Source organism: Eurytemora carolleeae, unplaced genomic scaffold, assembly GCF_000591075.1.
Source record: "Eurytemora carolleeae unplaced genomic scaffold, Eaff_2.0 scaffold416, whole genome shotgun sequence".
NCBI lineage: Eukaryota > Metazoa > Arthropoda > Copepoda > Calanoida > Temoridae > Eurytemora > Eurytemora carolleeae.
The window spans coordinates 103,259-247,437 of record NW_019396362.1 but is presented as its reverse complement, the minus strand read 5'-3'; the positions used below and the strand labels follow the sequence as shown (position 1 = coordinate 247,437).

At 32.3% G+C, this 144,179-nt stretch overlaps 4 protein-coding genes across 6 annotated transcripts; 2 read left to right on the top strand and 2 right to left on the bottom strand.

Annotated features, from left to right (window-relative positions):
• Positions 1 to 12,107: 12,107 nt before the first annotated feature.
• LOC111701740 (latrophilin Cirl) lies at positions 12,108 to 27,011 on the bottom strand. Its single transcript, XM_023473151.1, has 6 exons — positions 26,806 to 27,011; positions 21,213 to 21,417; positions 16,817 to 17,892; positions 15,902 to 16,467; positions 15,406 to 15,525; positions 12,108 to 13,731 (listed from the first exon to the last, which is right to left on the bottom strand). Exons 1-6 carry the CDS (start codon positions 26,891 to 26,893, stop codon positions 12,757 to 12,759), a joined length of 3,030 nt encoding a protein of 1,009 aa, XP_023328919.1. The 5' UTR covers positions 26,894 to 27,011; the 3' UTR covers positions 12,108 to 12,756.
• A 45,052-nt stretch (positions 27,012 to 72,063) lies between these two features.
• On the top strand, positions 72,064 to 73,609 carry LOC111701739 (histone H1.3). The gene is made up of 3 exons (XM_023473150.1): positions 72,064 to 72,386; positions 72,680 to 72,812; positions 73,210 to 73,609. The coding sequence occupies exons 1-3, from the start codon at positions 72,279 to 72,281 to the stop codon at positions 73,491 to 73,493; spliced, it is 525 nt and encodes a 174-aa protein (XP_023328918.1). The 5' UTR covers positions 72,064 to 72,278; the 3' UTR covers positions 73,494 to 73,609.
• A 1,544-nt stretch (positions 73,610 to 75,153) lies between these two features.
• Positions 75,154 to 83,726, bottom strand: LOC111701738 (uncharacterized). Of its 3 annotated transcripts, XM_023473147.1 has the most exons (9): positions 83,601 to 83,725; positions 81,631 to 83,047; positions 80,504 to 80,608; positions 79,414 to 79,488; positions 78,741 to 78,835; positions 78,324 to 78,475; positions 77,951 to 77,993; positions 76,735 to 76,837; positions 75,154 to 75,573 (listed from the first exon to the last, which is right to left on the bottom strand). In XM_023473147.1, exons 2-9 carry the CDS (start codon positions 81,664 to 81,666, stop codon positions 75,466 to 75,468), a joined length of 717 nt encoding a protein of 238 aa, XP_023328915.1. In that variant the 5' UTR covers positions 81,667 to 83,047; positions 83,601 to 83,725; the 3' UTR covers positions 75,154 to 75,465. The 3 variants fall into 3 exon arrangements, with proteins under 3 accessions (XP_023328915.1, XP_023328916.1, XP_023328917.1); XM_023473148.1 differs by lacking the exons at positions 75,154 to 75,573; positions 76,735 to 76,837 and adding an exon at positions 76,854 to 76,967 and having other exon boundaries at positions 83,601 to 83,726; XM_023473149.1 differs by lacking the exons at positions 75,154 to 75,573; positions 76,735 to 76,837 and adding an exon at positions 77,104 to 77,162 and having other exon boundaries at positions 83,601 to 83,726.
• A 954-nt stretch (positions 83,727 to 84,680) lies between these two features.
• LOC111701737 (serine/threonine-protein kinase/endoribonuclease ire-1) lies at positions 84,681 to 142,829 on the top strand. The gene is made up of 33 exons (XM_023473146.1): positions 84,681 to 84,790; positions 85,231 to 85,280; positions 86,312 to 86,458; positions 87,082 to 87,194; positions 87,523 to 87,610; positions 88,240 to 88,299; positions 89,570 to 89,679; positions 90,515 to 90,612; positions 90,968 to 91,033; positions 91,436 to 91,502; positions 95,449 to 95,563; positions 97,027 to 97,073; positions 97,673 to 97,739; positions 100,633 to 100,916; positions 101,119 to 101,171; positions 103,669 to 103,733; positions 104,027 to 104,166; positions 113,175 to 113,260; positions 114,077 to 114,232; positions 114,685 to 114,735; positions 114,995 to 115,167; positions 117,259 to 117,365; positions 117,652 to 117,744; positions 122,329 to 122,471; positions 123,212 to 123,274; positions 124,886 to 124,978; positions 128,477 to 128,576; positions 131,444 to 131,506; positions 137,730 to 137,875; positions 139,524 to 139,572; positions 141,038 to 141,100; positions 141,351 to 141,389; positions 141,567 to 142,829. Exons 1-33 carry the CDS (start codon positions 84,693 to 84,695, stop codon positions 142,167 to 142,169), a joined length of 3,696 nt encoding a protein of 1,231 aa, XP_023328914.1. The 5' UTR covers positions 84,681 to 84,692; the 3' UTR covers positions 142,170 to 142,829.
• Positions 142,830 to 144,179: the final 1,350 nt, after the last annotated feature.

Below are 144,179 nucleotides of genomic sequence, written 5' to 3'. Positions count from 1 at the left end.
TTTCTCCTTATAGACGCAACAGACAGAAGACAGATTAGTAGCGATCACCATCGATAATTTTTCGCCGTAAGTCTATACCCCATTTAATTTTTTGCTAACACTCCCTTTAAAGGGAAAGTCAACGAAATCTCTCCAACTTTTCTCAGCCAAAGATTTAAAGGGTACTGGTGTTTAAACTCTTTAAACGGAGGTTTACTTGAATTAAAGTCTACAGTTTATCTAGAAAACTAAAATTTAAATCTATTTTTTAATTCCTAATTTCACGGGTTTGTGCAAGGCAAAAACAAGATAAAAAGTTTGTAATTTTGGATCGAGAGAGAATTTACCACTCTTTGTAAAGTTATAATTTTTTTTCGTTTTTAAAGATCCTTATAAAGTGAATATACTGGTGGTTCCTTAGGTTTACTAGACGATGGATGGTAAAGATAAAGGTATCAAGAATACCTCAAATATTTCATACATCAAACTTTTACAATGTAGAATTATAGTATCCAACCTTTCAATCAGAAAACCAGACAAAGAACTAAGATGTAAGTAAAGATAGTAACATCAGGTTAACAATTCGGTTAATCCAATTTAGTTATCCTCAATACAATATCCGAACCACCAGCCTCATGTATAGATTGAATTGTAGAACTGTTGATTGCCATGATTTTGTATTTGTATTTTAATGTTAAAATATCAACTGGCGGGTGAACGAACTGGAAAACTTCTAGATATCCCCCCCCCCCCTTCATCCTTTAATAGTTTCTCAGGATACTAGCTTAAACGCAACTCCTAGATATCCTCCCTGCACCCCTGTAATAGTTTCTCAGGATACAAGTTTAAACTCAACTCCTAGATATCCTCCCCCCACCTCCATCCTGCAATAGTTTCTCCGGATACAAGTTTAAACTCAACTCCTAGATATCCTCCCTGTACCCCTGTAATAGTTTCTCCGGATGCAAGTTTAAAATCAGCTCCTAGATATCCTCCCTGTACCCCTGTAATAGTTTCTCAGGATACAAGTTTAAACTCAACTCCTAGATATCCTCCCCCCATCCTCCCTGTACCCCTGTAATAGTTTCTCCGGATGCAAGTTTAAAATCAGCTCCTAGATATCCTCCCTGTACCCCTGTAATAGTTTCTCCGGATACAAGTTTAAACTCAACTCCTAGATATCCTCCCTGCACCCCTGTAATAGTTTCTCCGGATACAAGTTTAAACTCAACTCCTAGATATCCTCCATGCACCCCTGTAATAGTTTCTCCAGATACAAGACTAAACTCAACTATGATCAGATAAACATGGAACCTTCTTCTTTCCTTACTTTAAACATAAACTAGTATTAAAGTTGCATCATTCCTTGATCTTTATCAATTTTGTAATTTTTTACTATCTATTTTAATATCTTCCAATTCCTTCTATTCTCGGCTTCTTTTTCCCAATATTTCTCTTCTGTATCCAAGCTCCACCTAGTTCTTTTTCTTTTTCTTTTTCCAAATATTTCTCTTTTGTATCCAAGCTCCACCTAGTTCTTTTTCTTTTTCCAAATATTTCTCTTCTGTATCCAAACTCCACCTAGCTCTTTTTCTTTTTCTTTTTCCAAATATTTCTCTTTTGTATCCAAGCTCCACCTAGTTCTTTTTTTTTCTTTTTCCAAATATTTCTCTTCTGTATTCAAGCTCCACCTAGCTCTTTTTCTTTTTTCTTTTTCCCAATATTTCTCTTCTGTATCCAAGCTCCACCTAGTTCATTTTTCTTTCTTTTTCCCAATATTTCTCTTCTGTATCCAAGCTTCACTTAGCTCTTTTTCCTTTCTTTTCCCCAATATTTCTCTTCTGTATCCAAGCTCCACCTTGGCTCTTTTTCCTTTCTTTTTCCCAATATTTCTCTTCTGTATCCAAGCGCCACCTAGCTCTTTTTCCTTTCTTTTTCCCAATATTTCTCTTCTGTATCCAAGCTCCACCTAGTTCAGTTTCCTTTCTTTTTCCCAATATTTCTCTTCTGTATCCAAGCTCCACCTAGTTCAGTTTCCTTTCTTTTTTCCAAAATGTCTCTTCTGTTCTCTTCTGTGTGGAGCACCTGGCTCTTTTTCTTTTCTTTTTCCCAATATTTCTCTTCTGTATCCAAGCTTCACCTAAGTCTTATTCCTTTTTTTTCTCAATATTTCTCTTCTGTATCCACGCTCTACCTGCCTCTTTTTCCATTTCTTTTTCTCGATATTTCTCTACTGTATCCAAGCTCCACATAGCTCTTTTTCCTTTCTTTTTCCCAATATTTCTCTTCTCTATCCACGCTCTACCTGCCTCTTTTTCCTTTTCTTTTACTCGATATTTCTCTTCTGTATCCAAGCTCCACCTAGCTCTTTTTCCTTTCTTTTTCCCAATATTTCTCACCTCCACCTAGCTCGTTTTCCTTTCTTTTTCCCAATATTTCTCTTCTGTATCCAAGCTCCACCTAGCTCTTTTTCTTTTTCCTTTTCTTTTTCCCTAATTCACTTTTTTCCATTGATTTTATTTAATATCAAGCTTTAATCCCCATGAAATTCATCATTCATTTTTGTCTGGTTATTTTTCTCTCTCTCTCATAATACTCTTGTCAGTGAGCCCTTTTCTCCGCCCCCTCCCCGTCGCCCTCAAGACCCCCATACACATATAATTCAGATGCAATTTTAAATAATTTAGTTTACAAGCGGTAAATTTGATTTTATTAATACATGAATCTAAACATTGGTCAACTCCATATCTAAACCATGCTAGATTTTCACCATGTTGTTACCAGGAGCAAAAGTTAAAGCTAAATCACAGTGATACAAAGGTGGGCAAGCTCCCACTTAAAAATCAATGAGATTTTTTTTCATTTATTTCTTAAACTATAAGTGCATTATTATTCTAAAATCTACATGGTTAGGGCTACAAAGTAAGATCAGATAAAATTAAAGGCCAAGGTATCGCGACACTTCAAAGTTGGTCGGCCCAGTTTTAATAACAGTCTGGATCGATAATTGCGAAAATAGGAAGAACATAGAAAAAGAAATTGAGTCTTTGACTCAAACACAGATTTACTAATCCTAACTTTCTTTAAAACTTGATGGTGTAAACCTGTGATATTTCAAACTTAATTTATATGATCCAACATAATTCATAGTTTGAAATAGCTAAGGTCTGCGACATTGGGTTGAAAAAATATAAGGATTAGAAAATCAGAGTTTGTTGCAAAGACTCAATTCCTTTATAGAAAAACAAGATTCCTTTCCCACTTTTAAAAGATTACCAATAATAGTATAAATCAATTTATTTCAAGTATATAATATGATTTGTTTTCTTTGATCTGCTTAACATATTATAAACCATCCCTTTCTTCTGTAAATATATTTTGCCTGTCAGCATTTGGGTTTATTTGAGTCCTAAGTTAACTTCAAAATGGCGGAACCGTTCCGAACCTGAGGCCGAATTTGAAGAATTTGACGCGGTTCAAAGTTGAGACGCGTTTCAAAGATGATTGGTTTAGTAGTAAATTTTGCAATATTTAAACTGGCGCTTAATTTGAACTGGCTATTGGCGGTTCAGCGAAACAGTTCAAAATCTTTAAATTCGGCCTCAGGTAAGATTTTTGTCTCCAAAAAAATCGTTTAAAATTTTGTTTAGAAAATTCACCAATAAAAACAGAAACATTTGCGAAATCCTAAAGTTTATGAAGGACAAAAAAGATGAGCGTGAAGCGCCCTGGAATCTTATTTATAAACAGATTGAACCCTGTTCTAACTTTAAATAAGTTTAAATAATGAGAAAACTTGTAGATTTATGTAGATAAAGATAACTTCAGACTATAATCTATTCAATCATGCTTCATTAAACTTTACACAAACTCAGGGATAAAATATATTCTTTAAATTTATAATTATTTTATTTATCTCGTAAATGATAAATGTGAAATGGTTCTTTTTATCTTTAAAATAGGAAATAATTATTAAATTATAATGATTTATTCACACACAAAGATATGAATACAAATATAAATGGTGTAGTTTAAATTTGTTGAAATAAATTTTTGAAAATACAGGTTTCCAAAAGAAAAGAGAAAAATATGCAAAATTATGCACAAATAGACAACATTGATCTTTACTCATTACATAACCTATTTATCATTTCAGTTATTAAGTAATCATCGAATTCTTCAACATATAACTTATTCATTCTTGTATTTAAAAGTTCTTGTAAAACCGGAACTTTCCATGCATGTTCCAATGGGACATCAAAATATTTCATTTGTTTCTCAGCTAACATTTACTAAGATCCGAAGGATTTACAGTACTCATTTGCAATAGAAAATAAATTTCTGCCAAGAACTGTTTTAAGGTCATTTTTACATAAATTAGAAAGAAATCTAATGCAAAGCTTAGAACTTGCTTCGAAAGTCTCATAGAAAGACACACATCTGCTAGCTAACATAGTTTTTACATGTAAACATTGTGAAATACTTTCAATCAGGTACCTATGCGTATCTCTAGGTACATTAAAATGTTATATCAGTTTCTGAAACCCTAGTTTTTTCATTAAACTTAAACCAGGGGAAACGAATAGATAGGTTGTTAGATAGATAAACACAGATAGATAGATAGATAGATAGATAGATAGATAGATAGATAGAAAAATAGATAGACACATAGTTTAACCATGTTTATTAACTGATGAGGAGATTATCCGAATCTTTGTGTATTAATAAACTATAAAAAACTTAAATTGTTTTGATTAGCTCCAATTATAGTTAGAAAGAGGTGGATATATAGTTTACAGACAGAAAACATCAGAAAAATAGAGTGTAAGATAAATAGAATGTTTGAAAAATCAAATTGCTTGATAGCTAAAATATATTGTATGAATAGGACTGACGTCGTAAACGGGGAACGGTCGTTCTTTCACGGAATGCAAGGAAATTACCTTTAACGATGCCATCGTTCCTAAAACTCAACATCATACAAAATTAGACATCTTAAACGATCAACCACCGTGACATAATCGTTAATGAATTGCCGAAACTGTTTTCGGTCAATAACATAAAGAACGAAGCGGGGATGGAGAGATTTGGAAACGAACGGACGAGGAACGAACGATTTCAAAATGAAGTAGGAATGTGCCGAGTCATCTTGTAATATTAACCTTAAAGAAAAATCAACATGCATTATGTTACGATTTAGGTTTCTTTGTCTTTTCTAGTTGGAAAAGGAGAAAAATGGTAATTCCAAATGAAGAAAATTAAAAGATTTAAAGATAATCCTAATTCTTTGGATTTTTACACCTGGACTGGGTTTCTAAGATAACAGAAAAGGAAAATATTGAATTCATATTTTTCAAATTCATGTTTTTAAATAGGATGACTTTAGAGATTTCGTCCAATCCCCTCACTTAGTTTCCACGAATATACGAATATGATAAACATAATTCCCCCCCTTCCCCCCCCCCCCTCCGCTTCCATTCAGGTTGTTTTCTTCATATTCCTCGTGTTCCAAGATCCTACTCTCTCTCCTTTTGATATCGGAAAACCAGACAAATACAAATATCTCAAGGAAGAAAGGGTGGATTTTAGATTTAGAAAGGATGAAACTAGAAAGTTACAGAAGAAAGGAGGGAATAAAATGTTAGAAAAAGAAGGAAAGGAAGCATGATTGTAGAAACGCACAGAAGAAATAAAGAAATCAAATGATAGTGACAGGAGGAAAAGGAGCAGGATTGTAGAAAGGTACAGAAGAAAAGAAAGAATCAAATGTTAGAAAAAGGTGGAAAGGAAGCAGGAGGGTAGAAAGACAAAATAAGACAAATGAAATGGATGAAAGAAGAAAATGAGTTTTCCCTTCTGAAATAGAATGCACCTCAAACTAAAACTTTTGATCCAACTTGATTCAGTTTAGAGACTTCTTTTCTAAAATATATATTAGATACAGTTAACAGTTACATATAGATACAGCTTAGAAGAATAGAGATACACAGATATTAGAGTTGAAGAATAGAAATACAGAGATAGGAGTTGGAGAATAGAGATACAGAGATAGGAGTTGGAAAATAAAGATACAGAGATAGGAGTTGGAGAATAGAGATACAGAGATAGGAGAGCTGGAAAATAGAGATACAGATATATGAGAGTTGGAGAATAGAGATACAGAGATAGGAGTTGGAGAATAGAGATACAGAGATAGGAGTTGGAGAATAGAGATACTGAGATAGGAGTTGGAGAATAGAGATACAGAGATAGGAGTTGGAGAATAGAGATACAGAGATAGGAGTTGGAGAATAGAGATACAGAGATAGGAGTTGGAGAATAGAGATACAGAGATAGGAGTTGGAGAATAAAATACAGAGATAGGAGTTGGAGAATAAATATACAGAGATAGGGAAGTTGGAGAATAGAGATACAGAGGTAGGAGTTGGAGAATAGAGATACAAATATAGGGAAGTTGGAGAATAGAGATACAGAGATAGGAGTTGGAGATTTGAGATACAGACATATGGGAGTTGGAGAATAGAGATACAGGGATAGGAGTTGGAAAATAAAGATACAGAGATAGGAGTCGGAGAATAGAGAAACAGAGATAGGAGTTGGAGAATAGAGATACAGATGTATGGGAGTTGGATAATAAAGATACAGGAATAGGAGTTGGAGAATAAAGATACAGAGATAGGAGTTGGAGAATAGAGATATAGATGTGTGGGAGTTGGAGAATAGAGATACAGGGATAGGAGTTGGAGAATAGAGATACAGGGATAGGAGTTGGAGAATAAAGATACAGAGATAGAAGTTGGAGAATAGAGATATAGATGTTTGGGAGTTGGAGAATTGAGATACAGGGATAGGAGTTGGAGAATAGAGATACATGGATAGGAGTTGGAGAATAGAGATACAGAGATAGGAGTTGAATAATAAAGATACAGAGATAGAAGTTGGAGAATAGAGATACAGAGATATAGGAATTGTAGAATAGAGATACTGAGATAAGAGTTGGAGAATAGAGATACAGAGATAAGAGTTGGAGAATGGAGATACAGAGATAGGAGTTGGAGAATAGAGATACAGAGATAGGAGTTGGAGAATAGAGATGCAGAGATAGGAGTTGGAGAATAGAGATACAGAGATAGGAGTGGGAGAATAGAGATACAGAGATAGGAGTTGGAGAATAGAGATACAGCTGTATGGGAGTTGGAGAATAGAGATACAGAGATATGAGTTGGAGACTAGGAGATACAGAGATAGGAGTTGGAGACTAGGAGATACATTTGACTAGTAGAAACATAGGACTAAAAGATACAACACCTTTTATTCAAAACCCTTTAAGACATGAAGAAATTTTGAAAGCTGCTAGGTTTATGAAAGGAAGTGTATTGAGTAAGGTTTTGAAGGTTTAGATTTCTAAGTTAAATTCTACAAGAGTATTCGTATAATCTAATTTCTTAACAGCCCTTCACGCTCAGTATAGAATTTACTTTATTAAGTTGCAGGGAGCTTCGCATACTTTTTCTACTTTTTCTGTATAGCAAAAATAATAATCGACTATATTTTAGGCAAAATGTTGCAATTTTGATCGGCCATATTCTTTTTTTGCATATTAGTCTCCACAAAAAGTTTTAAAGCCCGATGGGTTCAGCCGTTTAAACGTTTATTGGACACAAACAAACAAAAAGACAAACCAACAAAGAAGCCAATTTTTTATAATACTAGGCTTTTAGGGCGCTTCGCGTCCATCATCTATTTAAATTGTGAACATGTTCTTTTTGTTTACCTTTTAAAACAAAGAAAAAAATTTCGCGGATTTAAAAAAAAAATCGTGGATTTTCAAGAATTTAATTTTTTTTACAAAATTAAAAACCTTTAAACCTGTGATCAAGTGATGTCCCACAAAAAAATTTGGGCCCGATCAGTTCAGCCGTTTTGACGTTTATTGGATACAAACAAACAGACAAACACCCAAACAGACACCCAGACAGACAAGTCAAATTTATATATAGAAGAAAGATTTAGATGTACCTTGCTGAATCTGACCTTTCTTGGTTGTAAATTGTAATTTTTTATTTCTTTTCTTTCTTTATAATACAATAAACTTATTCTGCTAATCAACATCCATTAAAGAAATTAATTTCTCACTTGTAAAAACACTTTCTTTTAACCAATCAAAGAAAAAGCTCAAGAATTTAATTAACGCAAATGAGCATATAAAAGTTCGTAATGGAAACCTGCAATGTGGTCGCGTGTTTACACTAATTAAGTATTCCATTTTAAATGGGCTATATACCTGATTTAAAGTGAATCTGAAATGGGCTATAATTCTGACTTAAAGTGAATTTGAAATGGGCTTTAAATCTGATTTAAAGTGAATTTGAAATGGGTTATAATCTCATTTAAAGTTAATTTGAAATGGGCTATAAATCTGATTTAAAGTTAATTTGAAATGGACTATAAATCTGATTTAAAGTGAATTTGAAATGGGCTATAAACCTGATTTAAAGTAAATTTGAAATGGCCTATAAACCTGATTTAAAGTAAATTTGAAATGGGCTATAAATCTGATTTAAAGTGAATTTGAAATGGGCTATAAATCTGACTTAAAGTGAATTTTAAATGGGCTATAAATCTGACTTAAAGTGAATTTTAAATGGGCTATAAATCTGATTTAAAGTGAATCTGAAATGGGCTATAAATCTGACTTAAAGTGAATTTGAAATGGGCTATAAATCTGATTAAAAGTGAATTTTAAAGAGCTCCATTTGTTTCTATTTATGTAATCCTTTTTTCCCTTTAAATTATTTCTAGCCTTGTATTCTTCTTGTCTACTTTTTTTAAATACATGTTGAAGTTTATGAACTTTAAACAAACGAGCAAACAGTAAAAAAAATACAGGGGACAAAAGTTCCAACCCATGCATTTGGCGTACCTTACCTGTCAGGTTTTAAACAATTCATAGCTTGTGACTTTCTTCCCCTGAAGTCTCTATATATATTGGTATCTAAACTCTAAGCTCTACAGTGTATCTGATTACTCGAGCATTAATTCTGAACTAATTACTGAGAAGTAATTAGTTCACTTCTCTTAACTTCATAAAGGGACGAGGCACAGTTAAAATATATAGAATTCAAATTCATAATTATTTACTAAAATGTTTTCAAATTCCAATTAATTAAGGTTTTTTCGTAAGCAATAGGGCACTGAAATCCAAACAGTAAAGTTGACTTTTTTTCGTTAAAAGTTAAATAGTTATCTAGAAACGAATCCAATTCTTTAAATATACTTTTTAAACTAAATGTATCTTTCAAATTACTTAAATTTTGAATGCCCCTCCCTCTTTTGATTATAACAATTAAAGACTATCAAGGATCAAAGGAAAACATGTTTTTAAATTTTTCCATATTTGAAATATCGATTTATTGAACAAAGTATGGAAAAATAAAACTTTTTGTTTCTATTTTCTATATTTGTCTGCGCGTGAAGTTTAATAAGTTTTAAATAGTTTGAAATATTCCCCGCCTTACTTTCAGTTTATATATCTATATATATATGCATAGATCAATATATCAGTTTTTAATATTATTTATCAAACATAGAATAAATATTTGAAATTCAGTCTGCTCTGCATAGTAGATTTTTAAAAAGTAGTTTTTTGCAACCTGATGATGCAAACCTTTGATATTTCAAACTTAGATTTTTTGATCAATCAAACAGAAGTCATAGTTTGAAATATTCCAAGGTCTAATGAATTTGAGCTGCGTTATTGAACAACTGCCAGTTCAACTTGAAACCACCGATTCAAAGTTGAACATTTAGAGCCGACGAAAGACAGTTCAAAGGAAATGAGTTTTTGCCACAGACTCTAAGTATTTCCCCCTATATCTTAGCAATCCGATGTCGTAGACCTTAGATATTTCAAACCATAAATTATAAAGATCAAATAATCAAAGTTTGAAATATCATCGGTTTACACCATCTGTGATAGATTTCGGGGTTAGAAAAATAGCTTTTGTGACAAAGACTCCTTTATAGACTTCGATCCCAGGTTGCAAAGATATAAAATTTGAGATTGTGGCAAAGACTAATTCCTTTATTTGCCACAGGGTTACCAGTGCGACCTGGTGCTCTTTTGACTTCTCAAGAACGGACCTGGAACCTTTCTTTGACTGGATGGATTTAATTTTGAATGATTAAGAAAATATTTATTTTGGAGGGAGGGGGGGGCAAATCAAAAGTGCCTCTAATTCCTCCGGCCGGAGAAGAGGGGGGGGGGGTTACAATTTTATAAACATGTCTTAACATGGCATGGCTATAGAAAATCAGAGGAGATCGATGATTGTTCGTATTTAGTGCACAGCCCCTTTAATTCCTAATTGGGAAACTATAAATTTCTTCTACTGCAGTTTAATGAAATAATTAAATACATTTACAACATCCGTGTATCTTCGTTACCTTAATTAATAAATAAACTAAAGGCAAAAAAGAAACATTTTAGGGCATAAATAGATTTAGATTAATTATTTATCAATTTTAATTAGAAAATATGTTCGCGGTCTTTTGAGGAAAACCAAAAAAAAGAATTCTTTCAGTTTTATCTTTCAAATAAAATAACTTTTTGGTATATTAATAAAGCCGTCGTATAGAGATCAACATTTTTAAACCATATCGGCGGTAATTTTATTTCTATTCGATGGGGACGGTTGAATATCACAGATAAATCGAATAGAAATTAATTTTTGTTTCAAAGCTCTATGACAACTTAGAAAGCATAGTATCTGTGCAAAGCTGGGTTTCCAAACTAGTTACAAATTAAACATACAGAGCTGAGAGATATTTAGGTAAATGAAAAAGAAGACGACAATTATTAGACAGTTTTTGGTTTCTTCTGTCTGCTGATGAAGTTATTTAAATTAATGAAGAATATTGAGCAACTTACACTTACTTAAAAGAAGGAGAGAAGTTTTTTACAATGTTGTTGTTTTTTATTTACCGCCAGCTCATGAAAAGAAATTACAAAGTTTATATAACAGTCATTTGTAGTTACAAAACTAAAACAATTAATTATTTTGATAAAAACTTAATTATATTTTTCCTTCATGGTAAACAAAAAAGACACAAGATGTGTTAAATTAAGCATTTTTTAAGATACGTCGTCTTTAACCTTTGCTTTCTCAATTTTAAAATTGAAAGCGAGTGTTAAGGGCGTACACAGAAATAAATCTTGGGGGGTCGAATATGCGCGGACCCCCCCCCCCCCATGGAGCTCCCAGTGGGGGGGTTACAATTTGAACTGTAAATTCAAAACGTTTGGCTTCTTGGATACTTTAAAGGTTCACATAAAGTCCAATTACCTTGCAAGTATATACATATACTTTATCCATCCTACAAACAAAACTAGCAGAAAAAAAAACAGCAAACTAACTTTGTTATGCTCTTCACTCTTCAGTTTCAGATTTGAAAAGTGTTTTAGCTCTGAGTTCTAGGGGGGGGGGGACTATAAGCCCCCCATTACAGGTCTAGAGGGGCACTGCCCTCCCTCCCATGTGTACACCCTTGTAATAAATTTTAATGTAGAAGATATGGTTGATTTCACATCTTGCTATTTCCTTTTTTCTGTTGTATAAATCCGTAAGTAACTTTTATGAAGAAACCAGAACGGGAAATTATCAACTTTGAACTAAAAAACAAGGATATCTGAGAAATTTTCTCGTAGACGATAAATACGTTGTGAACCGGACATGCCCCTCTTTTTAAACAAATAAACCACCCAAAATTACGTAGACAGTCCCTTTAAGTACGAATTAACTTTCCGTTTTTACTCTTCGGTTCGACATAAATTATATTTTTGGGTCGACATAAATAGTATTTTCGGTTCGACATAAATAGTATTTTCGGTTCGACATAAATATTATTTCCGGTTCGACATAAATCGTATTTCCGGTTAGACATAAATAGTATTTTAAGAATTGCATAAACAAGTTTTTAGGTAACCGATGCAGTAAATGTATGATTAAGCCTACATTATGCATTGAAATATTTTTATTGGAATTCTCAAAATCTGGGTTTTTAAATTATCTATTAAATAACCATCTCTTTTATTTTCTTCTCTTATCTGAATGAAAAACTGATTTCTAATGATATATGTTGGGTTTATTAAACTACACAAAACTGTTAAATGCGGAACATTTATACTGATATGGTTCGATACAAACGATATGATGAAAACATTGATATTCTTGTTTGAAAATTGTATTTATTTGCTCAAAAAAACTATTGTGGTTTCAATCCTAATTAAGTCATTAATTCATAAATAAATTTGGAACAAAGTTGTGTAAAGTTGGTTGAAAAATTGAATATCCTATTTACTCCAGCCTGTGCCTTTAATTCAAATTTCAATTTTTCTCAGAATCTCCCGCAAAAACTATCTACAGCCTTAAATCACAGCCTTTTTGCACGCAGAATATCTGCAATATGTTGCAGTATAAATCTTTAAAATGTCAAATTATCTAAGGGATAAATAAAAAGAAAGCGTAAGGACACAAAACCGTGAAATTGTATGGTTTTGATTTTGTATCCTTTACGTTAAAAAACAAAACAAAAAATATTAAAAATAACAGGTTTATCAAATGGAGAGTTCATGTCTACTCTTGAGGCCATAATTCACCCTTTGTTCCCTCCGTAGAAATAGTTTTGAAGAATTCACAGAATTGTGCATTTTCCAATTGTTCTGAAGAATTTTCTGTTCGGATGAACCGACAGGGTTTATTGCTCTGGGTTTAGGAATTAAACATGGTTCAGGTTTCTCTTCTTAATATCAGCAATCATCCCCATCATATATTCCTTACTCTTGACACTCCCGGTAACAGTCCGGAGATCCTTGATTTGAACCTGGCTCTGGATCTGCTCCGGGATTCCGGGTATCGGAGTAGACCCGGAGAAATCTGTTGCTGCGTATGCATAAACCTCCTCGTGGAAATTTGGTGGGAGTGTTGGCCATTGAGTTCTTCCAACGGTTCCCCGGGTAAACTTTGGCCGACTCGCTGTGCTCGCGTGTCCATCACTGATATGTGTATGCCTGGAGATGTCTGTAAGGTGTGTATGCCTAGAGAGTTCTGAACCACCTGGAGAAGTACTGGCAGAGCTGGTGTAGATCAAGGGTCTAGACTCAGAGAACCTACTTGAACTTTGACGGGACATCTCACTGTGCGCTCTATGGTCGTCGTCCGAAAAGTCTGAGATATTTTGAAGATCACTGTTTGTATTCTCATCTCCGCTGGATGGTTGGGATTTATTTATCTGTTTCGCCAGGGTAGAATCTTGTTTAGGATTGATCTCATAGTAAATATGTCCATGTGGAGATATGGCTCGGAGAACCACATCGCCAGGATTAATCCTTGAACCCCGGTCAGCTAGAGGAAGACAGCTCTCCTGGACATTAATCCCACAGGTTCTACGACAGGGACCAGGGTGACCAAGATCACATCTTTTCTTTCTCAAGGTAGCAGTCAGCCTGGCTAGCTGGGGGTTCATGGTTCCATTCATGGAGTCCACCTCCCCTTCTCCGCTCTCCTTCATCATCTTGTTCAGGTTGTCCACCAGCTGGGAGCTGTAGGGGTTCAAGGTCACCATCACGGGCTGTCCGTTCTCCAGGTTCGTCTTGTAAATGTTGGGAAGGATTGTCATGGTTCCGTCCTGATCCTGGATTACGAACTCAGGTCCTTTCCCTCCTCCTGGTGCCAGGTTTCTCTGCAGGTTGCTCTGTAACATAAATATAATTAATACATGAAGTTTATTTATAGTTTCTTTAACCATGACTCCGTCAGGTTTAAACTGCAATTTAGTCCCGTTATATCGTGATAATTTAGCAAGCTCGGTTAATCTTTGAGCTACACTGTTAAAGAAAGCATTATTTTGGCATAATTTGTCATTTACGGTCGCCTACTCCCATCCATATTCACTCTGTTAGTTTACAGGGGGAACACACAAAGTAAATTCTTACTACAGGGTGGGACAGGAAAATAGTTCCAAAACAAGGAAACATACTGTAAGTTTACAGTGGGGAACACACAAAGTAAATTCTTACTACAGGGTGGGACAGGAAAATAGTTATAAAACAAGGAAACATGCTGTTAGTTTACAGGGGGGACACACAAAGTAAATTCTTACTACAGGGTGGGACAGGAAAATAGTTATAAAACAAGGAAACATACTGTTAGTTTACAGGGGGAACACACAAAGTAAATTCTTACTACAGGGTGGGACAGGAAAATAGTTCCAAAACAAGGAAACATACTGTTTCAAATTGTGTGCGGGTGTGAGAATGAAGAATTCTGGAATTAGGTTGAAATTGTCCAAGCAATATTTCAAATAGTCGGACAGGCGGGAAAATTAAACATTTCACACCAAACCAAACTTTTCATTTATTGTTGAATCAAAGAGAATAAAGGAGCGCGGAAGGAGACAGAAGACAGGAAGCTCATTAATCAACCATTGCCGTGTCAGTCCTTTTACACACAACTATACTTTATAAAATATCACAAATCTCAAGGTTTTTTAAGGAAAAATTAGGTTTTTATGCCTGGGTTCACTTGAGCAAACATTTTCAATAGAAAATATTCACTGTAAATATTCAACAGTTTCTTTTCAGTGTATAAAAGAGGACCTGGAGAATGATTGAAACCTCTGAATAGATTGGTCCAACCTCAAAGACAGATAGGAAACGTATTGTATGGGTTCGGACTGACTAACTCCAGGATTAGAATTTAGCTTGACGAAGAAATGTTCAAGTTTCGGAAACTATATTTCTCCGTCAATTATGTTAGTCTACAAGGACGCAAAGTTAACAGTATTGAAAAGGAAAACCCAGCGGGATAAACTAAAGAATAAAGAAGAAGGAAGTATAATGGGTGAACCTACTAACTAGGGTTTAAACTAGTGACCGTGTGTCTACTAGGAGCAATGAATGTATCATTGAAGAGTACATATTTGTTGTAACTGATCCCCTCCCCTCTACCCTCACTAATGTAAATAAAAGGAAAAGGATGTAAACTGTATACACAAGAGGATATTTAACTTTAAACAGTCCCTTTCCTCTTCTATACCAAACTAAAATAGGGGGGGGGGGGGGGGTCAGATTTTTTCCTCGGGCAAGATAGAATATTTTCCGACAAATTGTCAGCTTTTATTTGAGGTAAAATCTTCCACAGGCCTTCAAGTATGAAATTAGAAAACGTAAAAATGATGTATTTATGCAATGTATAAGCTCCCAGAAAATTCAAAACATAACTCTTCATACAATAAATTCCCTATCTAGCAAAATATTCATAAAATCCGGCATTAAATTCAATTCTTTTATGTTAAACATGATGTTGGCAAAATCCTGGCAGCAAAAAGTTTGATCTGGGCGTGAAATATGTAAATGAGATTACTCACATGAAGCGTATGGTGGGTTTCGGAGATATTAGTAGGCAGAGAAACAGATTTTGGGTTGCAGACGTGTTTCTCAGAGCTCTGGGAAACCTTGCACACAAACCGAACCAGACCACGACGAAACTAAAACAAAATTAAAATTAGTTTGAGGTTTAAACAGGTCAGAGTGGAACTCTTTTTGTGTAAATTTGGGAAGGGGGAGTAGGAAAAGTTTAGGGCTGTGTGAAAAACTTGTTTTTAATCCGGGTAAGAAAATCTACGAAATTTGTGATAATGAAAATTAGGAATTTGAATTTACATACATTCAAAAAGTTGTTGGGTTAAGGTTGCATGTGAGTAGGTTGAGTTGTGAGTATAGTGTGCGTTTTTATAACTCAGTGTATCTGTCTCACCCTATAATATATGATGCAATGAAATGTTTGAAAGCCTAAGAATAATAGGGTAGAATAGTGTAGAATAGGATCCCCTGTGGATAAAAAGGGAGAAAATGCTCTCTTACCTTGACTAGGATAAGGACCACACAGATTACAGAGATGGCCGCAACAATATACGTCACGATCTGGAGAGTCATGATAGAAAACCCAGGTGTAGCTTCAGCTCCGGGTACTCGGGACACCAGGCCGTACACTGACATGTGGTCGCATCTACATCTGGAGACAGATAGGTTGGATTCTATCAAGGAACATCCAGAGTCGGACCAATAACCCAGCTCCGGGTTCCAGGAAACGCAGATGGGATCAACATTCTCCTGAGGCTCTAGATGGTGAAGAGTAACTTCAACAGTGTCAGGAAACTGGATTCGACGGTTTCGTCCAAAGGAAGCTGAAACAAGTCTAGAATTGAGTCTTAACGGCTCCTTTCCAGTAGTGGAGACAACAATGTTTGCTGAACCAAGGATCTCATGAACATTAGTGAAGGAGAAATGAACCAGTTTGATGATTCCGCTCCGGGATTGGTCCCACAGGACGTTGAATGGGAGCAGGATAGAGTTCTCTCCGTCCTCATCTCGTCCCAACTCCGTTCCATTACTGAGTCGTCCCACGTCTTGTATATTCACGCTCATATCTAGAGAGAAGAAAAAACATGAGATTAAGAACTTAATTACAGGACTACAACACAGCTAAAAGTATCAATTTAGATTTAATCTCTACCCAACCTCAGCTCCGGGTTAATAAATCATAAAGAAACTAAAACCAGGACTAGGTTTGGCAGATTCCAACCATCTGGTGTATACAGATATAGGAATATTTAAACCTAGAGAATAATTGAAATATTCGTCGCAAATATATCGGACTTAGATATTTGAGAAAGATTAAAGTTTTAAACCAAACCTCATCCATGCAGGGAGAAGTTAAAAAGAAATTTTGTCAACCCCAAACCTAATAGAAAATTAACCCAATAATAAATTACTTACATATATTTTTAGCTGACTCCATGAGAATTTCCTCCTTGTTTGTTACTTCAGCAAAAAGAAAAGAGTTCTCTTCTAAAGCTTGAAGAATTGAATTAGCCGCCTTAACTTGTCTTGCTGGGGATAGATCCTTCCAGGCGGATCTATTGGAGATATCCACCAGATTACTGGCTGAACGAACCATGTTGAGTAGAACCTCTTGGATATAGATCCCTTTATTGTAGAACGTATCTCCCTGTGTCTGGAGAAGGTACTGGATTCGGTTCGACAAAGTTTTCATAACAGCAGCGCTTTGTTCAATATCTCCTCCGTACAAGGATTCCGTCCTGCTTAGGTGTGCAAGGGAGGAGGAGATCACGTTCTCCAGGTCCCCGGACTGAACCTTTGCTTCAAGTCTTGACATGGAGACAGTTTTACAATCTCCCATATCAGGCTGCTCTGTAGACCAGAATATAGGTGAGGACTCATCAACAGGAGAGGAACAGGACCAACGAGCTAATCCAGTACTACCTGGAGGACAGGGTTGGATAGAGGTTTCTCCAGCAGCTGTCCAGTTCCAGTGGAGGTTCCGTGAGATAACTGGAGGACAGTGTAGAGGTTGATCCTCTAGAGGAATATCAACAATATTTACTTCAATATCATTAACAGGGCTCAGGTGATAATATTCCATTCCTTCAGGTTCGGTAGATAACTCCTCGTCGTCCTTCTCAACCATCTTCTCCACTGGAGAGGAAGATGTGGAAAGCGTTGTTGTGGTTGTTGCGGCTGTGGTAGAGGGTATTGTTGTGGTTGTGCTGCTTGTAGTTGGCGTTGTAATAGGTATTCTATCCAGGATTTCATCACCAGTTTGTGGTTTAGTATCAGAGTCAGCGAACCCTTCTGGTGGGTCTGGAATACGTGAATCCCATAGTGCATCTCCACCCCCTTCTAGGAACCAGGGAGGGAGAGGTTTAGCTGTGGTGGTCGTGGTGGTTGGAACACAACCGTAGTGCACCTCCAGGTATTTAGGAGTATTAGGACAAGGATCTCCGAACAGACTGGAGCTGATCTGGATTGAACAACTGTCCCTACTGTCACACCTGAAATTAAACATCTATCAAAATAAGAAGAGATCTGAAGGTTAGGACGGATTTATATAGAGAGAAGGGTTGAAGATGGATTTATGGATGATAGAGCGGTGAATGGAGATGGGAGGGGGGGGGAAGGGGGTTGATAGAAAATCCATCCAATCTAAGAGGTGAAAATTAGAAATTCCGTCTGTGTAAATAAAAGCTTCTGAGGCTTTAGGTAAACATCAGGGAGAGCAGTATAAAGGAATATTTAGATAGATAGATAGAAAGATATTCATATATAGATAAATAGATAGATATATAGGTAGATATTCGGGAAAAATAGATAAATTGAATATGGACGGGTCACGTAATATTGAATATCATGCACATACGAGATATTGGAGAAAAAGAATGATTAAAAGACTGCTTTGCCGAGGACAAGCTTTAAAAGACATGGAAAGAAAAGGACGGACGGATAGGTTTGTCTAGACAGGACGGATAAAGGACGCCAGGACGGACAGATTTCTCCGGCTCATGAGAAGCAATTTTCCCATGCCCCGATAAGATTGTGTGGGAAGTTTAGATAACTAGAAATTCAAGGCGCTTCGCGCCCTTCTTTCTAGCCTTAGAGGGCGCTTCGCGCCCATCTCCTAAATTAATTGTGAACATGTTCTCTTTGTGTACATCGTAAAACAAAACAAAAATAATTCGCGGATTTTCACAAAGAATTTCGCGCATTTTCAAAATTTTAAAAAATTTAATGACGATCGAATTTTGATGGAGACAAATATTTGAAATTTTGATGATTCATAAACCTTCCCTGGAGTCCCTAGATGTCCCACAAAAAATTTGGGCCCGATCGGTTCAGCCGTTTTGACGTTTATTGGATACAAACAAACAAACAAACAGACAAACAAACAGACAGACAAGCCAAATTTATATATAGATGCAGGCAATCAGACAAAAACTTAGAAATCAGACACAGACAAATCGACATTCACACAGACACTGATATATTAATAGACACACAGGCAATTTAACGGGCAAATATTTTATGGTAAAAAGACAGAAATCTGATATTTCAACGGTTCGCCAGGAATTCTCTAAAAAAAGGTTGAATTTTGTCTAAAAAGCTTGAGAACATGGTTTCAAAGTGTAAACTGTACACAAACCATACTTTGCTAAATACCTTAGCTTGGAAAAACTGTCATATTGAATCCATGTTTTGGGACGAACAGAGAGGGGAGGGAGGGGTCACGAAATAATTTAACAAGATTCAACTAGAACCCCCCCCCCCCCTCCACCCCCTGGATTATGGTATCCTATCATCTATTGATCTATTTTTGTATAATTTGGTTTCTAACTTACGTTTATTAAAGTCCTCGTGCACGCAACTAAATATAAGCGTGTGTGAGGTGGGTGGGCCGGGTCCGGGGTAGGGAGGGGGGAGGGTTAAGTATAAACAAGTATGATTGTAGATACAGACTTTACTAAATTACATGGTAAAAGATTAGAACCTCTCTCTCTAGGGTTAATTGGAGAAAATGTTTAGGGAGTCGGATTCAGTTTCACATGGCACCTCCCCCCCTCTCTTCTTGTTGGGCCCACCCAGTCTCCCCCCCCCCCCCTTGGGTCACCGTTCCACCCTCCTCCACCCCCCGGCCTGTATCAAAACACTGGTCAGAAATTCTATCTCTTAAGATCATATCTAGAGATTTATAGGACAAGAACCAAGCGGTCCCAACACTAGGCTTCGAGTAAACCTTAGTTTTTCGACAAATATCGATGAAATATTTAACAATATAATTCAAAATGTAGAATTCTTTCTTAGTTCAAATTTACAAGTTCTTTGTTATGTATAAATAGAACTGAGTGGTTTGCTATGGTTCGAATATATAAAAGAAAGAGAGAGAGGTGGGGAGGGAGGGGGCTAGGTTGGCTAGGTTCGGTATTTCGGAATAGCCTACTCCCTAAATCCTAGAGGATTAACCGTATTGCAGGGATTTTCGGCCAAATTGTCCAAACTAATTTATTTCCAACTCAAACTGTTTCTTTCGTGAGAATGTCAAGATTTACTTTTATAGAAACTATTTAGAAATTAGTTAGTTTTGAGGATGGAAGAAATATTTTCACTCCGTCCTTCATCTTTCAATCGTTTATCATTTGATCAAAACTATTTATTTAAATGCCTTGGCAGGGAATTTGTAAACTATTAATGAGCCAGAACTTGTGTGGAGGGGGGGGGGGAAATTAGGGGGAAAATTGGGTCCTCATGGGGGAAAGGAAAGATAAGAATGAGAGGATAAATTAAGCGTATAATTGTACGAAAATAGAAACTATTTGTACACTGAAAATAAAACGGATTGTTTTTTTCCTCCATTTATATCCATTCGGGGATTTATACAGAGGATGGTGAATTAATTCAATAAATAAAATTGGTTCGGAGTATACGGAGCCAGGTCGGAGTAAGATGGATTATTATGCTCCGGATTAGATGGATAGTACTATAGAGCATACACTAGGGACCAGGAGGGATTAGGACTGTTTTCGTATGTGTAGGGATCCAGGATTACAGGATGTGTGTTTAGGGATTCTCAATGTTTGTGTTCCATTGATAGTTTGATTAAGGTTGTAGGTTTAAACCTTGCTAGAAGCAGGGATTTAACCAATTAACCGGCAAACTTTGAATACTCATCTATTGGTTTACAATAAAATATAGAGATACAGATTCATCATATTATATTCAATACTAAATGTTCAGGGGGGGGTTCTAACAAGAAAAATGTTTTCATAAATACATTTTAAATAATCTGTTAATTGTCAGATCAATTTCTTACAGAAGGTTGATTTTAATGGATTTAGACTGATAAACTAAACTCTGCGTAGAGTAGCCGGTTTCAGATTAAAATTTAGATAGATTAGGTAGACAACAATGTGTAGATTAGGTAGACAAGTATAGATTAGGTATACATGTATAGATTAGGTTGACAAGAATAGATTAGGTAGACAAGATCGGTAGAAAATTATGTGAAGAAAGATATAGACAGTAAAGCAAATAGAGTCAAATCTACTCAAATTGACCGTTGATATCAAATATCTTGATTTCTATAATTTGATACATTTAGATCCGTAAGTATATACCTATCTATCTATCTATAAATATATAAAAATATATTGAATTATCCAATTATAGTGTCTACAGTCTGAATACACACTGGGTTATTAAATAATCTTAGCAACGAAATTCAAATTGCATTCAGCTGATAAAAATAAATATCAAGGAAAAAAGGAAAAATAACAAACTGTATTGTTTTCAATCTGTTTTTAATAAAAAAGAATTAGCTCACCGTTTCTTCATAACTCTAGTAGATGATGGAGCCATACAGTTCACAGACATATCCATCTCTCCGTGCCTGTTACAGATGGCAATACTGAACCTGCCGAAGTTTGCTCTGATGATCTTGATCTTGTGATCCTCAGGACATGTTAGTTCCAATCTTTCACTCTCGCATTTGTAAGCTGTCTTGTATCTGGTTCCGTCAGGACCAACACCTGAAAAATTAAAAAATTTAAATCTGCAAGTTTTCGTTATTTTCAAAGCTATACACACAACAACATTCAGCGTCAATTAGATGTTTAAATTATTTGATATATGAGACTTCTGAAATGTCTGTAATACAAGCCTAATTTCGTAGTAAAAATATCCCTAAAATAAATTCCTAAAATTGATTGAGAAATCGTCTAAAAATTGGGCCGGGTGTCTTGTATCAAGGTTAAAAGCAAAGGACCGAAATCAATTCCAATAAATAGATAGATATTATCTTTTAAGTACTTTGAACAATGTGTCATTAAACGAAAGTATTTGTATGTAAAAATCATTAAATAAAATTGTGAAATGAAACCCTGAGTATCTGGAATGAGGAATGAACCTGCGGAATGAGGACGGAACCGAGCCTGGAATGAGGTTCAGAAAAGTCTAGGAATGAAAAGGATTGAAAAAGTGAGAGCTATGCAGACCCCATATTTAGTAAGTACTGGTAGCTATTCTTGGAATTCGCTGCAACGCGTTTTTGGCAAGGCAATACATCAGTTCTTTATCTTTCCCACAATAGGTCCGTCAGCGGTGAAACATGGGTCATACAACCATATTGCAGGGTTACAAGGGGGTGGTCTACACCGAACCAAAAACCCTCCAACCTTCCACCGGAAAGGAAGAGAATGGTGGAATATAAATGAGGTTTGAGAAACGTAAGGTTGGTTCTAATCACAATGGCTGCTGCAGGATGTATTCATGACAGAACTCAGAAGCTTTGAAAATTAAAATTTGGCCGAGTTAACAGCTTCTTTTCAATCTCAGACGTTCCAAGACCATTCGCTTAATTTTCAAAGCAAAATTTACCCCCCCCCCCTCTTCCTGCCGACCTTGAATAATATTTGTTAATCTAGAATTCATGAGAGAAGATTAGATTACTCTATTGGGTCACAGTTACCCCCAGTAATAACTTCTCCTAAACTGCACGAAGATAATCTGCGAAACTGCACGGAGAAAATCCGGGAGATTGTGAGGAGCAAATCTAGAAGATTGTGCGGAGAAAATCTTGGTGATAGAAGGATACTTGGCCAAGAATGATTATGATGCAAGCGTTTATGAATGGTGGATTAAAGGGTTGAGGGCACAATTATTGGGCTTCTGGGACAATTATGGTTACTCCAGGACATAGCGGGGCACCAAGCCAACAATTATACACCTAGACATAGACATAACATACACACATAAACTCACACACACTCACATACAGAACATTTGCTCATAAAATGTATTTAACCATCTGCCTATCTATCTCTGCCTGTAATTTCAATTTTGGCTTTATAACCTGTGTGTCTGTTCTCTCACTACCCAATTCTCTAGAAACCCCCCCCCCCCTGCCTGGACCCCCTCCTATCGTAATTACAACTGTAGGTATCTGCCCATCTGCCCTGTGCTGTCAGGAACCATTATTTCACACCAGAGTAACAATACATTACAGGCAAATTTTTTTATCCAACCCGGAGATTTCAATGCCGGGATGCGTCCTACTCAGGATGAGTTTTATAATTTACCTTCACTTTACTTTTATGCTGGCTAACCGTTTACTCTTTCAAAGGAATGACAAGGATAAAAAATTGAACATATATAATGTGTACGATTAGGTTTAGGAATTACAATCATAGAAAATGTAAAAATTAGTAAACTCAAGGCCTGAGAAAACAGGCAAAATTAAGACTAAACAAATTACAGGGTTTGTGAATGAAAAATAAAATGGGGTTTTTGAGTTGGTTTTGACGGGTTTTGATGTTTATTACTCCGGGTATGAGCCCCAGGTTGTAATATGTTTATGATAAGTCTGGGAACCCGAACCTAATTCTCCGATTGTCTCACCCAACCCCATCATATACAGGGGCCCATTATCAAATTGCGAGTGGGTGGGGGGGGGGGGCACAGCATGACAATTGATGTGAAGAGAGGAGGATGGGGTGGGGGGTAATGAATGATTTTATAGAAAATAAGAGAGTTATTGGAGGGTATGGGGTTGAGCGTAAATCATTACTGGATATAAAGGAAGGTCTGATTGAAACGATCCTCTTATTATCATCATGGTATAATTCTCATTTCTTATACAATCCTGCACATACAATACCTAGAGTACTTCTAGTGTTTGTAGGCTTATACAGATCATTTCCTCCCTCATCCTTCTTCTCAGAAACCATGAATATTATATGGTTCAATATTTCCAACCCCCCTTTAACCATTCTTTTATACAAGATAATCCATTCTTTTATATCCTATAATTTCCAGAATTTTATACCCCCCCCCCCACACCTCCACCCCTTGTACTAAGTAGTATAAAAAGCATAACGAAGCTTTTTTGCAAGTTTAGTAGTATATAAAGTTTGTGTGTGGGTTAATTAGTGCGTGTCTGTGAGAGTATTCGTGAATATAAAAATGTTGGTTTGCTAATTATCTTTCCCCCGTTCCTTAGTCATTATAATCATTAAAAACTTTCCCTTCAAGGAATCCGCCAAACTAAAAAAAAACCGCAAAAATAAAGTGCACTGTGATAAACTAAACATCTCGAGTATTTCGAGGCTAAAATGTTGACAATTTCCTGAAGGAATTTACCGCCAATTTACTGAGATAAGATAAGAAGTATATTAAAAAGGAACAGTCCGTGGTTTCAATGTCTAAAGGAGCCGACCCGACATTATATCATTTGATAAACGATTCTGAGAGATATTTAAACCTATTAAAGTCCTTCTTTAACCCCGTAAATTAGACAAGAATTATTAGTGGGCTTTCTTTTGTAATTAGGTTGAATCTGTCCCTAGGCCAAAACACAGATTGTTTATTCTAAAACATGAAACCAAGATGAAGAACATTAAAAAATACATTTTTTTTAAATTTACTTTTTAAATAATTGAACTCTAAACATAAAATAGAGTAATAATAAATAAAAGAAATAAAAGTAGTTAGATAATACAGGAGAGAGAGAGGTATAGAGCTAGAAACCTGGATCCCAAAGGACATATAAAGAACTTAACTCTGGTTACACAAGTAATCAAGCACCATTTTACCTTGGGGGGCCCTTATACATCTTACAGAGTGGGGAGGGGGGGTAAGGTTGGTGTGAAAAATGGGTAGGTTGGGGGGAGGGGGCAGGAAATTATATCAAGAGACGTGATATCTCTTTATGCTTTAGATAGAAAGATAGAGTAATATTAAAAAGTTATTTAGATAGATAGAGAGATAGATAGAACTAAGTTTTCGCATGTAGATGTATATAAAAGATAAGAAGGTTATAAATAGTATTAATATATAAGTTAAATAGGTATTCTAGATTAGGGGCTTAGGTTATATTGCCCAAATCTTCATAAAATTTCTCGATATTATTATTATATACTTTTTATTATTTTATCAACTTCATTTTTCAAACTGGGGGGGGGTTTACTTACAGATAGGCCTGTAAGATTCTATTGAATAAGATGGATAAAGAACATTCTGTGTATTCGCCACGGTTTAGCTTTTTGTTGTTAGTTTTGCTGAAATCCAAGAATTTAATTGTTTTATTTGCGCCAATTTTAGGAGGGGAATGAAGCATTCTTACGATTCAAAATTAGCCAGAGATTTGGTTTATAACAGCCTTTAGGTGTGTGGGGGGGGGTGCAATAAATGTGGATTGGAGTAATCTAAGGTTTGATTGGTTTTCATCTATTAATCCAAGCAACCGTAGATCTGACAAACGTTGAAACTAATAAAACAGATTTCGATTTTTGGATTATATACCAACCCCAACCCCCCTTGTCGTCAACCGTTCTGCCAGGAGACAAACAATTGATTGGAGATTTAAGAATGTAGAATTGTGTTTGTGTTGTTTTACGAGCCTCGTATTTGAATGTTGAACCCTTGACTATCTCGTAGATTATCTACAGCCAGAGTTATGGTCGTCGTCGCATTTGTGTCAGTAACCCCTTACTCACGCATACCTGGGTAAAATAGCTCTTTTCAGCAGGAAAAAATGAGGGAAATATTCTAAAAATCTTCCAAGATTAAAGTTTAAAAATCCGCAAAATGTTAATGAAAAACTGGGAAAACCTCCTTGGGGACACACTACACAGACAGATATGATATGAAAAAAGTTTCAACTTTTGTTCAAGTTTGCCCATTTTAATGGCGTGGTGTGTAGATGTAGATCTAAGGATTATTTAAAGATCCGTGGTGAATATAAAGGGGGTTTGCGGAGAGCATCACTTAATGATTAAAGGATTAAGGATGGGGGATTTTCCGGGATTTAAAGGATAAGTGCATATAATGAAAATCGATCCGTGAGAGAGAGAGAGGGGCTGGAACGAGAAGGAGAGAAGGAGAGAGAAGACGGATGTAGAGAGAGGAAGAGAGAAACAGATCAATGAATCCAATGATATGATTAACTCTCTCTATCGATCCCTATATTCGTTGATAAACAAGCCGTGTTCCGTTGAAAACATTATCAATCACATCGGAGAATGTGTTCACAATACGTAAACGAAATAAACCTCTTTCCCCGAAAAAGAAAACAATATGGTGAATATAATGCAGGGAAAAATGGGGAATTTTTACAGAAATATGAAACTGGGTTTCCGGGAACAATTATTAAAATTGACAAAGTGTCAGAAATAAGTTGGTTTGACACAGAATATATTTTAGCTAAATACTGGGACAGATGGGGTACATATGCACAGTGGGGGGGGGGGGGTAGGGTGTTAAATTTACTGGAGAGGGGGTTAAAGTAGGATTTAGAAGTACCGGTATAATTTACAACCCCCCCCCTTCCCCTCCCTTTTTCCTTAGTACATTCAAAATTGACAAATTTATGTTCCGTCAAATTTTTCGGGAAAATATTTTAAAGTTTCGAATTCTTCTTTTTCGATAATTGGGTAAAATTCTACAAAGTTTTCCAATAAAAACAATAATTTAAATTAAATCCTAAATCCTTAAATCCTCTCTCCCGACCAAATCTTCTATTTCAAAACTTGGAAAAGATAAAAGTTGGTTTTAATATTTTCTAACGGAGGAGATGTCAACAAGTTGAACCCATTCACTCAAAACTTTTCTCTTTTGAAAAAATGTAAGTAAAAGTAATATAAAATATAATATATATATATCTGGTTTAGTGTATCCCGGGGTAACATTGTTTAATTATATATCTTTAAATTAGAAACATGCAAATTTGTAGAACATCAACACTGGCGAAATTATCCCGCGGCGCAATTTCTACATGCAATTCCAACATTTTGCACATGAGCCAGACTTGCAAAACATGATGGATGTGTGCAAAAACATATCAATTGCACAATGAAACCTATTGAATACAATGGCACCTTTTATTTGCAAATTTCTTTCGAAAATAAAATTTTTGATTTTACCTCCAGGGAAAGGTGCAGGTACAGCGACTGGTACTGCGCCAGCAACACTGCAGTACAGTACAGCAGTACACAAAAACAATAGTTTCATTTTGAATTCTGTCTCTAGTTCACTGAGACCTAAGAAGCGTTGATATTTTCAAGCATAGTTTAGCGCTACGTTCACTCGACTAAATATTGTTTAGAACTGTTTATATCTCTTCTCTCTACCGTGGTCTAGAGAAAACTAACTCTAACCGGCCGGGGTTATGGGTATTCCGGCCGGTATTCTCAACCGTGACGGCCCCGGCCCCCTCCCCCCTCGGTCATTACAGGATTCAGCGGTCTAATAGCACTACAGGTATCTCCCCCCCCCGTACATCTAAGGACGGTGAAGGGGGAGGGGGGGTAAGGTTGGTGTGAAAAATGGGTAGGTTGGGGGGAGGGGGCAGGAAATTATATCAAGAGACGTGATATCTCTTTATGCTTTAGATAGAAAGATAGAGTAATATTAAAAAGTTATTTAGATAGATAGAGAGATAGATAGAACTAAGTTTTCGCATGTAGATGTATATAAAAGATAAGAAGGTTATAAATAGTATTAATATATAAGTTAAATAGGTATTCTAGATTAGGGGCTTAGGTTATATTGCCCAAATCTTCATAAAATTTCTCGATATTATTATTATATACTTTTTATTATTTTATCAACTTCATTTTTCAAACTGCAAAACCAGTGTCGTACGAGTACGCGTGCCCCCCCCCCCCCAAATCTGAGGGGGACATCGATATAAAAATGCTTTAAAATCTCACTTTTCCCTTTAACTAAAAAAGTTTCATTAAAAAGCTGTAATCAATAGTGCCTTCAGTGTAAATATATCTTTGATATCATTGTTTATAATAATAATACAATATGTATATCGTATGAAAATATAGATATTCTTTAAGAAACGTTTCCATTTCTATTTTTCACCCATTGAAGCTTACACCACAGTATTAAGAGGAAGTGTGTGATGAGTCCACATAAGAAAATTACATCAATAATTTATTAACACTTGTTATATGGACGTGTGTATATGATCGAATAGTTTACATAGTTAAAAAGGTATCAATATTTTTTCAAAAAGGGCGTTTTTAAGGGGGGGGGACAATGTTGACAAGGGGGGGGGGCAAAAAAAAATTTGCCCCCTCCCCCCTACACAAATTCTCTCGTACGCCCCTGATAACCTAAAGTTTAATTGTTTCACGTAAACATTTCAATCTAAAAACGTTAAATAATAAGTACAAAGAAGAATACGGAATCACTTTTTCGTTTAAAGCATCAAAAGAGCGCAAAGTCGAAAGGGTAACCCCTTGAATTAAGATTTGTTATGCATTTAATACATAATATCCAAATTATCATCTTTTCTTAATTTCTTGGTTCTAAAAAGTTATGTTTAAGAAAATTCTTTTGACACAACACCCAATTATTAGGGCCGGTTGGATTTAGAAATTTTTTAAAACAATTATAAAGAACGAAAATATCAATTTTTTTAAATCTGTTTTTTTTCTTTGGTATTAAATTATCATAAATGCAGACAATAAATGTCAAACTTCAACCCACTTATTTTATTTAAATGTATGGTTATTATAACCTCTGAATGTTTTAAATCAAAATAGAAGTGTAACATAAAATGTAAAATTTTGAAATGTGTCTACATGATGAGTGTCGAAAAGCGTTATAGAACGTTTTTTTGGGACACCCTGTATGTTTTTGAGACTTGACATATTTGAATGAATATCAAAAAACAATGAAATCAAGAAATGGTCCATCCAAAGTATTTAGATTGTTTTAAGCCAGGGTTTTGCAGGGTTAGATTAAAGTATTAGAGGTTGCGTGAGTTTTCCCACTCATACTTTACAATATTTCGACAGTTTCCTTTCTATTCCTGGTAGCACAGGCAGTTTGTGGTACTTCAGAAATATCTAAACAATTGATAGATATACAAAACAAAATCTGAACAAAAAAGCTTTAAACAAATTGATTGTTACGTAAGAGTAAGGACAATATTAACATTGACAGTTAAGAAATAGCATTCAAACTAATAATATAAAATAATAAGAATATGAAAAATATTAATAGTTTATAGAAAAAAAACTTTAACAAATTTTAATAGTGGAGAAATATTATCTAAACAAAAGTATTAATAGTTGCCGGGATAAGAAAGCGTAAAAATATCGTTAATTAAGAGAGGAAAATCTGAAATATTAATGGTTTAGGATAAACTCTAAACTTTTGATATCTAAAATATTGAGATTTAACAAAAAAGTTATTATATTAATCTAACAATATGATATAAAGCAGCTTTGAAGGAACATCTAAACTTGATAGTCAAAAAAATGCCAATGATGAGTAAAATTAAGAAATATTTATAGTTAAAAAAGTTATAGTTGAGAAAAATAATAAAAAACACTAAATAAAATGTTGAATATTTTGAAAAAAAAATCTGAAAGGTTGATCGTTAAAAGATAACATTAAAACATTAAATGTTAAGAAAGACCCTCTGAGCTTGAGGTTTTAAACTAATACTTTTAAACTGAATTCTGGATAATTCGCGGATTTTCAAAAAGAATTTCGCGCATTTTCAAAATTTTAAAAAATTTAATGACGATCGAATTTTGATGGAGACAAATATTTGAAATTTTGATGATTCATAAACCTTCCCTGGAGTCCCTTCCCCAGACTATGTACGTACATTGTACAACCCCATTCATGATGTATATCAAACTACGGGTTTTAGTTGGGTTGATTTCAATTTACCAACCATTTCTGGGATTAACAAACTCTATCAAATAAAAGGCTTCCTTTATCACCTTTCAGCTTTCTTAATTTATACCTTACAGGTTGTCCACTATAAAATTGAGACTTTTTTAGCCAGCTTATAATTAAAATAGCAAATCCACATATGGAAATAAATTTCTTTTCTTAATAATCTTAATCCTTAAACCTTTAGATGCATCAGTGTTCGTCTATTATCCGAGGAGGTTATAAGCATTAGATTTTAATAATTTTGATAATTTACATAATAGTTTCCTATGACCAGAATATTTCATTGATTTTTTTATGTAAAAGATGGATCCCATGTCAGGCTTCGACATCCGTGTTGTGTTTACATTACCGCCCAGGGACAGTACACTACACTACAAAAGATGCGTACACTTCTGAAATACCTTTCCTTGCATTACATCCTTGCCTCCCCCTGTCTACGCCTCTGTACATACAAAGCCAAAAAAAAAATATCTTGAATCAAAACAAAGTAAATTTGCAGGTCTAAAGAGAAAGCGAAAATGAGGACCAAGTAAAAAGTAAAATTACCACGTACACTTTTTGTAAATGCATTTCAATACTGATATCAATATAATTGTTTAGACAATCATATTTCATTCAATCAATCAATCATGTATCTTCGTCTCCATCCTGTAATCTTTCTAACACTTACGTAATCTTTCATATCTCCTCTCTCTAGAAATTACCAAGGACCAAGAATAGACGTATACACTATACAGGCCAAACATGAATACAAAAATAGACATTTTATCCATTTTAAGTGGGTTACTGGCGTCACAGAATTATTTTTACTCATTATTTTTCTAAAACACTATAGCTTATATTATCTAAAGCTTAATTAAGCTTTAAATCCTTTTTTAATCTTTCTCTATTTCAGTACTACTAACGGATTTTTAAAAATTATTTTAAACTCTCAAAAATCCATGTTCTGCCAAAAATTAAAGAACTGCTATGTAGGATTTTATCTTATAATATTTCTAAAAATTTAATTCCTTAGGAGGACCATTTTAATAGATAGCTATAAAACTAGACCTTCCTTAAAAACATCCACTCAGGTTTGGTCTATCTATCTATCCATCTATCTATCTATCTATCTATCTATCTATCTATCTATCTATCTATCTATCTATCTATCTATCTATCTATCTATCTATCTAACTAACTAACTATCTATCTATCTATCTATCCATCTATCTATCTGTATATCTATCTATCTATCTATCTATCTATCTATCTATATACCTGGGGGTATAATAAACAATGCCTCTATATGACAGGGGGGAGGGAGGATGAACGGACAGATTTTAAAATGAAACTAATTATGCTTTAAATAAGGTAAAAAGTAAACAATGGAGGAATAAAAAGCCGGAATATATAAAAAACTCCTTTGTATAAAGAATCTCTAATATTAAACGAAGGAAAATGTCGTTTCTGCGGTTTTGTATGAAGTGAGTCAACATTTAAAGCAGAGATTGCACATTAATTTATCTTTAGGGCCTACACCGGACCTTTTTAAGTCAAGGTTTTTGGGGATATTAGGGATATTAACGAGATTTAGGAATTGTGCGTATAAATGGACGGATTTAAAATAAAGAAAGATACATTTTTAAATTCCGAAAGAAGATAAAATCTTGCAGGGTGTTCAACAAAATTAGTTTTGTGTATTTTTTGAAAAAAATCTATCTAGAAAAAAAAAAATCTTAAATATATATTTTTAAAAATTTAGATTTCGATTAATTTAAATAAATACTAGGCTTTTTATTGTGGCTCTATCTGTGATCATCTTCTCTTAGTATATAAAACAATAATAAAAAATAGTTCGCGGATTTTCAAATATTTTTTGCGCAATTTTTAAAATTTCACAAAAATGAAAGCTTTTGGGTATAAACTTTTTGTATTTCTGAGCATCCATGAACTTTCCCTCGGATCATGCATGGTCCCACACAAAATTTTGGCCCGATCAGCTTAGACATTTTGACATTCAGATAAACGAACAGACAATTTTTAGATTTTTAAAAATTATAATTTTTAAAAACTCTTCTTGCTCCCTCGATGAAGATGTTGATGTATAGTATAAAAACGAGTGCGTGGCGAATACAAGGTTTATGCTAGTTTAAAGGGGTAATTTTACAGATTTATTATGTCATATTCTTTAAGGGCGTTTCCTCTGGCTTCAAGAACATTGTTTAAGTTTAATATTCTTGATTTACTGTTTTCTCCTCTTAATTAGGTTATAAAGTATAATAAACTTTATTTATATAAAATATTATAAAACATAATATATATATGATATAAACCTACGTACATTATATTTGTATTCAAACGAAACCACAAATAGAAAATTTCAACTTATGTGCAAAAGATTTTTACGTTAAAAGCAAGTTTAAGTGTATTTTTACAGCATTTATTCACCTTTCAAGGGTTGAGATGGAGCAAGTGAAGCTCCTGCAACCATAAAACATATTTGACGTGAAAATATAGAGATTTGACACACATTAAAAAATCTAAATTGAGTGATATAAAAAATATTGAAAAGCAATGAGACACTTTTAAAAATGTGTGTTTAATAAAGCGAATACTTACATATTTTTGATCGTACTTTTGGACCTTTTGGAGTCAAATCTTAAAATCCACGGGCACACAGAAAAAGTAAAAAAAGCTAGAAAGGTTTTTAATGTTGTGAGAAATTATACGTATTTGATGCAATATTATGTCTAATTTTGATTTAGAAATACAGTAAACGATTCACAGCTGTCTGGTTCGTAGAATTCTACAGACCAGAAAGAAAACGGCCGAAAATGCAAGAAAATGAATGATTTAAAAGGGAGGATGGGGTATAGTTAAGAAGTTAGAACGGAAGTGTGGGGGTGGGGGGAGGGGTAAATGATAGGGTGGAAGGAGGAAAGTAGATAGTTAAGGTTGAATGGAAGATATGGTTGAAATGACAAATGATTGAGTAGTAAACAATCTCTCTCCTAGTTCCTGTTTTCATGTTAATCAAACCCATTGTCGAGTTTCAGATAAACAGATAGATTGCCATCCCCTCCCCACACACTCACATAACCCAGTAAATGATGTATAAAACACTTTTGAGGATGGATGGGGAGTTATTAAAATTATAGTTTAACTATCAATTCGCCGAACTTTAAATACAAACTATCCTCTTTTACAAATTTGTACTCGACATCACGTGAACGATTTTGTGACCTCGTAGCTCCTCTCTCTTTTGATGTTACCCACCAGTATAAAAAAATGAACTGAACACTGAAATCTGAACAGTCTAAACACAAAATCTATTTTTCTAATAATCCCTAAGTCCTTGTAACTTAATGGCGCGCGTTAATCTTTCATAATTCATATTTATAAATGTATTATAGATTTTATTCACAAATACTTAATCTTTTTCAATTTTTCTTTTTTTTATTTATCGGTCATTCTTTATCCTGAGAAGGTATAATTTGTTTTCTTTTAAATTTAGAAACATAAAACATTTTTATAAAACAGCAATTTTTCCATATTTTGTAACACCTTGAGTTTCACATAGAACCTACACACACTTTACACAGTTTATAATTCCTAAAGTAGAAACATTACAGAATAGATTAATAACAATACAGATAGAACACTTTCTAAGATTTAGGGCTTTTTCGTTCACCATAACTCTGAGGCAGAAGCCCAAAGACGTTAAAAAAGGCATTCTCTCTGTCTTGTAATACAACGCGCAGCATGCTCGTAACTCATTTGGGCTTCTGCCTCAGGATCATAGTAAATGAAAACTCCAAATCTTTAAAAGACGACATCTAGTGTTCTATCTGTATTGTTATTAATCTATGGATTACAGTATTAAATATAGTTTCATTAATCCTTGCAGTAGTTTTACAAATCATTGTATGGTGGATCTATGACGTCATAACCTATTTCATGTAATTAGGAAAATTATAATCTTACTAGCTGAAGTGCCGTCGTTGCCCGTGGAATTAAAAAGAAATATTCTAAATTTTGAAAAAATGTAGTATTTTGAAAGAAATTTTTTTTTATTTTTGAAAAAAATGTCGAAATTTTGTTTGTAGTAATGTTTCTCCCCGGGCACCTATGGGTTCCCTCAACAAATTTTAGCCCATTCGGTTCAGCCGTTTGGCCAGATATAGCTAACAGACAAATATATATGAGCAAAGAGAATTATTATATATCTAGATATATAGCGTAATTGTTGTATGTGTATGTGCATGTATGGGTGCGTTTATGCATGATGTAGATATGTATGCATGTATGTATGTTTGTATGTTACCTATATAGCCGGTGAAACTGTAACAAAAAAGAATGGAAAAAAATGAAAAATATTATTTTTGCTTCCCTGTGTAAAATCGGACAGGTGGCGCAGTCATCGGATTGATCGTTTGGAAAGCGGAGATTGTACTGTTGAACATTTTTGAATTCCACAGACAACGTGTCTTTTTTGGTCTTTTCCTTTTTAGTCCTTCTACCCCCCCCTCAGAGTCTATTTTTTAAATTTTTTTTAACACCAGCAGCCTCTTGTGATTATGATATTCCAGGTTAGGTTAGGTTAAGATGGATAGTCACGGAAAGCTGCTCTTTTCTAGAAGAAATTATCTATTTCTCTAAAAATGGCAACCTCTTGTGATTATGATATCTATTATCTATTATCTGTTTTTAGTGGGGGGGGGTAATATTTTGAGAAAAGGGGTGAGAGCTATGCAGGGTGTGTATGATATAAAGGATAAAGTCCCGGAAACAGGTGATATATTTTAAACACCACAATAAACAAATATCAAAACACAAAAACAAATTGTTTCCTACACAAGTAGATACATTGTATACAAATCTAAAATTAAACAGGTGTAACAAATTTGTGCAAATAACATACACATTTTTTGTTTTATCTTTTTAAAATTAGTTACGAGAAGTTTGCTAACATTACAAAAAAATGTTATTTTTACGGTTAAAATCCAAAAATGGGTGGTCAGCAACAGGAGAAGGTCAAAGGAATTGAGTTTTTGTCACAAACTTAAATTTTTAAATCCCTATATCTTTGGAACCTGATGGAGTAAGCCTTTGATATGTCAAACTTAGATTATTTGATCTAACACTATACTTAGTTTGAAATATTTTTTTTGAAATATTTGGCGTGCTACAACTTAAAAGGAAAAGAGTTTCAAAACGACTAACTTTATTTTTAATCAAAATCTATATAGTAAAAAATATCTGAATAAATAACACATGTTTAGAATCAGCTGATCTTGAAACGCCTCCTTGGATCTCTAGAAAGTTATTCTGGAAGACGATATTCATATCCGCCACAGTCTAAGACATTGGGTTGCAAAGATATAGGGATCGGAAAATCAGAGTTTGTGGCAAAGACTCAATTCCTTTATGAGAAATTACAAATACGACTATGTGACATTGTAGCTCCCCTATTTTTTATTTAACGCCCAAGTATGAGGAAAGCAGTTTTTCTGATTGCTTTTCAAAGATCTAAATTTTTTATTCTTCTTAACTTTCTTAAAATAGAGAAAAACATGTAAGATTTCAATCTAGCATAAAAGTTACTAAACACTCGCCAATCCCTGCAACCTGGTAACCCTTACATAATTCAATCTATGAAATAGTCTAAGGTTTCCATCATCAGATTTCAAAGATATGGGGATCAGAAAATTTGAACTTGTAGCGACTGTTCGTTCCTTTACTATAATTTGACGTGAAGCGCCCTAAATTGTTTGTAAACATAAATCATATTGTTTACATTGTATATTTTTATTATATATTCTGTATATTATATAATAAATCATGTTTAGAATATATTCTAACATAAATTACTCAAATATAATGAAGGATTATGCATTCTTCCTTCCCACTAGCTATACTCCTCAAAGAGCAAAGAAAATATTTTAAATTTTTCATATCCCATTAGATTTTTATTTAAAGAAACAAGATTTTTTCATTTATGAAGGATTTTCAGAATGGCCCTATTTATTAAAGGGAATGTAAAGGAAAAATAAAAAGGGGTATAGGCTGAATCCTGAGCATTTCAGGAGTTGATCGAGACCTATAAGAGTTCTATCTGATGTTCCTGTCTCAAGAAATTGATATAAAACTATGTTAAAATTATGCCAAAACTTGTATATGTCAGATTTAGTCTAAGATTTTTATTCAGCAAATACGCAACCAATCTGAAAACTCAGGTTTCTATAGATATACTTGATATTATAATAGATACGTCCGTATCACGTAACTAGTACTCCCACCAATGGCAGTGCAGTATCATTGTCACGTGTCTCCTCTGCGTATTTGCTGAATATGATCTGTTCTTAGGATCTGTTCAAAACTAGAGAAAGGAAAATCAGATAGAACTCTAATAGGTCTCGATCAACTCCTGAAATGCTCAGGATTCAGTCTATATCTGAAATTGCTCAGAATACAGGAAATGGCATGATGCTAGAGCGTATGTCTGCTCTAGAGAAGAAAATGGAAGATAAGAATTCTAAGATGATGAAAATGGTTCAGTTCATTAATACCAGAGTTTCTGAGTATCCCCCAGTCCATAATTCTGGTATTATACATCCTATGCAAGTGCAGCTCCACCTGGATCTCTCTTACCCAGGTTTAATGGGGCAGCCACAGAAAAGTGCTCAATACCTTATGAGCCTATTTCTAGATGCTTGCACATTAAAACTTTTTTAGCTAGCAGATTTGTTGCCTTTTCTGAAAGAATGAACAGTACACATAATTCAAGCATTCGTTTACTTTATAATTTGTTTAAAAAATCAACGAACAGTTATATGTAAAAGTAAAAATCTGAATACAATTGCAGCATGATTGTAATGTGTTAGTGGACAATTTGTTCAAGAACTTTGTTAAACAAAATCTAACGTTTTCAAAGTTACCAGATGATCAGGATTGGAAAATACCTCTCATTTATGAACTATTAGATTTAAGATCAAATAATGTTTCTCTTAACGATCTTAATTATCATGAATTTAATGATATAATTGGTTTTTAATGTACTGAATAACAAGTGATATTCTATATTTTCCTAAGTTCCTCGTTTAAATTATGTCTTTGTCTTAATTTATAGCACCATTTTTTATGTGCAAAATAAACTTTAATAGTAATAATATACGCCTTTTATTTTTTCTTTACAGTCCCTTTAATGAAAACCACAAATCAAAATTAGCTTTAGTATCGTAGGTCTTAATAAAAAGAAAATGAGTTTGAAAACGTTCAAATTCAAATGAGTTAAAGTTCGGTTTAATATAGACAAGTACATCTGTTGGCTACTTGTACTATATACAATGTAAATTGAAGTGCAATGTACATTGTAAAATTTACTATGAATGTTTTAGGTACACTACTATTATTCAATCCCAGGATCCATTTTTAACTAGAGCAAATTATGATATATGATTTGAAACACAGCTCCTTAGTTAAAGTTAAAGTTAAAGTTAAAGTTCGGTTTAATATATACAAGTACATCTGTTGGCTACATGTACTATATACAATGAAAATTGAAGTGCAATGTACATTGAAAAATTTACTATGAATGTTTTAGGTACACTACTATTATTCAAACCCAGGAACCATTTTTAACTAGAGCAAATTATGATATATGATTTGAAACACAGCTCCTTAGTTAAAGTTAAAGTTAAAGTTAAAGTTCGGTTTAATATAGACAAGTACATCTGTTGGCTACTTGTACTATATACAATGTAAATTGAAGTGCAATGTACATTAAAAAATTTACTATAAATGTTTTTGGTACACTACTATTATTCAAACCCAGGAACCATTTTTAACTAGAGCAAATTATGATATATGATTTGAAACACAGCTCCTTAGTTAAAGTTAAAGTTAAAGTTAAAGTTCGGTTTAATATAGACAAGTACATCTGTTGGCTACTTGTACTATATACAATGTAAATTGAAGTGCAATGTACATTAAAAAATTTACTATAAATGTTTTTGGTACACTACTATTATTCAAACCCAGGAACCATTTTTAACTAGAGCAAATTATGATATATGATTTGAAACACAGCTCCTTAGTTAAAGTTAAAGTTAAAGTTCGGTTTAATATAGACAAGTACATCTGTTGGCTACATGTAGTGTACTATAAACAATGTACATTTAAGTAAAATGTTAGAGCAAATTATGATATATAATATCAAACACAGCTCCTTTTTCTGAAAACTTTTTAAATTTGCTATCACAATTCTATTATAAGTAAAATTAGCACTAACTTTACCTTGAAAGTTTCAGATATATATCTAATTTTGATTTACATTAGGGGTGAAATGAACACTGGAAACGTTACGAGGTTATTAAGTCGTACCAATAATTCAATATAAAATTAACTTTTTTCTTTAAGTCAAGAAGGATTAAACACAGTATTTTTAAGATATATCTACTGTGGTAAGCGATTATATCAATACAATGAAAATGAGTTTTAATTTTAATTTTGATTTGAATCAAGCGGTTAAACAGCAAGGATACATATTAACATAGACGACTAGAGAAGCTGACAATTAAAAAAGCTTTTCTTTTATAACTTGTAATCCGAAAAAATCTTGTTGAGAATCAAAACTTGCATAAAGTCGTCTTCATTGTATTAATATAATCACCCCCAACTGTAGTTAACCAGGTGATTCTGTATTTATAAAATGACAAAGTATTTGTAAAACAGGTGGCATTCCTCCCCTCCCCCACCATATCCAATCGCATCCACCCCCGCTTTCCATTGAATGTGCCCCCGTTATATTCTATTTGATTAATGGCTAATGTACATCATTGAAATGTCATAACACGGTATTGATTGCTGGCACCTTGATGGCAGCTCCATCTAACCAATCTTCTAATTTTCAATACTAAGACGACATTTATTGAATCAAGATTTTCATCCTTTATCCTTCATTCAATATCCATAATCTTTCATTCGCATTTCTTTTTCTGTATCTTTAATCCTTCCTCAATAATTCGTCATCATTCATCCTTCGTTTTTCATCCTACATTTTTCATCCTACATTTTTCATCCTCCATTTTTCATTCTACATTTTTCATTCTACATTTTTCATTCTACATTTTTCATCCTACATTTTTCATCCTACATTTTTCATCCTGCATCCTTCATTCTTCAATCTTAATCCTTTATATGTATTTAATCCTTCATCCTTCATCCTTCATACAATTTTAATCCTTTATCCTTTATACCTGATTTGAATGCAGATGTCCTGTCCGTCCGGTGTCCAGTTGACAGCTGTTCATGTTTACATATATTTTTAATGTTTATGTCTGTATGCTGGACAGTACACACCGAAACCTCTGCAGATTTCTAGATACAAAGGAACTGATTACTCGTTCAAACTAAAAAATTTCTAATAGCTGTATCTTTGTAACCTGATGGTGTTTACATTTGATATGTTCAGCTTGGACTTGTTGGTCTAGCAGAATTCAAAGTTTTAAATATCAAAAGTCTAGAACATCACGTTGCAAAGATATATGCAAATATGAGCAGCGTAAAGAGTTTTTTATTTTCACCTTTACCCTGTTAACTAGTTTCAATTTTTATCAATATCAGTTTTGATTTTTGCATGACAATTATTTAAGAACAGAGCTGAACACTTGTGGATATCTAGATCAATGCTTGATCTCCTCTTCATATTAATCTTCAGAATGATTTAATCTTAATATAAACTGCAACCAATCAGAGTGTTGATCGTAGAAACCGAAAAGTCTATCAGAAGCCATTAAAATTTCAATATGTTGGCGTAAACTATCATTGGTCTGAAAAAGTCGTGAATATCCAAAAGAGAGGATTAAGCAGAAAATCAAAAGTTTCAACAGTGGATAAAGAGATTTAGCACTCGGGATTAAGGGTATCCAATACAAGAGTTTAAGCTCAGACTTCATAAAGCAAAATAGGTCAGTACACCAGTTGAATCATTCCTATTTAGTGAGTTTGATATAATCAGACTGTGAATACAATTTTAATCTTACCAACATAATAAACTTTAAATTTCTTTACCCATGCATTTAGGAAGTCCTAAACGTATTTGTATATCTGTATGTAAATATACTTATACATGTATATATATATATATATATATATATATATATAAATATATATGTATGTTTGTGAGAGGTTTAGTATGTTTACATTTAATCCAAGGGTAAACTGGTATATAATTACATTCACTAACAAACAGATAATTAATACAAATTAATTCATGCAAACCCTAAACATATAATTTTACTTTGCACTTCATCTATATTATATATAATATATATATATATGTTATATTATATATTGAATTTATCTTTGGTCGAGATAAAGCAAGAATATGCCCTGAAGATGGTTAAATAAACCGAAAATTTGGCAAAAAGAGTTTTTTTTCAAGGATATGAGAGTGTTAGATTTATAAGAATTTTATATTATATATAATGGCATTGGTAACCCAGTTTTGCGGGAAACTAAGCACTCCCATCAAAAAGTTAACTTACTCTACTCAACTAAACACTTTTAATTCAAACTAAGAACATTCAAAATTTGATCATAGTGGTTTACGAGTTTGGAACATATACAAACAGACAAAATGAATCAAGCTGACTAGTCAGACATATTATAAAGATTAATTGAAAATTAACTTTGATAAATAGTAAAGCTTTAAACAACTTCAAATCATAAATAAAATGCAAAGGATTAAAATGTGAGGATTGTGTTTTGATAAAACAAACTTACCAGCTTTTTTTTGCTATAACTATTAACTTTAATCAGAAGTAGAATAAACACAAAAAATATAAGAAATCTTGTGTAAATACGCAGTTAAGCGCAATCTAAAAAAATATTGATTATTTTTTAATGTTTTGGTTTATTGCATTTTTATTTTGAAGATGGCAATAGCAAACAGTTTTGGTTGGGAGAGCGCTCAGCCATATCTTGTAAATTGTAAATAAAGAATGCGCTCTTTTGATCAGATTAAAATTCCAAAAGTTTTGTCCTTCATGCATTAACATTTAAAAAAGACTTACCATTAAAAATGTCAGGCCAAACTATTCAATAATTGATGTTTTATCTTTATTTTTGAATAGAGAGAATATTTACAGAATTCACAAATTTTAATTTTCCATAAATACATTTCTATATATTTATATTTATATTCATATATTTAAAACCATTGTGTTCTATTTAAGCTTTAACCTTCATCACCCTCCCTTGGCTTCCAGGGTGTTAAAAACTAGTCTCTCAATTTTAGCCTTTTTATTTTCAACAAGATCAAAATTTGATGAAATTTATTTTTGTGTCCAATGTTATGTACATAACAATAGAATGATGAAATATGGGATTATCTAGGACATCCTGTATGAAATCTACAATTTGTATGATTACTGTAGATGACTATGTAGTATATGTTGAATAGAGAACTGATGGAGCTGTGTATTGTAAACCTAAATAGTTGGATCATTCATCATCATGGAGTATACACTCCTTTCTCATGTACAGGAGTACACTCCTTTCTCATGTACAGGATTACACTCATTTCTCCTATACAGGAGTACACTCCTTTCTCATGTACTGGGGTACACTCCTTTTTCATATTCAGGAGTACACTCCTTTCTCATTTACACGAGTAAACTCCTTTCTCCTATACAGGAGTACACTCCTTTCTCCTATACAGGAGTACACTCCTTTCTCATATACAAGAGTACATTCCTTTCTCTTTTACAGCAGTATACTCCTTTCTCCTATACAAGATTGAAATCCTTTCTCATTTACACGAGTACACTCCTTTCTCATGTACAAGAGTACATTCCATTCTCTTTTACAGGAGTAAATTTCTTTCCACCTTACTTTATTCTGTACAGGAGTACGCGTCTTTCCACTTTCCTTTCTATTGTATAACACTAGTGTAACTCTTTCTTTGTACCGAAATTAACATCCTATCAACTGTTATAAATATAATACCCGAATTAAAAAGTATTTTTTATATCCCGTTTTTTTCCTTTTCTCCAATTATTTCCATTTTCAGCCAATATTTCAACTCTTATTCCCTGACTTCAGCCCTGTCATATCAACTTTGATAGAAACCAAGATAAAATCTTTATAAAATAATAGAAATTGGGGACAAGTCAGAACTTTTGTGCTGTGAATCTCAGGATCAAGCATCAATCTTCGGATTAAGCATTGATCTCAGGATCAAGCATTGATCTCAGGATCAAGCATTGATCTCAGGATCAAGCATTGATCTCAGGATCAAGCATTGATCTCAGGATCAAGCATTGATCTCAGGATTAAGCAGACCTACAGATTAATCTAACTCCTCTGAGATATCCTATGGTATGATACCCTGCATGGGGAAATATTATAAATTGAAGGGATCATTTAAAATTAACGTGCCCACGCTGGATATCGAGATTCCTAAGATTAACGATAATCCAGACAAAAACTCCGATCCTATAAGCTGGCAATGTTTTTATGTAGAAGCATCTATGATGCATCCCTTAGACAATCCCTTCTATAAGTGCAAGAAAACAGCATCACTGCATGGAATTGATAAGAAATCTTATTATGTAGGAGGAATCACTAAAATATCATCTATAAATATTAATTAGCAAAGATATCCAATGTGTTAATATAAATGTTTGAGAGTCGGGACCTCATCACTGCAAACTATATGTAGACAGGAAGATAAGGTCAAATTAATGCGACATTACTGGTACGAATTTGTGACCTCATAGATTCTCTAGTTTTGATTTAACTGCTAGTATAGTATGAGAGAATATAGTTTACTTTAGTTTGAGGTGTCAACTTTCAGCTTCATATCTGTCTTTTCAAGGCCGGCAATAAGTGTTTTCAAGTCCAACTCTAAAGGCATTTATTTCTTATCACATGAAAATAGAAATTTAAAAGAGAATTTATGCCATTTTTTAGTTTGTGTGGGAGNGGGGGGGGGGGCGTGGTGACGAACCCTATGCATCGCACACAAAGATATTACCAAAACTTTAAACTAATTAGAAATTAGAAATTAGAAATTAGACTAGAATGAATTCAAATAAATCATAAGAATTAAAATGAAGAACATGATTTTTTATTTGAAAAATTCTATCAAAAAAATGATGAAAATAAACATAAAGTTGCCATGTCATCTTCAAATAAATTATAATATCGAATGGGAAAAAATTCTCATTGATTATAAATGGTAACTAAATATAAAAGTTTTGAATATAGTAAAAAAAAACATAACTGAAAACACGAAAGAAATGTTAAAAATAGACCAACCCCACTTGGAGAAAAGATGGCACAAAAAAGATGAAAATAAAGAATAAAGTTGGCAACAAATATTAATAAAAACAAAAAATTAAGTAGAACATGATAAAATTAATTATTTTTGATGCTATAGCTATATAAAATGTTCTTGATGTTGACTAAACTGATCTTCATGTTTTCTAAAATGTTCTCATAATTTTGTCTAAAATGTTCTTGATGCTGTCTAAAATGTTCTTGACGCTGTCTAAAATGTTCTTGATGCTGTCTAAAATATGTTATTGATGTTGTCTAAAATGTTCTTGACTTTGTCAAAAATGTTCTTGGTGTTGTCTAAAAAGATTTTGATGCTGTCTAAAATGTTTTTGATGCTGTCTAAAATGTTCTTGATGTTATCTAAAATGATCTTGATGTTGTCTGAAACGTCTTGATACTATCTAAAATGTTCTTGATATTATCTAAAATGATCTTGATGTTGTCTGAAACGTCTAAATACTGTCTAAAATGTTCTTGATGTTGTCTAAAATGTTCTTGATGTTGTCTAAAATGTTCTTGATGTTATCTAAAATGATCTTGATGTTGTCTGAAACGTCTAAATACTGTCTAAAATGTTCTTGATGCTGTCTAAAATGTTTTTGATACTGAAATTTTCTAAAATTTTCTTAAAGCAGAAGAAAAAACGTTAAAAATGACAAAATTCTGTATTTTATAAATAACAAATAAATCTTATTTTACAAAATCTAATTGTTGAATTAAAAACAGTAGAAAGGGAATACAATAAAAAGGAAACGAGACGGGGATAAAGTAAATGGTTATCCCTACTTTCCCTTCCTTCTCTCTGCAATACTATTTGGAAATATTTCCTTCACCTGTATTCTCACACAATAGTTTCTACTTCATATCTATCTGTATTTCCGATTCTATCTATCTATCTATCTATCTATCTATCTATCTATCTATCTATCTATCTATCTATCTATCTATCTATCTATCTATCAATCGATCTATATATCTATATCATCATATTTTGAAATTTAGAACTTTCTTAATATTTCTAAAAGACAATGACAATTTCTTTTAGATTTTCTTTCTTGTGTAGATAAAGTTTTCAAATATAAATACTTTTTCCTATTCCAATAAAGAGAATTAAACCCACTAGACTGAAAATATATATGACTACTGGCTATATTGTCAATTCTAATAATGTTGTACAACATTGTGTTTCAAAATACATAACGCGTTGTACACTGTATTCCATGTACAATATTTACAGTGAAGACTGTAAAACCGTTACGTCTGTTGTGTGTACACTTTACATTAATGTTGTACCGTTCGTTTTAAAAAAAAGCTTGTGTTTCTACTATTGTATGTCCTAAAAAACCTAACAATGGAAAACGACGGAATTTTATTATCTTTGATATCTTTTTGAATTCTGATGATAATTTCTTTGTATAAAAAGTACATTCCGGAAATGACAATATTTATTGAATGTTTAGATAATTTTTGGTTAAACATAAATAAAAAATAAATATATTTAAATCTACAAAACTCTTGATAACTTTGATAACTTTGATAATTTGGAAAGAACAAAAATGGCAGACCACATTTTAGAAATACAAAAATGGCAGACAACATTTTAGAGATACAAAAATGGCAGACAACATTTAAAAGTACAAAAATGGCAGACCACATTTTAGAAATACAAAAATGGCAGACAACATTTTAGAAATACAAAAATGGCAGACAACATTTAAAAGTACAAAAATGGCAGACCACATTTTAGAACTACAAAAATGGCAGACCAAATTTTAGAAATACGAAAAAACTAGTACTGAAAACTAGTGCTGAAAACTAGTGCTGGAAACTAGTACTGAAAACTAGTGCTGAAAACTAGTGCTGAAATCTCCTTACCTTATCAATTTTCAGGCAGTACAGGGCAATCTATACAGTTTACTTACTAGCTTCAGTTTAAAAAAGAGCAATTAGCTAAATCCTGTTCTAATTTTGCGTGAGAGTGTGTATTACGTATTTGCGTGAGTTAAACACCCTGTATCTCAATTATAGTTGTCATGTTAAGTTGAACACTCTGTATCTCAACTCTAGTTATCATGTTAAGTGGAACACCCTGTATCTCAACTCTGGTTATCACGATAAGTGAAACACTCTGTATCTCAACTCTAATTATCATGTTAAGTGGAACACCTTGTATATCAACTCTACTTATCATGTTAAGTGAAACACTCTGTATATCAACGTACTCTAGTTGTCCTGTTAAGTGGAACACCTTGTATCTCAACTCTAGTTGTCCTGTTAAGTGGAACACCCTGTATCTCAACTCTAGTTATCATGTTAAGTGGAACACCCTGTATATCAACTCTCTCTACTCTGCTATATTTAAATGTTTAGTTGAACACCCTGTATCTCAACTCTCTCTACGCTGCTATATTTAAATGTTTAGTTGAACACCATGTATCTCAACTCTCTCTACTCTGCTATATTTAAATGTTTAGTTAAACACCATGTATCTCAACTCTCTCTACTCTGCTATATTTAAATGTTTATTGAACACCCTGTATCTCAACTCTCTCTGCTCTGCTATATTCAAATGTTTAGTTGAACTCCCTGTATCTCAACTCTCTCTCTTCTGCTATACTTAAATGTTTATTGAACACCCTGTATCTCAACTCTCTTTACTCTGCTATATTCAAATGTTTAGTTGTACACCCTGTATCTCCACTCTTTCTACTCTGCTATATTCAAAAGTTTAGTTGAACACCATGTATCTCAACTCTCTCTGCTCTGCTATATTAAAATGTTTAGTTGAACACCATGTATCTCAACTCTCTCTTTATATTTAAATGTTTAGTTGAACACCATGTATCTCAACTCTCTCTACTCTGCTATATTCAAATGTTTAGTTGAACACCATGTATCTCAACTCTCTTTAGTCTGCTATATTTAAATGTTTATTGAACACCATGTATCTCAACTCTCTCTACTCTGTTAAATTTAAATCCAGGGATAATTTAAGTGTTTAGTTGAACACCATGTATCTCAACTCTCTCTACTCTGTTAAATTTAAATCCAGGGATAATTTAAGAATGTAGAAGATGAAAGCTTTTCTTCCTTTGTTCAATATTTTGGTCAGAATAAACGCAATATTCAAAGAGTAGTCTTAAATTTGTGTACGGGAGGGGGGGGGGGCCAATTTTTACACCCCCTGACTTTTTACTAACCCCTTCATTCACTATCAAACCAAAGTTTGTTGGATTTTTTTCTATTTCATAATTTTTCCTTGCTCCGCACCTTCTGAATATTAGAGTAAATACATGATTTTTTTTATATTTAATCCCAGCTCAAAATTTCACTGAATGCATACAATGCAGGTCGGACATACTTAGCTATGGCTAGTTTGCCATGTCCTCATAGAGCGATTTTTTTGTTTCTTGGGTGCGATGATTGATTAGAAAATGGGAAGAATTTGTTAATATTCAAGGAATGTATTAAGTTAAGTATGTAGTGGCCAGGTATATACATTGCATATCTGTATTGTATATATAGATATATATTGTATATCTACTATATATATAAATGTATTTTTTGACAGAACACTTGTCAATTACGCCATGAGTAACTTGATTACAGCCCCCACACTTCTCACACACAAACACCAATATATGGGAAATGAGTTGCTACAGGGACGCCAAATTTAAAAGAGACCTTTCTTATTGCTACTCAGAAAACAAGGATATTTTCACTATTTTTATCAGATAATGGTCTACAATTAAGCATTGACATCTTTACTTGGAGGGTCACTTGAAATTTCGGAAACAGTCCCTTAACGATGGTATTTCTAGAAATATTGTGTTGAAGAAGCTTTGAATGTGTTTAAGTCCAGGTATTCCAGGCATTCTATGAATATTTAAAGAAAAATATAGGAAAAAGATACATTCTTCCAATTCTACCCTCTTCGGCCAAAGAAACTATAGTTAATACAAGAATCGGCCAGTTTGAGATTCTACATTGTACATCGTACATTGTATATACACATTAATCAACAAGTTTGAGATTCTACATTGAACATCGTACATTGTACATACACATTAATCAACAAGTTTGAGATTCTACATTGTACATCGTACATTGTACATACACAACAATAAAAAAGTTTGAGATTCTACATTGTACAATGTACATCGTACATTGTACATAAACATCAATCAACAAGTTTGAGATTCTATGTACATCGCACATTGTACATCGTACATCAATCAACAAGTTTGAGATTCTACATTATACATCGTACATTGTACATACATATCAATCAACAAGTTTGAGATTCTACATTGTACATCGTACATTGTACATACACATCAATCAACAAGTTTGAGATTCTCTATTGTACATCGTACATTGTACATACATATCAATCAACAAGTTTGAGATTCTCTATTGTACATCGTACATTGTACATATCAATCAACAAGTTTGAGATTCTCTATTGTACATCGTACATTGTACATACACATCAATTAACAAGTTTGAGATTCTCAGTTACGTGTGTACTTCTTTTCGTAGGGTTATCCATTATTTCGAAATAGTTTCGCAAATGTAAAGCTTTAAAGAAGTACTGGACGATTTACTTTACGATATACTTTACTTAAATAGGTTCCAAAACCATTGATTTTCATACTAAATCATTCTGATCACTGATCACTGATTATATCTCTCTTAATAACAAAGATAACATCTTTGTAAATCTAAATGATGAGAATGGATTTACAAACTAAGATCACTATATATTAAATATATCATAGGTAAAGGAAACGAAAAGGTAAAACTTAACTCAGATGTATACAACCTACCACTCTATTGATTAATTAATAAAGTGGTCGGTTGTGTACATCTGAGGTAAGCTTTACCTCTTCGTTTCCTTTCTCTATATGATATATAAAGACTCCAGAGAGGTTTGTAAAAATTTCTAATGAATATATATAGAGTAGAATATTAACCCGTAATACTGACGGTTAAAATGATGGTAAAATTGAACTGCATTCCATCTCTCCATGAAAACACCTCCCCCTCTCCCCCCGCCCCCTCCCACCTGGACCTCCCTAGCCTTAGATCATACCCCCTGGACCCTACCAACCCCCCTCAACCCTTTGTGGGTTAGGATGCTTCCGACAAATTGAGTTTTGAGGCACCCGGGCAACATGCTGAGATTTCTTGATATTAGACGCCGACATGATACTTTTATACTTACACCATAGGGCTTTCTTATACAGTAGGACACAGAAAACTGTGGAAAATGAAGGACGACATTTAAGAAAATTTTGATTTTTTTGTTCTTAACAGGTAGCTTGGAAATTGATGTGTTTAATGTCCATTGATCCATTTCAAATCTTAACTTTAGTCTGTCAGTCGTCTTATCATTCCTATGGGAAATAGGATGAATAGCATGGGTTTTTACGCTTTCAGTTCCTACTAATTTTCCTTACCTTACCACTGAATACTGAATACTGAATACTGAATACTGAATACTGAATACTGAATACTGAATACTGAATACTGAATACTGAATACTGAATACTGAATACTGAATACTGGATACTGAATATTGAATACTGAATACTGAATACTGAATACTGAATACTGAATACTGAATACTGGATAATACTGAATACTGAATACTGAATACTGAATACTGAATACTGAATACTGAATACTGAATACTGAATACTGAATATTAAAAACTTAATCTGGATATTGAATACTGAATACTGATGATTGAATACTGAATACTGAATACTGAATACTGAATACAGAATACTTAATACTGAATACTGAATACTGAATACTGAATATTGCATGAAAATAAGAACCATTAAAAGTTAAACTCTGGGCTCTGTAGAATTTCACACATAAACTTTAACTTTGGTCCAAACTTGTCAAAAACATTCCGGAAATTCTCTGTTTGGTAAAAACTCTGTTTCAAAAAAAAACTTAAAACCCTTTCTAATTAGGCATACAGACATTTAACATTAGTATATTGTGACATTTTTAAACCATTTTCTATCTCATTAAGTGTTTATATTTTTTCATTTGAAAATAAAACGACCAAAACTGTTATTTAATTCGGGGCCTAACTTTATGGTAACCATCAGTTTGGCTTCCGTGGTGATTTTATGGACCAAAAAATGTTGAGAGTTCACGAGTAAAACCAGCAAAATCTGAAAATTTTTTTCATAAACAGTAAACAGCATACATATAATAGTTTTTCTTTTAAATAAATCTTAATAAGTTTTTTATTAGATGTATTTTTTTTATCTTGTTTTATTAATAGTTTGTAAACACAGTTTGAAGTATTTAAAGTTTTATGGTAACATGCAATTCAGATTCAATGGTGATTTTATGTTCAATTTTCACGAGTAAAACCCACAAAATCTGAAGTTTTTTAATCCAAAAACAGTATACAGCATACACACACATAAACAATTTTGTTTTTCATGTAAAAAAATGGAATAAAATCAAAAATATTATCTTTAGGTTGCCAAAGCAGAACGGATTTCTTTGAAAAAATCTGGAAAAGTCTTTTAATTCCTTTTTTTTTGTTTATTTTGATTTATTAATTGTTTGTAGACACACTATGAAGTATCCCTCCCTGATATCCCTGATATCGTGTCCAAACATATATTTCATTTCTTCAAATTCCCCCCAAACTGTAGTTTATACATGGTGTTAAAACCACAGTTAATGATTCCCCCTGCACTACCTGATAAATGAGCTACTCTCTACACACAAAACTAATAAACATGCTCAAATTCTTCAATGTCATCGTTACAAAAATAACAAATTTTTTAGAACAAAATATTTTTTGAATGAGAAAGAGTTTTTAAAAAGCTAATTTTATTCCATCTAAGAAGCGTGAGATACCTTTTATAATGATACTGAAAACCTGCAGCGCCAACAAAAGCAAGTTTAAAATGGTAAATAAGAAATCTGCATTCAAGTGATGATGGATTAGAGAGTCAAGGCCGGCCCTTTAACTGTTAAGCCTAGGACCGAATTTAATGAATTTGAGCTAGATTGCTAAACTACCTACTGTCAATTCAACTACTTATCTGTGATTCTGCAGTGTTATAGTTATCATCAATTCATAAAAGAACATGGATGAATACTGAATCACTGATTCAAGATACGTTATGTGTGGAACTGGCTCAAATTCATTAAATCAAATTCTAAATCACTCTGGTACATTACCCATAACAACTCAATTTTATAGTTTAATTCACACTTAATAAACATATATGTATATAGAAACTGATTGTGCGTCATAAACTGTAATTATCTATCCACAATATTTATGAAACCTGATGGTGTTCACCTTTACGTTACAAACTTAAGCTAGCAGAATTTATAATAAATCAACAGGTTGCACAAATATAAAGATTGAAAAAGTTGATTATGTGGGGTAATCAATTTCTTTCTGTTTCATTTTATGCTGTTTTCCTCAAATTGTGAAATTGTAAAAGTATCATTTATTAATGATACTTTCCAAACCAAGTTTTATGTTATTAATGTCAATCTTTGATGAGTTTTGGCAGAAACTTTAGAAAAAAACGTGATATGTCCTTTTTGTCTGAACTAGAAACGTGATATGTCCTTTTTGTCTGAACTAGAAACACAACAAATTGAAACAAGAAATAAACCAACAACATATCACAACAAAGTAATATATTAATATTTTTATATTAAAGGGTTTGTAAGCGTAATTTCAAGTGACGCTCCATGCAAAGATGTCAATGCCCGATTCACAACGGTACTCTTGAAATTAAAAATAAAATTAAAATCTTAAATTAAGAAAGTGAAAAATAGTATCGTTTTCTAGGTTTAAAAGGATTATTCACTACAAACTAGACAGAAGGAGAATATTATTCACTACAAACTAGACAGAAGGAGAATGTTATTCACTACAAACTAGACAGAAGGAGAATGTTATTCACTACAAACTAGACAGAAGGAGAATATTATTCACTACAAACTAGACAGAAGGAATATATAATTTACTACAAACTAGACAGAAGGAGAATATTATTCACTTCAAACTAGACAGAAGGAGAATATTATTCACTACAAACTAGACAGAAGGAGAATATTATTCACTACAAACTAGACAGAAGGAGAGTATTATTCACTACAAACTAGACAGAAGGAGAATATTATTCACAACAAACTAGACAGAAGGAGAATATTATTCACTACAAACTAGACAGAAGGAGAATATTATTCACTACAAACTAGACAGTAGGAGAATATTATTTACTACAAACTAGACAGAAGGAGAATATCATTCACTACAAACTAGACAGAAGTATAATATTATTCACTTCAAACTAGACATAAGGAGAAGGTAAATTTACTTTAGTTTAACGTCTTTAACCCCCCACACCCACAAGGAATTTAGCATTTCTATTTCTATTAATCTATTTACATCTCTAAGGATAAAACTAAATGATTGAAGTTGAAAGGATCTGCAGATCTTTAATGTTTAGAGTAAACAAGGAATCAAGATAATTAATATATCCTGGAAATTTATGCAAAATATTCATTGCAAATTTGCATTCAACATTTTTAAATGTCAACGGAATTCTGATTTACAGTTCAAGCCGTTCCCTTATTTATTCTGTCTTTTTAATTTAAAAAACTGCCCCTTGAAAGCTTTGTATTATCTAGAGTGTTTTTGATATCAACATTGTTCTTAATTGTGGTGTAAAAATGACCTCGCGTTTATACGGTCAAAATCAGAAAGTTTATAATTAATCAGACGACTTTACAATCTAATTTTTAAAAATATGATTAATGAAGGGATAATAAAAAATATCCCTAGTTCTGCCAATTCCAAAATGTGGTCTGCCATTATTGTGCCTTTAAAATTACCAGAGATATGTATATGTAAAGTCTTCTGATTAACTGTCAATTAATCCGGGTCTTTCTGGTTATGACTGTACTTCAAAAAAAACTACAGGTTTTTTTAAATTCTGTAATCTATGATTCTGGTACAGCACAGGTTAAATTATTATAGATTACATTTATTAAACAAATATGGACGATTGCTATATAGAAAAACAAAATTATTTAGATTTCTTCATTAAAAAAGACGTTTTTAAATGGCTGAGATAAGAGAAAAATTACAGAAATTAAAAAAACACCCTGTATATACTTCTAAACAATATATAAAGATAAATAGCTAGACAACTAGCTGACTATACAAACAAATCCCTCCAGAACAAATAGAATAAAGGAGGATAAAAGAAAATAGAAAAGTTGAAATAATATCAAATATATTTTCTTCTTTGTGTTAAACCACGCCTTTGCTTTAGATTGATAGGAACTAAATAGATTCTGGCATTCAAAAGATAGACAGATATACAGATATATAGATAGAAAGATAGACAGCTAGACAAATAGACAGATAGATAGAAAGAAAGATAGACAGATAGACAGCTAGACAGATAGACAGATAGACATATAGACAGATAGACAGATAGAAAGATAGACAGATAGACAGATAGACAGATAGACATATAGACAGATAGACAGATAGACAGATAGACAGATGGACAGATGGACAGATAGACAGATAAACAGGTAGACAGATAGACAGATAGACAGATAGACAGATAGAAGATAGACAGATGGACAGATGGAGAGATAGGCAGATAGACAGATAGACAGATAGACAGATAGACATATAGACAGATAGACAGATAGATAGATAGACAGATGGACAGATGGACAGATGGAGAGATAGATAGACAGATAGACAGTTGTTGATAGATAACCTATGACTTCCTAAAGGTATACAAAAGTGTCCTCAAAGTTTGCTGGCTCAATAAGACTTTCTATCTATCTGTCTACATAGCTGTGTATATATTACTGGTGTATAAATCCCATTGAATTGACAGGAAAATTATACACTCTCCACTCATCTATACACTCTTTATATATTTATTTACCTAATTATATACCAGGCTTGCTAACCTACATAGACAGGTAGGGGGGGGGGGAGGCAGGGTGAGCTAGGGGTGCAAATATGTATCTATATAAATTTACACTTTGTCGTTTGTACGTTGGCTTGTTTTTGCATGTTTGAAAAAAATGACTCTAACAATTTTGAATTTTTATTTTTCAAAATCCAAGAAACAAAAATCATTAATTTAGCAATAATATTTTTTTGTTATTTTGTATATTTCAAAACCATATTAGCACATACCTAAATACATTATTCGATTCACAATACTCTACACAGACATTAATTTTAAACTATTACTAACAAGTATATGAAATCATATTAACAACTAGTGAGACCGGGTCGACTTTGAATAGCTCTTCCACTCCTAGGGGGGGGGAGGGGGGCACATTAACAAGAATCAACCAAAAGATGCTTGCAGTTAAAAATATAAATAACTGCTATTTAGGATTTCCAACGCAATTGCAAGCCCTGTTATTCCGTGGAATTCCGCGCAACAGAATCTGATTAGAACCCCTACTGATATCGAGTCTCACTGTATTTGAATGAAAAATGTATGAGTTTACCCTGAGCTGTATTCCCTGCATAATAAGGTGTCAATATATTCTCTTCTCCCCAATCTCAATTCTGTCAGTTTATCAATTTTTCACAAATATTAAAATCCCCCCAACTCCAGCTTTTTCTCATTTATGTATATTTTGTCAATAATTGTTTTACTTTGTAAACTATGAAACCTGAAATAAAAGCTCTAAACAAATCTTTATTATATTTGTCATTATGTTATTACTGTAAACATTAAGACAATATTTTGATACTTTTTTCATAGAATTTATTTAATATAACAATTTACTATACTCAAAAAGTGTTTTATTCCAAGTTTAATGATGCAGATGATACTATATAGTCTTGTTTTTATTTTATATCTGAAAATTGATGAATGCCGACAGTGGTTTCTCTCTTTTAGTGATTTGCGGATTTATGGAACAAAGCCTAAAAGGAAAACTATCTCATTTGTGAAACACGACGATATCTTGATTTGTGAAATACGACGATATCTTGATTTGTGAAACACGACGATATCCTGCTATCTTGCTGATAGAGGGTTTAAGGGTGCCGTTGTGAATCGGGCTGGTGTAACTCTGTAGAGGGTTACTTGGTCCTGAGAACCACGTCTACAGTTCGTTTAGAAAAACTGTTTTTGTGAATTGCTTCGAATAAAAATTCTTGTCCTAACATTTTTAAGTATTAACCACCGATAGATTTTTAAAATAATGACCCTTCCCCCTTTTCAACAATACCCCCCCCCCCCCTAAACATCCAAAACATGATATTTATGTACTTTTTAAAACGAACTTCGCATTGATAGCTGATAAAACTCTAAGATGACAGGTATCTATCTATCTATCTGTACTCTTGTAAAAAGAGGAGTAATGTCACCTTGAATAAAAACCAAGATATGTTTCAGTAGAACCATGGGAACTTGTCAGTCAAAACCTCTTCTTGTGCAAACAGAAAACACGAAGTAAAAAGGTGAAAATTCCGTGCCATAATTGGAGATTAATTATGCTTGATTAGGTATTAATTTTAGATTAATTAGGGGTATTTGTAAACTACTTTGTTATTTAGGCTAAACAAAGCAACAAAATTCATCAAAAGTGTAAAAACTTATGATAAAACTATTAAAAAATGTGAAGAAGCAAGATAAATAAAAACAATATTAAATAAAGAATATGAAGCTGTTATATCTTATCGAATATATTTTATTGATTGGAATATTTTAGTCAGGGTGGATTAATAAAAACTTATTTTATACAGACATTAATTTATTCAATTGAATTCAATGAAAACTCAGATAATAAAATAAGAACTTGAAGATTTACATTTTTCATTTCATTCAGAAGTCCTCAAGCTGATTTTATTAATTCAAAGGAACTGAGTCTTTGTCACAAACTCTGATTTTCTAATCCCTATATATTTCCTACCCAATGTTGTAGACCTTAGATATTTCAAACTAAAAATTCAGATAGATCAAATAATTTAAGTTTGAAATATTAAATGTTTAAATCATCAGAGCTGGGAACTTTAGAATGGATAACCTTTAATCCCAACTACTTAATCCGAATATCCACTGTGGAAACTTTTAATCGTAGTCCTTAATCCACTCTTTTTCTCTCTCTTTGGACATCAGTACATTAATTTCTCCAATGAGAGTGCAGGAATATAGTTTGTAAATTGTACTGACCAATGAAAGCCTTGAAAATAAATTCTATCCCATGAGAGAAATCCGCAATTTCTAACAAATCAAGAATTTGTTGCCGGCCATTTTGTAAATTAATAGGTGAAGAAAAATATTTGATAATGCGTTTGAGATTCTTTTTTAACCAAGTTTAATTAAAGTATTAACAAATAAATGTGTGAGAAATTAAGTGAAGACCCTTCCAGTCATTAAAACGAACTAATTTGGCGTTCTTAGAATCCAATTTGTTTAAAAAATGTAGAGATTAGAAAATATTAGCTTGTTGCAAAGATTCAATTCCTTTAATCAACTTTGGATTGTTATAATGAGTTGATATTTAAAGATGTTATTAATGCGTTGATATCTGAAGATGTTATTAACGAGTTGATTTCTAAAGATGTTATTAATGCGTTGATATCTGAAGATGTTATTAATGCGTTGATTTCTGAAGATTTTATTAATGCGTTGATATCTGAAGATCTTATTAATGAGTTGATTTCTGAAGATGTTATTAATGAGTTGATTTCTGAAGATGTTATTAATGAGTTGATTTCTGAAGATGTTATTAATGCGTTGATATCTGAAGATGTTAATAATGCGTTGATTTCTGAAGATTTTATTAATGCGTTGATTTCTGAAGATGTTATTAATGCGTTGATTTCTGAAGATGTTATTAATGAGTTGATATCTGAAGATGTTATTAATGCGTTGATATCTGAAGATGTTATTAATGAGTTGATATCTGAAGATATTATTAATAAGTTGATTTCTGAAGATGTTATTAATGCGTTGATATCTGAAGATGTTATTAATGCGTTGATTTCTGAAGATGTTATTAATGACTTGATATCTGAAGATGAGGTTGATACAGGGCTGAAGATGAGGTTGATACAGGGCTGAAGATGAGGTTGATACAGGGCTGAAGATGAGGTTGATACAGGGCTGAAGATGAGGTTGATACAGGGCTACCAACAAAGGATGAAACAAAGGATGTACAGTGTGTAAAATTGCAGAAATCCAACGTATAGAAACAGCTACGTATAGCAACATGGGATATTTTCCGGGAGAACATTATAGAGGACGTGAGTCAGACTCTAATAAAAACGCATAAATAACTTCCATTATATATATATCTTATAACTTATTACTAGAGGGTTCAGAACTAGAGTCAATATCAATATCACACGTGTAGATGTTTATCAGTACTATGCCCCGTATCTGTTGAATCTTGTGGAACTTGTTTAACGCGGCCAGGCATCGTCTTCCACAACATTTTATTTATATTTTTGAGAATTAAACGTTTTTGTGAAACATTGTAGCTTATCATTATCATTTTCATAATTTCTATTTTTTTAACATACCCTAGACATTAAAGGAGCAAAATATTTTAATATGTACATTTGTACTGCTCTGTATTGTGTTTAAGGTCCCCCAGAATTTATTATGTACTGACAACATAAATGAATGATTATATGGTTATACATAAATTTGCATGTTACTATTTAAAAAAATATTTGATGAAAATGCTATCTACAGTTTTATTTTTAGAAAAAAAAAATTCTCAAAAGTATTAAAAAGTTCTCCAGTAATGCGAATATGATTTAATAAAATTCCGTTCTACCATTTAAATGAAAGGATTTTATGAAAATTATATCTACTTTACACTGATTATTTAATTTCTCAAAAATATAAAAAAGTTCTCCCGGAAAATACGCCATGTTGCTATACGTAGCGGTTTCTATACGTTGGATTTCTATAAGGTTTGACGCCGGAAAAGGAAAAACATATGAGTGAAATCAATACAGTCGTCTCGGAAGTCTCATTCATTATGGGTAACCGTATATCTAAAACTCAGGCTTAAACCTGAGGTTAAAATTTTTTGGAAGGGGTTAAATGCAAGCAATCTTTAATAGAAGAGTATCTTTACAACATTATAAATCTTTGATAGTCCTTCTAGAAGATAAAACATTGCATAATTATCTCCATTAGTAGTATCCTACTGCATAATTATCCTAATAATCCTAAATGAACCATGTTCTCATAATTAATGATGGTTCTGTGGTTTATATACCACGCAGGTCTCAAGAAATCTTAATCTGTAGATCTCTTTTTCACACAATAAAAGTGTCTCCACGACATGAACGCTAAACATTTTCTTTTTGGAACAAATAACAAATCAAAACTAAATCATGGAAAAATTGTTAATTTTTATGTCGATCCGATTTTTATGCAAAGCAAATGTTCTCCAATTACAAAATGAATTCAATCAGAAAACAGGCTTTCTGCGGTCAAGCTGGCTAACCTCCTTCCTATCAAGGATAAGTTTAGCATGATCTACCTGGAAAATTATAGTTGGCTAACCTGCGCCCTATCAAGGATTAGTTTAGCATTATCTACCTGGAGAATTATAGTTGGCTAACCTCCGTCCTATCCAGGATAAGTTTAGCATGATCTACCTTGAGAATTATAGTTGGCTAACCTCCGTCCTATCAAGGATAAGTTTAGCATGATCTACCTGGAAAATTATAGTTGGCTAACCACCGTCCTTTCAAGTATTAGCTTAGCATGATCTTTCAGGAAATTTATAGTTGGCTAACCTCCGTCCTATCAAGTATTAGTTTAGCATGATCTACCTTGAGAATTATAGTTGGCTAACCTCCGTCCTATCAAGTATTAGCTTAGCATGATCTACCTGGAGAATTATAGTTGGCTAGCCTCTTTTCTATCAAGGATTAGTTTATCGTGATCTACCTGTAAAATTATAGTTGGCTAGCCTCCGTCCTATCAAGGATTAGTTTAGCGTGATCTAAACCTGGAGAATACTTGGATGACCTCCATCCTATCAAGTATTAGTTTCGCGTGATCTACCTAGAGAATTCTTGGCTAACCTGCGTCCTATCAAAGATTTGTTTAGTATGATCTACCTGAAGAATACTTGGCTAACCTGCGTCCTATCTAGGATTAGTTTAGCGTGATCTATACCTAGAGAATACTTGGCTGACCTCCGTCCTATCAAGAATAAGTGTTGAGGAGAAGATGAAGGATGGAAACCTTGATGATAAATTATATAAAGACACTTCAACCATTAGCTCTTTAGTTCTGTTTTTCTTCCGGCAATATTATTTTTAGAAATGAGAACCGAGAACTATTTTTAAAAGATACAGATAGGAAAATGCAATAAAATTTTGCCCACTCAAAACTCCCAATATTCTCGAGATTTTTTAGGCTAATCGCAAATGTTTGTAAAAATAAGGTCAAAAATGCAGTCGATAACATGTTGAGCTATTTGTTTAAAAAGTTCTTTTTATAACGAGGCTTTTACCGCCAGAAGTATAGATAGATATAAAAAAGTGTTTCTATGTCTCTATTTTCGCATGTTTAGAGTAAATATCTTCAAAACTTTGGAGAAAAAAATTACAAAATTCTTAAAAATGAATTTTTAAGTTAGAAAACTTTACATTAAATAGAAAATTGCGTCAAATTAAAAAAAATTATGTTAGATTAAATTCTTACATGTTTTCAATAATAATTACTTATGTTAAAGAGCTGTAAAAAAATAGTAACCAACATCAAAACTAAAGAAGCTACGAGGTCACAACGTTGTACCTGTAATGCCGCAAGACCTTCTGCTGGAGGGTCACTTAGTTTTACGTTTTAGTTTTACGTTCTTTCTTACTGTAAAATTTATTCAGTCTGTTGCCTCATTTTTATAATCTCCTGCAACTGTAAAATTTATTCAGTCTGTTGCCACATTTGTATAATCTCCTACAACTGTAAAATTGTTTCTTTTCCTTCCCAAATCATTACATAAGTCATGAATATACTATATTCAGGGTTTATTTTAACCTTTGATTCGTCATATTTCAAGAGTTTCAGGTCTTCTTTACAATATTCTTCTGTCTGCTTTGTGGGAGGCACGGAGGTCCAAATCTTTATGAAAATTTTGGCAATTACTTTTTTTAACGAATGTACAGTTTTAAGGTCAAATGAAAAGCTTAGGCGTCGACCCGGTCCTGAAAATTGATGCAAGTTGTTATATCAGTCTGGATATATGTGGAGTTTGGACGGTGTAGCAGATTTCTGTTGAATAAACGGATCATTAGACAACAACTATTTGGATATAGAGACTTCTAAATATGTCAAAGAGAGGGAATAGGTGAAAGGGGGCGGGCCCCAGGGGGGGGGGGGGTGGAGCTCCGACACATTCTAAGGATATTTTCTCTTGTCTGCAGATGTGTGAGTGTGTGAAGTACTTCTGGAATTCATTAATCATTAATTCATCAATTCAACTTGGACACTAGACCCGTCCTATATCCGGAGACAGAAACTTAAAATTACTGAATTATGTTTTGAAAACCCCTTTTACAGCGTAAACTTGTATACCTATGGAAGTTATGATTCAAGAAAATTTCTACGGAAGATGCAATTTTAATTAATTTTTACAAATTTATTTTACTGTATTTGTAGAAAACTTGTTATGTACATGACTGGTCTGTGTTAAAAGTTCTGGGCTCTGGGGTGTCGGGTTAAACCTTTGAAATTTTAGGGCTTAACCTCACAATAGACTTTAGATACAGTAAATGGTATTTAATTGAAACTAAACCTTTTGTTGCTAGGATGACTAACCAAATTTATTTTCAAGTAAAATGAATATGATAAACATATAAATATATAAATAAAATAAATATGATAAATTAAGCATGGCTTTGTTGTTGACATATTAGAAATTCAAAACTTTCTTGTTTTCCTCAATAGCGCTTCAAAAAGAGAAAAACTGGTTAAAAATTAACTTTAGTTTGACGTGATTTGTCCCGTTTTTTAGTGTTAAGGGTATGCAAAAAGCAAAAACAAAGTAGATTAAAGATAGTGCAGTACACGTATTCTCCAGCGTTCCCTATTGTACTTGTAAAAAAACATGATCAATTGATCATTATAAAAAAACATGATCAATTGATCATTCTAAAAATATTTTTCAACTAGTTACTGAGAGCACTAAAAAAAATACTACCAACGAAACTCGAAGATTAAAAATGGTGGAAAAGAAATTCAAATGATTTTAAAATTTTACTTAAAAAATTGGATAAAATGAAAATTACAAACGTGCGCGCAATTGCACATAGTTTTTACATAGCTTGGAAATCAACTTATTTAAGTTATTGGGATTGTTCACACTGCAGAATAAGGAAACAGATTGAACGTTGCCACAAACTCTGATTTTCTAATCCCTATATTGTTGCAACCCTATGTCGTGGGACTTAGATATTTCAACTATAATTTCTGTGATATCAAACAATCTAAGTTTAAAATATCAAAGGTTTACTCTGTAAGGTTGAAAAGAAATAGGAATGAGAAAATTAGAGTTTGCGGTAAAGTCTCAATTCCTTTGGATTTTAAAATCCTAGATTCTGGGCGGCCATATTTGAAAGAAAAAAATTTGGTATGGAAAAGAAAAATTGTGTAAAAAATAAATGAAAAGTAAAAAAAGTTGATTTAAAAGAAATAAAACAAAAAACAACAAAAGGTTAAAAAATAATTTCGAAGTTTTGTTGATGTTTAAACATTTCTTGTAAAGTAAAAGATGTAATAAAGATTGATGAAATACGAATTTAGCAAAAAATCAATGGGAGGATATCGATAAATAAATAGATATGTAAATATTTAGATAGACATATAGATAGATAGACAGAAAAAAGATAGATAGATGAATAGATAGACAGATAAATAAATAGATAAATATAGATATAAACGTAGAAATATATATATATATATATATGCAATTCTTCTAAATCTAACACTCTCAGATCCGTGAAACAAAAACTGTTTTTGCCAAATTTTCGGTTTATTTAACCATCTTCAGGGCATATTCTAAAAAACATACAAAATAAGAAATTTGAATAATAAATGTTTAAGAATTATACTTAATAAATACGTCTAAAGAAAGATAAGTTCTTCGAAATCACATGATCCAAGTATGTTCCAAATGTCAAAATGTTGGAAATCTAACAATGAAATATTTATTTGTTGTTACTCTGTCAAACGTTCGACGGAGAAATGCTTGCAGCTCTAAATCAGCAACTAAAAGCTAAAAATATTGTTTAAGAAAAAAGGGTCGCGAAGCGTCCTGTAAATCCTAGTATCAAATAAAACAGAAAGGTATATATTTAAAGGTTTGAACAGAAAACTAAGGAAAACTAGAAAATGTACTTCTCCTGAATGTTTTTTCTTCTCTCATAAAAAAGCAAGAAACAATTAATAAAAAATAAAACCTAGCCCCAAGATATTGGTACATAAGGATATATAAGGCTGGGGAATAAGTATTAAATCACCCCGGACTAACCATAGTGAGCAGTGTTCGGTTTCTTCTATTTGAAATCAAACGTGGGTTGGTCTTTAATTCAACAATATTTTACTTTACGGATTTGTATATTCTATACATTTTCATTCAAAATGCATATGCCGACATAAAAGCATAAAAGAAAAAAGGCTTACAAATTATGTTTAATAGGTCAAATTGTGATCTAAAGTCACAGCTTTCTGGAATATTGACAGAACCGTTAAATCCACGTGAAAAATATAAAGTTTTATACAGTACGTGTAAACAGCTTTCCTTCTAAACATATAGTTCTTGTTAAATCACAAAAACTAAAATATTAAAAATTCTCAACATTTCTGCAGATCATGTTTGTTTTAAGCAAATTATGAAGTTTTGTTGGTTAGACAAAGACGACCTAAAGATCTGTAAAAATGTTGCACAGCTCAAAAGTTTTTCAGGTAGTATATCTATTTATCATTATGGAAAGCTCAATATGCAAATTCAACGTTTTTTGATTTACAAGGGTGCCCTTAAAATTGTTACTGATAAGATAATGTTGTTTTAATATGGTTATAATTTTCTAATAATTACTATATTTTGTCTGCAGTCTAATTTATAAAAGTATAATAATATATAATCTATTGGTACCGTTGTGAATCGGACAATGCCATCTTGCAGGGAGAGTAACGTGAAATTACAATTTAAATTGTCATTTATACGAGGACACACTGTCTGTAAAAGTAATTTTGACAAGGCTGAGTGCCTACAGTGTGCAAGTCTAAATAAATCAAGGGGAGGGGAATACATAGCCAGAGGTGGAAGAGGATGGAGGGGGTGGGGGGATGTAAATAGCATGGTTGAAAGGGGGGGAGGGTAGAGGGTAAAACTAATTTATGGTCAAATATAACCATTTTAGGGAATATAAGAGTATCATTATTTATTTAGAAATAGACCGAGTATAGTTTTACTTTTTTTATTATTTTTGTTTCACACTATCCTACATTTCACACTATCCTACATTTCAGTTTTCTCTCTCTACATATCCTCTTCTCTAGTTTTTTCTTTATTATTAAAGACTATAGCCATGTACCCGGTGTTCCCAAGATTAAAAACAATTAATATTTTTGTTAGCCTATGTCACCCCTGGGTTCCCTCAAAAAATGTCTGCCAGCTAGAACGAAGACCTTTAATTACCTTTTTTCTTTTAAAATGTTTTAACATTTGGAATTAAATTGATTTGTCGAATGTTGCATCTTTCTGAATTTGTATGGACACTACGTTCTTCGGTATTAGTCGTTTTTAACAATTTTCTCCTTATAGACGCAACAGAGAAGTAAGATTAGTAGCGATCAAAAGCGCTTTTTTATCGTATTGAGCCTACACCCCCTTTCATTTGTAGCGAACACTCACCTTTAAAATGTTTTGAATTGAAATAAAAGACGACATTCCATCATGTGAGTGAACGTTCGATTTTTGCTTACTTGGTAAAGAAGGGGAAGGGAAGCGGAAGGAATTATATCCCCCACCTATAAAATTGGCCGAGGTATTCCGTCTGCTGGAAAAATTTTGGACGCAATCGATGCATGATCCGAACAGGTATACAAAGATTCACCAGTGTAGTGGAATATAGTCGATCGTACCGACCAGTCTAGACTACCCGTGTAAAATCGACCCAAAACGTTTTATGAAACAAATGTAGGCTGGCAGGAGATCTATGGGAACTAAAGGGATTGGGGGCAATTTCTGCAGCTTCTTTATCAAAATTTTAAAAAATGGATGAAGAAGAAAAAAAAACAGTCAAAAAATAGTAAATAGTTTTTTTTTAATGGTTGAACATGGAAATAGGGCACACCAAATCCCCACCCCCTCTTTTGCCCCTAATCATTACCTACCTAAAATTTCTTTTTTTACAACTACAGTTTTCAAAAACCCAAATTAAGATGTATGATTGCAATATCAGTATTAGGAATAAGTTTGTTATTTTTTGCTCTCCATAGGTTTGTTATTGTATCTTTTTTAACGTTTTTTTTTTACATCTTTCTGTATGTTTTGCTTTTAATCATACAGATTCAAATTCTTTGATCTTTTTACCAGTTTTAATTTAGTTTTGAATTCCATCAAAACTGCTCATCATCCGTTTTCTTTGACTTTATTCAGAATTTCCCTTTTCCTTTAATTAAAAGAATTGTGTTGAATTTTATAGATAATCCCCGGGATGTTCATCAGTCAATCAATCATTGTCAATTTCATTAAAACTTTGAGAATATTTCCTGCCTCGAGCTCAAAATCCTCGAATGTATATTTCTAATATGCAAATTCAACCACTTACAAAGTTTTGGCGGTCTCGCTTAAACCTCAAAATTATTTTTATGGAGAAAATTTGAACAAAAATGTATTTTAAAAGGGCAAAAAAGAATATTTATCTGAACGGAAAATGAAAAGAAAAATATATACATTGAAAAAAAGTTATATTAAAAAATCCTGAATTGTAATATGTTGGACATTGTTTTCATCCGTTTTTATTCATTTAGGGATTTTAGGATTTAAATCATTTAGGGTTTTGGGATTTTAATCATTTAGGGATTTTGGGATTTTAATCATTTAGGGGTTTTGGGATTTTAATCATTTAGGGGTTTTGGGATTTTAATCATTTAGGGGTTTTGGGATTTTAAGATGAGGCTTTAAAAGGACAGAATCTAATTAAAAGTTGAAAAATCTGTACTACAAACATACATTGAAGACTAACAAACAAAAGTTTGCGGATTTTTCTGTGAAAGAATGAAAAGTATGAATTTATGAAGCCGACACCTGCTGCTCGTAAGAACCCACAAACTAGACTCTACAAGGTGTACCAATGTAATGTTAAAAGGCATCGCAAAATAAAGCTTTAAAAAGATCAAGATAATTTTGAAACAGTTCATCCTCATTTTTAAAAAAATAGATTTTAAGGGTTTTTATTATTGATAAAAACAGTCAACTATCAAAAAGTTGTTTAGTTTACTTTTTTGGGACACGGTGTAGTACATCTTGTAGTTCTGTAATAAGAAGAGATAATACTCTTCATTTCATTCTTTTTTTTCATTTCGTAAACTTTATGCATTTTCTTTTTTCATGTACACACTTTATTCTTTTTCATTTCTACGCTTTATGTTTTTTCTATCTTTTTCATTTATGCACTTTTGGCTTTTACTATCTTTTTCATTAAAACACTTTATGCTTTTTCTATCTTTTTCATTTGAACGCTTTTTGCTTTTCTATCTTTTTTAATTCTACACTTCATGCTTTTTCTATCTTTTTTATTTCTACACTTTATGCCTTTTCTATCTTTTTTATTTCTACACTTTATGCTTTTTCTATCTTTTTTATTTCTACACTTTATGTAGTTTTGAACTTTTTTCTTTTCTAATTTCATTAAACAGTTTTTTTCTTTTCTATCTTTTTTATTTCTACACTTTATGCTTTTTCTATCTTTTTTATTTCTACACTTTTTAGTTTTGAACTTTTTTCTTTTCTAATTTCATTAAACAGTTTTTTTCTTTTCTATACTTTTCATTTAAATACTTTTTTCTTTTCTATCTTTTTCATTTAACACTTTTTTCTTTTTCTATACTTTTCATATAAACACTTTTGTTCTTTTTCTACTATTAAAGTTTTAAACAACTTAATGATATTTTTCTGTTTTATAAATTTAATTATACTTTTGTATCTAATAAACCTTATCCTCTTTTTCATTTGACAATTGGATAAGAGTGTGTAAAAAATCTATAATTTTCAGAAGGCGCTCGTATTTTTATATAAAGTCCCCAATCCCGTTTCAGAAGATACTTCTAGCAAATAGGTGTTCAAGTCTATTTGAGGGTAGTAACAGTACAATATTAATATTGAATGATAATCAATATTATGCATGTAGTATTAGTTTATTTGTAGTCAGCTTTAAACAGATCAAAATTTATTTTAAATTGGAGGTTGCAGACCTCTAATTTGACCTGCATAAACACCACAAAAACAAATGTTTTAAATACTTAGTCAGAGCTGAAAACTTTAGAATGGAATATCCTTAATCCCGATCGGTTAATTAATCTGGAGATTAATAACATGAGGGAACAAGCATTATTTAATCTCGAGATTAAGAAAAAGAGTTGATCAAGCCTTAATCCCGATATCCACCATTCAAAAGTTCCCAGCTCAGGTTGGTATCCATAAATCCAAAACCATGTTTTACTATGTTGTAAATATATCTGTATTTAATAATCCCTTTCTTTCATTTTACTTTTTTCTTGTTCAGTCTTTAGTATTCCTGACGAGGGTCAATCTAGACCGAAAATTATTTTTCAATAAATGTGGATCTATTTTTTTTTTACTCTACAGAGGTTTGGTCCATCACCATCACCGAATTTTAAATCTACCTGAACCCTGATGGATCCTATAAATTCCTTATAAAGTAAATACTAGAGGTTTGGTCAGAACTGCAACAGACATAAATTCTATTCCTATTATTCCTCTGTAGAACGTTTTAGTAAGACTGGCAGGATCTTGGTCAAAGATTAAATAAAATTGCCAGGATCTTGGTCAAAGATTAAATAAAACTGGCAGGATCTTGGTCAAAGATTAAATAAGACTGCCAGGATCTTGGTCAAAGATTAAATAAAACTGCCAGGATCTTGGTCAAAGATTAAAGGATCTTGGTCAAAGATTAAATAATACTGGCAGGATCTTGGTCAAAGATTAAATAAAACTGCCAGGATCTTGGTCAAAGATTAAATAAAACTGCTAGGATCTTGGTCAAAGATTAAATAATTGTTAAATTCTGGAAAAAAATGTTTAATCTCAAAGTTTAAAAAAAATTATTCTGCGGCTGTCGTCGATAATATCAATACAATGACAACTTGTTATTAGTGCTTAGATCAATAACAAGCTTTTTTCAGATAACAAGATTACAAGCAAAGAATTATAATGTATAGATAGAGGTGTACATATTTGTTGTACTGCAGTGTACTGTCTCTAAAGTAAACAAAAAACGGATATCACAGCCTGACACGGGATCCATCTTTCACATAAAAAATCAATGAATACTATTAGGTGAATTATCAAAATTATCAAAATTAAATGCTTTTATCCTCCTCAGATACTTAAGGAACACATGATGCATCTATTATTGTTTACAAATTCTGCCCAGAGAGAACTGGTTTCAATATGTACGCAGAGAATACGCAACCGCAATTAATTTTCCTTGCCCTTATTACCTTGGTTACAAGTAAACAAAGGGAAGTTGTTGATTGAAAACTTCTCTTTGCTTACATGAGTGTGTGTGTCACTGTCCGGTGTAAAAAGATAATGCGAGGAGAACGGGGCATGTACGCAAACCATTTCTGCTATGTAGGTAAACGGGCTCCCAAAGTGCCTGAACCCCTAAACTAACAATAACAATAATGTGCCTGCCCCCAACCCTTATATTCATCCTCCTCTATTTGACCCCCCCCCCCCTCCACACGTTCTTTGTATAATATCTACTGAAGTTTTGACACTTCATAAAAATTATCAACTCTGCAAACATTTGCTCATCTCTCCACGAGTCCACAGTGGAAAGTTTTAAGGGGAAGCATTGCAAAATTTACTGACCACTTTTTTAACATTGTTTATAAAAAAAACTATCCCTTTACTAAACAAAAACATTTTTTTGATTAAAGGGACTGTTGACTTAATCTCAAGTGATCAATTATTTTAACAGTTACAGGCCAGGTTTTCAACGGTATCCTTTCAACCTCTTTCAAGATGTTCTTTCAAGAAAACATAAAAATTTTGGAAATTTCCTTAATTGTTTCTGCTGCTTGAATCAACATATCCCAATTATAAAGAAACCTTTATTGAAAATTATCATTTTATTTTATAGAAAAACAAGGATGTATTCATCAATTTTGATCAGAGGTCGGAAATTTTCGGTTTAAACGCTTGTCCTCGATTTCCAATACGGGCACTGTTAAATTGAAGAATAAATGCTAGCTTACAATTAAATTTAACATTGCAGAGATATATGAGCACCACGAGATATTGAAAGAAATCAAAATAATGTATATAAATAAATTTGTTGTCTATTCTATTTTCAATTCCATTTTATTAGTGCCAGGAAGGGGGGGCGGGAGAGGATGGACAAGGGAAAAGTGGTATATGTCTGTTCTATTCTTTATTCTGTTTTCTTAGTTCCAGGGAGGGGGTATAGACAAGAGAATAGTGATATTAGAATCCAATACAATAAAATACAGCAATAAAGGAGAAATATGAAACACTGTGTAAATATATAGATAGATATATTTATATCTGTATAGAAATATCGGGAAACTATTGATAGTGTAGAGAACACTTCTAGAATTAGAATCAATTTCTTCAATCCTCATAAATATATAAATCCTCTACACCCTCGGCAACCAGGGGCGCAACTACCACTTTTGTGAGGGGGGAATCGCGAAATTTTATTTTTACAAGTTTTTTTAAAAGTCGAAAACATTTATTTTTGAAATTGTTGCAGGTTCGGCTCTGTTTTAAATGTATGCTGATTTCTTTTAATCTCCTTGTTCTTTTATTTTTAAAAAGTTTTACTTCTAACAGCTGTTAAATGTACGACGTAAGTCGAATTGACTCACGTCGTTCGTTGAATGTATGCTTAGAAAACTATAAAACTATAAAACTATAAAACTATAAATCTAAAAAACTAAAAAACTAAAAAACTAAAAAACTAAAAAACTAAAAAACTAAAAAACTTTAAAACTTTAAAACTATAAAGCTATAAAGCTATAAAGCTGTAAAGCTATAAAGCTATAAAGCTATAAAGCTATAAAGCTATAAAGCTATAAAGCTATAAAGCTATAAAGCTATAAAGCTATAAAGCTATAAAACTATAAAACTATAAAACTATAAAACTATAAATCTATAAAACTATAAAACTATAAAACTATAAAACTATAAATCTATAAAACTATAAAACTATAAAACTATAAAACTATAAAACTATAAAACTATAAAACTATAAAACTATAAAACTATAAAACTATAAAACTATAAAAAAATGTGTTTCCCCCCCATGGTCTTAAAAACGCTGGTATTCTATATTAAGTCTACTAAACATGTCCCCAATGTAGTCCATTGTAGTCCCAATTCAAGGACTATATATTATAATATATCCCTTTGTATTACTCTCCGAAGTCCTGAGACTACTCCCCTTTAAAGTCCACTGTAGTCCGATTCAAGGACTTTACATCATAATGTATCCCTCTGTAGTCTGTATAGATTTTAGATAAAAGATTAAGGTATAGATTAAGGTAAAATTTGAAAATAAATGGCGCAGTGCCAAGAAAATTTTCAACTACTTTTTAAGGGGGAAAACACCCCTTTCAAGATGAGGGCAAGCTCATTTTATACCCAACACCCCTGAGTTTAACCTTTGCCCTGTCCCCCCCCCCCTGGGATGCCCATGGGGGAGGCAAGAGGACAATTGCCCCCACCCTGAGTACGCGCCTGTAATGAAACATAAGAACTGCAGTGATAACCAGAAAACTCTTAAATAGGAAGACGACTTTTAGAAGCAAGTTATAACTTTGAAAAGCATAAGACAAGGCAATTGTGGTGGTGAAAGTGTCTATTCGCTTTGTGACATAATTAATATACACTTAGTGTTGGAAAAAAGGAACCCCCCCTCAAAAAAAAATACAGATAAAAAGAATTGGTGATAAATTAAACTGAAACTTTATTTTAATTATTAAATACTGGAATTGATTACGGCTACGACGACATTTAAACTCTTTGCCAAACAATCTTAGTTGATTTTTTAGCTGTTCACGCCAACGCAGCTAACGTCTAATCTGCAATATTCTTGAACCCACAGGGTTATTCACAATTAGGGAGGGGTCGTTTTCACTATTCTGAACAACTGATTTTTCGTTAACAACATAGAAAAATAACAAAACAAAAAAAGAAACGATCCCGATCGTTTTTAATCAAAAAACAAAGTTTTGTTAACGATTTTTTTTTTATTTTCCTAAATACGAGAGTTCACAAACGTTAAAAACATATGTTAAAGAAGACTGCAGTATCTTTTATTTAAATAAATTTAAAGAAACGTTTTCAAAAACTATTGTTTTTTCAATATCGTAGTTTCGGTTTTTAAAAGATCTAAACGAAGTTACGTTAGGTTTGAAAAATATAAAATAAACCGAAAAACTATAGTTTTTTTCGTTCGTTTTGAAAATCGATTAACAATCAGACCCACAAAAGATGAAAAATTAATGGTTATGGAGGATTGATCTCGATTATTATACATAATTATAAGTGTTAAAGCATAAATTAATTGATCTGAAAAATATAGAAACAATTGTGCATCTGCAGGGTACCATGAATACATTCTGTACAGTCGTCTTATCCTTTGTGGCTAACCACATAAATATGTTGTGGTTTACCACATAAATATGTTGTGGTTTACCACATAAATATGTTGTGGTTTATCACATAAATATGTTGTGGTTTACCGCATAAATATGTTGTGGTTTATCACATAAATATGTTGTGGTTTACCACATAAATATGTTGTGGTTTACCACATAAATATGTTGCGGTTTACCAATAATCTTCTTCTTCAAACTTTTACAAGATGGAAATAATTAAATCAAAAATGACATTAAGGTATGAATAGCGTATCGCGATTCGAGATACTCTCTACTTGATTGGGAATACTAGAATAATAAGATATAATTTTCTAATTGTAAAATAGAATATCTTAAGGACAAAAGAACACATATTTTATAAATCAAATTTTATCTTTCAACTTTAGCCATGTCATTTCAAGGCCATACATAACAAACTCGGAAAAGCTATAAATACTGGAAATAAAATCAATGAAGTCTATCTCAAACATAATAATTTTCTGCATTAAAACAAGAAAAAAGCACTCATTCTTTGGAGACATAAAAATTTGGCAATAATCTTTGGCAATAGATTTTTAATATTTGCAACGGACGTTTCGTACATTACTGTAATGAATTTAACTTCTCCAACGAAAAAAGTTAATAAAAAAGCAGGATAAAATGACACTTTTTTTTAATAGAAATCCGCTTTAATTTTTTATCTTTCCGGCCATATCTTTGGAAGGAGAAATACTAAACTCTGGAAAGATATGAACGCTCGAAAAACTTGAGATCAATGAATTTTATGACGGTTGTCTCAGAGATAATAAATTTCTGCATATAAAAAAAATATGTTCCATGGAGTGGTTTACGTGAACATGGGCGAATATAAGGATTTTCTAGGGGGGGGCGGGGGAAATTCTGCTAAAGTTTCTATATATTGTGGACACCTTTATGATATATACACTAATAATATTGACTACAAAAACTGACTGTAAAAAAACTGGATTTATTTCAGTCATTGTGTATATATTATACAGGGTGTCCCACGAAACATGACAATAGCAAGACGACTTGAAAGTCGTCTTTGGTATTTGAATTTATTTGTGACATTTAGTCTTCTATCTACTTTAACATGTATGGTTCTTTAAACAATTATCACATAATTCTCCTAGCCCTGGCATTTCCAAAAAGTGGTCTGCGTTTTTTGTGCTTTCAATATTACTAGAGATATAAAGAGTTTGGTTCAGATTTCAATTTTGTTAAATAAAAGCAAAATTGTCGAAATCTGAACGAAATTCTTCATATCTCGGGCAATATTGAAAGCACAAAAAAGGCAGACCACATTTTGGAAATGGCAGGACAAGGGAAATTTTGTGATTATTATCTCTAGAAATTCACTTCTAAAATTAGGTTGACAAATAAACGCAGCAAATTATATCAAAAATCAAGACGACATTCAAGTCGTCCTGCATACTGTCATGTTTCGTGGGACACCCTGTATATAAAAGTAATATATGTTAATTTTACTATTAAAAGAGAAAAAAATTCTTGCTTTTTAAAGTTTAATTTTTAATAATCTTGATCTTTAAACTTTTTTTTTCCCCTCCCCCCCCCCCGGAAGAGCTTTATTCCTATAATTTGACATATAGTACGCTATATGCATTAAAAATCCTATCTTTCGGTAAAATTTATTTATATTGTTCCTCTTAATGGTAATCCATGGGTTTCTTTACGGGGATATTTATGTCCCCAAGATTCTATCGGAGAGAGGGGTATTACCCCCAATTCTAAGGGGGGTGTACTTAACCCAAATAACCCCCCCCCCCCTTTATACGCCACTTTACCTAAATGACATTATTCTCTTTAGATTCAAAAAAGGCAGAAATAATAGGAAAAATCAAATTATTAATTCCATGGAGCAATAATAATTGTCGATAATCAGATGTAAACACAATTATTACAGGATCAAAAAAAAATTAGAAGATACTTTTAAAATAATAACAATTCCAAACTATATGTTGTTATGAAGCATCATAAATATTAATTTTTAAATAAAAAGTATAGATATCCAACAACTTAAATGTTTATTATTTTTTTGCATTAAATATATTTAATATTTTCATAATGTAAAATTTTTCAGAACATTCTTGTTAGTATATAAATTTATTACAAATCCCCATCTTAAACTAATTAAACTACGCAATTTGATTAATTGGGGCCCACTCCAAACTGCGTTGTATCTTAAAAATTCACCAATTCTGGGAAACGTGCTATACTTCGATGAGCGGTCAACACAAAATGCGCAAAATTCGTTGGTTTCTAATCGGTTCTCTTCCCACTTATGAATTAAGAGGCAAAATTATTTATAATTCAGACGTTGTATCAGTATCAAGATAAGAAAATCATAATCAAATTATAATTCAAGAATGGAGATTGAATCTGAAGAAACATCATCTATCAGTATGTCTAATGTTGGAAAGCAAGTTCATCCAACCTACCTCAACATGGTTATAGATGCTATTGATGGAATGAAGGTATATTTAACTACTCTACAGTGGGACCTATAAAATCGTGGAACATTTAATCTTATGTGCTATACAGAGCAAATAGTTATAACATTTAGTTTGAAAATCTCTCTATTATGGCACTTTTGTAAAAAAAGACCTCAATCATAAACCACGCAGTTTTTAAAATTAGGGACATAGATATCTAAATCACACTAAATCAGATAAAGTTTTAAAGGGAATCTTTACAAATCGGACATCTTTGCATGAGAGGTTCACTTGAAATTTCGCGAACAGTCCCTCTAAATAATTTATTCTCTAAGGAACGACATGGATCATCTCGTCACGCGATCCTGAAGCGCATCCAAAGCATCTACGGTATTACGGATGAGCGGGCGCACATCAGAATTAACAAAGCTCTTCGAGAACTCGCAGAATCTGGAGCAATCATAGCAGGTAACAGAACCCCCTACCATCCCTTTCTGTGTTCTTATCCACACAAAAAATAGAACAAGCTGCAAACCGCAAAATTTACACAAAAAAAGAAATTAAAAGATACGTCGTTTGTTAATATTTCCCTCCCTCCCCCATCCAATGGTTTATTTAATTATAATTAATCGCACACTTTAGTTTGATTTTTGGCTTTAGTTTTTAATAAATACGTTTGAAAAAATTCTCCGATTTTATTCGGGAAAGCTTGCAACCTTTGGACCAATTTGATATAAATAGTCACGGTGGGTTGATCTTTTTCAGAGGAAGGGGGGGGGGGGTCTACGTAATATTCTAAAATAATATCAAAAAACCACATAGTCTCTATGGTAAATGTGAATCTAATGGTGCTATCTATATATAGGAGGAGCCCCCGGGAGGAAAGGTTCTGGATGTTTTAAACTCCCGTCCCAGCATCAACTTCGGGCTGATCAAATTAAAGATATCAAGGTAGTTTCCCCTGTTAGGAAAGGTCTGAAGATGCCGACTCATCAGGACGTGGGGAAAAAAGTTTCAAAAAAGTTGCAAAAAATGGGGAAAATGCGGGTTTTGCAGCCAAGCCGAGGAATAAAGGCAGTCAAGAAGAATAAAGTTCATGCAGTGAAGCAATCCAGGCAGTCGAGGAGACCAAGCTACATAAATGCATAGCGGACCCTTTCAGATCAGTCAAGATGCACCAAGAATGAATATTTTTTATAATATAATGCGTCATAGAAGACGGAATGATAATATAGTCAAAAGAGAAAAATAAATATTAATTTTGATTTATGTCTCATTAAATACAAAATATCATGTAGTTCTCAGGGCGCTTCGCGCCTCTCATCTAGCAATTACACCGTTTACATTTTTTTTAAATCGGCAATTTTTATTATTTATTGTAAAACTAAATATTGATCAACTTTTAAAATTTAAAAAACACAAAGTTGTACAATTTTAACCGTTCGTAAATCTACACTGGGATACAGACGGACAAGCAAAGCAACTCTATAATAATAATAGGTAGGATTAAAATATCGAAACTTTCACAAGATGCGTTTGTGACTGCTTTTACTAATTGAGGTTTTGAAACTCGTTAAATAATCGTTGGGGTAAGAAATTATTTCTACAAATTATGTAGAAAAGGAAAAGGGGTAGACAATATTTGTGAAATTCCCCAGTTCACAGCCTTTTGGGACAAACACAACATCATTAGTTCAGTGTACTTCTGTACACAAATTTGTTAAATTGTGGAAAACTCATGCCATATATAAAAATACTGCGAACGCATGCAAACGAATCAGTCTAAGAAGTCTCATTTCAATTAACACGGATTCTGTCTCATTTAGACGTTAGATATTTCAAACTACGGATTCTGTTGGATCAAATAAGTTTAAAACATTAAACCATGAGTTTGCAAAAATTGACAAATTTGAGTTTGTGGCAAATACCCAAAAATAAATCTAAAAATAAGTTGCAACATTTAATTTTCCTGTTTAATAAATTTTACATTACAGCAGGCAATAATAATAACCAAAAGAATGTATTTTAAAGATTTAACAATTTACTATAATATTAAAGATTACGAAACTTTACATAATTGCAAATAATTTTCATGTTTTCAGTGTTACCAATGTGAAAACAAAAGTTTTAGAAATGCGACGAAGAATAACAAATATTTTGGTGGGCAAGGCTTTCATCTGCACCTTGAGAAAAATCAAATTAAAATCTAGAAAAAACTATTACATTTGCTTATGTTTGTAAATTGTACATTATTGAATTTTTATCTATAAACAAGATGCCTTTATACAATACATTACAATTATTAATGACTAAATTTTTTAAATGACTAAAAAATAAAAAATGTAATTAAAATAATAAAATTCATATTAAATTATGTCCAAGCTTTAACGTTGAGAGTAATCAAAGATCCCCAAATGTTCTGCATGCAGTCAGCCTTGTACATTTTTAAAATTTAATTTTGATATTCACGATCCAATGGGAAATTTAATTTAATACATAAATTATGTCATTACATAACATATTGATGTGAATTATGTTTGCTGTTTATGTTTAGTTAATCTAAAGCTAACGGGTTAATTCTCTAGTTAAATATGTATTTTTGGTTTATATATTAACAATTATGTCATGGGACTTTAATAGATTCAACAAGATTTCTGCTAATTATCACTATTAATTATCCATTTTTTAAATTCTAAACCTATTATTATTAAGTTCATTGGAAATTTAGCATACAAATTTTAAATGAAATAAAAAGTTTGTCATAATTAACAAAATTAAGAGAGAAACAACATATACATGGTACATGTTGAATGTGGAGTCGGGGTTTCAATTTATTCCGAATTTATTTGTATCCGTTAAGGCCTATCAAAGTTTTTAAAAATGATAAACCAATGATAACTTTAGGAAATTACGGGCTGAGCATTGATTGACCGAATGAAGAATAAATCAATCTCCAAGATGCTGCACAGTGCAGAGCTAGGTAAAATTTGATAAAAACACCTTGAAGGACGATTATTCTTGATAATTTTATCCTAGAATATCTAGGGGGGTATATTTATTTAGAAATTCTTACGGAACCAAATTGATCCGGAAAAATATTGGAAACCCTAATGGCGAGAACTCAATGAGTATTCTTTAAAGCTGTTGAAATATCATTTATATTTGTATCGTTGATGTCTAGAACCTTGTTCAGAAGGGTTGCAATCCGCTTTCTTTCAGCTCTAACGTCCTAAACAATGTATAAAACTGTTGCAGTCTTCTTAATATCTTTTGATGGTAAAATGTTGCTAATGCTTTTTTTACTTTGCGACTGATTTATGTACACAAATGTACACCGAACATGTTCAGCAATCAGCAGTATATAATTTTAAATTTTAACAATCCAAATTCCAGGAAACATCAGTTCAAAACCGGCGAGTTGGCCCATTTTTAACACTTGAGTGGTTTCTGAACTCATGCTCCCTGAAATACTTTCAGAGATTTACTAATTAAACGAAAGAACGAAGACGACAACCATTCCACAACTTTCTGGTTACCAGTGTTACTATACTTTATATCATGTCACCTCTTAAGGAGCTACAAATTTTTGTAAAATGTAATTTTTAAAATGGCCATTCAACTAGCAAGTTTTCCTCCTTTAAATAACTCAAAATATCATTCATGTCCTCCCCCCCCCCAAAAATATTTTCCTTAACATAGTGAGAAAAAAAAACTTCAAAATGTTGAATATTATACTTGGAAAAATTGCTCGTGTGGGGCGGGGAAGAAATTATTTTTAAAGAAAATACATATACAAGGTCGTCTCGACTAATGAAAACCATAAAAACACCTTTAATCTCTCAACGATCAATTTAGTTTCTGCAAGAAAATAGCACAACAAGAGTAAAGTTTCCCATGGGTGATCTAGGACCCGGAACCGTATTCAAAATTGATCCAATTTGGCGGGACGGAAACAGGATGTGGTTTAGCATCAAATGGATCCCTTTTTGCATGACGGATCCCGGATCCGGTTCAAAAGGGATGCATTTTTGCAGGACAAATCCAGGATCCGTATCAAAAAGGATCCTTTTTTGAAGGACTAATCCAGGATCCGGTACCGGATCAAAATGGATCCATTTTTGCATGACGTATATGGGAACTGGAACCACATCAAAATGGATCCAATTTTGCAGGACGGATCCAGGCACCAGAACCGCATCAAAATGGATCCAATTTTGCAGAACGGATCCTGGATCCGGTTTAGCATCAAAATTAATCCAATTTTGCTAGACGGATCCAGGATATGGTTTAGCATCAAAATGAATCCAATTTTGCAGGACGGATCCAGGATCCGGAACCGCATCAAAATGGATTCGTTTCAAAAATGGGATGGATCCTAACTGTGGTTTACCTGACTATTTAGCGGTATAGAGATTTGATCTAATTTCTCCAGATTTTTCATCAATAGTTCTCCAGCACTGACAGATTCCTTCTTTAACCTACTTAACTCACACCTAGGCAATATATTGATAGTTCTCCAGCACTGACAGATTCCTTCTTTAACCTACTTAACTCACACCAAGACAATATATTAATAGTTCTCCAGCACTGACAGATTCCTTCTTTAACCTACTTAACTCACACCTAGGCAATATATTGATAGTTCTCCTGCACTCACAGATTCCTTCTTTAACCTACTTAACTCACACCTAGACAATATATCAACAGTTCTCCAGCACTGACAGATTCCTTCTTTAACCTACTTAACTCACACCAAGACATTATATTAATAGTTCTCCAGCACTCACTGATTCCTTCTTTAACCTACTTAACTCACACCTAGGCAACATATTGATAGTTCTCCAGCACTGACAGATTCCTTCTTTAACCTACTTAACTCAGACCTAGGCAATATATTAATAGTTTTCTAGCACTCACTGATTCCCTCCTTGTTTGTATCGAATAAACGCCAAGGGGGCTGAACCAATCGGAACTAATTTTGTTTTGGTAACTCAAGGACCCAATATTTATGGCCGGTTGAAAATGTAAAAAAAAATCCGCAAAATAGTTTTAAAATACGAAGTAATTTAGCTTCTTGTTACTGGAAAAAGCTAAAAAATGTGTGCAGAAAAATTCTAACGAACAAAAATTATTTTGCCAAGTTTATGTTAAAAGATCCCTGCAGCCATATTTTTAAGGCAAAAAACAACAAAACATTTACGTAAAATGAAAATACTTTCAAGTTGAAGCCTTGGCTATAAATTTTTCATATGAACGACCCTACACAACTGCCTGAAGACGTATTTACAGGATACCCTCAATTTATAGAGTAAGATGTCTGATTCACAATAATATCCTTTAAACCTTTGTCTTTCCAAATATGAACAATACATCCTTATATGGTAAAAATTAATTATTTTCTGTTGTGGGTTCTCTTTAAATATGATTTGCGCATTTGTGCTGAAGAGACATATAAGAAATTAAGGAAATCAACAAAGATGGAAAAACGACGAAATATTCCTCGCTGTTAATCAAGTTTAAAATGGCGTTGTTTTGGATTGAACGAGCCACTCTATAATCAAGCAAACACCAGTAAAAATTGAAATCTAAAAGCTGCAATTACTTACTGTTCTTTCTTCTGCAGCTCATTTAATTTGTTAAATTCTAAACCTGAAGAGAAAACATTTTTAACCCCATTATGGTTTCATAAAATTTAGTTATATATAGTCATAACATCTTAAGACTGATCATCAACCACAGAGAAGTTCCGTGTGTTTAACTCTAAAATGGTGTTCAAATTGCCGAAAACCTGGATTGTACGATTTCGTACAGTATGAACTCAAAGCAGCTGACTTATATAGTAAATAAGTTTCTTTAAATTTCTGCGGAGAATGTTAAGAATATAAAAGAAATCTACACAATCTTATTTAAATAATTACACAGAGTCTTTCCAAAACTCTCAAAAAACGTTCAGAATAAAATATTTAAATGTTTTTATTCCTAGGTTGTGTACAGTCTGCTCAAGTTGCAGAGCTTTGGTGTCAATTTCCTCTAAATCTCGGAGCTTAGAAGCAGCATCATCAACTGCAGCTTCCGGGCAACTACTTCCGGTATTGCGACAGTCCCCGTTATTTCGTACAGTATTCCTGTCTCTGATCAACATTGTAAAATGATTAAATACAGATTGTACCAAAACAAACGGAAGAAAAATGGTCCAGACATTCATTTGAAATCGGATTTTTGAAGTTGAGAACATTTTCGATATTTAGGTTAAAATTTCACATTCATACAGCTCGAATTTAGGTTTGCTAGCTTCATATGCAATTTTTTTTTGGTTAAAATAATAAAAACGTACAGTTTTAAAAGAAGTAAAAATACAATAATGTCCAATACCCCCCCCCCCCCCNCAAAATTTACCTTTGGTTTGAATCTGTGGTGTTGTGAGTTGATTGAGATGAAGTATACATATCACAGGTTTGGACTAAAATCTTACTCCCATTTCCGACTCGAGCCTACAAAATTTTTTTCTCAATAAAAATATTTTACTAAAAAGGGTCCGTGAGGAGATTTTATTCTTTTTAAATCAAGTCATTGTTCGAGATCAATCATGCATTCAACGAAGCAATATTTAATTTTATCAATCCATCAATCAACCAATTAAAAATTCCAAAAAATGGTTAAGATGAATTTTCCATAAAACACCAGGTATTAGATTAAAAGTTGCAAATAAAATAATAATAAAAAAATATTCAACGCCGGGAATTTTTAATTGGATGAAATTAGTTAAACTTATTCTCTTCTGGAGGGGAGATTAGCGGCTTCATCATTGTTTACGACCAATAAGAAGAGTCAGGTAAACTCTGACTGATCTCTGACTGATGCGCTATACTTTTTGAATAACATTTACAGGTAAAATTATTTTTTTAAATACTTCTGGATAACAAAATAATGATAATAATAAGTGGTGCACTCGATATTTAATTACTTGCTCCACACTAACACGTGAACTCAGCTCAATAAAGAAATTCCGGCGTGAGTTAACACAAACATTATTTAAATATTTATAAAACTAATCTTATATTGAACTAACCTGTTTTAAAGTCAGGTTTGAACTAAAATTTAACGGTTTTCCATTACACACCAGTCTCTGCTGAGACTCCGGTATCTTAAACAAAGAATTTAAAAATTAAAATGGAAAAACTACAAAGTGTTAAGGAGCTGATTATTACAAGATGAATAGTTATTCATGAAAATCTAATTTTAAAATTGCCATTAAATACATGAACCAGGTTAAACCTAAAAATCAGTAAAAATAATCATCTAAAAGATTTTTTTCTCAACAATTCTTATAATTTTTCATTGTTAAATTCAAAATTGATTTTCGTAGATTTTCTACTTTTTCAAGAATTGTTTCATAACTCATTTTGATACAGAAACTCTTGGACTTAAACAGTCTTTCAACAAGAATTTAATTTCTATTTGGTTCAGCTGTTTTTAAGCACCTGGAATATTCTGTAGATATGCTGATGTAGAATATCTAGTTTACACCTGGAATATTCTGTAGATATACTGATGTAAAATATCTAGAGTTTTCTATCTGAAATATTCTGCAGATATGCTGATGTAAAATATCTAGAGTTTTCTACCAGAAATATTCTGTAGATATGCTGATGTTGATATCTAGTTTTCTACCTGGAATATTCTGTAGATATGCTGATGTAGAATATCTAGAGTTTTCTACCTGGAATATTCTGTAGATATGCTGATAAAGAATATCTAGAGTTTACTACCTAAAATATTCTGTAGATATGCTGATGTAGAATATCTAGAGTTTTCTACCTAACATATTCTGTAGATATGCTGATAAAGAATATCTAGAGTTTACTACCTAAAATATTCTGTAGATATGCTGATGTAGGATATCTTGAGTTTTCTACCTGGAATATTCTGTAGATATGCTGATGTAGAATATCTAGAGTTTACTACCTGGAATATTCTGTAGATATGCTGATGTAGAATATCTTGAGTTTTCTACCTGGAATATTCTGTAGATATGCTGATGTAGAATATCTTGAGTTTTCTACCTGGAATATTCTGTAGACATGCTGATGTAGAATATCTAGAGTTTTCTACCTGGAATATTCTGTAGATATGCTGATGTAGAATATCTAGTTTTCTACCTGGAATATTCTATAGATATGCTGATGTAGAATATCCAGAGAAGAGTCGGGAGGAAGCTCCAAAATTTCCTTCCTGGCTCCCACCTTCACATGCAGCTTATACACCTAGTAAATATTGATTAATTAATTGATATGCGATTATCATTTAAAATCCAAATTCAAACTGGACTCCCCAGACCACCGCTAATGGTTTAATGATGCTCCGTATTTTATTTTGCTGCCATCATTTCAAGATAGAACACCAAAAAACTATATAAGATTTATTCCCCCAGAAAAAAAGCAAATTTTCTAAATTGCCTTTAATTTTTGGCTTCTCATAAATTGCTTCTTATTGGGACCTCTTATCATTTTTTTTTCAAAGCCTGAATCTGGATCAAGAAGTATTTAATGCCGAATCAACCAATCGTTAACCCCAATTAAAGGGATTGTCGTTGTATTTTCAAATAACTCTCCATTCAAAGTGAATCGTGTTCGATTCCCCGCGATACTCTTTAACCCTGTATCTAATCTAATTAATACTTTATAAGATATAGTCGTTTTTCTTAATCAGAAAACTTTTTTAATAGAAATTTCCGCATGTCAATTTTATTTAGAAACAGTTTTAAATAATCAATTAATGCATAGCTTATTCATTCTTAATCAGATAAAGCTTTTAAGACTGTGTCACTCTATTAAAAGAAAGTCACATAAAATTAGGTATATACTTAAAGACTGTAATATCTATTTCTGCTGCGTATATACATAAAGACTGTAATATCTATTACGGCTGTGTATATACTTAAAGACTGTAATATCTATTACTGCTGCGTATATACTTAAAAACTGTAATATCTACTACTGCTGCGTGTATACTTAAAGACTGTAATATCTATTACTGCTGCATATATACTTAGACTGTAATATCTACTTCTGCTGCGTATATACTTAAAGACTGTAATATCTATTAGTGCTGCATATACACTTAAAGACTGTAATATCTACTCCTGCTGCGTGTATACTTAAAGACTGTATTAACTACTGCAACTTATTAAGTAATTTCTTTCAATTTCGAGGTTTTGAGAAAACAAAGAGTTGTGAGAAATTAGCAAATTTTTTAATCAAAATATTTTACAAATTATATTTTTCACCTTGTTTCCCATTTCTACACTTCGTGGAGTCATCATCCTTTCAGCATATCACAACCTTGCTGCTCAACTACACTCCTTACACCTATTTTCTGAAAATGTCCAATATTTTGGTTTTGTTACATGTACATTACACAGTACACACTAAACACAGGAAGATATAGAAAGGTGCTGTACACTGTACAGTGAAAAGTGTACAGCACTACTTTGTACAATTTTAATATCACAGTTTAGTTTATCACAATTCATTAGGGTAAAACAGAAAAAAATGAACAGTATTTTTTTAACTCGAAAAAAAAATTGCTCCGGAAGTATTACAAGAGATTTACAGTTTATATGTGACCTAACAAAAAATATTTTGAATTGACTCTAAATTTAAAAATTGTTATGAGTGAAGGGGAAGGGGTACTTTTATAACAGATTTGGACCAAGAGGCATATTCAGAGGGTGGCTATGGGGGCTAAGCCCCCCTGGACCAGGGGTTTTCAGACCCTAACAAGTGCTGAGCCCCACCCCCTGGGAGGAAAAAAAATTTAAGCCCCCCTGGACAAATTCCTGAATACGCGGCTGTATGGAACATATTATGAACCACGTTCTAAGAAAATTTAAGAAACGGAAATTTAAGTTAACGGTAATAATCAATAATCATCTCATCTTTTCTGTGCCCTATTGTCTCAAATGTATTTAAAATTTATATTATTAAAAAACATCTGTAATAATTTTGAAAACACATTTGTACAGAATACAAGGTATCATAGCAATTCAATAATGTAACACCCCCCCCCCAAAAAAAAAATGTATCCTCATAAGGAATGATAGCATTTTAAAAGGTAATTGGAGGTAACTGTAAAATTATATTACACAATTGAAGGTTTTTGAATTTGCCACAATGGTTCAGACTAAATTTTTAGACAGTAAAATATTTTTAATCAGGAGATAAATTTTCATTTACAAATAATTTGATTTAACTCATCTAGATGTACATTGTACATATAAAAATAATTTCTGTGATGTACATGAACTTTATGGTTCATCTCTCTAATGTACGTCATTCCCTGATGAACAAAATTTCATGACTAATTAATAAAAAACCCTCATGTACTTAATTTCATGATTAATTTCCCTCATGTAAACTTTTCCCTCAACACATAAACTTATTAATGATTTTCCTATTTTCAATGATATACTGATATAAATCCACGAGACTTGAACTGAAACTGGGGACATGAGCTAGTCATTAAGTAAGACAAATTTTAGAATGATTTCTGTTGTGCATCATTTTATGATTGATTTCTATCAATGATTGTTTACTAATTTCTTTTAACAGTTGAAAACCCCCGAAGCAGCTGATTGTAGGTAGATGATTATTTTATACAAGTTTAATCAGCTCCTCGTTCAATTTTCTCGAAATAATCTCGGCCTGAAATATTATGCTCTTAATGTATATTATTAAGAATGACAATTGACAATACCTATAGTCTATATATGTATAATTATAATTGTCTGTCTGTCTGTTTAACAAGTATCCAAGACACGTCATAAGGGCTAAATCGATTGGGCCCAAATTGTTTGTTGCAACTGATGTGAACCCATGAAAGGTTTTTAGGATGGCTAAAGATAACATATTTGCCCGGGAAAAAATGTTCGCATTAATCATTTTTGAAAATGCGCAAAAACAGATATCCGCGATATACGATTTGCAAAGAAAATAACAGATTGGAGAGTCATGGTTAGCAAAATATTTAATAAAAATAGCCTAGTCTTTCTAAATTTGCATAGTCTCTTCTGATTAAACACCATAAAAAGGATGAAAATTCGATTCCATATTTTTCCGTAAAACCTTACATGATCCCAGACCCTTGCTATTTTCAGAAAAGGCAAGATTAAAATTATGAATTTGTGATATCCAGCGAAATTTTTAATGTGTATACGAAGAAGATTATAAATAGGAAAATATATCTTTTTATCTGTACCTGACTTTTAGCGACGAGTTTAGTCCACAATTTGAAGAGAGAAATAAGAAGACAAGGAATGATGAATATAAATGCATGAACTAACTGAAGATCAAAGTAATAATACATTCTTTCTAAATTAATAAATTTCCGTAAAATTAATATTTTAACTAATTTATATCACAGTATTGACTTGAAGAAGAGCGCTCGGCCCCCTAGTCCATCCTAGTCGCAGTGCTCGGCCCAGAAGGTGTCTTAACCTAACCTAACCCTAAATAATGCTAAATAAATACTAATTTGGTCATGTAAAAAATTGATAGGAAGGGGGCTGGGTCCAAAAAAAGGACAGACCCCATTTTAATATACGAATATTATTTTCATTTGTTTAATTTTATTTTTTTCAAGGGCCGGGTGATTGAGAAGGCTAGGGGACGGAGCGCTGCGGCTAGGGGATGGGCTTGGTCGATTTTTAATCTCGATGTACAAGATTAAATAATTTTAAATTTGCTGAAAAATAAATGGTCATGTACAAAATTGATAGGAGGGGGGGGCCTGGGGGGGTCCAAAAATCGTATACTAGGAAATTACCGGATGTGTTGCTCTGCAAACACTATTTTTTCACTCTTTAACAAAGGCAAGCTTGCCAGATGTTTCCTTAAAATAATTTAGATTGTTTGCGCAATTGAAAGAAATGCCGCTGAATGTTCCTTTCATGTCAACAAAATATGAAAGACGACATTGGTTGGTTTGAATAATTCTTTTTCAAAGACGACATTGTGATTGACACAATAACAAGTCTTATTGGTTGACATTTCCAGAGTCTGCTCGTATTGGTTGAATTCTACTATTTACTCGGCTCTGATTGGTCCCCGGCTTTCAGGTTAATCAGCTGTGTGCAACATCATAATATTCTGACGAAATAAAAACAAAAATGATTTATTTGCTTGTTGTCTTTTATTAATGTTTAATTATCACGGTTAAGATAATAAACTAGACGTGTATGTCAACTTTCATTTTCAACAGTGGAATTTAACGGGATAATTGTTCACATATTTAAATCTATGAAGCATTAATTTAATCTTTTATTATTCTTTCAGAAATGAGTGAAGCAAAATGTTTAATTTACATACATTCTACATATTGATAGTGGCGTGCTGCATCGTGAATGGGCAGGATAAAGATGTTCCACCCGAATGTTTCCAGACACAAGGGTAAAGTTAATTCATGGATTAAAGATCTTATCAAACATTATTTAATTGTTAAATCTCTTCGTTCAATGCAGAAATGATCTTTAAAAATTTAGTATAAATATGCTTGTTTATGAAGCTTCCCGGCTTTATCTTGCAATAAATATTTCGTTTTTGGGTCCGTCCTATAGAGAAACGAATTTTTGAACCCCCCCCCCCCTTCCCTGCTATCAATTTTGTACATTTACTCTTNGGGGGGATTCATCAATTTATAACAGAAATCTTGTAAAATATTGTTCAGCTTTTTTTGGTTCTCTTTCAGTTTTACTTGAATATTGATTGATTGATTGAATGATTGAATAATTAATAGAAGGGGGGGAGGGGAAGAAGCGCACAAGAAGCCTAGTGTTATGTCAAAAATAAATAATAAAATATACAAAATAAATTTGAAATATTTGTTTCAGAGACGAACCAGGGAACCCTGGCGTTAATTGTGCTGTCACCAACACAGAAGGGAATATTACAATCATTGTTTTCTATGAAAACATGCATTTCAAGTTTTTTTCTCAAAAAAATATATGACACTTTTCTTGATAAAGGAAATTGTTTTATGAATTGTAAAATGATTTAAAACTGAAAATTTTAAATAATTTACTTTGAAGTTAAAAAATGAGAAAATTCAGTTTAATTTAAATGAAAATAATCAAAAGACAATTTACTTGTGAAACTACGGTTCTTATAAGTTTTTTTTTTAATGGAATGAAAATTATATTTCTTGTTTTAGATAAAAAAAAAAAAAAATAGTTGTTCCATGTTCTGAAGAATGATCTAATGTTTATTGTTTGTTAAAAAATAAAACATAAATCATGTTATTTAAAAACTATAAAAATGGAACCTAACAGTAAAAGGTAGAAATTTCAATTGAAAAACAATTCATAAATGTCAATTTTATGCTGACTGAAGTGTCTGGCATTGCCCGTGAAATTTAAAAATCATCCAATTCATTTAAATAACTTATTTTTCATTTGCAACCTTTTGGAATAAAAATTAATACTTTGCCTTTGATGACCTTGGGAAGTTAGAATATCTTTTTTTAATTTAATTTAATTTTTTAATAATGGACTATAAAGATTTAAAGAAACATGAGCGTAAAAAGTCTGAGTGTTTCTCTTGTAATTTAACAACAAGATTTTTAACTAGCCTACAGAATATTTTAACTAATTAGTAAGCATTAACCTAATCAGTATCAATTAATAATGTGCTCTTTTCTTTACTTGTATACTTGGAGAGTAGTTGGTGTAGCCAAAACAACTTATAATTATTATTATAGTACTTAAAAGCGACCTCTCGCGTCGAAACGTTTAATCTGGTGGATTTTAATCTATCTTTTAGTACAAAGTTTGAAAGTTTTCATTTGTGTTATTTCTCTTTGACTGGGCACGTAACATACGTAACATACGTACAATTATTGGCATAAATACAATTTCGCCGCTCTTTTCTACTTACAAGATAATAATTTATTAATTAATGATTGTTGGGATTAAGGCCTGACAATCCTTGTTTCAACCTTGGATGGAGGATTGTTTGCTGTTGACGAGAAAACCGGTTCTATCCGGTGGAAGCTGGTCGACGAGCCAGTCGTCAAGTCTCCGTATGATCCGGTTAAACCAGTGCTTCCCGCATTTTTACCAGGTTTAATGTAATTATATTTTGCAAAAGGGCAAAAAATATTTTTGCTTAATTTTTTGCAACATTTTAAAGGAACACAAAATATTACAATATTGTCCATTCTCTTTTGAGAATAGAATTGTTATTTTGAAGAATTGAATATTAAAAAATCGATTTTGCATATTTCACATATTGTTTTTACTATGATTTATGCCCCAAATGTCATAAAGTTTGCTTTAAACAACATTTTTGAGTAGTTTTTGGAAAATGTAATTTCTTAATATTTTTTATTTGTTTTATAAACAATGCACTTAAAACGACGATTTTTTGTCCGTTAGGTGTCTCTCTCTTGGAACCATGCAGAAACATCAAGAGCAGAGACACCTAAAGGCCAACTAATCGTCGTTTAAATTGCATCATATATAACACAATACAAAAATCATATATAAAATAGATGTGTCGAATATTGCAACTTTCTGAAATTGTATGGACGTTAGTTCTCCGGTATGAGTAGTTTTCAACAATTTTCTCCTTATAGGCGCAACATATAGAAGGAAGATTAGTAGCAATCACAATATTTTTCGACGTAAGCCAATACCCCCTTTCATTTTTCGCGAACACTCCCTTTAATATTTAAACATGTTTAGATCCCAAGGATGGAACCCTGTATATGATGGGAGGAAGTTTAACTGATCCTTTAAAGAAATTACCGTTTACAATTCCTGAACTTGTGGCAGCGAGTCCGAGCAAGAGTGCAGAGGAAATTATTAATCAAGCATTTTTGAACTTTTTTATCTAATAAAAAAAATAAACTAAGATGCCTGAATTGCGGACTGAAGCTTAAAACATTTGCACAAAAAAATGCTTTGTTTCCTATTTTCCATTTTGAGTACTTCACCCCCCCCCCTCTCCCCCTTTGCAAGCTTTAAAGATCACAAAATCAAATGTACGCAAATACAAACAAGATGGGGGGGGGGGGGCTGGTTAAGGCTTAATTTTATTATATTTTTACTTGTCAATTTCTTTAAAATTAAAAGTTCTGTTATTGTATTATAAGTGTTGATTGATGTATGATTGACTGACTGCAGGGTATTCTGTACTCGGGGAAGAAAGTTGACACGTGGTTTTCAATTGACCGAAACACAGGCAGAAAACATGGCGCCCTTAATTATCTAGGTCAGACACTTAAAGGGGCCGTAAGCGTAATTTCAAGAACCCTCCATGCAAAAATTTACAACGTTATATATCCTTGAAACCTAATCTGATCAAAAATGTGGAATATGACGTCGTACGGTCGTTTTTCTGACTCGAAAAGTGTTTAATTCTGATAATTTCGCCGTTGCTTCTTATAAATAGTCAAATAAACAGTCAAAAGAAACTAAATATATATCTAACCCATATTTGATCAGACAAAGATGTCAAGACTCAAGGGTACCGTTGTAAATCCAGCATTGACATCTCCGCATGGAGGGTCTTTCGAAATCACGCTTACAGTTCCTCTCATCCACTTTGTAGATAACTTGTCGGTAAATGATTTTAAAACAAATTTTATCATCGTAATCAAAATCAATAATCATATTTTCAATAATATTCGATAAAACTCTGGCATTATCAGAAGATTTGTTATCCAATAAAAAAGATACGAACAGCATAATAAAACCAAAGAAAATATAAAAACCAAAGAATTTGTAATAAATATTTTGCTTAGTGTACAAGTGTACAATACCCTACAATTTTACTGGAGTACCTTAATCTGCTTTAGGTATTTTCTTAATAATTAAAAAAATGTATTGATTTTTGTTCAGGATGTATATTAGGAGAAGAGAATACATGTCCAGCTGCCAGTCCAGGGTCTTTTCTTATAGGTAATATCCAGAACTAGGTCCAGGGTCCTTTCTTATAGGTAATATCCAGAACTAGGTCCAGGGTCCTTTCTTATAGGTAATATCCAGAACTAGGTCCAGGGTCCTTTCTTTTAGGTAATATCCAGAACTAAGTCCAGGGTCCTTTCTTATATGTAATATCCAGAACTTAGTCCAGTGTCCTTTTTTACACATAATTTCCAGAACAAGGTCGAGGGTCCTTTCTCATAGGTAATATTCAGAACTAGGTCCAGGGTCCTTTCTTATAGGTAATATCCAGAACTAGGTCCAGGGTCCTTTGTTTTAGGTAATATCTAGAACCAAGTCCAGGATCCTTTCTTATAGGTAATATCTAGAACTAGGTCCAGGGTCCTTTCTTTTAGGTAATATCCAGAACTAAGTCCATGATCCTTTCTTTTATGTAATATCCAGAACTAGGTCCAGGGTCCTTTCTTTTAGGTAATATCCAGAACTAGGTCCAGGGTCCTTTCTTTTAGGTAATATCCAGAACTTAGTCCAGTGTCCTTTTTTACACATAATTTCCAGAACTAGGTCGAGGGTCCTTTCTCATAGGTAATATTCAGAACTAGGTCCAGGGTGCTTTTTTATAGGTAATATCCAGAAACAAGTTCAGGGTCTTTTATTATAGGGAATATCCAGAATTAAGTCCATGGTCCTTTCTTATAGGTAATATCCAGAACAAAGTTTAGGGTCTTTTCTTATAGGTAATATCCAGAACTAAGTCAAGGGTACTTTCTAATAGGTAATATCCAGAACTAAGTCCAGGGCCCTTTTTTATAGGTTATATCCAGAACTAAGTTCAGGGTCTTTTCATATAGGTAATATCCAGGGCCCTTTTTTACAGGTAATATCCAGAACAAAGTTTAGGGCCCTTTCTTATAGGTAATATCAGAACTAAGTCAAGGGCCCTTTCTTATAGGTAATATCAGAACTAAGTCAAGGGTCTTTTCTTTTAGGTAATATCCAGAACTAAGTCCAGGGTCCTTTCTTACAGTGATGAACGATTTTATTGAACGAACAAGTTTACTGAACAAACGTGTTTACTGAATGAACGATTTTAATGAATGAACGATTTTAATGAATGAACGATTTTACTGAACGATCGTAAAGTGAGAATACGAACGAAATAGAAGGAAAATGAACAAAATAGATGGAATGTGAACGATAATTTTTAGAACGAACGAAATAATTTTTTTAGCTATAAAATAAACGAACGAAAGAGAGATAATAGGGTTACAATTATGTACTTCAGGGCGTACAGAGTACAATATAATGATGTACGATACAAGAACACGTGACCGGAAATGGAATATAACATATTATGATTACTCTTCTAATATGGGGAGTAGAGAACCAATTCAGGTAAAAATTAATTGAATTTTTTTACAAAAAGGTGATCTACAGCGCTTTTTTGAAAATGTTTCACTTTTTTATATACAAAACAGAGGAGGTACAAAAAATAATTAATTGGTGTATTTTTCAGATTTTGATTTTGTAGTAAAAAATCTCTTTTAATTAGACATTTTGACTGTCCTCCGATTCCTTTTTTCTTCTGGAATGTATTCTTTAAAGTATTTATTCTAATAGTAAACACCTTTTCATCAGAAATTCAAAATGGGAGAACAAGAATTTAGTCATACTATAAACTAATTTTAAAAGAACCTCGAAATAATAACTAATATTTTTTTCAAAAGTTTTATTTATAAATGGGCACAGACGTGTGGTCAGGTCATTACTAAAAATTATGAAATAAGATTAGCATTTACATAATGCTTAATTATGTTAACCATTTATTTGATAAAAAAAAATTGTCAAAAAAGTGAGAGAGAAAAACAGGCACATTTCTTTAGTAACTTGACTCCACCCCTAATATTAACAACACCTTGCTTATTCTAATTAAGGGTACATTTTTCTAATAGTTCGAATAGAATAATTTAGAACTATGAGTTGGCGCATTTCTTTGATGGTTCGACAGGACTAATTTAGGACTATGAGTTGGCGCATTTTTCTGATAGTTCGTCTGGAATATTTATAATTTAGGACTATGAGTTGGCGCATTTTTCCGATAGTTCGACGGGAATTCTTATAATTTAGGATATGAGTTGGCGCATTTTTCCGATAGTTCGACTGAATTATAATTTAGGACTATGAGTTGGCGCATTTCTCTGATAGTTCGACTGAAATACTTATAATTTAGGATTACGAGTTGGCGCATTTTTCCGATAGTTCGACTGGAATTCTTATAACCCTGGACAAGAGTTCTGGCAGAGTAGAATGGGAGACACGATTCAACAGGAATTTTTAAAATCAAAAATAATTGTTAAATAGTAGTTAATTGTTAATGTACATACATTCTACAATGATTTTGCATGCTTTACATAATACATATATACTACATACTTAGATTTTCAAAATAGTCATGGAGGGGGGGGGGGGGCATATTTTTCTCTTTATTCTCTTTCCTTTACTTGTTTATACCTTATTTTGGTCGATTTAAAGTTTTTTTTTGAAAACATATTTTTTGATATCTGTTTGGCTTATTGGCCTGATTGATATTTGCGTGAGAAACATTATGTATATAGGGATATTATTTTAATTTGTAATACAGAAAAGTTTTTCGATATCGTTGATTTTAAATATGTTTGTATAGTCCAGTGGTAGCTATGTACCAACTTGATGACGACACAATCTTTCCTCTGCCTTTTACTTCTGTCAGGTAATAATTATTTGATTGATTGATGGATGGTTTGATGGATTGAATAATTGACTAATTAATTGATTAACTTGATTAATGAATATGATATGATTTTTAGTAAAATGTAAAATATTAATTGAAGACAACCTTTTTGTCAAACTTTATGTTGTGAATTATGTTTAGTGTCGTCCAAAGTATTTATTTAATTGCTCTTGTTTATCCATTGATCGGAGCCTAGGACAGGGATAATTAAAATTAAGGAATCAAGCACATTATCCTCAAGTTAAAAAATTGGCAAAGTTGGTATCAAGATTTGAGATTTAAGTTTGGTTTAGCGCTAAATCACACCAAATCTTTGACCTCGATAATACAACTGTTTTCAAGTCCGTTGGAGAAATATTGATTAATTGATTAATTGTTTAGCATCGAGACCTTGGAGAATTTAATTCAAAACTTTGAATCTTCTGATGAAAAACTCGGGGAAACGAAGGTACGTTTGATCTTACATTTTTAGGGGGCTGTGAGACCTATTAAAGTGTGGAATTCTGTACCCTGTCCTAGTATATCCCTTGTATTCTGTACCTTGTCCTTGTATATCCCTTGTATTCTATACCCTGTCCTTGTCTATCCCTTGTATTCTGTACCCTATCCATGTATATCACTTGTATTCTGTACCCTGTCCTTGTATATCCCTTGTATTCTGTACCCTGTCCTTGTATATCCCTTGTATTTTGTACTCTGTCCTTGTATATCCCTTGTATTCTGTAATCTGTCCTTGTATATCCCTTGTAATCTGTACCCTGTCTTTGTATATCCCTTGTATTCTGTACCCTGTTCTTGTATATCCCTTGTATTCTGTACCCTGTCTTTGTATATCCTTTGTATTATGTACACTGTCCTTGTCTATCCTTTGTATTATGTACCCTGTCCTTGTCTATCCTTTGTATTCTGTACCCTATCCATGTATATCTCTTGTATTCTGTACCCTGTCCTTGTCTATTCCTTGTATTTTTGTACCCTATCCATGTATATCACTTGTATTCTGTACCTTGTCCTTGTATATCCCTTGTATTCTGTACCCTGTCCTTGTATATCCCTTGTATTCTGTACCCTGTCCTTGTCTATCCTTTGTATTATGTACACTGTCCTTGTCTATCCTTTGTATTATGTACCCTGTCCTTGTCTATCCTTTGTATTCTGTACCCTATCCATGTATATCCCTTTTATTCTGTACCATGTCCGTGTCTATCCTTTGTATTCTGTACCCGGTCCTTGTCTATCCCTTGTATTCTGTACACTGTCCTTGTCTATCCTTTGTATTATGGACCCTGTCCTTGTCTATCCCTTGTATTCTGTTCCCAGTCCTTGTCTATCCTTTGTACTATGTACCCTGTCCTTGTCTATCCTTTGTATTCTGTAATCTGTCCTTGTCTATCCTTTGTATTATGTACCCGTCTATCCTTTGTATTCTGTACCCGGTCCTTGTATATCCCTTGTATTCTGTACCCTGTCCTTGTCAATCCCTTGTATTCTGCACTCTGTCCTTGTATATCCCTTGTATTCTATACCATGTCCTTGTTAGCCTTTTCTTGTTCAATGTCCATCCTTTGTTTGTTTTTCTATCCTGTTCTTGTTTAATGTGTAAGTTCTCATATAAGTTTTCAAACCACGAAAACATCCTTCAGAACTTTTTGATATTTTTGCATTTTAAATGCATGCAGTATCTTTCCAGGGGAAATAATTAGTTCTAAAAGTTTCTTGTTAGAAAGTTTAAAATTAAATGCTGGGACTCTACGGAGTTGTTTAACAGTTGTCTGGCAATGTCTGCCTCCTATTTATTACGAGAACATTAAACTTAAATAAAAACGAATTAACTATACTGAATTTGAATTTATTTATTATTTATTAAACAAATCTTGTTGTAAAAAGACGAGATTAAAACAAGATTAAAACAAGATTAAAACAAGATTAAAACAAGATTAAAACAAGATTAAAACAAGATTAAAACAAGATTAAAATAAGATTAAAATAAGATTAAAACAAGATTAAAACAAGATTAAAACAAGATTAAAACAAGATTAAAACAAGATTAAATAAGATTAAAACAAGATTAAAACAGGATTACAACAAGATTAAAACAAGATTAAAACAAGATTAAAACAAGATTATAACAAGATTAAAAAGATATCCAAAAAAGATCCAAAAAAAGATTAGAATGAGATTAAAATTTGAATAAAATGAGAAGAAAACAAGATTAAAGCAAGATTAAAATGAGATTAAAACGAGAATAAAACGAGATTGAAGTCATACAAATCTTTAGTTAAAAATCTTATTGCAGTTTGCTTTTTAAACAAAAGTTAGAGTGATAAATAAACGCTTTAAAAAACAAGCATTTTTATCAGAAACCAAAATTTTTTAAAATAATTATAATACAATGAATATTCAACAATTTCAAAATACTTTGGTTGAAATAAATCTGCAGATATCTAGAAAAGATATAAATTGCTGAGTTTTTAGAAATTTTCATCTTTTCAACAAAATCAAATTTATTTTGCAAAGAAAAAAGAAGACTGCAAGTTCAACCATTTTTCTTCATTGATTTATTTCTGTAATAGACAGGGTTCCATTTTAAGCAAGGCCCGTAGCTGAGAATTTTCTTAATAGGAGGAAGGGGGGGTCTCAACTTTGCAAACCCAAGACGATATATTGTGGAGTGCGATTGTAAACATATATTAGAACAATTCTTTTAATTAAAATCCATATAAATCTAAAATGTTTTGTTATTATCTAAGTAAATGAGATTTTAGATTTTTTTGCAACGTTTTATAGATTTAACATGCCCTGAGAATGAAAAATTAGAGACCGCACTAAACTTGGGGTTTATGGGGACCAGAGTTTATACTAAATTTTTGGACTAATTTAAAGGGAGTGTAACTTAATTTAAAGAGACCCTCCTTTTTTTTTTAGGAGACATGTTCGATTTACAACAGTACCCTTAAAATATTTAGCTGATCAAAATAATGTGGAAGATTAGTCATTTTTCCAACCTGAAAGATTCATAATTCTCACAAGCAAGCGAGAAATCCGCAAGTCACTTTTACAGAAAAACACGATTGAAAATAACCAATCGAAGCAGAGCTGAAAACTTTAGAATGGAATATCCTTAATCCCAATCGGTTAATTCATCTGGAGATTAATAATAAGAGGAGAACAAGCATTATTTAATCTCGAGATTAAGAAAAAGAGTGGATAAAGCATTAATCCCGATATCCACCATTCAAAAGTTCCCAGCTCAGGGAACTTTAGAATGGATAACCTTTAATCCCGACTACTTAATCCGAATATCCACTGTGGAAACTTTTAATTTTAGTCCTTAATCCACATCCGTACATTGTTTTCTCCAATGAGAGTGCAGGCATATAGTTCGTAAATTGTATTGACCAATGACAGCTTTGAAAATAAATTCTATCCCATGAGAGAAATCCGCAATTTCTAAAATATAAAGAATATTTTGTCGGTCATTTTGTAAATTAATCGGTGAAGAAAAATATTCAATAATACGTTTGAGATTCTTTTTTAACTAATTTAAACTAATGTATTAATAAATAATGCTTGAGAAATTAAGTTCCTTGAATCAAATTTTTTGCTCTAAATATTTAATCTCGAAACTAACATAATCTCGAGATTATGTTAGTCTCGATATTAGCAAAAAAAGAGGATCAAGCATTAATCCTGATATCCACTATTCTAAAGTTCCCAGCTCAGACAAAGCTATTTACGGATACTGTTGTGAATTGGACAATGACATGCTACTCTATACAACTACAAGGACAGTCCTCTTCCATATAATAAAACTGTAAATTTACACTTATTTAACTCCATTTTATTTTCATCTATTTTGAATATTTACAAAATGTAAATATAAGAAGATGCTAATATAATTCATTTTAAATTCTTAGATCAAAGAACCTTTCTAAAATTAATAAGATTGTCCTTTAATTTCTCCTTGTTACTTTAAATCCCCAAAACGCCAATATGGTGGAATTTATTTCGCCAAAATTATTGCATGAGAATTTAGTCTGAATTTCTAAATGAAAATGTTAAAACTTTTGTTGTTTGATTCATCCAAGGGCTCAAGATTTGATTCTGATATTCACCAGAAAATGATTTATTAAAAAATGGGAATGGAACTATTTTTTAATGGATTTAGAACCGTGTATAAACCAAATTCACCATTTTTCCATTTATTTCTTCATATTTTAAAAATTGGATGAGTTATCAGATATGTTTTTAAAAAATTTAAATCTAGTGAAATATTTCTTTCGCCATATCAAGTATATCATTTTCAGTTGTAGTGATTTTTTTGTTGCAAATTTTCCATGATTCTCGGGATTAAAAGATAATTTTATAAAAATTAAAACTGATTTTATTTCTAGTTGTTTCCTACGCTGTATGTTGGTGAACACGCCTACGGCCTGTTCGCTGTTCCTAGTCTAGTGGATAAACAGACAATTATGATTTCTCCATCGAGACAACCTCTTCTTATAGAAGGTAAACCTTAGACCCGTAGATTATAGACAATATACAGACAATATGATTTTTCCATCTAGACAACCTCTTCTTATAGAAGGTAAACTTTAGAGCCGTAGATTATAGACAATATACAGACAATATGATTTCTCCATCGAGACAACCTCTTCTTATAGAAGGTAAACCTTAGACCCGTAGATTATAGACAATATACAGACAATATCATTTCTCCATCGAGACAACCTCTTCTTATGGAAGGTAAACTTTAGAGCCGTAGATTATAGACAATATACAGACAATTATGATCTCTCCATCGAGACAACCTCTTCTCATAGAAGGTAAACTGTAGATCGGTAGATTATAGACAATATACAGACAATATGATTTTTACATCGAGACAACCTCTTCTAATAGAAGGTAAACTTTAGACCCGTAGATTATAGACAATATACAGACAATTATGATTTACCTCTTCTTATAGAAGGTAAACTTTAGACTCGTAGATTATAGACAATATATAGACAATTATGATTTCTCTATTTAGACAACCTCTCCTTATAGAAGGTAAACTTTAGACCCGTAGATCATAGACAATATATAGACAATATGATTTCTCTATTTAGACAACCTCNATCATAGACAATAGATCATAGACAATAGATCATAGACAATAGATCATAGACAATAGATTATAGACAATAAATCATAGAAAATAGATTATAGACAATAGATCATGGACAATAGATCATAGACAATAGATCATAGACAATAGATCATAGACGACAATAGATCATAGACAATAGATCATAGCCGATAGATTATAGATCATAGACAGTAGATCATAGATCATAGACAGTAGATCAAAGACAATAGATCATCATAGACACTGGATTATAGACATTAAACCTAAAAGCCTAGATAATAGACAATATAATCAAAGACAAGATGCCTTTAACCCTTAGATCATAGACAATAAAACTTAGTAGATCCGTAAACAATATACATTAGACCGTAGATCATATTATACCCTGGTTCTTGGACCATAGGCATATACTATTAAAGACGACCTTAGACTCTAGGCAACAATAATCAATTGGCTTTAAAAAACTAGAGGCCACACTCAAGGCGATCATACAGTGGTAGTCAATATATCATTACAATAAAGACAACTTTTAATTTAATATTTGATTGTTACCAAGCTTTTATCGAATTACAAATTTGTTAGGAATTAATGAGAAGCTTTTTAATCTACAGCTTCTCTCTATTTCCATTGTTATGTGTATCCATGCAGATTAAATGTTGAATATCAATAAAAATTGAAATCGAAAGTCGGCTTCATTGTATTGATATAATCGCCTACCACTATGGACAAGAGACCATAAACAAGATATAAGAGACAAGATTCCCGAGTCCGAAGACTAGACTATAGACTAGACCGGAAGTGTAACCTTGAATACCGGAAATAGAAATCTATTTATCTGCAGGACCTTCTCCAGGACCCGAGGACAGCACTAATATGCGGGAGGACGAGGTAATAAAGAACAGGGTGAACCAGATAAAAAACCTAGTTTAAAGGGACTGTCGTTGTAGTTTTAAGGCACCTTTCATTTAAAAAAGGGGGCATGTTGTATTCACAACAGTACCCCTTGAACCTTTATTTGGAAATCAGCGAAATTTTACAGCTTGATAAGTGATTGATTCTGACAACTAACTCCACTATTTCTGAAGCAGAAATGCGCATGTTGCTGTTGTGAACCCGATATGTTTTACTTAAAATTGTATGTATGAAAGGGGAAGTGGCTGGAGCTCGACCCTAGAGCTCGGAGGATCATTGTCCTTAAGGATCATGATTCTTTGACTATAGGTTGAATGTTAATAATAATAATAATGAAACTTTACAAATATGATTGTTGAAACAAAAGACATAAAATACTTCTAGTCCTGCTATTTCCAAACTGTGGTCGGCTGTATTTATTCTTTGAAAATTATTAAAGATGATGAAACCAAATTTATCCAAACAATATATTTTTCATTTTTTAAAATAAGGTTCGTTTTGAACAAGCTTAAAACACTAAAATTTTAAATCAAAATTAGATATATATATAATTTAAGTAATGTTAAATATTTTAGAAGTCCGGTAGTAAACCACTCTTGGTCAGTGCTTTACCAAGTGAAAAATCATCTCTACTCGTGTTCGGTAAGTTGGAGTATATTTATCATTTTATCTAGTTAATAGCTTGAGAACTCACATTACCCACTACCCAGGCTACTCATAGTTACTCCCGCAGTTTATCCACGCTTCGGCGTAAATAAGATTTTAGCCAGTTTTTCTTATTAAAGTGGACCCATAAAGGTAAGAACATTCCCGTGGTTCTCCCGCGTTGCCCAATCAAAATTTGAGGCAATCGATCAATGAGTTCACGAGTTATGATCTGACAAACAAACAATCAAACAGAGATTTCAAGTTTATATATATACAGGGTGAGTAAATAAACCGGGATTATCGATGTTTTGGACAAAACTTTAAAACAAATTTTGTTCGGATTTTAGGCAAAAAAATGTTTTTAAAAAATTTAAATAACTCTGAATTTGTAACTATTTAATTTCAGTTAGAGCACCTATCGCAACACTATAAGCCCATAAGTCTCAATTTATTTAATTCATCTTGAGCATGACATGTGGTTAGTAGGATGTCCCTAAAACTCTGATTGATTGACAGAATTTGTTTTTATCGAGAAGGTTCAAGCCTTTTTAGATTTTATCTTGTCCCAAGCTTTAGGGAACCAATCTAAACTTTATAGATTAAACTTGCACGATGATTACTTAATAGCACGTTCATAATAAAATTTACCATGAAGTGAGTAAGAATGATAAAGTGCACAATAGTTTCATGAAAATATTTTTTTAACCATTGAGAGAAAAAAATTCCGCGAAACCAATTTTTTTTGAAAATATAAATTTTTTGAAAAATTGTTTAAAAATGTTCATTTTATTGTTTTCAAAAATTCTTTAAGAAGTTTAATGAGATACATGAAATAATGGCCAATAATTTGCATTTTGAAGTCAACAATTCAAGGTTATCAAGGAAAACTATAAAAGGATAAGTTTTGCGAAGCAAAACTATTCTTATAGTTTTTAATTTTATAACATTTAGTTACTGCAGATTTGCACTCTAAAATTTAGCGGATTTTTCAATTTTTTCATTCAGTTTTATTATGATTTTTTATGAAATTTTGGTAAACAATAGAATAAACATTTTTCCGACAATTTTTCAACAAATATCATTTTTTCAGAACCAAATTGGGTTTCAACGTTCCAAAAATAATATTTTTTTTTAGTACATTTTATTATTTTTTTAAGCCTAAAAATCCTGACAAAGATATTTTACAGAGGTGTATATTTTTAAGACTTACTCCCATTTTTTTTATTTTGAAGATTTTCCACTAATAATTATTAAAAATTCAGCGTGTAAATCCATAAAAAAAAACTAGCTTTTTGGGGAAAAATGTGATTTTTCAATTACGAATTATTGTATCCATTGAAAATGTTTTCCTGCACTGTACCTTCTGTATTTATCCTGTTGAAAGTGCACTGAGAGCCAGGGAGATTATATTGTTAATTATTAGCCAGTGAGGCAGAAAATAAAATGTCTAATATTTTCTTTTTTTTTGGAACAATATTTCATTTTTGGGGTTTTAAGATACATTTTAGATTGTTGCAGGGTACTTTAAAGAACTGCGATTAAGCACCATCTGACCATTCAAATAAATTCCTGTGAACAAGTTTTACAAAGGTGCTTTAAAATTTAAAATGTCAGATGGTTTTGTAAGAATGGCTTTTAAAGATCAATGAAAACAAATAGAAATTTTAAACTTAGACTATTTAACCTAACAGAATTCATAGTTGGAAATATCAAACTTTTACAACTTCGGGTTATAAAGATAGGGATTGGAAAATTGAGTTTGTGACAAAAACCCAATTCCTTAGAAATTAAAAAAAGATAATTATAATATATCTCTGTGTGCATATAATAGAAACTATTGGTTTGCAACTATTTTTATAAAAAATACTATGTTTCTACTTTTAAAAATATTTTGAAAGATTTCATTAAAATTTATTCATAGTTCAGTTTTTAAGTTGGAACATTTTCTGAATTCAGTGTACATCTGTTCTCAGTTCTCTGTCATAATGTGTGTGCATATTTTTAATAAGATGTCCCATTAAATGCCCAGTCTCCAGGAATTTACTAATTTCCCTGGTTCTATATTCTGGAAGAATAGTTGGAAGTTAGGAAGGTGGAATACATTATAGAGGAGGGTTAGAACATAAGCATTTGGGTCTCTCTGCAGAATCTTTCTTTTTTACCAGAACATGATGAATAGATGGGTCGGGGGGGGGGGCTAACAATACAAACCAACTTCAAAAAACCTTTTTATTAAAACACAATTCTTATTTCATCTACATCCATACTTTGTTTGGGTGTTTGTTTATTTTATTGTATCCAAACGTAAAAACGGCTGAACCGATCGAGCCCAAAATGTTCAAAGGAACTCCCATTACCCTAGGGAAGATTTATGGCTAGTCGGAAGTTAAAAACTTCCGAAAAAATGTCAAAATTTTTTATTTTGAAAATGCACCAATTTAAACAGAAACGATTAAAAATTGCAACTTAATCCAGGAAACGGGCGCAAAGTATAGTTATTTATAAATCAGAAACAAACCATGTTTATTTATTGAAATGGATTAACATATATATCATTTTTCAATTCAATTAAAATAACAATTCAATGAGCAATTCAAACCAATTTGCATTTAGAATAAAATAATGCAACTTTTGCGAATATTAAATTGATTATAATATATTAATTAAATAATGATAATAACTTTAAAATTTGCATTCATAATTTTAAAAATTGATTGCATACATCTTAAATTTAATGGATTTTACAAAGTTTCTAATGCATTCATTTCACTTATCTCCTTTAGGATTCAGCTAACTTAAGTCAACTATAGAACTCCGATATTGCTTTGAGACATAAATGTGGATTTAAATCGGATTTCAAGATTATTAATATTTAAACTGTGTTTAGGATATTATCAGATTCCAGAATACAAGCCTGAACCTAGTCCTGGTCTCACTCCATACCTAATAACATCATTAAATCCTCTCCAGTCCGATGACCAGATCAAACTCATTGAAAATTTTACAAACCAAACCATCGGCACAGAACACGTGGTTGATAATCTGCACCGCGGCATTGAGCAGATATTGAAACTAAACACAACCTTTTTATTCTCAAGAGATCTTATTAATTTCCTGCACAAGGAGCTAATTCCACATTCAGCCCATATCCTTCAACAGATTGAAAACAAGGAATCCGGTGCAATTTTCTTTCTTATTATTTAATTTAAATATTCAAGACTTAATTAGCATAAGTTGTTCTTTTTCAGAATAATCAACATGGAATGAAATTCCATTTAGCTTTGCATATATTTTACACTAATGTTGAGTCGGAAGATTTAAGTCAGTTTAAGAATAAATTAACGTTCAAATGTTTAAATTTGCACTTTATCAGGAGCTTAAACTGATTTTTCTTGTTCTCTTCTTTACAGTTATTTGGTTCATCAGGTATTATTTAAATACATTTTCTTGATAAAAAAAAATGAAAGTGAAATTTATACTCAACCTTTTTTGTGATCCAAAAATGATTCAAACCATAAATGTTTTATGGGATAGATCATATTCTTCAGCAACTAACCTTTATATTTATATGGCACAGTTTAACGCCTTAAAGGACCAGTAAGTGTAATTTTAATTGACCCTCCATGCAAAGCTGGCGATGCCCGAATTACAAGGTAACCCTAAAAGCTGTGTCTGATCAAGTATTAATTAGATATTAGTGTGGATAAATTTGAACAACTGATTATTTTCAATTGTGGTTTTTCTACTAAAGCGACTTGCGCATTTCTACTGCAGGAAAACATTTAGGAATATTCATAAGTAAACCCTTTTAACCCTAGAAACAAGACAATGTTTTCCACATCATTGATCAGAAAAAGGTTTTAAGGGTACCGTTGTGAATCCGGCCTTACGATCTTTGCATGAAGACTAATTTGAAATGACGCTTACAGTCCCTTTATGTTGGTATCAGAATTGTCTGAGCACTAAAATCTCTTGTTTCAAATCCAAAAGATTTGCTCTGAGATGGGTTCTGAGAATAGATATAAGATTCTGCAACTAAGCAATTAGATATAACGATAAATAGGTTTAAAGGAAATGTTCACTTTTTAGGTACAGTGTTAGGCGATTATATCAATACAATGAAGACGACTTCCTAGTTTCACTTTGACTTATATCAAGCTTTTAAACAGCAAGGATACACAAAAAAATTGAAACAATGAGAAACTCTTTATTAAAAATGCTTCTGTTTAATTTAGTGTAAACTTGTAATTCGAAAAAAGCTCGTCAAGAATTAAAACTTAAATAAAAAGTCGCCTTCATTATATTGATATAATCGCCTACCGCCGTACAAGAGCAAAATGTAGCTCATTTTTATTTGATCCACAGAATGCATTGTTGTGTCAGGTTTTAGTAAACTTATAATAACGTTTTAACAAAGTTATGTTTATTTGACACGGCAACTCTTTAAAAATTTTGAACATAAAACTTGGTTGAATTTCAATTTAGATTTTATGTATGAAAACTAAATTTTGAAAAATATTTTCGTTTTGCTACAGTGTGTCCCAAAAAACATGGGAATTTATTGACGAATTGGATATCGTCTTTGTTATGAATTAGCATTGTAATACCTAATTTCAAAAGCCATAATATAATTATGTCTGCTAGAGTTTAATTTATGAAAACGGTAAATGGCTGTAAAGATGTGTCAACAATGTCTCCGGAAGATGAACAGTGAATCTGTTTGTATACTGCAATTTTCTTGTTTTACTAAGTACAACCGTATGCAGTCAAAACATAAATAAACAATATGTGAACATAGCTCACGAAACTCTTACAGATTAAAGCTTTCTCAGTAGGTATCACTATACTAAATCAAAGAATTATTTGAAAAGACGATATCGAATTCGTTTTGAATTCCCATGTTTATTCGGACACCCTGTAGCTTTATAATTTCATTTATTTGGCTTATGAGAGTATAGGAGAAATATAACTATCTCTCAATCTAGTCTAGTTCGTCTTTTGTTCGATTGAAAACAACGTTTTTATCATGATTTGGTTTAGAATCCTATGCACTGAAAACATTAAAGCCAAAAGAAATTATTTGTCTACGGTCTAGGGTCAAAATCCAGATAATGTTTGTTTTAGTTCTATTTTACCCATTTTTTAAAAAATTGATATCATTCCCTTTAACTCATTTCTCTGCCTGACAAAAAAGGATGAAGATATTGTTCATTATTCATATTCTTTATTCATATTCATATTCATATTTATATTCAAGTTGAAACTATACTGCATCTTGTATTCACTCAACATTCTTAAAGTTCAGTCATTAAATCATACTTCTCATGGTTTTGATATTTTCAACAAAAAGATCTGTTTTTTAAGGCAAGCCCGGATTTAGAGATGGGCATGTTTTCGTTAACGAACGAAATATTTTGTGAACGACAGTGCTAACGAATTAGCTTTATTCAGTTTCACTCAACAAAAATAATAGTAAAATCAGAACTAGAGGAGCTACGAGGTCACAAAGTTGTACCGTTGTACCAGAACTGGAAACTCTCTAATTAGATACTCAATATTCACTGTCGACACTTTTAAATTTCTACTTAATCCTCTCTTTTGGATATTCATGCTGGGCTTCGACCAATGAGAGTTCTCTCATTGGTGTCGCGCAACATTTCCTGGCTTCTGATTGGCTGTTCGGTTTCTGCAAATGACACTCTGATTGGTTGAATTTTGGAAACTTTTTTGGATATCATATAAAATTTAATTAATCTGCAGATCAACAAAAAGATGAGAGAAGCATTGATCTCGATATCCTCAATACTAGAGTTTCCAGCTCAGAACCAATACTTTCTTGTTCTATCTGACTTATCTGTTAACGGAGAAGAAACTCATTTCTGGAGGAAAATTAGAAAAGTGTAAAATATGAAGTTTTTGTCAGGTTTGTGAAATATCAGTTCAAGGTCTGGGAGAGGATGGGAACACACAGCAACTCAGCCTCTCAGGGTAACTTTTTAGACTTTTATTTTTTTTAATCCATCCTTATTCCTTATCCCTTTTCCCTCTTTGTTGGTCTTGATTTTTCTAGATAAAGACTTGAAATATTTACACTTAATTCAAGTTACCCTCCATTCTAAGAAGGCAATGTCCGATTCACAACGGTACCCTGAAAGGATTTGTCTGATCAAGTATGATTTAGATATCAATGTTTATAATTTTTCAATTGTCTTTAAATGGAGGGTCACATGAAATTACGCTTACAGTCCTTTTAACATAAATTTTTATGGTTGAATTTTCAGGTTCGGTTAACAGTCATAGCAATTATGAGATAACAGCTAACCCTGTTGAGCTGGCTACCGGAGAGATTAGGGTTGGGAACCTAACCTTCCATCCTGATATAGTTCTTGGGAAAGGGTGCGAGGGAACATTCGTGTATAAGGTAGGAACTTATTCATATTGGGACTGGGAGTCTCAAAGCTAGGATCAGCGGGTGATCGGAGAAAATAACAAAAAATTTTAGAGATTGAATCAGAATCAACCTTGAATCAAAATTGATCTTGGATCAAATACTGATTTAGGAGCTAAATCAACTGATTCAGGATAAAACATTTATCAAAGATTAAACACTGATCCAGGATCTAAAACAACTGATTCAGGAGTAAGCATTGATCCAGGATCAAACACTGATCTTGCACTGGATATTACATATACCAAACGCTGTATAATAGTAATAATAAAAATAATAATAATAATGATAAAAATGAAATTAATAATACTAGCTAAAATCCGATCTGTTGGCTTTAAGACTTTCTATATCGCAGCTCCCACATAAATTTATTAAAGTTCCGTTGTATTTAAACTGAAGTTGAACTAGGTTAGGATTATAAACAATTATTTTCATATTTGCTTTTTCTTTTAATTGAAAATATCTCAAGAGTTTTTAATTTATAATTTGTTTTGTCTATGAAGATCAGTTATTACAGTTTAAGATATAACATTATTTAAAATCATTAATAAACATGCAATACTTTTTTGTAAACTAATCTCATTCTCTGGTGGCTTGTTAGTGTTATTTAACTTTTTCAGGGTCAAGGAAGCCCTTCTTAAAATTTTGAGGGGAAAACATATTTTTTATTTACCATTTTACTGGCTTTACTTTTTCTTTAACGCATTTTATACTAATGAAGATATAATCTTTAATAGCCGTATAGGTATATATATATATATAAAGTTGTAATCTCTGTTTGTTTGTATGTCTGATCATAACTCATGAACCCCTTGACTAGTTTAATTGGGGAACTCAGGAGAACCACGGGAATGTAGCTTGGTTTTGAGATTCTAAACGGAGTGGGTCCACTTTTATAGGAAGAAATAGCTAAAATCGTAATTTACGACCAAGCGCGGGTAAACGACGGGATTAATTTTAAATACCCTAGGCAACGCTGGGTTTCCAATCTATTACTCTGTAAGTGTATGCATTGACGCAATTACAAGAGGTTTGTTGGAAAGGATCAACCTTAAGTTGTTCGTTTAATAGTTTCAACAATTCAGTTTATGGGAAATTAGAAATAAGGAAAGGGGGGAGGATGAGCGGCAAATCTTCACTGAATATTTATTTATTTATCTTCCTGAGAGTTAAAAGAATGACCACTGACCAGAAGTCATCACTTTGTGTTGTGAATCTCAGGATTAACCATTGATCTTCATTTTATGCAGATCTACGGATTAATTTATTAATCCTCAAATTTATAAACATTGATCTTCATTTTATGCAAATCTACGGATTAATTTATTAATCCTCAAATTTATAAACATTGATCTTCATTTTATCCAAATCTACGGATTAATTTATTAATCTTCAAATTTATAAACATTGATCTTCATTTTATGCAAATCTACGGATTAATTTATTAATCCTCCAATTTAGAAGTGCTCACACTTAATATCAGATAAAGAGTTCAAGATTAACTAGACTCAAAACATAATTTTCAACCTCTAAAGTCAAAACTTTTGTGTGGTAACTCTCGATAACTTTAATTAAGGTACCAAGATTTATAAGTGCCCACATTGGATAACAAGATCAATGTTTAGGATTACCAATATCCACACAAAAGCTACTATCTCCGTTTCTTTAAACCTAGCTGCTTGACCTTCTGGCCTCCGGACTATTTGTGATAAACACTCAATCTTTTTGGCAAACTGTCCCAATATTTCATATAAAGCATTTAGGAAGGATGTTTATTAGATTTATGAGTAGGGGCCGAGGGCAGTATATATATATATATAGGGTTATACCCCCCTCTCCCCCCCCCCCTCCCCGCTGCTGCGAAATTTCTTTCTAACCACAGTAAACTTTAACTTTTGGCAAAATGATTATATAGTTTTTAGAAAAAGATATACACATAGGAAAACTTGTAATTTGAAGTGTCATCCTCTAATATTCCTTTATATTTTAAAATCACGATCTCCTGTCAGAGAGATATGGAGGGGGGTAGGGATTCTGGAAATATGCCCCCCCCCCCTTTCATAATTGAAATCTGTGACGCAATGATTAAATGACATAAAAACCTGAAAGTTAATAATCAAATGAGAATTAAATGACGTGAAAACCTGAAAGTTAATGATCAAATGAGAATTTAATGACATGAAAACCTGGAACTCAATGATTAAATGAGAATTAAATGACCTGAAAACCTGGAACTCAATGATTAAATGAGAATTAAATGACCTGAAAACCTGGAACTCAATAATTAAAGAGAATTAAATGACATGAAAACCTGGAACTCAATGATTAAATGGGAATTAAATGACCTGAAAACCTGGAACTCAATAATTAAAGAGAATTAAATGACCTGAAAACCTTGAACTCAATGATTAAATGAGAATTAAATGACCTGAAAACCTGAAAGTCACAAATGATTAAATGAGAATTAAATGACATGAAAACCTGAAAGTCACAAATGATTAAATGAGAATTAAATGACATGAAAACCTGAAAGTCACAAATGATTAAATGAGAATTAAATGACATGAAAACCTGAAAGTCTATGATTAGATAAGAATTAAATGGAATTAAAACCTAGAACTTAATAATTAATAATATCTAAAAGTTACTTAGTTTTGCGTAAAATATATTCTAGTTAAATCAAATAAAACTATAAAAGGATGAGCCTTGTAACCAAATGATAAAAGAACTCAAGAAACCCCATGAAATTTGTTCAGTCCTATCAAAAGAGTTCTGGGGATACCCTGTTCTAAACCCAAGCTTGCCCTTTCTACCAAATTAGTTGTTAATTTCTTTTACATCAGCAGATCTCTAACTTTTTCCAATGACACCTTATTGTCAAAGCTAGAAAACTAAATAAACTTTTAAGGGACCGTTCACTTATTTGGTTAATTTCATGGTAAATTAAGCAGCCTATTCGCTGTTAATTGGTATTAGTCTTACTTTTCAAAGAAAACTGTGGTCGCAGTAAAAGCCGATTTTTTATACTAGACGTTTAAAAAAACATCCGTCCAAAAAAATTTAAATTTATCATACTTCAATGCCATTATGCATTATCTATTATAAATATGAAAACTTTTGAATTTTGAGTTAGCAATAAATTTACGTTTTTCGTATTAAAACATTTAAAATGTATACACAAAGACGACGCTTGACAATCAATAAATCATTACGCAATTTCGGTTCAAAGATTTAACTCCGTGTTCGTTGTAAGTAAAATATACATCTTACTTGCAATGATGCATTTATGAGTAATCCAAAATAGTTTATTTTTAAACCTTTCGGAGAGGGATGGGAGAACCGCTCTTTATTCGGTTCTCTCCACACATACATAGCTTCTGTTAGTTCTCCAACCGATATCTGTTATTGCCAGAAAGGTTAAAAATCCTAGATTCCCCCCCCCCTACCCCCTCGGATGATGACACCCCTCAATCAGTTGTCTAATTTATTATCAACTTTGAACTACCCAAATATAATTTAAAATCCCGTTCCCGTATGAGCGCAACCTTTCATTTTTCATGCCGCGTTCTATTTGCAGCATTTTACAGAGAAGCGATACAAAATGTTCTATGCGCTAAAAAAAATGTTATGGAAGAAAAAGAAAGTATAAAAAAATATCGATTAGATATTACAGTTTAATTTTATAATCGAAATTTTTTTAATCAATGACATCGATAAAATAACATCATAAATGGGACACTCCCTTTGCGCTCGAATTCTGAACGAAAAAACGGCTTTTTCTCCGGCCACAGTTGTCTTTGAAAAGTAAGACCAATTCTACTTAATAGCTAATAAGCTATTTAGTTTACCCCGAAATTACCCAAATAAGTTAACGGTCCTTTTAAGAAATCCAAATCATATTTCAAATCATGAAATTTGACAATTTTCAGATATTTCTTGTTTTTTTCTCGTTTTTTTTTCTCCAGAATTTCTGGCAGCTTATTTTTATCATTTTACTTAGTGTTTAGGATTAGAACCGGAAAACAATATTTTTACTTAACATATTTGCATTGATTTCAAGCTTTTGCAAATAAATTTTCTTCAATTAAACTTCCTGGATTTGAGAAAATGGTGAATATATGTATTCGTATATTTTCTTTTTTATTGTTGTTTTCCAATGCAAGCTCTACTGCTTCCTGCAACCGATGCCATTTCTCATCCGGAGCCAATATTCTTTCAAATATTTTATTCAGATTTAAATTTTCTATTACTCGATTAACTCCTGGTTCAAATCTGTTGTTGGATCAATGTCCATTCGGTTGGAAATTCAATATAATATTAAAGGGACTGTCAGCATAATATTCGGTTGGAAAGTTAATATAATATTAAAGGGACTGTCAGCATAATATTCGGTTGGAAAGTTAATATAATATTAAAGGGACTGTCAGCATAATATTCGGTTGGAAAGTTAATATAATATTAAAGGGACTGTCAGCATAATATTCGGTTGGAAAGTTAATATAATATTAAAGGGACTGTCAGCATAATATTCGGTTGGAAATTTAATATAATATTAAAGGGACTGTCAGCATAATTTCAAGTGATGCTCACAAGACACAACGGGGCCCTTAACAGTTTTGTCTGCTCAAGTATGATTTTAATATTAATGTTTATAGTTTTAAAAATTGACTGTTTTCAATTGTGGTTTCTCTACAAAAGTAACTTCTACCGTAGGAAAACATTTAAGAATTATCAGAATTAAACACATTTAAAGGGAGTGACCGGCTATGTAAGGTAGTTGAACTGAGTATGCAGTGTTGTGGAAAGTTTCTTTCGGATTCATTTGAGACATATTAAACGTTTTTAAGATCTGTAAATCCTGAGTTTGAGCGCAAATTCGATGCTCAAAACTTCTACTTTGGGGGTGGATACGTTTTTAGAATTAGTTTTTTTAGATTATTAAATAATGTCGACATAAAATATAAAAAAAGTTCTACAATAAACTACAGACGTCATGAAAAGGAACATGTTGAGAAAATAAAAATAATCTTATCATCGAAAATAAGTAATCTTGTTCAATTATCGGTTTCTATTATCTCATTATTCTGGTTTCTCATTATTCACAAAGATGCTCGTAGATTTTCTAGAATTATTATTGAAAAGACGATATTTGAAGAATTTGAAGAAATCTGCGAATAAATACAAAGAAAATTAGAAATTCAATATAATAATGAAAACGAAATAATCGATTTTAGCATTGATTTATTGACAAATTTCTTTTGAGAAATATGTTCCTATAAATCTAATTAGACAACTGTATAATTTTTATTTTTTACTTTATTTTTCGTTGTTGTTATGTAATAATTTAATAAAACTAATTCTGTAAACGTATCCACCCCCAAAGTAGGAGTTTTGAACGTCGAATTTGCGCTCAAACTCAGGATTTACATATCTTTAAAAAGTTTAATATGCCTCAAATGAATCCGAAAGAAGTTTTCCACAACACTGCATACTCAGTTCAACTACCTTACATAGCCGGTCACTCCCTTTAAACGTGACAATATTCTCCAGATTATTAAATAGCATAATGTTTGAAGCAGTGTTTCGGATCCATATCATTTTGATTTGGATCCGGATCCGCGGATCCGCATCCGTGTTCATGGATCCGGATCCCGCTCTTGATACGGATCCGGATCCGGATCCGAGGTAACTTTTGATTCTGTGAATCGGATTTTCCCTTTTAAATGTTATGCAAGGTTATAATTTATAAACTATATTTATTATTTTAAAAATGTCGTCATTAATTTACTATTATATAAATGTAAACATTAAATTATTAAAGATAATTTTGAAAAATTTTCGTCATGTAAAATGTAAATAATACATTCACGAACCATTTTGATTTATTTATTCCATGGTTTTGGTTAATTTTTGACGCTACCCGGATCCATATCGGATCCGCATCCTGATACGGATCCGGATCCGTATCCGACCAAATGATACGGATCCGACCGGATCCGGATCCGGATCCGTAACACTGGTTTGAAGGGTACCGTTGTGAATCTCACTTGTCAACTTTTTACGGAGGGTTACTTTAAATTGCGCTTACAGTCTCTTTAACATAATTAAACTAAGTACTTTAATAATGCCTATCCCATAAACTAAAATCAATATTGTTAAGTTCTCAATTTTTTCTTTACCGTTCTTCTCCGAATGAGAAGAACAATTTTTATGGTGTTGAAAATCCTGGGTTTTTTCTGGATTCTTTCTTTCTTTCTATTACTGTCTTTTGAGATGGAAGCTTCTCCTTCATTACACAACAGAGATGTATATAATCCCTTACATTTCCTCTCACATTTATTCTCAAGAGCAGGGAGTTCAATACCGTTTTTTTTAAATCAAGGCCATAAAAGACAGTTTTTTTTTAATCCATAAGGTTTTATCATGCATACTTTAGTTTATACAACCNTTGAGGGGGTGGATTCTTAAAAACATATCATTATGTGAGAACAAAAAAGAAGTAAGTAATAAATATATCATAATATAAATTCAAAATAAATTCTATTAATAAGAGACCAAAGAACAGTTTTTTCTGGTCTAAAGATCAGAAGAATCAGAAGGCGTATGTGATAAATTAAAGTCATAATTTGATCTTAAAAAACTCTCTTTTAATTGGGCATATTTTTCCAATTGCAGGAAAAATAAGTCCCAAAACAGGGTTATTAAATCAAGATTCATTAAAAAATAACTATTACACCTTATAATTAGTTTTGTTCTACTGGGCTTGGATTGTAAGATATTTACGCTTGAAAAAGATAACTTCGGTGTTAGAAATGGCCAAATCACGTTTTGGAGCCAACGTCCAGTCCTCTGAATTGTAACCTAGGCGGAAACCTTAGTTATCGATCAGGAAGTTTTGTTTAATATCAAACATTTTTCTCCCGATCAAATATCCTCAGACTCACCAGATGTTACCAGGTCTAAACTTTTCTACTTTTCTTAGTTTTAGGATTTTTCTTAAACTTATGGCTTGGAAAATATCTTGATTCCTGGTTCTGTTAGAGAATATCTAGATATCCTACTCCTGGTTATATAAGAGAAGATCTACATATCCTACTCCTGGTTCTATTAGAGATGATCTAGATATCCTACTCCTGGTTCTATTAGAGAATATCTAGATATCCTACTCATGGTTCGATTAGAGAATATCTTGATATCCTACTCCTGGTTCTATAAGAGAATATCTAGATAACCTACTCCTGGTCTTGATATCTTACTCCTGGTTCTATTAGAGAAGATCTAGATGTCCTTCTCCCGGTCCTATTAGAGAATATCTTGATATCCTACTCCTGGTCTTGATATCTTACTCCTGGTTCTATTAGAGAAGATCTAGATGTCCTTCTCCCGGTCCTATTAGAGAATATCTTGATATCCTACTCCTGGTCCTATTAGAGAATATCTTGATATCCTACTCCTGGTCCTATTAGAGAATATCTTGATATCCTACTCCTGGTTCTATTAGAGAATATCTAGATAACCTACTCCTGGTCTTGATATCCTACTCCTGGTCCTATTAGAGAATATCTAGATATCCTACTCCTGGTTCTAGAGAAAATCTAGATATCCTAATCCTGGTTCTGTAAGAGAAAATCTAGATATCCAACTTCTTGTTCTATTAGAGATATCTAGATATCCTAATACTGGTTCTATTAGAGAATATCTTGATATCCTACTCCTGGTTCTATAAGAGAAAATCTAGATATCCAACTTCTGGTTCTATTAGAGATATCTAGATATCATAATCCTGGTTCTATTAGAGATATCTAGATATCCTAATCCTAGTTCTATTAGAGAAGATTTAGATATCTTTCTCCTGGTTCTATTAGAGATATCTAGATATCCTACTCCTGGTTCAATTAGAGAAAATCTAGATATCCAACTTCTGGTTCTATTAGAGACATCTAGATATCCTAATCCTGGTTCTATTAGAGAAGATCTAGAAATCCACCTCCTGGTTCTATTAGAGAATATTAGAGCAGATGAGTTCTACATATCTCTATGTACCCTGAAGGTTTATGTTGAGGTTTATGTGGCTGTAAATGTTAGTTTTACTGCACCTTACTCTTGATTTGGCTTCTTTCCAGGAACTTATTTGATTAATATATCAAGGACATTACTTAACTCGGCCTGCATTTGAAATCTTACATCCTATAAAACAGGCCTTTGGAAGAATCTTCAGGGGATTTGTGAAATTTATTAAACGTTTTAAAATCCTTTATTTGCTATTGGATATTTATTATGGTGAACCATCATTTCTTGGCCGTGTTGAAACTTTTTTCATTCTCTCGTGAATTTAACTTTTATTAAAATTATACATAGTAAATGCAACAATATGAAAAATGAAAAATATATCTTAACAATGATTTCCATATTGTTATCCACGTATACAAATGCCATCTTTAAGCCAAAGCTAATTAATTTTTTACCGCGTCAGTCTCCATTTAGAATTCAGGACGGTTAAATATTGAGTTCATAACATAAAAAAGTCCAATTGCTAAAGGCGCTTTACGCTGCTCTTTCTAAAAAACTATTTTCCCTTAAAAGATATTTTCATTGCAACCGCTTGTATTTTCTTATATTATGAAAAAATACTTTTTAAACCATCTCAGATTTTTCAACAAATTAAAAACAAAACTTTTTAAGAACAAACTTTTAAAATTTTGATAAAATTAATTTACTTTTGAAACAAAGAATCTAGATATTTAATGCTGTTGACTGTTGACTGTTGACTGTTGACTGTTGACTGTTGACTGTTGACTGTTGACTGTTGACTGTTGACTGTTGACTGTTGACTGTTGAATGTTGACTGTTGACTGTTGACTGTTGACAGCTGACGGTTGACTGTTGACTGTAGACTGCTGACTGCTGACTGTTGGCTGTTGACTGTTGCTTGTTGACGACTGTTGACTGTTGCTGTTAACTGTTAACTGTTGACTGTTTAGGGAAGTTTTGATGGACGTGATGTAGCTGTTAAACGAGTGCTAGCTGCTTGCTTCTCTATAGCAGATAGAGAAGTTGACCTACTCAGGTTAAAAATGTTTTATCTAATGTCTTATCTCTTACTTCTATGATGCCTTAATCCTATTCTTGTATTTCGTCTTAATTTCTCTCATGTCCAATATCTTAACCATTCTCTTGTCTAATGATTAACTTTTCTTGTGTCCAATATCTTAACCTTTCTTATGTCTAAAATCTTAACCTTTCTTATATCTTAACATTCCTCGTCTAATGCTTAACTTTACTCTTGTCTAATGTCTGAACCTCTCTCTTGTTTTTTGTTTTAACTATACTCTTGTCTAATGCTTTAACTTTACTCTTGTATAATGTCTCAACCTCTCTCTTGTCTATTGTCTTAACCTTTCTACTGTCTAATGTTTCAACCTGTTTCTTGTTTAATTTCTTAATTTCTCTCTTTTTTTGTTTTATGTAATATGTTTTCAAGATTCATTATTATTTCCCTTGTAACCTTTCTCTTGTCTATAACATTGTTTACTTGCTCAAGTATTAAGTTTAAACCAGAGAATTCAAATAGTTGCAAATTTGAAATTCGAATTCTATAACTGGGAGTACCAGAGTTGGGAACTTTTGAGTTGGATGCTCATAATTCCGATCGCTTGATCTCGATATCCACTATGGGCACTTTATTTATTTATTGTATTTATATAATCGCTTACATAACTTAAAAAAGGTTGTTAGCAATCAAAACTTCAATTAAAAAGGTGGTCTTTATTGTATTTATATAATCGCCTACGTAACATAAAAAGGTTTTTAACAATCAAAACTTCAATAAAAAGGTCGTCTTCATTGTATTTATATAATCGCCTACCACTGTACACATGTTCAGGGAGAGTGATGAGCATCCTAATGTAATCCGTTACTTCTGTATGGAACAATGCCGCCAGTTCCGTTATATAGCTTTGGAACTATGCGCGGCAACTCTTCAGGAGTATATTGAGGGGAAATACAGAACAGATGTCTTGGATATAACTTCAGTATTCAGGTTAACATTGGCACTAGGGACTGTTATTGTAATTGGAAATTACATTCCATCAAAAAATAAAAATAAGGGGCATGCTAAATTCACAGTGGTACCTTTTAAAAATGGATAATTCAGCAGAAAATCGTAAGTCACTTTTGAATAGAAACCACAATTCAAAAAGGTTTTTTCTTACAAAGAGAAAAATATGGATATCTCAATCATTCTTGATCAGACAAAGCATTTAAGGTTAACCATGTGAATCGGACATGCCACTCTCTATAGTTTTAAAGTAACTTAAAATTATGTCGACTAATGTTAAACAAAATCTTTAAATATTCCTTATAAAAATAAAACCTCATTATTACATCGAGCCAAAGTTTGAAAAATGAAATCCTCAATCATTTCGCTAAGTTCATCCACCACTAAACATAGAAATATAAATCAACAATTTTTAAAGAAAAATACATTTTTAGGCAATCCGTTCAAGGACTGGCACATCTTCATGGACTTGATATAGCACACAGGAATGGATTAACTTTCACTTTTCTTTGAGTAAAACATTAAAAAGATAAAAGGACAAAATCTTTATAAATTCATGCATAGTTAGTTAATTTTACGAGACGCAGTTACAAAAGTCAATATATGTTGGACGTAAATTTGTTTTATGTTTGTCATAATATGATAAGAAAAATTTAATGGACATTTCAATTTTTATGATGCAATTTAATTTCCTTAAAAACTTCATAATTCGCAACTTAATCTGCAATGAAACCATGTTTCTAGGGACATAAAGCCTCAAAATGTTCTTATCTCCCTGCCAGGACGGAGGGGAGAAGTTCGAGCCATGATTTCAGATTTTGGTTTATGTAAGAAGTTAAAGTTGGGACGGATGTCCTTCTCCCAGAGGTCTGGTATTGCAGGGACGGAGGGTTGGATAGCTCCGGAGATGTTGTTGGGTAGGAATATTTTTATTTAACTAGGGGGCTTAGTTCAAGGTGGAATTTTAGTCAATTATAAAGGGAGGGACTCGAGGGACCTAAAGGATGGGTTTTTGAGGGTAAGCACGGATTATAGAAAAACAAATTATGGTTTATTTATTCTTTTTCTGTTGTACAATTAGTGCTGTAAATCGTTTTTGAATAATATATTTTCTCTCGGGGTCCAAAGGAATTGAGTTTTTGCCACAAATGCCAATTTTATAATACCTAAATCTCAAAAACCAGATGTTGCATACCTTTCATATTTCAAGCTTACATATTTCAAACTTACATTGTTTGATCCACCAGAATTCATATTTTAAAATACCTACGGTCTACGACATTTGGTTTTAAAGAAATTGGGATTTAAAAATCCGAGTTTGTGGCAAAGACTCAATTCCTTTGACCAAGTGTAAGAAACGTAATTTTTAAAAAAATGTATTTTCTTTTCGTACACTTTGTCAAATTTAGAGAAAATTTTTGCAAAAGAACGCTCCGTGTTTAAACAATAATTTTAAAAAAGAAAACTTTAAGCAAATACAGTTTTGAAGTGTGGAAAGTTTTATCAACAGTTTTTTTTTAAAAAGGGGAATAAATATTTAAATTATTTAGCTGTTATTTACATTAATGATTAAGCAAAATTTTGTGAATTATTAAATCATTCTTTTAATTGCGTCTAATACTTTTCATTATCAAGCATTTTAGTTTTTCCGTGGATTTAATTTATTTTGCTAAGACGATGTTTCAATACTTTTCAGAAAAGGATGATCCCTATAAAGTAAATCTAATTATTCTTATTTTACTTTTGATTTAAAACGATCATTTTAAAGTGTTCATGAAGATTTAAAGGGACTGAGCCGGCGATTAACAAAATTCAAGAAAATACGACTCAGGTCTAAGCTGTCGTTGGGCCTTTTTTACGGCTTGAGCTTTCGGATTCAAGCTGCATCTTATTTTACACAGAGTTTAGTTTAAAAAAACCGGTTTAATATTCTATTTAGCGGATTTTCATGGCAGTAATTTGCGCATTCCGGGTTTTTATGAGAACAAGACTCAACATCGAGCCTTATTCTCCACTAAATCCAACCAAGGCCGGTTTTATTTTCATAGGGCCTAACTCCTTAAGTCGAGCCTAAGATCTCGCAGCTGTCAATCACATGACACAAGCTGTCGTGAGAGTTGAGTCTAAGATTTGGTCTTAAAGCTGGGTTTAAGGAATTACGACCATAGCCGAAGCTTTTAAATCTTGGGCTCAGGTAAGCGTTATTTCAAGTGACCCTCCATACAAAGATGTGAATGCCGGAATGTTGTGGGACTTATCCCCATTATATAATCTACAAAAAAATCGTTTAATTGTTTAACACTTTGTTTGCAAGTTGCGTTAAATTTTAAAAATATTAATATTCAGTTTACAAAATTAACAGAAAAGAAATATTTTCTTTCTTATATTTTGAAACTGTTTATAATGTCGAGTTACACATGTAGCGTATCAGCTGTGCACAGAGCGGTCACCGCATTTTAGAGGGATTAGTAGGTTTCAAGATATTTAAACAAAAATCTCTCTTTACTCGATGAACAGTCAAAGATTTCAAGGGTACCGTTGTAAATCTGACATTGCCCTCTTTGCATGGAGTTTTACTTTTAATTACGCTTACAGTCCCTTTAATCATCTGGTTTAACCCAACTTTTCCTCTGTTTTCAAAGAAAACTTCAGTTACAGAACTCAACTTATCTACACTCCACCTTTCACACTTTAAACATCCAATTTACACGATAAATGTGTAATCTTGTTGAAATTAACTTGAGGACTCCATTTATAAATCTTGAATTATGTTAGTTAAATTAGAAAAATTTCAATATCGTCATAAATAGGTTGACTTCGAACAAGTTCCAAACCGCTAGTTGGCCCATTTTCAACACTAAATGATAGAAATGGAGCATATACTTGGATGAATTTTTTAATATTGCAACTCAATCTCTATTGTTCTGACTTCACTCAACTGAAATATATTAAGATTTAAAGTTGAAATTGCTTAAAACTTCGTAACGAAAGGGTTAATTTGAATTCAGGGAATCGGAGTACAACATGTCTAGTTGATATATTCTCTCTGGGTTGTGTTTACTACTATATGCTGACAGCAGGGAAACATCCGTTTGGAGACAATTTCCATAGACAGGTAGTTCACTCCCTTTTAGTGTACTCTTATGTAATGTACATTGTACAATTACTTTTCTACCTACCTACCTACCTACCTACCTACCTACCTCCATACCTACCTACCTACCTACCTACCTACCTACCTACCTACCTACCTACCATACCTACCTACCTACCTACCTACCTACCTCCATACCTACCTACCTACCTACCTACCTACCTACCTACCTACCTACCTACCTACCTACCTACCTACCTACCTACCTACCTACCTACCTACCTTTCTAATATACTATATTATTAAGGCGAATATTCTGTCTGGAAGGTTTGATATCTCTATGTTGAGAAGAGGGGAGGAGAAGAATGAGACTAAACTGTCTTTACTAGGAACTGTTCTTGTCAGATAATTTGGGGATTCGGATATTGAACCTGCTGGGGGTAGACGGGGGGATTATAGGGGATTCTATAACAATTCCATATCTGGATTATAGGGGATTCTTCAACAATTCTTCATCCTGATCTAGGGAGCCGGGTGGTTAGCGCCATTTTTAACAATTCTTCATCCGGAATTAGCGAGGGAAACAAAAAGGGCATTTTTTAACAATTCTTCATCCTGAGCCCGCGATTTAAAAGCTTCGGCTCGAGTCGTAATTCCTTAAACCCAACTTTAAGACCCAATCTTCGTGTCTTGTTCTCATAAAAACTGGGAATGCGCCAATTCCTACCATGCAAATCCGCCTAAGAGAATATTAAACCGGTTTTTTGAATTCAACTCGGTGGAAAATAAGATGCAGCTTTAATCCGAAAGCTCAAGTCGTAAATAAGGTCCAACGGCAGCTTAGACCTGAGCCGTATTTCCCCGAATTTTTTTAAATCGCGGGCTCGGAATTAGTAAGGGTGTTCTTATTATCTTTATCTTAATCCATGTTTAATTAAACTTGAAGACTCTGCAACTGCAAACCTGTTTCTAAAGAATCTATTTCATTCACTTTGCTTTAAGGATTTCGTGATGTTTTCAAGTTTGATTATCCTAGTTAATAACCTTGCTCAGCTTTTTCTATTTTCCTCAAGCTTTGCAGCTGCTCCCCCCCCCCCCCCCAATACTTTTTTTAACCTAAATCTTTTGTTTTTACTAAATGATGGGCTATTTAAATAATTCAAAACTATTTAATGCATCAGTTTTCTGAAGATTAAAATTTTTATTTCCTTTTTGTAGATTTGAATATTTTGTGTCTGATTATATTTGACCTTTATTTGTATCGACTTAACAATTTATACTTCTGTAGGTGCATATATTTCTACATAGTTATGTAGGTTTGAATTATTCTATTTCTAATATTAACAGTTCTACAAGTTCCGTAGAATAATTCTATTTAAGTTGATTTGAACAATTCTGTGTCTGTAGATGGGTAATGTGTAATGGGTATGCCTCTACGTATTTTTTATAGATCTGAATAATTTTATTTCTAAAAATTTAAACACTTATATTTGTGTGGATTTTATTTATTCTGTGTGTGTTCCGGACGGGTTGAAGATAGATTTACTGCAGATATTTACTCAACTCATATTTCTCTGGTTTTACCGTGTTTTTATACACTGCACACTGTACAATAAACATTGTACACTGTACACTGCACACTGTACAAAATACACTGCACACTGTACAACATACACTGCACACTGTACAATATACACGCACACTGCACATTGTACACTTCACTCTGTATACACTCTTAACTGCACACTGCAAACTGCTTACTATACACTGCACACTGTATGCTGAACACTGAACACTGCATACTGTATGCTGCACACTTCAGACAGCACACTTGACACTGTATACTGTACACTGTACACTACGAACTGCACACTGCACAGTCTAAAGTACATACTGCACACTGCAAACTGCACACTATACATTTCATACTGTACATACTGAAAGACTCCTAATGAAGCTGTACTTAAAATTTCATGTAATTCTGTCGATAGGGGAGCTGGACGGTAGTAATGGGTTAACACAAGAGCATCGTCAAAAAAAGCCATTCCCGGGGCCCGGGTTTCCTGAATCGGTTAAGACAATTTCGTAGTTTTTTCAACTTTTCGGTTCAAAATATTATTTCCTATGATTAGTCTCATACTATACTAATTCTTCCATTAATATCTGCACTTTACACTGAGAAGCTGGGATTTGAAAAGTTACTTTACAAAAATTGCTTTGTAACAACATCAAATATACCTAATTATTACGTTAATGTTGTCTTCCTATTCCACAGTTCTCACTGTAAACTAATTATAGACCCCAAAAAGGAAACTTGGGAGTTCTCTCTTTAATTTCCGCTTTAATCACTGTATAGTGTATACTAAACATTTAACCATATATTATTTTGGCAGCAAAGCCAAAAACTTTAGCAGCATGTTCAATTTTCAAATTTTAATAAAATTAGCTCAGGTTACCCACTATGGATGAAATATCAGAGACGACTGTACGGAATTGAAAAAAGAATGAATCATTTTAAAAAATTATAAAAGGCCTATTTAAAAATTTACATGCAGAAAATACTAGGTTTTTCGAGTATTAAGTGCATATTTTGTCGTTAAAGCTTGGAGATAATCCAATATGATATGGGACACTGTATGTTAAGAGTTTCAGGTCGTCTTTACAGTCTCATCCTTTGTTTGTAACCCTGTATATATTGAGAATGAAGACAGTGGGTGGGGGCACTGATAGAATCTAGTTGTATTAATGGAATTAATGAACTAAGAAAAATTATGGGATAAGAATAAATATTCTATGAAATTCTGTTAGAAATGGGGAAGGAGAGAAGGCCTATTTTTCTTTTTTCTTAAATACTGTTGAAGCAGTGCACTCCTTTAATACTGTCCGACTCGCTGACTTAACAAAAATGCCAATTTTCATGTGATTTGGGAATCAGGCGCCCCCAGCCAACCTCCTTTTAACACAGAAGAAAACATTTTTATCTATATTCACTCATGTGTGTCCGGGGGTTGTTATGGGCAAAAAAAATTTCAACGGGCAACGCCGGGCCCTTCAGCTAGTATCTAACAAAACGAGACGACTATAATTATTATTTACAACATCTTTACAGAGAGAAGTCAATTTCAAACCTTATCGTAAATCTATGTATACCATTTTTATCTAATATTCGGAGAAAAAAAGCGTTTTTGTTTTAAGCATTATCTAGGGTAAATGTTATTTTTTATTTACAATGATATAAAAACGATGTTTTTATTGGAAGAAGTAAAAACGCCTTTTCAAATAAAAAAAAAATAAAATGTTGTGGAATAAATATCTTAAGTTGACAGTACTTTATTTTCTTCTTAAAATAAAACAATATGAATAAAAAGAAAATTTTTCATCCTGCGGCAAATTTATTCCAGCTTATTTTCATACATTTATTCTACAATTCTGTTCCTTTAATCATAAGCTGAGAGAATGGGGCACAATGGGGTACACACCAAAACTTTCTTACTCAAGTCAAATAAAGCTCGGCCGCGTGAGTTATTTTTTAAAGAAGTCTCTGAGTTATAGAAATGTTCTGAGATCCGATGGAAAATTGGTAATTTCCGTAAAAACTCTTTAAATGGGTATTTTAAACACGAATCAACGCCTAAAACAGTACTCGGGCGGGCTGCAGGCGCCCCACGTTTTTAAATAATGGTTTTTAGATTCTATTTGTATATCTACATTATCCTGAATCCGTTGTAATTCTTGTAAAAAAGCTAAAAAGTATATTTTTCCCCCTAAAAAGTTAGCTATAACAAAGACGACATCCTTAACATATTGCGGGTTTACAGGATCCATTCAAAGATAAATATCTGAACGATAAAAATAATTATAAATTGAAATCATTATAAATCAATGCAAGATACAATTGATACAATGTTTGTAAATGCAAAGATTTCCAGAATTTATTCATTTTGTTCATTCTAAACATGAAACACAAGACAAATGCATTTTAAGAGATATATTGTGACAAAAGCCNGGAGGGTGGGTTGGTAGATGCTAATTTGAGTCCTTCACTAAGTATTTTGGTATGCTTTAATTTAAATATAATTTAAATTCAAATTTGCTCAACAGGAATCTTTTTAAATTTTACAGGTTTGATATGGGGTTGTAAAGTTCAGTTTGTGTTTGTCAAAGTTTGGTTTGGTAATGTCAACGTTTGGACGCTGTCACAGTTTGAATTAGGACTGTCAAAGTTCGGATTGGGACTGTCAAAGTTTGGATTGGGATTGTCAAAGTTTGGATTGGGACTGTCAAAGTTTGGATTGGGACTGTCAATGTATGGATCGGGAATGCCAAAGTTTTGATTGGGACTGTCAAAGTTCGGTTTGGGATTGTTGGTATTTGGTCTGGTCAGCAAATAATTGGGCTGGGAATTGTCAAGGTTTTGGTTTGGGATTATCCAAGTTTGGTTTGGGATTGTCAAAGCTTTTTTTGGATTGACCCCCGACCAGTTTGAATTAGGATTGTTGCTATTTTATCTGGTTCGCTATGTTTTGAGAATTGTCAAGGTTTAGGTTTGGGATTATCAAAGTTTAGGTTTGGGATTATCAAAGTTTGGTCATAGGTTGTCCAGTTTAGTATGAAATTGTCAAAGCTTGGTTTGGTTTGCGATTTTTAAAGTTCGGTTTGGGATTGCCTAGCTTGAATTAAGGATTGTTGGTGTTGAGAATCGTCAAGATGTGGGTTTGGGATTACCCAAGTTTAGTTAGGAGGTTGTCCAGTTTAGTTAATGATTGTCAAAGTTTTGGTTTGGGATTGTTGATGACTGGTTTGGGCCAGTCAAGTTTTGTTATAGAACAATCAAGATTTTACTTGAGATTGTTAAAAAAAGGTTTGGCCCTTAAAATGTCATAAGTTATGATAGTTTGAAGCAATATTTGGTTTCATTTGGAAAAGGTTATTTTGATTTGGTTTTGTTTGGGTTTGGGTTTGATATTTGGTTTGGTTTGGTTAGGAGAAGTCCCTAAGTTTCCTGCAGGAGGCAAGTGACCGTGTTGAGGCTGAGGATGAGGGAAGTGTTCTCCTACATCACCTGGAGAGGGATCAGGAGGAGGTTCTATCAGGAGATTGGGTCGCAGCTCTAGATACTATTGTCAGGTCAGGGATAGAATTTTATGAACTTGAGCAAGGTCGCTGAACTAGTTAGTTATTAAGTTATTACTCTCAAATTTTGTTTTCCGTTAAAATTATTAAATAATAAATATTTTTTCGGAGCTGATTGGAAGGGTAGAGTAGTATAAACTAAGAATTCCAAGAGTCATTTTAATTGTTGAGTTTATTAAGTTTCCTTGAAAGTTCAAAAAGTTTTCTCCAGGACTGGAAATTTTCTCACGGGTTTGGTTTTTAATTTTTTGAAGCCCTCTACTTTTCTTTGAGGGTTGATCCCCCCCCCCCCCCCCCCCTTTATACTTTATTATTAGTTTAGACATTTTTAGGAGCACAAATAACAATAGTTTTAGATTTGTTGTTTTCTTAACAAATAATTTCTTGTATGTACATATACGCTGTTAGTGTCATACCTTCCAGAGCCAGAAATTTAAGAGAGTATTGTTGAATGAGTTTCCTTTTTGGGGTCTAAACAGTTGCGTAGTTTTTAATTTAACAAATCAGAAACCATATGAAACAATATTTCTTTTCAAGAAAAACAAAACAGCCTGACCCCATTCATGAAACCGGGTTTCTGATACTCGGTTTTATGACGATACTCTGTTTCGGGCTCTGTAATCTGTGTACTGTACATACTGTACACTTAACTAAAAGAAATATAAAATACTTTGGAATGTTTGGCAGGTTAATTTAATGATAAAATCCAAATGCAAATCATTTTTAATTTCTAGGGATGATTTAAGGAGAAGTCGGACTTACAGGAATACTGTCAAGGATCTGTTAAGGGCAATAAGGTAAATAAAGATAATTCAGGCTAATTTAATAATATTCCTCCATTTGTTTAAAATTTTAAAATATCTGGTTTAGATGTAGAATTTAAAATCAAAATTGTGTTGAAATATATCACAGATCTGTGAAAATATTAAATTTATTTTGAAAAATATTTTTGATATTTGGATATGGGAGAGCTTAGTACAATCTTTGTTGTTACTAGCAAGGACTTTTTGACAGATTATTATCATTTATCAGAGCTTTCTGAACAGCTGCACCTTAGGTACGGTGTCTAAACACTGAACAAAAACTGTCAGAACACTACAAAAGTTGTCTGAACACTGAATAAAAACTGTCTGAACACTGGACAAAAGTTGTCTGAACACTGAACAAAATTGTCTGAACACTGTACAAAAGTTGTCTGAACAGCAAACAAAAGATGTCTGATGAACACTGCACTCCAGCTATCTGAACACATAACTATAGCTTTCGGAAGACTGCACTTTCAGCTGTCAGAACACTGTCCTACAGCTGTCTAAACACTGCATTACAAGTGTTAATGTTCCAGTGAACAATGAATTACTGTTCCAATGTAAAGTTTTAATGTTCCAGTGAACAAGGGTTTACTGTTCCAATGAAAAGAAATGTTCCAGTAAACAAGGGTTTACTTTTCCAATGAAAAGTGTTAATGTTCCAGTGAACAAGGGTTTACTGTACCAATGAAAAGTGTTAATGTTCTAGTGAACAAAGGTTTACTGTTGCAATAAAAAGTGTTAATGTTCCAGTGAACAAAGGTTTATTGTTCCAATGAAAAGTGTTAATGTTCCAGTGAACAAGGGTTTACTGTTCCAATGAATAGTGTTAATGTTCTAGTGAACAAGGGTTTACTGTTGCAATGAAAAGTGTTAATATTCAAGTGAACAATGGTTTACTTTTTCAATGAAAAGTGTTAATGTTCCAATGAACAAAGGTTTACTGTTCCAATGAACAAAGTGTTAATGTTCCAATGAACAAAGGTTTACTGTTCCAATGAAAAGTTGTTCCAATGAACAAAGGTTTACTGTTCCAATGAAAAGTGTTAATGTTCAAGTGAACAAGGGTTTATTGTTCCAATGAAAAGTGTTAATGTTCCAGTGAACAAGGGTTTATTGTTCCAATGAAAAGTGATAATGTTCCAGTGAACAAAGGTTTACTGTTCCAATGAAAAGTGTTAATGTTCCAGTGAACAAGGGTTTACTGTTCCAATGAAAAGAAATGTTAACGTTCCAATAAATTAATATATGTTCTGTTATAAAAGCTTCCTTTTCATATATTCTCATTTTTATTCTTCCATCTTGTCTTAATACCCAGGGGTGGTGATGATTTTCTATACTGCTCCGGGGATATAATGAAAACTTGAACATGAAAAGGCAAGTTTTCCTCAAGTATTTAGAAAATATGTGTCCCTGTGCTGTATCTTTTTGTTTGCTTGTGTCCAGTTAATTTCAAAAAGTTCTATCATTGTAATTTATATGGCCCCAGGAAAATGTTATGGCCGATGTAAAATGAAATTTTTGCCTAGAATAGATGTCATTTTTAATTCACGCAAATCCATCAATGTTAATAAAAATTTTCAAGATTTTTATATATTTTAGGAATAAGAAGCACCACTACCGAGAGATGCCTGAACAAGTAAAGGAAGTGTACGGTCCGCTTCCTAATCAGTTTATGCAGTACTGGGACCAAAGGTATGTACGTACAGCACTGTACACTGTACAGTCCACAATATAAATGTTTTAGATGTACAGCGTTTTCCATTAAATTGGACTGTTGAGAGTATACTTCAATATCGTCTTTGATCTATGAAATAATTTTCGGCATTCAATCGTCAATCTGATTTTACAACTATCATTCTTGATACAATTATCACTAAATACCTAGAGCCCTGGTTTTTCTAAAATGTGGTCCTCAATTTTTGTGATTTCAAAATTATCGGAGAATTTCGTTCAGATAGAGACAATTTTGGTTTGATTCAATAATATTGATTTTTCACATCTTTTGTAGTTTAAAAGCGCAAAAATAGCAGATCACATTTTAAAATGCAAAGGAAAATTTAATCACCTTTCTAAATATAATAAAAAACAAAACAGGAAAACCTAGAATTAAATTTGAAATTCGTGGAATATTAAGAAAACAATTCGCGAAATGTTAAGAACAATATTTAAATAACATATTGTACGGTTAATATCTCGTTACATATTTTCATCAATATCAGATTTCAAATATCATATTATTAATGTTGAGACATCTAGGACAAGCTAAGACAGAATTCGGACAGAATAATTATAACTCTATAGAATACAATACAAACAGTCATGAATTTTAACATGTTTTATACAAGAACACTAATCTAGGATTGTTAAATGGACTTTTATCATTAGTTCGTAACCTCCAAGATTATTAATCCGGGATTGTTAATTTTAATTTACCTCCAAGAATATTCATCAAGAATTGTTAATGGAGTTTCATCTTCAATTCTTTACCTTCAAGAACATTAATCTAGGATTGTTAAATAGAGTTTCATCTTCAATTCTTTACCTCCAAGAATATTATAGTCGAATTGTTAATTAGAGTTTCATCATCAATTCTTAACCTCCAATAATATTAAATTAGGATTATTAAATCATAAATTTAGTTTCAACATCATTTCTTTACTTTCAAGAATATTGAACGAGTATTGTTAAATGAAGTTTCATCATGAACTCTTCACTGCCAAGAAATTATGAAAAGGATTGTTTAATGGAATTTCATCCAAGAATTTAAAACTAGGATTGTTAAATGAAATTTCATCATCATTGATTTACCTCTCAAGAGTATTAACTAGGACAGTTTGATAGAGATCATTGAAAATTCACTTATCGCCCCAACCTCTCACCTATAGTGAGGTAGCAAATATCACCGATTCTAAAAAATGGATTTTAAAATCCTCAGAAAGAAAACATTCATTCTAAAAGTATTTATATTAAAAAATATTAATTACTATTCTTGCTTGTGAATATTTGTGTTAAAAATATAAATATTCCTGCCTGAAGGCTGCAGCATTATTGTTTTATTGTTTATTGTTTACATGGTGAACTGTACTGCAGTATATTGGAGATTAATAGTAGATACAGACTACAGGTTACAGGATACAGAATACAGAATACAGAACACAGAACACAGAACACAGGATACAGGTTACAGGTTACAGGTTACAGGTTACAGGACACAGGATTCAGAATTATACAGGATACAAGATCATACAGAACACAGGATATATATAATACAGGATTCAGAATACAGAACACCGGATATAGAATACAGGATACAGGATACAGAACACCGGATATAGAATTATACAGGCTACAGGATCATACAGAACTCAGGATATACAATACAGGATATAGAATACAGAACACAGGATATAAAATACAGAACACAGGATATAGAATATAGAATACAGAAAATAGGATATAGAATATAGAATACAGAAAACAGGGTATAGAATACAGGATATAGAACATAGAATAAAGAAAACAGGATATAGAATACAGAATACAGAAAACAGGAAATAGAATACAGGATATAAAATATAGAATACAGAAAACAGGATATAGAATACAGGATATAGAATATAGAATATAGAATACAGAAAACAGGATATAGAATACAGGATATAAGATGCAGAATACAGAAAACAGGATATAGAATACAGGATATAGAATATAGAATACAGATAACAGGATATAGAATACAGGATATAAGATACAGAATACAGAAAACAGGATATAGAATATAGAATACAGATAACAGGATATGATATAAGATGCAGAATACAGAAAACAGGATATAGAATACAGGATATAGAATATAGAATACAGATAACAGGATATAGAATACAGGATATAAGATACAGAATACAGAAAACAGGATATAGAATATAGAATACAGATAACAGGATATGCCTGATTTTCTCATATGCACTTTCAGGTTGTAAGATAGAGGATAGTAAATCAGAAATACAGTGAGACTACTTATAAAAATCTGGAATAAGAACAAAATTTGAGACACAATTTATGATTTAAAATAATCCAATGAACATGAAACACAACATTTTGTGCCATGTTCACAAACACATTTTAACTAATTAGTTGATTTTCAACCTACAGGTGAAAGTTTTTGAGGAAACCCATGGGTAAAAAAATAAAGAAAGTTAATTTCCAAAAATCGATTTTTTTTAATTCCACGGACAACGCCGGGCACTCCAGCTGGTTGTTTATATATCGTCTTCCTATTCCAGAGTTGGTTCTCACTGTAGGATACAAGTTTGTAAGATATGTAGGATATGACAAAGATCCAGAAACGATGCTTCTGTTGTATGATATTAGAATAAAGTTTGATCGTCTTTACATATGCAGTATGCACATTTTTGTTAACTTTTCACTCCGCAAAGAGGGTGTAAAATTTCAACCCTTCTTCCTCCGGGGGGAATGATTTTTGAAAAAATTTTGCTGAAAATTGAAAAATTGGGACAACAAAGGGCAATTTTTTTTCATCCTTTTTTTTACTCCCCCCCCCCAAAAAAAAAAAAAAAAATTTTTTTTTTTCCTAATTCAGCCAGAGAAAAATTTCCATAACTCCTGGGGGGAAAGATAATTGTCAAAGATGGGGGTAATGATTGTTCAAGAAAATAAACACCCCTGCTCCACTACTAGTTTTTTTAATGGTTTTTAACATTTTTTTGTCTTTTTTTGTTCAAGATCAATCTTCATTAAAACCCTTTTTTTAGTATTGCCTCTATAAACCTCTAGTGAACTATATGAAATGGAAAAAATATCAAAATTCAAATTTTAAAAGACTAAATTGTTGATGGCGTCATACAATGTTTTGATGTAATTTTTTCTCAGTCAAAAATTTTATTTTTACCACGTTAGATGACGTTGATTTAACATCAAATTATAAAAAATATAATTTAATAATTTACACTGAACATATATATAATCTTCTATTTCTATTTACCTCTTTGATTACTTTCATGTTTTTAAGTGAATGTTTAGGGTCCATTTTCATCATAACTCACATTATTTTCTTAGAATTTCCTCTCTATACTTCCAGTAATTTTTCAAGAAAATATAGACCCCTGCTCCACCCTTTATCAATAAAACTATGTTCACGACTAGCTCTGTTTACCATATTTATCTGTCAAGGTTCCCCAAGCTGCTGGTGCACACCTACAACGCCTTGCAGAGCATCAAGACAGAAGCTGAGTTGATCAAGTACTATGATAAGCACTATGACTTCGTTAAGGTAGGACGGTGTAAAACTTGTAACAAGCCGAGTCAAACATCTTTAAATGTTTAGCAGGGGCATATACTTTGAATGGGACTGTAAGTGTAATATCTTGAGACCATATATACACAAATGTCAACACCCTGTTCACACCGGTATCATTGGTCGGATCAAGTATAAATTAGATATTCATCTTTATAATTTCAAAAATGATTATTTTCAATTGTGGTTTCTCTTAAAAACATGGAGAATTACTTAAAATTATGCTTACAATTCCTTTAAGATTTTTACAATTGGACCTATAAAACTGTTAAATAGAACGACGGTTGTTTTTACAATTGGACCCATAAAACTGTTAAATAGAACGACGGTTGTTTTTACAATTGGACCCATAAAACTGTTAAATAGAACGACGGTTGTTTTTACAATTGGACCCATAAAACTGTTAAATAGAACGACGGTTGTTTTTACAATTGGACCCATAAAACTGTTAAATAGAACGACGGTTGTTTTTACAATTGGACCCATAAAACTGTTAAATAGAACGACGGTTGTTTTTACAATTGGACCCATAAAAGTGTTAAATAGAACGACGGTTGTTTTTACAATTGGACCCATAAAACTGTTAAATAGAACGACGGTGGTTTTTACAATTGGACCCATAAAACTGTTAAATAGAACGACGGTTGTTTTTACAATTGGACCCATAAAACTGTTAAATAGAACGACGGTTGTTTTTACAATTGGACCCATAAAACTGTTTAATAGAACGACGGTTGCTTTTACAATTGGACCCATAAAACTGTTAAATAGAACGACGGCTGCTTTATTTAAATCATGATTTTAAAAGATCAAATGAACATGGAACACGGCAATTGTGCAGTGTTCACAGACCCATTTATAAGATGTCATCTTTTCGTTCTACAGTTTTATGGGTTTCAATGTAAATCTCAGAATTAAAATTAATTGTAAAAAAAACTGTTGTTATATTTGCATTAAAGCTGCCATATATATAGCAACTCATCAGATAAGAAATGTCAATAATGTGATAGATAGGTATCAGTAAGGAAATATCCTTGAATATTGTTTTTGTAAATATTTTGAACACTTGGTATTTTCGGGCTTTCATTAGAAAATTCTATGCTCTTCAAGTTTCCTTTGTTGTAAGCATGTTTAAAAACCTGCAAAGTTAAATAACAAGGCAATTCTTTGTAATTTTTTTGTAAACTCTGTTGAGTCTCAACTAAAAAAAACTTTTTAAAGATGTTAGATACTTTCCCAATAGCATCATAAGTGGCAACTTTCCAAATGTGCTATTTCCCAATCGGCATCTTCCCATGTCTGTCCTAGACGCAGTGCTTGATCCTCTTTACCTTAAGACCTTGAGAATGGGCTCCTTTTCACATCTTTTATATATTAGCAGAGTATGAATTATCTGTAATCTGTACACTGTACACTGTACACTACTCAGCGTACTATGTACACTGTGCTTCTTAGCTGCACAATGAAAATTGCACATTGGGGGGTAAATTGAAATTAAAGGAGTTCTTTATTTGCGATGTATAATGTATTATTATGATAACTGTAGATAGTGTGGTGTAAGCTGATACTATTTGCAATTTTTTAAATTTAATCTAATATAGTGTAATATTTCACTATATTTCCTAGATCTGTACATTTAATTATACTATGTTATACAGTGTGCCCAATAAGCACTAGTAGTACTGTTCTAACTGTACATGGTGTAGGAAACTAATAGCATTATTCTAACTGTACATGTTATAGGAAATTGTACTGTTCTAACTATACATGGTGTAGGATACCAATTTTACTGTTCTAACTGTACATAGTATAGGAAACTAATTGTATTGTTTTATCTGTACATAGCATAGGAAACTTATTGTACTTTTCTAACTGTACAGTGTGCATGGTAAAGTAAAATAATAGTATTGTTCTAACTGTAAATGTTATAGGAAACTAATAGCACTGTTCTAACTATACATGCCGCATGGTATAGGAACCTAATTGTACTGTTCTAACTGTACATGGTATAGGAAACTAATAACACTAGTCTAACTGTACATACATAGTATAGGAAACTAATTGTATTTGTTCTAACTGTACATGGTACAGTACATGGATACCAATTGTACTAATCTAACTGTACATGGTGTAGGGTACTAATTGTACTGTTCTAACTGTACATTGTGGAGAATACTAATTGTACTGTTCTAACTGTACATGGTCTAGGATACTAATTGTACTGTTCTAAAAGTACATGTTGTAGGATACTAATTGCACTGTTCTACCAGTGCATGGTGGAGGATCCTAATTGTACTGATCTAACTGTACATGGTATAGGATACTAATTGTACTTCTCTTTCGGTACATGGCATAGGATACTAAAAGTATTGTTATAACTGTACATGGTGGAGGAAACTTTTTGTACAGTTCTAACTGTACATGGTAAAGGAAACTAATTGCACTGTTCTAACTGTACATGGTGTAGGATACTAATTGTACTGTTCTAACAGTACATGGTATAGGAAACTAGTAGTACTGTTCTAACTGTACATGGTATAGGAAACTAGTAGTACTGTTCTAACTGTACATGGTATTGTATGCTAATTGTACTGTTCTAACTGTACATGGTGGAGGAAACTATTTGTACTGTTCTAACTGTACATGGTAAAGGAAACTATTTGTACTGTTCTAACTGTACATGGTAAAGGAAACTAATTGCACTTTTCTAACTGTACATGGTGGAGGAAACTATTTGTACTGTTCTAACTGTACATGGTAAAGGAAACTATTTGTACTGTTCTAACTGTACATGGTAAAGGAAACTAATTGCACTGTTCTAACTGTACATGTACTGTAAATAGGATGATACTAATGTTCAGCTGCATGATACTAAATCTGAGAATTTGGATTATAATGAAATCAAGGTTAGTTAGTTTAACTTATCATTTGTAATTGGGTAAATGTTTTTTTAACCTTTAAAAAGTAGAAATAAACCCGATATTCGCCTTTAAGTTGGATATAATTATAAAAAGTGAATGATAATAAACAACTCATTTGTTTAAGTTTGCATGACATGTAAATATGCATGAAATAACTGTATAGTATAAGTAGCATCTAAATTGCATGTGTTGATTATTATTTTGCTATTAAATTGATAAGAATGAAGAATTTTCTATTTGCGATGAAAGGTGTAATCTTCACTGTTCAGTCTTCTTGTTTAAACCAACATATGCAGATATAAATGATCTAAAATTTGCATGTTCTCAAGCTAAAATCATCGATCTAAGAACAGATAATTTGAACGCGGATTTATTTAACAGAGAAAAGGAAAGAAACTGCCAGAATTTAATTATTTTCAAGACTGAAGAGATTAAAAAGGGTACCGTTGTGATTTGGGCATGTAACTCTTGAAACACAGGTTCACTTGAAAATATGCAAACAGTCTCTTTTTTATTTTTCTTCAATCTACTAAACTGATATCCCGGGGAAAGAATTCAAGTTAGAATTTGAAGAATTCTATAAACAAAATAGTATCGGCTAGTCGACATTCTTCCACGGCTTTCTAAATAAAAACCCAACGTGTGCAGGTTTATATTTGTTGATACAGTGAGAACTAGAAAATTATGGAATGGAAAGACGACAATTAAGCAATAATTAATAGTATTTTATGTTGTTACAAAGCTAATAGTTTTACCTGTGACTTTTTAAATAACTTATTCGATGAAATGGGTCTGTTTACAATGCACAATTGCGGTGTCTCCATAACTTTAGCCTTACCGTCGTCTTCTTATTCTAGAACTTTCTGGTTCTCACTGTATTTGAGGGAAGGCTTTCTAATTTCTTCCAGATCAATAAAGATCCGTAAAGGACTTATTGGTCCGGTCTTCAAGTAGTTTAAAATGAGAAACCATTAAAATCTTTTTTAACATCAAACCCTTTCTTTTTCAGAATTATTAATAAATCTATAGATGCTAGAGATCAAATAGATTCTAGTACAATAGATGGCAACGTAGAATTTGTACACTCTCAGGACAGTCGTCTTCTTACGTCACAAGTGTCAACTTAGTTTTTGAGTCAGACAAAATTATTAATAATTGTGATAATTTTTGAATAAAGTGCTTATCTTACAAAAAACTAAGTGAAATTTTATGTGTTCTTTATTTCCTACTTTTACACTTTTTTATTTAATCTTGGGAAACATATCAACTAATATGAGAAAATTTCGTTTTTTATTTGTTATATTTGACACTTGTGACGTCATGTATAATTGGTCCATTTCTCTGTTGCCACCTATTGTATTTGATAATCTATTTGCTAGAGATGTCTAGTTGTATACTTGCTTCAGAAATCCGTTAAGAAAGGTTCCTCCGCCAATTTACGAAAGTTATGAATGGTTCATCATTTTTAACAGCTTCAGGGAAGGTTCCGCCGCTAATTTACGAAAGTTATGAATGGTTCATCATTTTTAACAGCTTCAGGGAAGGTTCCGCCGCTAATTTACGAAAGTTATAAATGGTTCATCATTTTTAACAGCTTCAGGGGGAAGGTTCCGTAAAAGGTTTTGGCAAACCCACATTAATCCGGAAAAAAATATAAACCCTAGTTTTGGGACGGTTTAAAGATTTTGGTTTTCAATAGATATTTAATGACAATAAGTGTATTTAAAAAGGGGTAGTGTTATAAAAACATCGAACACCATTCAAAACTAATAGTTTGATTATTTTCTAAATGCAAAAATTTTAAGATGGCCGTTTTCTTGCGTTTACAATATGATTTTGAAAATGTTAAAATTGTTTCTTTGTTGAAAACGAATTGAAACTATTCCTGAGTTTTATGTGTTCTCTTGAGTAGGACTGTTAAGAGTTCTGACTTAATTCAATAGGTAATATTTCCTGATATTTCCTCCCACTTGCCAAACTATAATATCCTGCCATCTGCTAGATACAGGGTTACAGGGTTATTCACAAATCATTCTTCACCATTTTTTTCTACTAATAAATTCGGTCATTTCTTTGTGTAGGACCTCACATGACCCCAGGAGAGGTTTATGGATGATAAAAATTTTAAAAATTAGAATCCAACAAAATTATAGTTTCATTAAATTTTAAAAATCCGCAAACTAATTTTGGTTTTGGTTTTACAATTATACAAAGAGAAAATGTTCACACTTGAAATAGAAGATGGCCGCGAAGCAGGCCTTGAAAGTAGGGTTTGTAGCGAAAAGGAAAAATCTTTTCGCATTTTTTCGCATTTCGTTTAGAAAATTTCGTAAACTTATTTTATAATTCCCATGTTTTTTTGGACACCCTGTATGTTTTTTCCAATACTGATTATGATACAGTAGGGTACCCTCATGTTTCTTTAATCCTAGGTTTCCTATCTCTTAACCTGACAAGCATTCATCTTACTAGAGCAGATACAAGAAATATACCCTAGAACAATATGATGTAGAGCATAAACAAACAATATAAAATATAGTTTCATGTTACAAGCAGGATTCCATTAACAGACCAATACAACTTTTTATAATTTAAGGAATTCAGTCTGTGTCACTAGCTCAAAATTTATAATCCCTATATCTTTGCAAACTGATATTGATATATCAGACTTAGATTATTTAATCTTACAGAATTCATAATTATATTAAAAAATCTAAGGTCTAAAACATAGGATTGCAAATATACAGGGATTAAAAAATCAGAGTTTTTGGCAAAGACTTGTGTTCCAAGTTGAAAAGTCAACTTAATTTTTTTCGCGTTTTTTCGAACAACCGAAAGCATTTGAAAATTACAACAAAAAAATTCTAAATAATGAACAGAATAAAAAAGCAATCTCACAACATTCTGTTAGTAAATTCGAACTAAATTCGTCAAGTTAGATATAATGAACTAAATGTTAAGATTTTCTTCTAACATTAAATTATATGTTAATCCAAATTTAATCTATTTGGAAACAGTCTTTTAGAATAACTTGATGAGTACTTCAATATTATACCCCTTGTAAAGCTTTGTTATATAACCCTCCTAGAATGTTCTTGATTCCTCGAAACTTGACAAATACCAAATATTGAAATTTTAACTCCTACACAAAGTGTTATAAAATTGAAATTAAAATATATTTTCAAAGGTATTAAAAGCTTTGGGGGATAATTAGAAATAGTTTATATTTTCAGTAAATATTTTCAGTAAATATTTTCAGTAAATATTTTCAGTAAATATTTTCAGTAAATATTTTCAGTAAATATTTTCAGTAAATACTTTCAGTAAATATTTTCAGTAAATATTTTCAGTAAATATTTTTAGTAAATATTTTCAGTGAATATTTTCAGTGAATATTTTCAGTAAATATTTTCAGTAAATATTTTCAGTGAATATTTTCAGTACATATTTTCAGTAAATATTTTCAGTAAATATTTTCAGTAAATATTGTTAGTAAATATTTTCAGTGAATATTTTTATTATATATTTTCAGTAAATATTTTCAGTAAATATTTTCAGTGAATATTTTCAGTACATATTTTCAGTAAATATTTTCAGTAAATATTTTCATTTAATATTTTCAGTGAATATTTTCAGTGAATATTTTCAGTAAATATTTTCAGTAAATATTTTCAGTAAATATTTTCAGTAAATATTTTCAGTAAATATTTTCAGTAAATATTTTCAGTAAATATTTTCAGTAAATATTTTCAGTAAATATTTTCAGTATATATTTTCAGTAAATATTTTCAGTAAAAATTTTCAGTAAAAATTTACTGAAAATTTTTTTAAGGATCGTTAAATGTAATTTTGAGTGACCCTTTATGAAAAAAGAAAAAGAGTGGCATGTCGGATTCATAACAGATGAAAACATTTTATAGACAAGACCTTGTCTGACAAAAATCATGGTTTTGTTGTCATGATAAACAAATCTGAGCTCTATATATTAATCTCTCTTTGAATCCCGATCAATTGCTTAATTGATCCAAGCATAGGCAATCTTGGCTCATTAAGTATACAGATTATGTAAAAACTGTAGGGTTTGTCTGATCTGCATATATTCTCAGATTCAATTACCATCCATATATATTTATATAATGGTGTGTAAAGGTACTAATGATATTCCAGATTTATATTCAAAAAGTCGAAGAATTCCAATGGTCTGCGTTACTTTAGTTGTTTTTAGTTTAATTTTTCTTAAGATATTTTTTAACTTTAAGAATGCAACTGAACAAGTTTGTTACTTTCACTTAAAAATCAGAAAATCTATCGGGAGAAAATTGTTGAAAACGACTCATACTAAAGAGCGTAGCGTCCATACAAGTTCAGAAAGTTGCAACATTCAACGCGGAATCAATTTAATTCCAAACAAATCATTTAGATATTACAAAATGCATTTGTATACAGTTAATATTTCATAATATTTTGTTTTTAAATAATATTTCACTGGCTCTGGATTTCGAACATTCTTGGAAAATAGGAAAATGTCGCTGAAAACCCTAGGAAGACTGAGAGCAAACGGGGTAGAAACGCAGTACATTATCTATAATGACGATGGATAAATTAATATCGTCGTCCAAAAAACGAGCCCGTTAATTAGTCCGATTTGATATGGGACACCCTGTAACTGACCCACAAGCCCTAGCGGGACAGGAGCATTTAAATAGAAATCATTATCACAAATCCTCGAAACAGGAATAAATGTTTTCAAAAGTAACTATCGGATCATATAAAAAAATATGAAATATCAACTATATACGAATGTTCCGAAAAATTATCGATGATTATTGGTTGTAAAACATGAATGATTTGTTTGGAATTAAATTTATTTTTTTACGATCCGAGTTAGATGTTGCAACTTTCTGAATTTGTATGGACGCTTTAAGGCCTTCGTTATAAGTCGTGTTTAACAATTTTCTCCTTATAGACGCAACAGACTAGAAGCGATCAAAAGTGCTTAATTTTTCGCCCCCTTTCATTTTTTGAGAACACTCCATTTAAGATGTTCTAAGAATTTCTTATTAATTGCATCAATATTCCTTATTTGGTTTAAGGGACTGTAAACGTAATTGTAAGTACATCTCCATTTATTGAAGGGCATGTTTGATTTAGATAATAAAACAAAATCTTTCCTGAAAAGGGTGCCTTAAAGTGAATTGGGCATGCAAATCTTAAAGTGAATTGGGCATGCAAATCTTAAAGTGAATTGTGCATGCAATTAAAGTGAATTGGGCATGCAAATCTTAAAGTGAATTGGGCATGCAAATCTTAAAGTGAATTGGAAATGCAAATCTTAAAGTGAATTGGGTATGCAAATCTTAAAGTGAGTTGTGCATGCAAATCTTAAAGTGAATTGGGCATGCAAATATTAAAGTGAATTGTGTATGCAAATATTAAAGTGAATTGTGCATGCAAATATTAAAGTGAATTGGGCATGCAAATCTTAAAGTGAATTGGGCATGCAAATTTTAAAGTGAATTGGGCATGCAAATATTAAAGTGAATTGGGCCTGCAAATCTTAAAGTGAATTGGGCATGCAAATCTTAAAGTGAATTGGGCATGCAAATCTTAAAGTGAATTGGGCATGCAAATCACAGTGGGATCACTGGAAAATCGGAGTGAATAAGGAGTAAATTGTATTGTACTTGGTGTGGATTACTCCTTGATGTTGTTTTAATGTTACTTGGATCGTTGTTTGCCTAAATTTTTTTCCAGACTCTAAATTTGGCAGAGTATAAAAAAATTAAAATTCGGTGATGGTGATGGAGTAAAAAAGTAGATGTTAGTTCCACATTTATTGAAGATATATTTCGGTCTGGGTTGACCCTCGTCAGTTCTAACGATATAATAACCATCAAATCGGAAAAAAAAAATTATTAAAAACCACAAGAAAATAAACAAACAAAAAAGATTATTTGAAAATAAAAATTGGGGTTGTCAAATGGACATAAGGGAAACTCAGATTACGAGATGGAAAAAAAGATAATTACCAAATATTCACTTTTTTAAAAAAATATAAGTTATATTAAATGTTTTCAGAAAAGGATCCAAAACGATTAACAACACATCTTATAAATACTGTATTTATTCATGTAAATGTCTAATTATAAACATTTTTTTCTGATAATTGTGTTAATTAAAAATTATTCCTAATGAGGTTTATATTTAGGTGAGCTACAGTCCTCCCCCTGGGATATCAGGACAGGTGGCAGCCAGGTCTCAGAGAGACATATTTGAGGAGGGTTCAGCTCCCAGCTCAGCAGCTCCTAGCTCAATACTTTCTAGCTGGGAGGATCTTCATTCAGATATATCTAGGTATACTAAGCTGAAAACTTTAGAATTGGATACCCTTAAAGGGACTGGTAAAGGAATAATGAAAAGGGGTATAGACTGAAACCTAAGTATCTTAGGAGTTGATCGAGACCCATGAGAGTTCTATCTGATGTTCATATCTCAAGAATTTTATTTAAAACTGTGTCAAATTTATACAAAAATCGGTATTTACCAAATTTTGTATAAAAAAGTAGGTTTAAACAGATCAAATTCAGCAAATACGCAACCAATCTGAAAACGATCATATCCCACACGAGCCTAAGGAACTTAGGTTTGCTCCTATTATTTGAATTTATAAATTTTTCAATTTTGATAAATTTAATTAATGATTATTATACATAAATATACGTTTAATTATTTATACATCCGTATCACGTGACCAGAACTCCCACCAATGGCAGTGAAGTATTATTGTGACATGTCTCCGTCTGTATCACGTGACCAGTTTACTGCTTATAATTATGTATAATAATTATCAATTTAATTTACAAAAAATGAAAAATTATTAAATTAAAATAATAATAGGAGCAAACCTAAGTTCCTCAGGCTCCTCCGGGATATCATCGTTTTCAGATTGGTTGCATATTTGCTGAATTTGATCTTTTTAAACCTACTTTTTTATACAAAATTTGGTAAATACCAATTTTTGTATAAATTTGACACAGTTTTTATCAATTTCACGAGACAGGAACATCAGATAGAACAAGGATTTCGATCAACTCCAAAGTAACTTAGGTTTCAGCTTATACCCTTTTTCATTTTTCCTTTACAGTCCCTTTAATCCTGATCGCTTAATCAGAATATCCACTGTGGAAACTTAAAATTTTCTTTTTAATCCGCTCTTGTTGAATATCACATTTCCTACTACATGGAATAAAGATACGATTGGTTACAAATACAGATACGATGCTATATCGATTGGACTAATTTTCGATGAAACTTAAACAGCTGTTCACAAGCCGGCATTTAGAGCATTTAAACAAATTTAAATACAATTTTGTTAGCCTATTAAAAAACATATTTTATCACATTTGAGGAATATAGTCCTTTTGAATGTATAGTCTTAATAAACATTAATCCAAAACTTGTGTTTGTTCAATCGATCATTAGTCCAATTGATGTGACAACACAACGCGGGAAAATTAAAAACCAGTTTTTCAAAAGTTAAAAAGCGCAACTCTTAATTTCTAGAAATTAATCTAGAGAGTCTTGAGATTAGGAAAAAGAGATGATAAAGCATTGATCTCGATTTCCACCATTCTAAAGTTTTCATCTCTGGATTATTAATCAGTTGATATTTATCAAAAGGCTTAAATTTTTTGTTTATAAAAACCGATCAATTCCGTTGATTGGTTGAATATTTTCAAATTTTCTTGTTCTTGATAAAGTTTTGTTTGGACTGGTGCAATGTCAGTCGACCGACGTAATAGAAACACAAGAAAATTGATAAAGACCTTCTTTTCCAGCAGATTTAAGTATTAGAAACTGTAAACCCAAACTTCAGATTTGATTTAGTATATTCATTTCAAGACTTATAGTATGGTAACAGGACTCCCTTGAAAGTCTGATTTGATATGATTTTGATTATTGAAAAAAAAATTGTTTGAATTTTATCATTTTTACTTTTTAGTTCCCAGCTGCAACCCTGCCAAAACTACCCAGAACAGTGTAATGATGAGGTATTTTAAATTCATTTATCCTTATTAAATGGAAATAGTATGAACAACTTTTTTGACAAAAATACTTAAATCCAGTTCAAAAGTATTTTTAAATATTTTATTTTAAAAATACTCGAATACATTGATTAAAAACCTGAATTCGAAAACATAGAAATCGTAAAAGTTCGAAGAAAAAAATAGCAGAACACTAGCTATTGAGCGGAAACACTTTCAAGATGTAGTTTTTTTTCGCCATAAGTCAAACACTTTTTTAAATATAAAAAAAGACTATTAAAGGGAAGAAATTTGAAAATAGAAATATTCATGGAATTTTCAATTACTTTTGACAAGTTGGGTATACTTTAGGTACGTTTTTAAAATCTAAACTTAAAATTTATCTAGACCATTGGCGGCTAATGGTGAACTATATAGAATATAAAAGACGAGGAGAACAGTAATTAATTTAATGAACACCATTTATCATTCTCTTCTTTAGCCAAGTTTTATTCATTTTATATTATTTCTGACGTAGTTTTTTCAAAATATTAGTTTAACGTCACGTTTGGTACAACGAACCATAATCTTTCCCCTCCCTTCAAGTTTTTCAATAACCTCCCGCCCCTTCCATCCCACACCCTACCTCCCTTTTCTTCATACACCCTACCTCCCCTTCTTTCTCACACCCTACCTCTTTCCTACACCCTACCTACCCTTCTTTCCCACACCCTACCTCCCCTTCCTTCCTACACCCTACCTCCCCTTCTTTCCTACACAATACCTCCCATTCTTTCCTACACCCTACCTCCCCTTCTTTCTCACACCCTACATCCCCTTCTTTCCCACACCCTACCTCCCCTTCTTTCCCACACCCTACCTCCCCTTCCTTCCCATCCATACCTAAACGTTTTATTTTTCTACACCTCCCCTTTTTCCTATTTTTTTTCAAATGATCTGCCTTTCATCTATATTTTGTCATTTTCACTCCCTTTCCTTTCCCATCCCCTACTTACGGAGTTATTATTATATTCCTTCTCTTTCCTTCCCTCTAGTCTACCGAGGTTTTAATAATAGATGAATTATTTGTTCTCTTCCCTCTTCAGATTTTAATATTCTTCAGCTTTTTAACGTTCTCCTTCCCCCCCCCCTTCCCTCTTCTCATTCCTGTCTCACTTTATTCCCTGATTTATATTAAGGATTAAGTTTTTAATTGTCCTTTGTTAAACCATAATTATGTCTTTAGTCTTTAATGGAAAACAAATAATATTCTTTTTAGAAATATTTTGTAGTCAGGAAAATTACATATATTTGTATTACATGCTGAAAGACTTTAGAAACATTATTTTGCTGATGCCGCGTGTTTTTTTAATATTGCCGCGTAGATTTTCAAATAATGCCACTTGTGACGTAGATTTTTTAAATGATCAAATGATGTCGTGAGATTTTTCTACAAAATGGCGGAATTTATATTTTGTATTGATTGTTACAGGAACCTGAGGAAGGATTAAGGAGACTGGCAGATTTATCTCGAGTACAAACTATTAAAGATCAGGGAATTATCATTATTAATTTTCAACATTTGCAAGCCAAGAATCCACAATTTCAGTGTAGTTAAAATTTCAATTTATATTTTTAATTAAATGAATTTTAATAATTTTCCCCGTAGTTAATTTGATTTGGTAAAATTCGATTCATAGATTCCTTGATTCTAATTAACTTTAAAAACTGTACCTAACATTTAGGATATCAATTATCATAATTCTAAACTAAATCCTTAAAGATGAATGATGGCAATTTGTTAGGAAATGAAAGTCAGAAAACCGGTTTTTGAAAAAGTCAAGGTAACGCAAACAAAACTTTGTTTTAAATTGTTTAACTAAAATTTTAATCAATAATTTAGAAAACTTCAAAAAATCAATAACGTAGATATTTCATGATTTCAATTTTTATCGTCAATAGACTTAATTGATTAATTGAATTTAGAAAAAGAAATTTTTAAATTATTCTAAATTTTTCAGGAAACCCCGCGAAAGCTAAATTTTGCTGCTGCCGTGAAAAATGATCCATCGGAGCCAGATGACTCACCTAGTCCCTCCAGTCAATCGGAGTTGACCTCCATTCAACATTTGGACACTTCAGACACTTCCTGCGAGTCAGGGATGAAAAAATCCTCCTCAGTTCCAGTTGTGCACCCGGAGAAATCGTTGATGAAATCTGGTTCTGAACCCGGGTTCAGCTCTTCTCAGGGTCCTGCCCGGAGTACAGGGATAGAACTTAATCTCAGACCTTTAAATCTTTCTGCGTTTAGACCTTCTCCCTCCGTGGCAGAAATATTGAAATCAAACATGCCAATTCTTATTAAACCTTCAGACAATGAGAAGATAACCCTAGATAGTTCAAACCAAACCATAGTTCCTTCAGTTGATCAATGCAATAAAGAGAATGAGGATGAAAGTGATAATGAAGAATTTAACGAGGATGGGAAGGAGGAGAAGGAAGAAGAGACTAAGGGAAAACATAAAAGAATTCGAAAAAGACGTAAACATCAGAAGAAGAGTCGAGAACCAAGATCTGAAAATACTGATTTAGAAAATATGATGGATACGGCATTATTGTCGTAGTTTTTTTTGTTTTGTTTTTCTGCACATATTTACTTAATGTATAAAATCTGACATATCTGAGAAGAAAAAAAACTTTATTCTCAGTTATTTACGTACCGTGTACAAATCATAAACTACTTGCTGTATAATTTAAGAATACTAATTGTACTTGTGCTATATAGTGTACTGTACTTTATGAGCAAACTTTCGACACAAAAAAACCGCTCGGAAATAACATCTAATTTTAAAAACGTCCCTGTGATATTATAAAAATATATCTGTCAGTTGTTGGTTGTATCATTTAGAAATCACCTATTTCCAACATTATATATTCGAGTACAATTTTGTTAACTAAATTTTTATTCTGAATATTTTAATTATTTTACAAGTTTAAACAAAATGGATAAACTGATGAAAATTTTTACCTTAAAATCAAATTGAAATAGATTTCATATCACCTGAATTGTCAGGGTTAGTGGCCTTATCAGAAGACTATCAAGATTAGCCTTTTTTGTCAACGATAGTTGTGTTTCAATACCCTTTTTTATCACCAACAATTGTTTTTTATTACTATATATTATCACCGACAGTTATGTCTTAAACCCCTAAATTATCACCGACAGTTGCCATGATGGTTGTAAAATGCATTTACTATGAAAATACAAATTTGTCACCTAATGATTTTTTGAAGTAATCGTTATTTCATTTGTGATTTTCAACGCAAAAGATGATAATGCAACAACTGATCTCTTAAAGCCTGTATCTGATCAATATTGTGGAAGATAGTGTAATTTTTTCTTGTCGAAAAATTATTAAATTCATCATTGATCAGACAAAGCTTTTAAGGGTACCGTTGTGAATCGGGCATTGTCAATCTTTGCACGGAGGGTCACTTAAAAGAACTCTTTCAGTCCCTAAGTTACTTGATTAAAGGGAGTGTTCGTAATCTTACTTCTATCTGTTGCGTCTATAAGGAGAAAATTGTTAAAATCGACTAATACCGAAGAACGTAGTAATCATACAAATTCAGAAAGATGCAACATACGACTTAGACCGTAAAAAAATCTATTTAATTTCAAACAAATCATTCATATATTACACCCATGGTCATCGATTATCTTTCGCCACCTTTGTATACAGTTGATTATTCAAAATATGTTTTGATTTTATTTTTTAAAATAACATTTAGCTTCCAACTTGTTTTCGAACATTCCTGGAAAATATGAAAATGTCGTCTTCATTACCAAAAATCCTCAAAACAGGAATAAATGTTTTTATAAGTAACTCTCAGATCATAACAATTAAAACATATTATGAAAAATCAACTATATACAAATGTGGCGAAAGATAATCGATGACCATAGGGTGTAATATCTGAATGATTTGTTTGAAATTAAATAGATTTTTTTACGGTCTAAGCCGTATGTTGCATCTTTCTGAATTTGTATGGATACTTCGTTCTTCGGTATTTGTCGTTTTTAACAATTTTCTCTTTATAGACGCAACAGATAGAAGTAAGATCAGAAGCGATCAAAAGCGCTTTTTTATCGCATTAAGCCTATACCCCCTTTTATTTTTCGCGAACACTCCCTTTAAGGTTGAGGTTTTGATTAATTCTATATGAATATATTTGACTAAACAGTTAAGGGTTAAAAGCTAAAATAGTTAATGGAGAGAAGCCTAGTTTTTATTATACTTATCTTAATAGATTCGTAAAAAATACTCTACAGATTGACCCCGAGAAGTAAAAAGTATTCAATGACATTTTTAAATGACGAGTTCATGATGTACAAGGGGTTGTACAATTTTCAGCTTTACAGAGCTCAAAACTTAAGACAGGGTATCATTATGAAAACACGATGTGGAACCCGGGTTTCACGATTGGGGTTAGGTAGTTTTGTGGATATCAATAACTTGTGATGAAATTTTATTTTATTTTTTCATATTTTTCATATTTTAAATCAAAATCTACACAAATGTTAAGACCCCAAAAAGGTAACTCTGGAGTTTCGTTCAACGATACTCTTTTAA

What these genes read in the sequence shown, in the direction of transcription:
- LOC111701737 (XM_023473146.1), top strand. Translation starts at nt 84,693, where the DNA reads ATGTTTAATTTACATACATTCTACATATTGATAGTGGCGTGCTGCATC. An exon ending in GGAGTAGAGAACCAATTCAG is followed by an intron (nt 89,680 to 90,514) that starts GTAAAAATTAAT and finishes CTTATAATTTAG; the next exon opens with GATTACGAGTTGGCGCATTT. An exon ending in CTGCCTTTTACTTCTGTCAG is followed by an intron (nt 91,034 to 91,435) that starts GTAATAATTATT and finishes TTAATTGTTTAG; the next exon opens with CATCGAGACCTTGGAGAATT.
- LOC111701739 (XM_023473150.1), top strand. Translation starts at nt 72,279, where the DNA reads ATGGAGATTGAATCTGAAGAAACATCATCTATCAGTATGTCTAATGTT. An exon ending in ATGCTATTGATGGAATGAAG is followed by an intron (nt 72,387 to 72,679) that starts GTATATTTAACT and finishes TTATTCTCTAAG; the next exon opens with GAACGACATGGATCATCTCG. An exon ending in ATCTGGAGCAATCATAGCAG is followed by an intron (nt 72,813 to 73,209) that starts GTAACAGAACCC and finishes ATCTATATATAG; the next exon opens with GAGGAGCCCCCGGGAGGAAA.
- LOC111701738 (XM_023473147.1), bottom strand. Translation starts at nt 81,666, where the DNA reads ATGATGACTCCACGAAGTGTAGAAATGGGAAACAAG. An exon ending in GTGTAGAAATGGGAAACAAG is followed by an intron (nt 80,609 to 81,630) that starts GTGAAAAATATA and finishes AATATTTACTAG; the next exon opens with GTGTATAAGCTGCATGTGAA. An exon ending in GAGCTGCAGAAGAAAGAACA is followed by an intron (nt 76,838 to 77,950) that starts GTAAGTAATTGC and finishes TATATTGCCTAG; the next exon opens with GTGTGAGTTAAGTAGGTTAA.
- LOC111701740 (XM_023473151.1), bottom strand. Translation starts at nt 26,893, where the DNA reads ATGAAACTATTGTTTTTGTGTACTGCTGTACTGTACTGCAGTGTTGCT. An exon ending in ACTAGAGTTATGAAGAAACG is followed by an intron (nt 17,893 to 21,212) that starts GTGAGCTAATTC and finishes GTTTAATTTCAG; the next exon opens with GTGTGACAGTAGGGACAGTT. An exon ending in TGGTCCTTATCCTAGTCAAG is followed by an intron (nt 15,526 to 15,901) that starts GTAAGAGAGCAT and finishes ATTTTGTTTTAG; the next exon opens with TTTCGTCGTGGTCTGGTTCG.